Source organism: Amblyomma maculatum, chromosome 10 (assembly GCF_055883805.1).
Source record: "Amblyomma maculatum isolate TAMU_Amacu chromosome 10, ASM5588380v1, whole genome shotgun sequence".
Taxonomy (NCBI): Eukaryota; Metazoa; Arthropoda; class Arachnida; order Ixodida; family Ixodidae; genus Amblyomma; species Amblyomma maculatum.
The window spans coordinates 149450366-149594544 of NC_139353.1; the positions used below are offsets into that span (position 1 = coordinate 149450366).

General features: G+C 44.1%; 4 protein-coding genes and 1 long non-coding RNA gene across 5 annotated transcripts; 3 read left to right on the top strand and 2 right to left on the bottom strand.

The window, feature by feature from the left end:
- Positions 1–26790: 26790 nt before the first annotated feature.
- On the top strand, positions 26791–33865 carry LOC146177713 (uncharacterized). Its single transcript, XM_084581625.1, has 5 exons — positions 26791–27060; positions 29594–29777; positions 30529–31304; positions 33493–33572; positions 33655–33865. Exons 1-5 carry the CDS (start codon positions 26836–26838, stop codon positions 33863–33865), a joined length of 1476 nt encoding a protein of 491 aa, XP_084437751.1. The 5' UTR covers positions 26791–26835.
- A 4247-nt stretch (positions 33866–38112) lies between these two features.
- On the top strand, positions 38113–40431 carry LOC146177714 (uncharacterized). Its single transcript, XM_084580555.1, has one exon. It carries the CDS (start codon positions 38128–38130, stop codon positions 39553–39555), a length of 1428 nt encoding a protein of 475 aa, XP_084436681.1. The 5' UTR covers positions 38113–38127; the 3' UTR covers positions 39556–40431.
- A 6768-nt stretch (positions 40432–47199) lies between these two features.
- Positions 47200–81553, bottom strand: LOC146177715 (transmembrane protein 201-like). The gene is made up of 4 exons (XM_084580556.1): positions 81364–81553; positions 76618–76735; positions 74678–74865; positions 47200–47647 (listed from the first exon to the last, which is right to left on the bottom strand). The coding sequence occupies exons 1-4, from the start codon at positions 81372–81374 to the stop codon at positions 47626–47628; spliced, it is 339 nt and encodes a 112-aa protein (XP_084436682.1). The 5' UTR covers positions 81375–81553; the 3' UTR covers positions 47200–47625.
- Positions 59026–68924, bottom strand: LOC146177716 (uncharacterized). The gene is made up of 3 exons (XM_084580764.1): positions 68682–68924; positions 68429–68608; positions 59026–59274 (listed from the first exon to the last, which is right to left on the bottom strand). Exons 1-3 carry the CDS (start codon positions 68922–68924, stop codon positions 59026–59028), a joined length of 672 nt encoding a protein of 223 aa, XP_084436890.1.
- Positions 81554–81930: 377 nt separating the features above from the next.
- Positions 81931–85571, top strand: LOC146177717 (uncharacterized). Its single transcript, XR_014701079.1, has 3 exons — positions 81931–82236; positions 82319–82479; positions 83993–85571. It is a non-coding gene; the product is annotated as an uncharacterized LOC146177717 (long non-coding RNA).
- Positions 85572–144179: the final 58608 nt, after the last annotated feature.

Below are 144179 nucleotides of genomic sequence, written 5' to 3' on the forward strand. Positions count from 1 at the left end.
GAAAATTTGATATATCTAGTCGTCACTTAGTGTTTGTCATATATACTCCCTCAAGCACAATTAATAGTGGTCTAATCGAGCTGCTTGGTTGATACTAAAAATGAAAACGCAGCACTGACACTAAACATGGACGGGCTACTGCTCAATTAAAACGCCTGGAGAGAGTGCAACGTAAATCAACTTAATCGCTTTCACTTCTTTCTTGTCGACTGCGACGGGGGAGGGGAGACTGCAGAAGACACTGTTGCGTTGTTGGGTGCTTGGTTTTGCCCGCGGCTGCTACGTTTTTGTGACATGGCCATGCAGTCCCGTTCCACCTAGCTTCCACTGGGTCATCGCAATTCAATCTCGACCTCCTATAAAATCGCAACCATGCAATTCCTGGCACGAATTCTCCTGGTCGAATTAGCATGGCTTACCCTGCTCGAGTCGCCAGACAGTTCGTGTATACACGCTGGCCAACAAAGACGTACGGGATCTGTTGGCTCTTAAATGATCACAACGGTGCACTGCAATGCCGATCGACGCCACGTACATGCTTACGGGCGGCATGCAATTCGTTGCAGCCTCCGCTGCTGCGGGTGCGAGTCGTGAAAAAAAGAAACTATGCCGGGACTGCGGGCATTGCAGAATTAACATGCAGCTTCATGGGTTGGTTCGGCTGGAGGCTTTTAATTGTGCCCGTGTATGCGGTGAGATTTCTGCGGTTGTGTGGAGCAGGCAATAGGTTACACGTGGTAACAATAAATTAAGCAGGCGCTGGTATATAACTAATAATACTTTTTAACCAGTCATGCGCACTAGCGCCTCATTTACTAACAGCTATAGGTTTGCTGAGGTCGCAATTATAATATCTATATCAGTTTTTTAATTTTTGGAAACACCATTATCGTCCCCGCTTTTAGCACATGAATTTAGGCCGCGCATGACAGAAAACGAAACCTCTCGGTTGAGGATAATTTAGTACGCGCGGCATATATATGTACGGGTGTACGTTGTACGATCGCTTCGCTAGCCATTCCTCCCGGGCGCTCCCGAATAATATGAAAGGAGTGACACCCGCGGCGGTGCGTGGCGCGTATTGAGTCGTAAAGATCAGCATGCATGACTAGCATAGCGATTTGCGCTCACCCGCTGTATAGTTTCGGTTTCGCCTGTGTACGGCCGAAACTACCCGAGCAGGTAGCGTAGATGGCAGCGTACTGCTCCGAAGTTGTCACTTGCTCCTTCGTAGCGCCCAGGAGGGACAAGCTTCGGCAAGCTTCGAGAGCAAGATATACCCGCATATATGAAGCGGGCTCATAAGAGAGCCAGGTCATAGCCTCCTCTATTTTTTCGAAAAAATAGAGGAGGCTATGGCCAGGTACGCGCTCGATCATCACAGTGGTTTCAATTTAGCCCGCGCATCAAAATTTCTTCCGCTAAATACGTCAACAGAATTATGTTTTAGGAAAGTTTACACTGATATAGATACTGACATGGGCGTCGGCATGAATCCCTGCATGGTGCCAATAGATTCTTATTCACTGAAACTGCATTGTCAGAACACTTAGTGACATATTTTGTTCATTCTAGAAGGACAAACTCGTGGAAGTTTAAATTTTGGGGCTTGTGTTATTAAATTAAGGAAAAAGGTATGGGAGATGGAATAAACCCCACCCTTTACAACCCCCTTTACTGATACATTATCACCAGGTTTGATTTGGTTGTTTAATCTGATGCAAAAATTCATAAGAATAGCAATAAATGGACAGCAGAAGACAATTAAGTAGTCCAGTTTGGTAGTTAAAATCTTAAGGGTCACTGTATCAAATGCTTTTTGAAGATTAAGAAAAGGTAGCTAAATTTATTTGAGTTGAACATGCCCATGCTTCTCATTTAGTGAATCAGTATATACAAAGCATTCCTCATCACCTGATGGGCCAGCTCATCAAGACACAGTAATTGCTTAACTGTGGCTGCTTCCTCTTTGTATGAAATAAAAAACTAACTTGAATTTGAGGCAAAAATTTCTAAGAAAGGAAAAGGCGCGAGTACTGAGTCATCAAAAGTGCCTTAAAATTGAGATACTCGCTTAAAATCAAGAGACTTAGCTGCAGTATATGCAGCCAAAGAAGAAACAGAAAAAGGCTTTTGAAATGTCAAAACAAGTGATTTCAAAAGCACCCCCAAAATTCAGCAAGAGTACTGGGCAATTTTAGAGTGTATGGTTAAAGCAGAATTCACTTTACCCAAATTTATTACTCAACTTGGCTGTTCTGCCAATGCCAAATTTTTCTAAAAAATTGCAACACTTAGAAGCACAAAAAAAGCCTAGCCCTGAAGGCTTTTGCTTTCTTTTCTAGAATGCATTCATACCTTCAGTTAGAAATGTTACCGGTATAGAAGCACAATCAAAAGCGACCATTCAGAGCTTCATTGTAACTATCCAAAATATAAGTTATGAACTGCAAAATAAAACGACCCAAGTTTAAGGTCTAATTGTGTTTTTTAAGTTTCGCTCTCAGCTATGCTGGTCCCTGTAGACCTTTCCTCAACTCTTTAAACTGTACTTCAAGACCTAGTAGAAGTAGTAGTAATAACCTTTATTTGGCTACAAAAATGAGTGCCAAAGTGGTTTGCAACTTGTAGAACCAGGGCCATCTCGACATGGAGGACTCCAACCAGGTACACCAATTAAAAGGAGGAGAGTCAAGATGAATGGGGGACTGAATGGCAATGGTGCAAAGGAAAAGCAGTGTTCTAGGTTAATGCAAATGAGAGATATAGTTGGGACAAGATGCTTTAGGTGGAAACGGTAAAGAAAGAAATGCACTGGGAGAAGGAGGAAGAAACTTTAATGACACGGAGTATAGGCACCGAGAATGTCCTGAGTACGGGTCACCAAGGCCAACCAGTCCGTCAGCTGATGCAAGAGCCAAGCCCACCAGGTCGGGAAACAAAAGTGCGGAAAATGAAATGTGACGGGATGGTGAGAAAGTTTATTCCCATTATACGTTTGACATGAGATTTAGTGACAGAAGAAAGGAAGAGGTGTCAAAAGAAGAATGAGATAATCTCGAAAATGCCTGGAAAGCAGCTTCATTCTTTAAATTGACAGGTTGAAAGAAGCCGGCTATCCGGAACGTGGTGTCATCTCAGTTGCTGAAGGAACCTATACAAAAATGAAAACAAACAGCAAGGAAGCTATGCCTAACACAGCGGACAGAATACAACAACAAAATCTGGTTGCAATACCCTATCTGCACAGCATATCGCATGATTTGAAACGAATAGGCAAAAAAGTAAATATCGAAGTAGTTTTTACAGCTTCGGAAAAGTTATCGAAGCTTTGTAGGATCACTCAAACTTGTGGTGTGCAGCGACGCGCAGGTAGCATAAAACACCCGACTTTATTTGTACCCTGCAGCACAGGTGTGGTGTATGAGATCCCATTAAGCTGTGGGAAACATTACATTGGACAAACGGGTGAATACCTCAATGAACGGCTCTGAGAACACAATTATACCTATGAAAAACTTGCAAAAAAGAAACATCTGCGATGGAAACGTTGCTTTGCACTGCAGCAGGTGCACAGGTTGTATGCCCTGGCTTCTACAGAGCTTAAAGCCAGGGGGTGGTGTAATTTAATTGGAAGATTTCTTCTCTATCGTTTTAACAGTTTCACATTGAGTATTAAGTTGGTTATTGAGATTATTAAGTTGGTTAAGACCTCAAGGCAGAATATTAGTTTAAATAGTTTAGTCACACAAACAAAAAAACACGGGAAAGAAATTATAACCGAGTTTTTTCTTGGTTGAAGCGCCGTACAGGGGAAGAAAGTAATCATATTTACACAGGTGGAAGCAGGCTCAAGCATTTTAGAGCAGCTCAGGGAGCAGTAATAAGTAACTTCGGAGCAGCTTTGAAGCAATAAAGCGAGAGTTTTGGAGCAATCACATTACGTCTTGGAGCAAGATTCTAGACTCGCTTTTAATAATAGAATTCTAGCTTCCTCACTTAAATCTTTGACTGTTGAATATTCCGAAAAAAAAAAAAATCACCTCCAGTGTCAAACTATTTCAAACGCTATGCGTTTAGCGCAATACCCGTACTGCAAAAACGCCGCGGCCGCAGCACTTGTACGGCAAAACCAGTCAAAGGGTTAAATAGCAGCAAATGGAATGCTGCCTTCTACACTTCATAATTGAAGATCGTTTAACTAAGAGATTTATACTGTTTTGTAAGATTCAAAGGTGGACTTCACCACTTTGATGCACTCAAGTATTGCCACTAGTTCGAAGTTCACATCAATGAACAGTACATTTCTGCTTTCTATCTTGTGCAGATTCTTTTTGATCCTGCGCCTGTGCCGATAAATTTCTGGGTACTGGCCAGTAACGCCTTCAGGGAAGATAGGTGGCACTTTAAGTATAGCCTTTTTCCCCTGCAAATTCATTACTTTATGGCCCTCTGTGGCTGCTCAAATTATTGCTTGAGCTATCTTAGTTTCACCACACTGGCGATAGGCCCTGTATGACTTTCCAACACTTTTGAAAACACATTTAGTGACTGGCACCTAAGTGGCATCACCTCCATAAGAGTTCCAAGTGTGCTTTTGTCTGTCGTAGGCATGACAGGCTAGATGGTGAAGCACATGCTTGCATTTACAGCAGAATCGCTAGAAACAAACCGTGTAGTTCGTTGCAGCTGGACAAGTTTCTAATGGCTCGTAGTCATCATCATTGGCCCAACTATACCAACTGCAGGGTGAAGGCCTCTCCCATACTCCTCTACCTGTGCTAGCTGCATCCACTTTACTCCTGCAAACTTTTTAACCTCATCCGCTCACCTAACTTCCTGCTGTCCCCTGCGACGATTTGCTTCCCTTGGAATCGTTTATTACCCTAAGCGAACATCGGTTGTCCTCTCTACGCATTACATGCCCTGCCCATGCCCATTTCATCTTCTTGATTTCCACTAGAATGTAATTAACTCAAGTTATTTCTCTAACTCACTCTACGTGCTTCCTATTTTTTAACGTTACACCTACCATTTTTTTATTCCATAGTCATCTGCGTTGTCCTCAACTTGAATAGAACCCTTTTCGTTAGCCTCCACGTTTCAGCTCCATAGGTGAGTAAGTGTAAGATGCAACTGCTGTATACCTTCCTCTTGAGCAATACCGGTAAGATACTAGTCACAATCTGAGAATACTTACCAAATGCACTCCATCCCAATCTTATTCTTCTAGTTATTTTCCTTTCATGATCTAGATCTGCGGTTACTACCTGTCCTAAGTAAACATATTCGCCTACCACTTCCAGTGCTTCGCTACCTCGTAGTAGTTTGGTGCGCCTGCTTCACTCGCTGATCTCATTTCCCTCACCACAGGCGATTCAAAAGGCTGGGAGTAGGTGCTATATCAAGTGCACAGAACATTTTCCGTAACGAATTCCTCAAATTTGCTTATAAGCAAACATTATGCTGCATACTTTTCTAGTATATTAAAATTTTATACGTATTAGGCTCGGGTGAGATGCATTACACCTCTGCTACCGGTGTGCTGCCATCGTTTTGACTACACCAGCCACATACCCTGTATACAGAACTCGTAACAGACCATTGCCCAGCTGCGCTTCTCATAGTCGCTTAACTTAATCGTCTCGGATTGAGGTTCTTGCTGTCAATACCAGTAATGGCCCACTGTGCGGCAAAACCGTGCTCCACTAAATTTAATGTCAGAACATTGATGCAGTCGAGTTGGAGCAATTTTGGAGCAGGGAAAGCAGGCTGGAGCAGAATGAAGCAAATGGAGCAGCACTTCCACCCCTGCATTTAGGATGAATGCAAAGAAAGGAATACTGCAATCAAATTCTAAGTTCATTCTAAGTTCAAAAGGCAAGCCACCATGTCAGTGTTATCACTCAGTATCCTAATTTCTAAGTTCAATATCACAGGAAAGACAATTGTGCCAAGCTCAAGCTTAGCACCGTTCAACATGATCCGGTTACATATATATATATTCCTGCCGAACATAATCACAAATCCCATATTGTAAGGAATCTTTATCAACCATGCTTTTATTTATGTGTTTATTGATACCTCAGAGGTCCTAATGCGAGACTTTACAGAAGGAATGGGCTTGTGCACAGTGATAAATGGCGACAGGCTAGTGGTATACATGGCTATGATTAAACAGGTTCTTCGATGGCAGCATTGAAGCTTACAGGATCACTGATGAGGGATGATTCCAGTTGTGAACAGTGCTTGCGAAGATTGACTCATGAAATGTAGTTGTGCGGGCATGCGGTGAAACGCCACTTTTATGATGACCTGTGCGAGGTGTTCTATACACAGGTTAGCCGAGACGACTGCCATGAGGTCTTGTATGAAAAGCTTGTGATAAAGGCAGGGGCATGAAGTACAGTGACGAGAACAGAGACTGTAACAGATTTCATGGCAGAGATGCTGAAGGAGTATTCGAGGGAATGAAACTGGTGGCATGGTTTTGAACAGGCTCATAAGTTTCAGTAAAGTTACAGTAGTGTGGATCAACTATATGATTGGTATATTAAAGTTGTGATCACACAAGGGTTTTGTAATCTAGTAATTTTACACAAGAAGGTGCCAGCCATGGGTAGGTTACGATAGAGGTATCCAACAGTTCTATTAGAGTAATTAGTTACATGGCTTACAAGGCAAGACAATGTTAAGCCATTAGTGAGGTGAACACCAAGGTACTTAAATGAATTCTTTGAAAAAGTAGTACTAGTGTTAATTTTGTAAGTAGGATGTGTTGTTTTGGCAGTGGTGAGAAGAAATCAACAGTCTAAAGCTTCTCAGGGACGGAGGCCACACAGCACATTACTATTGTATGCGAATTAGATATTGATATAAGGCAGAAGCGTCGGACGAGTTGGTTACAGAGCAGCGAAGTACACAGTCATCAACTAAAATGTGGATGGTAGAAGTTACAGAAGGGAGATCGTTAAGAGTAAGGGACAGTGCTTTGTGGAACACATAGCTGAAAGAAAACTTTGAAGATGACTGGGTATTAGCAGTAACAAACCGCGGCGCGGTCGGTCAGAAAGCCTTGGATCAAACTAGTGGATAGAGGTTTGTTCAATTCAGGCAGCTTCAGCAGAATGCGGGCAACGTGAAAAATGCGTGAAGACAGGCGACGCAACTTGGGAAAAGCGGTAAAAGAAAAGCGAGTTCCGAACCTGCTGGATATTTTTTTCGAAGTTAATATTGAGATATATTGAGGGCGAAAGGCACCACTTAGGCTCCATCTCTGTGCGATTCAGGGAATGTAGAAACGGGTGAATGCTAAATATTTTTTGCGCACACCTCGTGAATAACGCGAAATAGAAGTGTCCTTTCGCTAAGGCAGTTCAGGGAAAACTGCTCGCAGCTTCGAAAAGACCAGTTTTATCTGGAGTGCCCGGCATTGCAAAACAAAGAGCACATAAAAGCCCTTCCAGAATCAGCCAAGCGATCACATACGGTGATTACATAAACACCGCAACCTTCAAAACGAAAGCCAAGACCACCTACACGTTGAGAATATTTTTCTTCCATGGCAGCACAAACCAAATCACGATCCCCATACACAGGCCTTTTACATACGCTCTTGGTTTCTAGTATGCCACACTGTGCACCATTCATGCTTCAAAAATAAATCCAAGACGCCCTGTTTGTGAAGCACCACGCAAATATGATTTGTTGCAGAATGAACGAAGAAACCGACGGGGTCCGCAGGTAGGAGCACTCTTTCAACTTCCGTGGATGCACGAAGCCTTTACTGCGTCTATCGCCTCTGTCGTTACTAACGTAATCCATGAAGAAACTGCAAGATGAGCACTGAGGCACGAAATGTGCACGGCGCAAAAATCGCGATTCACACGACCACACATTCCAAACGTCGTTTACAAACACACGACACGTGATCTGCCTTGGGCTTTCCTGCAAAAACCCCAATCCGAGAATAATAAACAAAGCCAAGCCAATCCATGGGTTGCAATAACGATTTGCTTATTTTCACCCGGTTGCACCAAGCTTCTAGCTTATTCCAACCGGGTCGCAGCAACGCCGGCCCCGCATTGACCGTATCAGGACCGTAGTCAAGTCAATCCGTCTCCTAGCCTCATAGGCCACCTTGCTATAGTGTTCTAGAATTGGGAAGTGTGCCGTCTTCGGCGCGCGGCAATGGGAGCGACGTGGTCGCCGGAGCGATGAAAAGCGTAGGTGGCGCTGTCAGCCGTAGGAGCGCATCACAAGCGCGCGCACCACAGAGGAAACGCTTGGGGCGTCTGCTTCTGCAGCTCGTTTCCTGCGTGAATTTTGTTGCATCGCGTTGCTTCTCTGGCTGTTGTACTATGACGCGTTGTTGAGCGAAGAGCAATGATTGGTCAAGCAGGAAAACACGTTTGCAGAGCGCACAGTAACAGTTCCGTCCGTCTCGTATGACTTTCGCCCCCCCCCCCCCCCCTTCTTTTACTGAATGCTCTTATCCTTCCTTTCGTTCTTTCTTCTTGCTCATTGATTGAAAACATCTTTATTTATTCAGTATTCTCAGAACATGTGGGTGGGCCGCCTAGTCCGGTAGTCCATTGGCTGCTGCTGCTGCGCTGGCCCTCCCCACCAGCCAGTGCTGACGGTCAGGATCATCGCTGAGCAGAATAGCCTCCCACTGCTCCTCCGAGGGGTTGGGAATGGGGTCAACTAAGGGATTAAATTGGCATGCCCACACCATATGGTAGAGGTTAGCTACCTCTCCACAGTGTGGGCACTGCGGAGAGTATAGTGTAGGGTACCACAGGTGTAATTTAGCTGGTGTTGGGTATGTGTTGGTTTGTAATCTCCTAAGGATGTTCTCTTCTAACTTATTGAGGGATTTGTGTGGTGTTGGGTACTCCTTTCTGGCTGTTCTGTATGGCGCGAGATTGTCAGCATACACTGCTAAACCTATCAGGTCACGGCACCCTTTATGGTCATCAGGGGGAGACGCCCGGTATAGAAGAGCTCGGGCATGCCTGTGAGCGGCTTCGTTTCCTCCTGGTAGTTCCAGGTGACCGGGAAACCAGATGATTGATGCTTGGTTGGGTGGGTGCTTAGTTAGCAATGACAACCCTGACTTATGAATTAATCCGTAATTGAAGTTGCGACAGGCGTTTTGAGAATCAGTGAGCACAACGGCGTTGGGGTTAGATGCTACAGCTAATGCAATAGCTGCCTCCTCTGCGTGAGTGGGGTTAGATGTTTTCACCGAGGCGCAGTTCACCATCGACCCCGCAGGCGTTGAGACTACGATAGTCATGACTCCATTGTGTGGTCCTGCTGCGTCCACGTAAAGGGTGTTAGTCTGCTTGTCCCATTTCTTCTGCAGGGCTTCCCCTCTTGCTATCCTCCTCTCGATGTTATATGCGGGATGCATATTCCGCGGAATGGGGTACACGTTGATGCGCCTTCTCACATCGCGTGGGACCTCTTCCCTTTGGTCAATTGTATAGGGCTGATTAACATGGATCTTCTCGAGCAGTTCTCTGCCGGGTGTTGTAAGTGCGAGCCTATTGAGTTGTGAGAGCCATTGTGCTTCCCACATCTCTTCGAGGGTATTATGTACTCCTAGAGCCATGAGCTTGGCCGTTGGCGTGGAGTTCGGTAGCCCCAGGGCCGTCTTGTAGGCTTTCCTGATGAGTGTCTCCAACTTTTCAATTTCCGACCTGGGGAGGTTAAGGAATGCCGTCCCGTACATTATCCGCGAGATCACGAAAGCTTGCACCAAGCGGATGGTGTCCCTTTCCTTCATGCCATGGTGTTTATTTCGGATACGATGTATCATCCGGAGGATTTGCTCGGTGGATGTTGTAAGCTTCTTCATTGTGGTGGTGTTCTGTCGCCCCTGCGGGATATACTGCCCTAGGATCTTGATCTCCGTGGGTTTCTGTACTGGGTGGCTCTCTATATACACCGAGATGTTCTGTGCTAGGGGTGTCCTCGGGTTCTTCAGAATTAGCAACTCGGACTTTTCCGGCGCACACTGGAGGCCTCTCTCCCTGGCGTACCGGGCCACCGTGTCCGCTGCTGCTTGAAGACGCTCCTCGATCTCGGCGTCACTCCCCGAGTTGCACCAGACAGTGATATCATCCGCATACAATGTGTGTTTGATGCCGGGAATTTCGGAAAGAAGGCCTGGTAGATCTTTCATAGCTAAGTTGAACAAGAGGGGTGACAGTACCGCCCCTTGCGGAGTTCCCCTCGGGCCTAGAGTGATGAGATCTGATTTTATTCCACCGAAGTTTATAGTGGCTTGCCTGGCTGATAAGAAGTTTTTGATATAGTTGTAGGTTCTTGCGCCACAGTTGGTATCGGCGAGGCTTTGCAGGATATTTTTATGTAGAACGTTATCGAACGCTCCTTTCAAATCAAGTGCCAGGATGGCCCTTGTCTGTGACTTGGGAGGTGTCTCAAGGAGGTCTTTGTACAAGTACAACAGGGCGTCCTGTGTTGATAGGTGTGGGCGAAAGCCGAATTGAGTGTTAGGTAGGAGGTTGTTATCTTCTAAGTATCTACTCAGTCTCGTGTTGATGACCCTCTCTATGAGTTTCCCCAAACACGAGGTCAGCGATATCGGTCTTAGATTATCCAGTTTAAGGGGTTTGTTCGGCTTCGGAATGAACCGAACCTCGGCTGTCTTCCAGGATATTGGTAACGTTCCTGTAGCCCAATGCTGCTCGTTGAAGCATTCCACCAGCGAGGTGATGGTGTCATCGCTGAGGTTAAATAAGAGCTTCGCTGTTATCTGATCTGGACCTGGAGCTGCATTTTTTCTCATGGCCGCGATTTCTGCTTTTATTTCTTCTTTCGTGAGTGGGATGTCCAGCTCGGGATTCGGCAGCCCAGAATACTCCGGCTGTTCCACGACTTGGTCAGTGCACAGATACCTGGTCTTGAGCTTTTCCATCAACTCTGTGTCCGTACCCGGGGTGGCGTGTACGATCTTCGTGAGCCTGTCTTTAGTGGCCGACTTGCTGCTGCTGGGGTCGATTAGGACACGTAGGAGCTTCCAAGTCTTTGACACCCCTAGCTTCCCCTGAATACCATCACAGAGCGAATTCCAGTTCTGTCTGGCTAAGGATATGGCATAGGATTCTGCCTTTTTGTTTATCTCCTCTATTTTTTTCTTGAGTTTGCGGTTAAGCCGCTGTCTGCGCCATCTCTTTGTCAATGAGTGCCTCGCTTCCCATAAATGTAGAAGGTGCGTATCGACCGCTGGGCAGTCCTCTGTCGTGCAGACCTCTTTTGTAAAGGCTTTCAAAGTGTGCACCTCATCTTTAACCCATTCCTCTAGGTCGGTAATAGGGTTTGCAGGAGATGTCTGGGCCTTTCTCCACCTGTCCCAGTTCGTAACTCTTGCGATACCTATTTTGCGCTTGCACGCATTTGTGCTTATCTCCAGAGAGAGTATGAAGTGATCGCTTCCCAGGTGCTGTTCGGTATTCTTCCAAATGGCGCTTTGTATGTTCTTGGTGAACGTCAGGTCAGGACACGTATCTCTACTGACACTGTTTCCCAGCCTCGTAGGGTAAGTGGGATCGGTGAGGGTCGATAACCCTTCTTGCGTCACTACTTCTTCCAGTTTTCTGCCTTTTGGTGTCGCTGCCGGGTAGCCCCATGAAGGGTGTGGTGCGTTGAAGTCGCCCCCAATCACGCAGGGGGAATGGCCCACTGAGGTCAGAAATTTCTTTATGAGGGAACCCAATTTTGCGTGCCTGTCTTTAGGAGGGCTGTATACATTCAATACGTGCGTGCTTGCCGCTCCTCTTTGGACAGGAAGAATAGTTATATAGCAGTGCGCAATATCCGGCTCGAAAGGGTCGTGCAATATGGCAGTGTATAATTTGTGCACTAACGTGGCAGTTAACTGGTCGTGCTGGTAAGTGACATAGTCTTGGAGTTTAATAGGTATTAGGTGGGGTTCTTGAATTAGGATAGCTGCCGGTGGGTCAGACTCCTGAGATATAAGTAGATTTAGAGCAGCCTGCTTTCTCCTGTATCCCCGGCAGTTCCACTGCCAGATCTTTACTCTAGGTTTGGCTGGCATGTTGAATCCGTATCGGATGGCTCGTCCACTTGCATTGTGCGAGCGAATTTCGACTTATGTCTTTTATACGCATGTTCCTTCCGAAGTGCAGAAATTGCCGTCTCCGTGTATCGTCGGTTGTTTGCAATCTGCTCTCGAATTTCTTGCAATTGGGCGTTCACGTAAATTGGAAAAGCTTGAAACTCCTCCTTGAAGGACCTCAGTTCTTGGATAATTTGTTGATAGACCTCGCCTAAGGCGGGCTGGGAGCTAGGTACTACCTGCTGTTTTTGGTTTTGAGGAGTCGGCTGAGTTACCGGGGTTATTGCGCTAGTAGTAGCTCGCTTAAGCTCTTGGTTTTGGATTGTTAAAGCACTGACTTGTTTTTTCAGACTTTCTATCTCTTTTTTGAGTGCTGCCAACTCCGTGTTATTCTGAGGGGAGGACGAGGGAAGGGGAGGCCACTCTGCAAAGCTCACCTTCGAATCTGAAAGCTGACCCGAGGACGTCTTCTTCGGCGCCCCGGTGGTCTTGATGAGGTTCTCTTTCCCTTGTTCTTTACCCGCCTCCACGTGACTAGCGTTCTGGGTGGAGCCTGTTGCCCGGCGTCTTGAGCTGGAACGGCCGCGGGAGGCGGAACGAGAGCGGGAGACTGATGACGACGCTCCTCTGTGTCGCTGTGCAGGCTGCTTCTTCTGCCTTGGCCTGCTCCTATCTTCTTCATCTTCAAGTTTCGTTGTTGATGCCGCGTTTGATGACGCGGCACTAGCGTTCTTGTTCAGCGGTCTCTGGAATTTCTCCTTGCAGTCTCTTGCATAAGTCTTGTGCGGGCCCTTGCACAGCGCGCAAACGGGTGTGCACTCGTGCGTCTCATCTGGACTCGGCGTTCCACAGGTTTGGCAAGCAGCCCCCTTGGGTTTCGGGCAGACATCTGCTCGGTGACCTGGCGTTCCACAGTTGATACAAGCCGCCCTTGTTTTCCGGTAGATGTAGCAGCGGCGCTCTGACCACCCGTAGTTGACCGTGAAGGGAACCTTCTGCCCGGCGAAGACGATGACTGCCGACGTAGTCTTGCCCAGTCGGCGCGCCCCCAGGATGGAATGGCTGGGTGAGGACACGTCTTGGAAGATAGAGTCATCACTCACTTCAGGCTTGATATTATGTATGACACCCCTGCAGACATCATCTGGCAAGGCAACATAAGCGGTGACTGTTATACTCTTGCCGTCGAGGTGCAGACAATTAAGCTTGGCGAGGCGGAACGCGTCTTCCTCACAGTGAGTACACACCATTATAATGTTCTGCTGGCTAACAACGCGCAGCGTTGGCTTTTCTTGTAGAGGGGTGTTGAGGGCTGCTTGGATCCCTAATTCGAGATCGTAGGAGCGTGGAGCCACAGATTGCAGATCCACCGTGGTTTTAGGTCGGATGATGACTTTGTATGGAAAATTCCTGAGACTCGGTAGACGCGGAGGTCTCGGTGCAGGAGGCTCTCGGTGTTCTTTGTTCCCCTGCTCTTTCTTGGGAGGCGTGGATTTAGCTTGCGCCGCTCTGTCGTTGTTGCGCCGGGACCATATGTTCCAGCCATGGCTGTTGTCTTCCTTCGGGAGATCCTGCGGGGGCATCAGCTGCTGCTGGGATGTTGGTACAAGAGTGAAGTCCATCTCCGTCGGGTCGTAGCCTCTTAGAGAAATCATCGTGGTCGTGGTAGTCATCAATGAAGCGGGAGCACTCACTGGCGAGCGTCGTTAGACCCGCGTTGCGCGAACGCTATGCCGCGCATCCGCGGGCGCACCGGCGTCTCCGCGGCGGTAAGGCACCCCAACCCCTTGGCCGTTAGGGTTAGCGCTCTTCACGGGGTAGCGAGAAGTCAGACAGCCGAAAATGTGGCACTCACAGGCTCACTGGTGGTATCAGGCGATGTCAGGTGTTGAAGGCAACCCGTGGATGCTAAATATATGGTGATCCAGTATTCTAATCCGCCGCAATCGAAGATTGTCAGCGGAGCCCATGAATCGCACGTACTATGACGCGTTGTTGAGCGAAGAGCAATGATTGGTCAAGCAGGAAAACACGTTTGCAGAGAGCACAGTAACAGTTCCGTCCGTCTCGTATGACTTTCGCCCCCCCCCCCCCTTCTTTTACTGAATGCTCTTATCCTTCCTTTCGTTCTTTCTTCTTGCTCATTGCGCGCTCTTTCTGCTGCCTTCCCTATTCGAACCCTTCCTTTCTCGAAATACACTAAAAGCATGGTTTTCTAAGCAACAGCACCGCGGAAGGCCTTCGGGTAACTTTGCAGTCCACAGTCAATCTCGTTGACTACTTATCTGCAAAATGCGGTTTTGCATACATTATCGCATCGAGACTAAGCCAAGACAAACTAGAAAACCTCTTCGGCATCGTGAGGCAATTTAATGGCTGCAACGATCATCCCACGCCGGATCAATGTTTAGTGACAGTTAATAACTTAGCGAGGCCCCCAAAAGACAGGAAATTGTAATGCTGAAATTGTAAATGCCTTACTTGGAATTAGCCGTATAAGCGAGAAACCTACCCAGCTTCTTTCAAATCCTGTTGATGAGCTTGACCGTTTGGTTGACGAGGGAAGGCTCGAGGACGTCGAAGGTACTTTGAATACCCTTCTTTCAGATGACCACAGATACGTCACTAGGCACAGTTCTAGCCGTCTCATAGCTTATATTGCAGAATACGTCGCTAGAAAGTTCATGAAGAAGTCAAAATGCAGTACTTGCTCCGCTTATCTCATTTCAAGCAAATCGTGCGCGGCACAAAAAGAAGAAAATCTTCTTCTTCTTCTTCTCCCTCGTTGTAAAGAAAATCAATATCTCAAACTTCGACCACGGAGGTCTTCTTTATCCGTCCTCGGAGCTTGCAAAGCTCGTGCACATGCTGGAAGAGTCTTTCACGGTTTTTTTTTTTTCAGTTCAAGAAAGATTAACGCAAATAGCATGCGTGAATTTGCTTTGTGTTTGCAAAGCGCAGAGGTTTCCAAGTTTGGTTGCCCTACTCATGACAACGAAATGACACTTAACACACTGAAGTTCTACGTCCTCATGCGATTGCGTTTTTATGCCAAGTCGCTAAACCAAGAGCAGACCTCTAAAGCAGAGAAGGTAAAGCACCTGAGGAGGTGCAAGTAATCGTGTTTGAGGACTTGAATCATTCTGCCTTTCTCTTGTGTGTTTTCAAATTTGGCAGCTTAATTTATTCACGGCCTAGTACAGTTCATTAATTCTCATATAGTTGTGTACAGTTTTATACGTTTGTACCATATTCTTGCACTAAGTCGCGACTTTTTTTTTTTCACGTCGTCCATTATGTGGTTTCGTTCAATTGCTATGTGCTCTCATTCATTCATATCGTTTTGAGTAGGACTGCCAGTTCATATGTATGCGCCCACATTTAAATAAAGTCATCGGTAAGCGCTAGCATAATTTCTGTCTTCAAGCAATCTTCGCATACCTCTATTTACATGTGGCGCAAAAAGCACGCTAGCCTAGCCTAAAACACCATTCACTGCGTTTTCAGTACGTGTGAGCGTCGATGGAAGACTTCAGTCTAGCCCGCATAAACCGGTGCATCCAATATAAAAAATTTACATGATCATAGAAATACGTTTGACATTCGTCATTGAACCTCCCGCTAGTGTTCGAGAAAGAGAGCACCCAATACGTTCAGGAAATATATCTTGCCGTTGCTTGTCAGTTCGTCGGCAACCTGTATCTTACATTGCCGTTCCCTGACGACGGCCGCTTATTTTATAGGGAACTAGTTGTTTTGTTCATGAACATAACCGTTTTAATACATTTAGACAAGCGTGTGGGAGCTAAAGCGACACAATTTATTGCTACGCCCCTTCGGAGTCCGTTTGAACTAGCGGTGACGAAGGCGGTTCACCCAGCTGTCTGCTCCGCGCTCACTGTGCTCCTCCTGCACACAGCGCCCTCTCTCCTGTCATCGCTGAAACGACCAGCTCGCCGGCGGCAGACGGCACACTTCTCAATTCTAGAACACTATAACCTTGCGGCTATAGTGCCTAGAACAAGACCGACTGAAATACAGACCTGCACAGATAGCACTGCTCCAGCGCGCACCTTCTAGTTCATAGCCTTCGCCGCTAGGGAACGAACACTACGGGTAACCTGGCGATACTGTAAACCTGTTAATAAGAAGGGTCTATTAGTTCTGTCATTTTTCTTCGTCGTTATAGTTTATTTATCTGTCCACGCTGTAATGCACAAGCACCTGTTCTGCGCATGTGCAGCGAGTAACTGCAGTGCCGTCGCACAAAGCGGAATCGCGGTATGTCTTCTGGCGACAGAAAAACATTATAAAAATAAACACTGTCCGCTAAAATACAAAAAGGCAAAATTTTAGAAGTATAACTTGGGCAAAGATCTTTTTTTTTTTTTTAATTTGGGTACAGTTTGTTTATATTAATTTGTGATTTGATGATGATGAAAATGACAGACGAACAGGTCAACCGAGCGCCCTCAACGACGAGAAAGGTAACGAAAGTTGGCGCACGAGGTCCCATAGGACCCTGTTTTTTGTGCAGGTCTGTATTTCAGTCGGTCTTGGCCTAGAATATACTGGCTAGTGTGCCGTGCGGAGGGCTCTCTTTAATGGGAGGAGGTGTCCGCGCCGGCGATGCCTTCCAACTTTGGCCGCCAGGGGCGCTGCTCATCGTAAAGGTGCCGTCGACGCCGTCGGCCGCCGGCGCGCCCTTGATTTGCCGCAGCTGCGCTGGCCGAGCCATCAGTGGGTTCGAGCGCTTTGGACGCGTCTACGCTGTTCTTTTGTTTTAGTCGTTCTGTTTCTTGCATTCATATGAGATAATTAAATTTGCAACGACTAATGATGCTAAAAATAAAGCATCAGGGCAGGGAAAAGACATGTTTCGTGTCGCTTTGTCGGAGTGGCTACCGCTCGAATCAGGACTAGGTTTCTATGTTCGGTGTGCCATCGGACCCTGCGCAGCTTGCGTAGTGGAAGCGGCTGATTAAAAGACAGGACCGCAAGTTGACTTCAACGTGTGTTGTCTGCGAAAAATATTTTGAGGAGAGCTACATCAAGAGAACGTTCAAAGTGACAGTAAACGGCATCGTCAACGAGCTCGCTATAGAGATAGACCACGAATTAATCCTGAAACCGTGCCAATGCTATTCGACCATTATCCGAACTATCTTCTGCCTAAGAAGACATCTAAAAGAAAGTTGAGGAACCTCTGTGACCAACCGGCCGCTAAACGACAAAAAACGCAGTGCCGTAATGCCAGTGGTGCAGACGACAGCCATGCACGCACCGTCAAGGATGTTTGACAATGCTTCCAAGGAGCTGGCAGCAGCTAGAAGAGCCGAGCGAGAACTCATGCCCGCAGCAGCAGACGTGCAGCTTTGAGCATCGGGATCCGTTTGACTCAGTTTACATACCTGCAACTTGGACCAAATTAACCGAAGCACCTGCTGGATCTGTAGACTACGCGCGTTATCGAGCCTTAAAAAAAAAAAAAAAAAAAAAAAAAAAGAACTTTGTCACTTTGTACATAGAAAAAGTGATAACTTTTGGAAGCCTGAACGCAGTTCTGTGGACACTACAGTGTATACTCTCGGAAAAGAAAAAAACAAGCGCGTACAATACAACAATATCTAAAGCTGAAGATAGAGCTATATAGGCAGAGTGCACTGGAGGGTCTTTGTTCCGAATGTGGCCTGCAACCAGCTGATTCAGGAAGCACATATCATTCATGGGAATATATTTTGCAGAAAAAGTGTCGCTTGACCGTCAACTCTGAAGGGGTTAGCTGCGCTTAATGCAAATACCAGCGGAGGCTTACACAAGATGCGCAGAAAGAAGGAAAAAGCATGCAACTAGCCAAATAAATGCTGCAACATTTCTCGCGCTCTGAGAAGAGCTAAGAGAAAACTGGCATGGAGCGCAGAACAAGTGGCTGTATTGAAAGCGCAAAATGAGGAGCTAATAAGTGAGTCTGTGGTTAAAGCTTTTTTTTTTCTTTTTTTTTCTTTTTTTTTTTAAATCCCGCGCGTGACCTAGACAATTGTGACCGTACAACAACCGCTCGGCTGCTGAAACCGCGAAGCCGAAACTGGTGAAGAAAGTAAAATTAATTATAAATTACTTAGCGGTGGTAAGTGAGAAACCACGTGGAGAATTACAGGAATATCTAGCGCATCATTAGCAAGTGAAAAAAAAAATACCACCAAAAATTGGTATCAGACTACTTTAAAATTATTGCGGTGTCATATGTGCGGCCTTTCTCCAAAACCTTTAGCGGTTCATTTCTATATTTTTACTTGTTTATTGTTGCTGCGACTTTTTGCTCAAATTTTACTATATTGTAGACTTTGTAAAAAAAAAAAGAATCAGTGATACAATCACCACTTTTGTTTCTTGTCTTTCCTTCTGTTACAAAAAAAGCGCACCGCATAATAATCATTTATGTATGAATTTATGTAATAAAACAAATGAATAAAGAGTAAGAACAGATTCAGACTGCTTGTGTTTATTGTCGAATGCGATCTTTGAAAACATAAAAAGCGCCCTTCTTTTCTGTAGCATATATGTGACGCTATAAAACGTCACTAACCTATCACCTATATCACCTTAGCAATAAGCATGACTGAATTGCAGAAACGTCGACGTAAACTATCCGAAAGCATGAGGCCCGTATTGACGTTCGTAGCACTTGACTGCGGCATCGCGATATACCATGGACCATAAGAAAAGACCGAAGAGTAAATAAAATTCAAAGTTGGATTAATGAACAGTGTAAAAGGGCATTTTCTGATACCTGTGTCACACGGACAATAACAGTCGTCGTCGATCCGTTCCGGGTTAGATCGCGATTGAGAATATAGTTGCCATAATTCGGGACAACCACCTGGATATGAGCTGACTGAGCGCTCACTCAGAAGGAAGATAGATACGATACGCAACATCCGCGATCGCGATGCGTGGATCGCAATCGAGTGGCTCTAGATCAAATAAAATCGTCATCGGAATATTTCATAGCAATATATTGAATCCGGCCCGGACTCGATCGTTTAATCAGACTAACAAACTATTGCAACCAACGTGTCAACTTTAGGTTGTTTTCTCAAATTTCTTCTCTCGCTGGATATCAGGAAGTCAATATGTGTTCTGCTTAAGACCTTATCCGGTTCAGCTGAATAAATAAAACAGATATATAGCAGACATGGACCAGACAGTATTTGTTAAACGCTTCCTCGAGCGCTATTTGAGCGTATAATTTTCTCCGCACAGTACTAGGACGGTATGAATGTCTTCCACCAAGACTGTTTTTAGACACAAAGTGCGCTTAAACGGTCGAGAGACAGGTTTCATAGTGAAAAGCGCAGCGCGCTATCCGGACCTATATGCCGCCTATGTTGCCGAGGCCGCGAACGCGGAGCGATAGCACCTTAGCTATTGGTAGCGCCGCCCCGCGGTGGTAGCGGGAAGGCATCACCGCGGCGGACACGCCAGCGCGCGCCCTCGGCACACTAGCCAGTATATTCTAGGCACTATATTGCGGCGCTGGAAGTGCAGCTACGGTGTCTAGATGGGTAGGTGTGCCGACCGGCGGGGGTAACGCGTGCCTTTTCTTCATGACGCCGCAGTGGCGCCACCAGCGAAAGCCCGGTTCATGACCGTTTCCTCCGGCTGTCGCCACGCATGACAGAAAGCGACTCGCTTCACTTTTTTCCAAGTGAAAATGAGTTTATTGCAAACAAGCTGTCTTACAGGAATAGGGAAGGGATGTAAACATATTACAAAGGCAGGGGAGCCGAGTTTAAGGCTGTTTTTTTTACGTACAGCGTGTTTGCTGCGTTCCCGATTTTTCAGGCAAGCAACTCCAAACACTGTTATGTCACTTCCTCGTTCTTAATTCTTTTTTTCATTAAATGTTCCACGCCATCACAAGGCAACGCGAATATATATTAACACAGTGCTCAGCTGTGATTTATGCGTGTGCATGGGCGTAAGCAGACCTTGCGAATAAATAAAATAAAACGAGCGCATAAGCTTGTATTGCAAAACGGTATCTTCTAGCTGAACTTTTGAAAGTGCAATAAATGGCATGCACACATTAGTGTTTTTGAGTCAGTGAAGTAACACACCCCAAAATCATGCCTATGCGTTCAAAGCACGCGTCTCAATTTCAGGTGTTTTCTTTTTTTTTTTTCGCGCGTTTTCACGGGCCAGGTTCTTGCTCTTGACCAAGAAGTGGAGGCGCATGATAGAGTAAAACTTGACGACGCTGTTAGTGATCTCAATCTTATGGTCCTCACAACCGATCATAGGCGAAGGTTTGAGCTGCAGAAAAGAGGCGAAGCCTGCGAGACTTTCTAACTTGTCCTGCTTTCCCAGAAATTCCAAAAATACGTCACATGGAACGATTCCAGCTAGCAGCGTCTGTTGTTATGAAATCCACAAAAAGTGAGGCGTTTTGCCATTATCACACCCTCCACCGTAATTTTTGCTAGCACATCAGCTTTCACGTTCTCCTTCGAGGCGAAAACGCCAAGCACCTGGTGCCACTTTCCCGTGAATGGTTGGAAGAGAACAACTAGGGCGTGATCCGCCAATTCTGAGCTAGATGAAAATTTTTCGAGGTCCACCAAACCGTTCACTTTCCCGTAGTGACTGACCGTCAGGTTCTCGGAAAGTTTAATTTCATCCATCATAATGCTGCCATGACGTTGCTGCTCCGTCATGCATCTGCATTATTTTTCCTTCAAGGCAGCAAACACCCGTTTGTTGAAGCCGAATCCGCTTCGAAATCCGCGCAGGTACAGTTGGAGACACGTTCTGCCGGGCAGCAGCATGATATCTTCTCCTTGCGCAGGTGCTCATAAAGCCGTTTGCTCCTCATCCGCATTATCAAGCATTCGAGCAGCCACTCGCGCTGGTACTTAAAACCCTTCGTGCTTTTCCGCTTTGAAGCATTTAAACAGGCCATGACTTGTGACTGTTGTCTTACTGGCAAATTTTCTATTATTGACATGAGCGCGCAGCTTTCTAGTTTTGAGTTCTTCCTCCTCATCTCTTCCAGTTTGTCTCAAGAGTAAACATATTTCGCTTCAGTCTCTAATTGAACTTTGCGGTTACAAGCTTTCTCTTCTTTTCGCGCTCCCTCGACCTCCGGTCCTTTGTTCTTTTGTACGACAGCTGATTTAGGAGCAACTTTTTTGCGTATCGGCAATGTAAACAGGAGTCTCCTTGACTTGCGGCGATGCCGACGCATTTGGAGCTGAATGAATTGTGTTGCCGTGGATTCTTATATTCTTGGATTTCGCGAGGACGGTGTCAAGTTGGTCATTGCATTTTACGCCCTGACATGGAATCATGGCATCCACGTCAGCCAAAGGTCCCCAACCTGTTCACGAGTTTCCAAATCCAGCTTCTGTGTTACGGCGCCTTGCACGGACGGCGGCTCGCAGTTTTGACGCACAGTGCTCCAGGAGTATTACTTTCACCAGAACGATGCTCTGTCCGCTTTTTCTGCAAGTCGAGAACGCAGAGGCGCCAGAATCTTCAATAGAGTGATGTGTCCAGTCGCTGTGGGATACCGTGCAGGTGGTGAAGTCAATGTCAACCGCACGAGGTACGTCTTCGGTTACAGACGTAGAGATACCTTCACTGGAGCTTGAAGGTACTGGATCGTCCGGCACTGTCTCAAGGTCGTGGCTGTCACTTCTGGCAGCCTTGGTTGGGCGGCAGCCTGTGGAATTCTTCGTCTTTCGTTTCGCGGTCACCTTTCTTGACAGGTAAGCAGGAGCATCGGGCAGGGCAGAAGGCACGGCATCTTTCGTCAATCGTGGGTGAGAACGTGGGAGGCTAACAACGTTGCCTTCTATCATATATTTGTAATCCCGTTCGATACACTCTTGGTCAAAATGCCGCTCACACACAACGGAGTGTGGCTGCAACCTCTTGTCGGCACGATGAAGAGCAAGCTCCCACCTTTTGAACAGTTCGGGATCCCGCGGCGCCGAAAACAGCGAGACTTTCAGTCCTTTTCTCGATGACTTGTAGCCGGATTTGCAGAAGGGTGCGAAACAAGTTGTGTCCTTTTTGGTCTTCATTCCGATCACTTCTCACAAAAAGCGCAGCGCCTGCTCCGCTACGGCGCTTGCATGTGGACGATGACAGATAGCAAACAGACGAGAAAACAGGTAGCTAGTGTCGTCTGTTTATTGTTTCAATGCCAGACCGCAAAAGTCTCAGTTTCAGCTACTATTTTGACTGATAACGCAAGTAATAAGCAATGTTTTTAAACAAAAATGAGGTTAACAAAACGCGCGATGCGATTGCAACAAGTAGCAGACGATCCGCCGGTGAGCACCGGGCGGAGAACAGCAGCGCCAGTTTCGTCGTCATGAAGCGGAGGCACGCGGAACTACGCTTTGTGCCCTGCCGGTCGGCACACCTACCCACCTAGCCACCGTAGTGCAGCTAACAATAACAAAAATTAAAAGTTTATAAGCATCTGAACATGATCTACGGTGAAAAGAGTTGTTCAGTAGTTTATGTATTTACAACTATATGCTTTGCATTAAAAAAAAAGAGGAAAATAAACAAGAATATAAACTTATACAAAGCAAACTTAACAATGTTGCAAATGTCAAAAACGAAACCGAAACTGCACAAAACTTCCCGCGCTCTTCTGCTTTTGTCCGTATCTTCATACAACTCGTCCGCGCCAGCAGGTCTTCAAACTGTAGCCCTCCTCGCTAAAAACGATGGCAGAGACAGGCATCCCAGATAGTGTAGAAGACCTGGAATCTTCAACACCTGACGTGAAAGTGTTTCGCTCCAACTTGCAAAATGCCGCAGATGCTGACCACTGGATACAGCTGTAAGGTGCTCAAACCAACACCTGTTGGATCACTGAAAACGAGCGCGCAGACTGCACACGGTAAGATTGCCTTTCGCATTAGCGTAATGGGTTTTTTTCTTTTTTTTTTTCAGAAGAGATACTTGCTGTTGTATAATGTTACCAAATAATCAATCCCATAGCTTTGTTTTAGTTGTATGAAAACCCAACTAAGTGAAAATTTCTAGTTGCGAATCTGCTGGTATTTGCTCGTTTTGGTTGGTTCCAATAGGAACCTTGCTCTGGTTTTCTACTGGGTCAATAAATTGACCACAGCAGGAATGCTGCTGTACTCGACCAACATAGTCTCAGTCCCAGTAAAGCAAGTCCCCTAGCTGTACTGGACCAAGTGGTCCAAGCAGAAGGGCTTGCAGTGTGCTGAGCCAACCTATTCCAGCAGAGGCCTGCATGGTCCTAGCTTGCTGGTTCTGGACTGGGATTTACTGCAGGCTACAAGAGAGAACTTTTCGTTCTTCAGACTGGAGAATTTTCCCCATTGTTTCGATGGAAATTATGAGCTCGACTAAGACATTTTAAGCTAAATCTCTTGGATTATTCCTGCTATTAACTGCATAATGAGCTCGAAAATTTGACGAGAAAGCTTTGCTCATTAACTGCTCCTCTGACACCTTTGGTACACCTAATACAGAGGGCATACACAGGTTGAGCTCGCAGTATATTAGTTTTAATGTCCGTGCATGCATGAGTTCTCCATTCCAGGTGGGGGGGTTTCTGGTGTCAGAACACACCCTGAAGTTTTCCAATAGCAGCATCTCCCTCTCACCCCTGCCTTTGGCCTTTATGTATAAGTGTTGCGCATTGTACTTTCTGTTGCAGCTGCTTACTGATCAGTGTTTGAAGCTATACTTGCATTCTCACTCTAGGCAGCTAGTCCTTGTGGTCCTGTAAGGGTAACTGACATCTTGGCAAATATAGATGACTATCAATGCATCCCAATTTTTATGTGTGCATCTAGAAATTGTTACTTCAGCACATGAATGTATGGTTTCACAAAGGTAGGAAACTAAAGTTCATTGCACCTAAGGTTTATCAAAAAAAAAAAAAAAAAAAAAAAAGGAAGTTGTTTTAATGTTTTGATGCTGCTAAGGAATGCTATGGGATAAAGGCAAAGCTCAGCTGTTAGTCCTAGCAAAGTTGGCAATGGACTAAAAGACCAACTCTGCTGAGGTTAACACAGAACCAGAAGAAATTTTCACCTGGGATTGCCATAAACAGTAATCCCAGAGCAACAGAATCTGCAGCATCAAATGGGGGATGCTTGGACTAGTAATTCAGTCAATGGCTTCAAACATATCTTGCAATTTGCACCAAACTTTTCATTTCTCCAAATGCTAATTTCAACATGTTTTCTTCATGCAGGATGGTCTTTCACAAATTCTGGAGGTGTCAGCACCACAAGCGAAACAAAACATCCGGAAAAAGAAACACCAAATGCCCCGCTAAAATCGACATAAAGATTAAAAAAATCACTGCCAGCACGAAGAGGACTGACCCTTATCTAAGGAGGCAGTCTCCCCTCCCTGCAGTGGTCAGAGTAGTGGGCAAGCACAACCACAGCACAGACTCAGCAGATGCATTAAGGATGCTCCGTGCCACACCAGCCACAAGGGAAACTTTTGAAAGGTATTTTGAAGATGACCTGACGCCAGCACGTGCCATCCAACACCATGAAGACGTGCTGGCACAAAATGACAGCAGCCATGTTTTATTGGCAAATACAGCTGTTAACCCACTACGGAGGACTGTTTATTTGTGGCACGACCAGTGGAGAGCTGCCAAGTTTGGACCGCTAGGTAACCCCTTACAAAAGCTGCAAGAAAAAGCAGCACAGTATGCAGCTCAAGGTAAGGCAACCTACATAAAAATTTTGTGGGCATAACAATATTTCAAGTGCTTTGTCTATAATAACTACCTGATGAGAAACTTGCTTTAAATGTGTTGACATGTTTTGTTTTCTGTACTGAAAAAGACTTATGTCAGTAATGATTCCATTCTACTTCTCACTACCCTCCCTTCGGTGTGAGCCGAAGCACTACTATGCCCTAGCCTCTGTGAATGATAGACAGCAAATGCAAGGTGTGGCCTAGCTTGAACAGGTGATGAAAGGAGGGAAGTCATATAAATATGAAATAGACATACGTTCACAATGTCTGCCACTGGCCTGACTTGTGATTTCAGATGCCTGCATTGCAAATACTACCTATATCACATATTCATTGCAGATTACTGCGACACACTCTTTCGTAGAATGGGCGCGCCAACAAGAAGAAGCATTTTTAAAAATGAATTCAACAGTGTGTCAGTAGATAAAGCCTAAAATTTATGCTTGGATACCACCATAACATGCATTGAAATAAGCAACACCTTACTCAAGAAAATACATGATTCCTGGAGCACACCAGAGAAGTGAAAATGATGTGAAAAAGAGAAGCCTATAATTTTTAAATCAAAGCTTTTTTGAGATCAAAAGCCTTTGGAAGGTGTGACAAAACACCTGAAATTAATTGTTCACTAGAGTGGTTAACTAAACACTGCTAACACAGGTTTCAAGTTTAGCAGTTATGTGCTTGGTTGTGCAGGCCATGAGGGCATCTGTTCTGAACTATCAGATATGGAGAAATAGAATTGCCTTTGGTGCTACAACATTATGAATATTAGCTGTCCAGATGAATAACTGGTGCACGGCAGCCACAAGACAGGCATAAAGATGCTCGTCAGCTTTTTAGGTCAGAGCAGATTCATCACTTGAGCAAAGTGGAGTTCTGGGCCAGTTGGTAGGACATGATTTACAAGGAGGCTTAGCGCGAGAGGCTGTTTGCTTCTCTTGTACTCGTCTGTCAGCCTCCCTGTAAATCAGATACATTACCCTCCATTCAAACTTCTCCTTTAGCTGGCGCAATGAGACATGACGCGCCACTAGACCAGGTGGAAGAGAAACAGACATGCTATGCTAATTTCATGAACACTGATTGCCTTTCCCACATGCCTGGACTGCCAAAACACCTTATCCTATGGTGCCAAGTTTCAATTACATTCCTCTATATATCATATTTGATATTGGTTCCCAGATAGTCCACCATATTTCTGTAACTGCATGCAAGTCTCTAAATACTTTAATGTACTGCATTATCAATAAATTCATCTCATTTAGTGATGTATGACACGCCATAATCATAACCGCAAACAAATTATAATTTTATCTGTTGGAAATAAAGGAAACTGTTTCCCGTGAACACGAATCAATATCAATACTGCATATTTTTCAACACATTGAAAAACCTGTTAATAACAACAAATTATCAAAATTGAACCTGTATGCATGTTTTTGATTTTTCAACTATTCTGGGTTGAGAGGAAATCTGAAGTCTACTAATTTTCCCACACACTGGTTAAATGGCAGAACGATGGAAAATGTTGCTTGAGAGACTTGCAACATTGGTGTGTACAACTGAAAAAGGATGCGTCAGTATTTTTAACCATAGGAAGTGTAGAAGTACAGGCAGATACACAGTGCATATGATTTACGAATGTAGGAAATATCTACAGGATAAGCACCTTGCTAGAACAAAACCTTATGTTAAATTACAATGTATAAGGAAGTATTCAAAAATGCATTAACAGAGCATCTGCAAAGAGCAAACTACTGCAAGACTCAAATTTGTAACTGGTTGACCTTCCATGTCTCAAGAACACCTTTTATTTTGCATTTGTTCAGAAGTTCTGAATATGTTTTGCATAAAACTGCGCTATTGTTTTCGCAGGCATAGCGGTGCATACAGCATCGAGTGAAGACAACTGTTGGGCAGTGCTTGTGACCACTCCAATCATGCGCCGTGCCCAGCAGCTGAATTCAGCACAAGAGATAATTTTTGTGGACTCGACTGCATCGTGTGACAGCACAAAAAGCACAGCCACAGTGTTGCTGACAGCCACCAAGGCAGGAGCAATCCCCATAGCTGTGCTGCTCCACAGCTCCCAGACAAAGGAAGGATACAGCACAGCATTCCACTTGCTCCAAGAGCACTATCCACTGTGCTTTGGAATGAAAGAGGTAAATTTTTTGCTGCCAGAAATTACCCGAAGAAGCCACAATTCAAAGCTTCTTTAAAAACTGACTCGCGCAATTCCAAATAAAGAAATGCCGCCCAATTCTTAGCCCCAATTGAAGGGAAAAATAAAAAGATATTAAAAAACAGTTGCCAAGAATGCAGCAAAAGTACAAAGCATTTAACATGTCATGCTAATAACTGTATACACATAAAGAGGTTAAAGTACACTTGTTGCAGAAAAATAAAAAAATTTTCATTGCCTAATGCTCGAGTGCCACTGGGTGAAACAGAACTGTGCATGTGAGATAAGGCTGAAAAAGAGGCACCTTCCACTTAGATATCGTCCAGGAAAAAAATAAAGGCACTAGCTTCTCTGTAGTAGCAATATATAACGACTGAATGAGGCCTATGTAAGTTAAAAAGGCAATGAATTTTTGCACTAGCTTTTCTTACAATTTATTCATTTCAGTGTACACTTGCTTGGTCAGGAGAATATATAGATGAACTTACATATTTGTGCTAGATTAAATAGTCTAATTCGAAAAACAGCCATAGAAAACCTAGTTACTCTTGTGAGCCATTTGGTATCACTTTATTGTGTCAAATATGCTTTATGCACAAATCACCATTGTGAGATAGAGTAACACTCCACGGGCAAACAAACAATCTTTCCTGAGATGAAGAGACATAGAATTACGACTTAATTGTGATGGTACAATATCTCTACAGCATATTAAACAGCATGAAAAATCAGCAAACCAACTTTGTGCAGGAAACAAAGTTTCTCACTGTTTATGTGTCAGTGTTCTGTGCAAGCTTTTGCCCTTTGCTTGAACCAAAGTCTGACGAAATGATAGGGTGGTCCGGCTATCAGAGAGTCTGCTATGCATGGTCATGCATTGTGCTTTTTGGTATATAAAAGTATACCAGCTGCACGGAAAAAAAGGCAGTTGCTCCTAGAGTGAAATTAGACCTGAAAGGCTAAGTAACTAATGGTACAACTGAGTCAGACATTAACAGTTTTGAATTAAAACACCATTTGTACAAGTCTCCAGTAACTAGTATTTATTTGGTAGAGTAATGATAATAATGGGGAGTTTATGCTCTCTGGCTGCAGTGACGACACATGCATATCAGCAATGAAGTAAATACTACGTGCTTTTAGAACGAAAACTCTGCTACTCCAGGTACAACCCAGGTTCATCTCGTTTTGTACTCTTCACCTTCAAGTCCAACATAGGGTCAAACCAAGCACTAACTCCTCGAAACTAGCAAGTTATGATTATGCGTGCATGGTGTCGAGGTTGGAGTGCCAGAGTAGGGCAAGGTTTTGAGTTCTAGAATATGTTGAGATTTCGAGTCCCTCGCTCATTTCACTTGCCATAGCAACTGTGATACTAGCTATTGTTGAGCCACCAAAGCTGCAAGTCAGATACACGCGCACACACAAAGACACACACACATGTATGCACAGAAGATAGTCATGTTTAGGCCTCTTCTCCCTTTATCGCCTTTGGACCTCTATATGGGACCAAATATGTCCTCTTTCGTATCAAAATTGTGACACAACCATTCTTCGTACAGCCCTTTGGATGGCGTCACACAATTTGCTACCTAATTGGTATGCATCTGCTAGTCTAGTTAGTTACAGTATTCTGAACCAACTAATGTGTCTCCAACTGTATGCCCTAATCACCTCCCTACACCATGCGGCCTAGCGCAGCACGTGTCTTCGAATTAGACGTCACTGCATGAGCGAGCTTTTGACTTCATACGCATGAGCAGTACTAAATGCATCAAAATTTTTTGAAAAGTATAAGCACACTGTACACCTGTGCTCTAGGTAGGCTTTCTTATCTGACACTACTATCCTACAATTTTGTTAACAAACAAAATACCCAACTGACCGCTGGCAGCTGCGTTTCGATGCAGGCGAAACGAAGAGGCGTCCCTGTGCTGTGCGATGTCAGCGCACATTAAAGATTGCCAGGTGGTCGAAATTACTCCGTAGCCCTCCACTACGGCACCTCTTTCCACTTTCACTCCAACCTTCCTCCCTTTCTCGACAGAGTGGTTCAGGTGCTCACAGAAACAAGTGTGACAGATACTGCGCCTTTCCCCTCCTGTGAACTGATTAATATTAAAGATCCCAGGTTAAAATCAGTAATAAGAGGAAACGCTTCAATTACCAAAGAAAACCTCTATAATATTTATGTTGACAAGACAAACATTCATTAGACAAATACATCATAAACTGTATTTGAGCAACGCCAATACATTTGTTTTCCACTCTTCTGAACCCTATTTCTTTTACACCATGAACTCTCTAGTGTGTTTTGAGAAGTAAAATGAGCACTTGTTTTTTATAACTATCCACTACCACATTTGTGCTGTACTATTAGTAAAAGCAATGACTACTGCTTTACCAATATACCGACTCCCCTAGTTTTTCACCCTGGTACCAGAATCAGTCCTTTGAAGTTATGACTGATTATATCCACATGCATTTGTAATGTATGGGTGTTCTGATTGCAGGCTCCTATATCCTTCATGACGGATAATTCAAGGGCTGAGAAGGACGCCTTGCGCGAGACATGGCCGGGAGCTAAGCAGTTTCTCTGCCACTTTCACGTGCTGCAAGCTGAGTGGCGCTGGCTCACATCTGTACGCAGCAAAGTGGCAAAAGAAGATAGGCAGCAGTTGATGGCAGCCTTCCAAAAGGTATAGCAACAATACAGTTTATTCATTTTTCAAATTATTACAGCCTCAGCAGTTATAGAAAGAGTAGGTAGCATGATGCAGAAATGAAAACAAAGCAAAACAAGAAATTGTACATAGTCAGAAGTAAATTGGAAACCTGAAAGAACTGTATGTATGTATTTTCATGTAACATAGTTGCATTAAAAAATCTAAAAGTGAAAATGAGCAAATATTATTGCCTATTGCCTAGCGATATCTGCCGCTCTGCAGCGTGATGCATGAACTAGTATTTGTGCTAAGAAAAATGAATGCCTGCTCAGATCTAGATGGATACCGGTAGTTGACAGTGCAGACAGACAACATATGGTCGCCTTCAAGAAGATAGCGACTTGAATGAACAGTGCTCTGGAGAAGAAATTTCAAAAAATCAATATTCTGGCAAAATGCAGGAAAACTTAAATTTACCGAGGGTAGGGCAGATAAGAATGAAAAATAGAATGGTGGAAATGAAGTGCGAAAGTGCTGCAACCGGCCACTTCCAGTTATGAGGAGTCGATTAGGATAAAATTTGCTACAACACAGAGACTTTGTCGCATAATCCTACTAAACCTTAATCATAATCTCTTTGTTCAAAATTTCAATGTTGAAATCTCTCATCACCAAAATATGACCTTCGGTAGTATTGCTAATGAGTAGCCATACACCTCCAGGGGCCGCATTGGTGAATAATAGGGATTTTGAACCTCATTACTATTCACATTTTGTTTTCCAAATATTGTACGCTAAGGACAGGCAGACACTCCAGGCAGAAAAGGACTTTCTTCAGTCCCTTGCCTATCCTTCATACACCGAAAGGGTCGAGGCCTTTTTGAAGTGTGAGGAAGAGTGGGTACTTCTGCACCGCACCGGACTCACAACCAGAGGGCACAACACCAACAACTACAGTGAATCTTCGATCCGAATACTGAAGGATGTGGTGCTCGGCCGAACCAAGGCCTACAACCCAGTTGCTCTAACAGAAACAATTGCAACGACCTTGGAGCAGTACTTGGAAACCAGACTACTGCGACATGCTCACCACCGCGAGCCATCACATCGGCTCATGTTTGAAAAGGCATTGCAGAGGCTGCCCGACCACCAGTCTGTCACTCACCTGGGTGGAAATTTGTTCAGTGTGCCCGATGCAGCTGGCACTAGCGCATATGAGGTCATTGCTGACCTTGGGTTTTGTGCCTGCTGGAAAGGGAGCCAAGGGGCCTTCTGCAAACACCAAGCAGCTGTGCAGAAGGCCTTTGGGGGGCTCTTTCCAAACTCCCCAGAATTGACACCCGAGGACTGTCGCCAACTTGGCTATCTTGCACTGGGGGAAAAGTGTCCTCCATTGGAGTTCTTTATGCCAATGACTGCACATCAAGGTGTAGAAGGGCCCGACGCTGCAGTTCCCTCCACAAGTTATGGCACCCAAAGCATGGAGGATGACACCAGCTTCACCGAGCCACTGCAAGTGCCACAAAGCCTGGCGGAAGTTCCTCGTCTACGGCCTGAGGTACATTATTATTCATGATCATTTTACTTAAAAAGCATTAATCCATAATCCCAAATCAAAAATGCAAGGTAAGCGTAACAAGCATGTACTAAATGCATTTAATGATTGCCAAATTTTGGAGACAGTTGTGTAAAATAGTTCTTTTCAATTTTACGATGATGTAGTGATAGTTCATAGTGATGAAGTTGAGCCCCCTTATAAAAAAATCTGTTACAGAAAAAAGTGGCGTTTAGTTCTATAAAAACGACATTGTGCACATTTGTTCCTTCAAAGTACACCCTATCAAACCACTTTCTAAGCCCTCCAGCTCAGTCATACTCTCCTAGCCGAGATCCTTCCAGCGGGTGAGCCACTTTAGGGATGTAATAAGCAATTGTGGCATTCACATCCACTTCCTGCTGGCAGAGCGTACCCCGTCTTTGAACTAAGGATCCAGCAACGAAGCTATTACAAAGCATGTTTATGCAGAATGCTCAATGTACGTGAGTCTCCTTTTTGCTAACTGCTAAGCAGTACATTAGCCTTCCAATCAGGGCACACCTCCCGGCTGTTACTAGAACCTTGACGCAACATTTGCACAGAAGTAGAGCCATTTAGACCTACAAGCCTGGTGGGAATTAGCATCTCACCCAAAAATCATCAGTTAAAGGCCAATTCAGCATTCATTAATTGGCGCGTGCTGCCTGCTAGACACCAGTGTGATGTACAGTGTCTGCTGTCTGAGTGCACCGCAGCAGGTAGACATCCGATTTCAAAGATGATGCAAGTTAGGCCATAAAGACATACCTAGTGACTGATATTCTAAGTTTTCAGACTGCTATTGTTATTTGATCAGTGGCCATGTGCAGTTATGTCATTTTGAACGCTGCCTATCTAGCGCCCGCCTCATTTCTCGTTCTATATACTCGAGACACTTTTCTCAGCTGGCATACAGCCCTCACCAACTGCCATTCTGGTCTGTCGGGGCACACTTTTCCAGTGGTTAACTGCCACTTCAATGTGCATTTTTTATTGCTTTTTATTTTCTTCAAGAGAGAAAGGGGTACCACTTGAACTGGGAGATGATTTTTGATCTCCAAGCCGTCTGGAAGCATGTTCTTCAACTTTGGGGGTGAGCTTACGGGGCCTGCTCGTGCGTTATAACAGAGTGGTATTCATTTTATCTGAGATGCCTAATACATATTTGACGGTAGTTCCATCTTTGCTCACAATAAGCAAATGTTCATTTGAACTGCGGCCATTATAAGTGGGCTCAACAGTTGTTGTGTTTGCAATAATGGTATGAGGTACATTACAATGACTGAAAACATATTAATTTCACAATCATGGGATGACCTTTTGCCTAAGTACAATAAACCATTACGTTTATTAAAAGTGCACTAAAGAGCGGCATGCCAAATTTCACTTTCACTCTTATTTTGCTTTCTGGGTTTCCGAGAAAAAAATAATTTTGATTGCCGACAATGTAACCATAAATTGAGCCTACAGCTAGAAAAATATGCCTGCACTCTCTGCTTTTGCCACTTTGTGGTGGACAATGAAACATCCAAATTATTTATTATTAAATTATTTTGGGCATGTTGCAAATAATATATTGAAAGAACTACATATTTGCAGTTCACAAAGCATGTCACTGAAACAACATGTGTATTACTCTGACGATAGCAGAGGGGCAAGCCACCACGCGATTGCCTAAAATGAACTCCACATGGTGTGTGACTCTTGCTCCTCTCGGTGGCGAGTTTAAAAAAGAGAAAGACAGGAGCTGGGACATTATATATGATCTGAGCAACAAAATCCATGACACTGGGGAGTAATTCAGAGTTTTTAAGAATGCTCGGAGCATGCAGATCGAGTTCACACAGTTAGAAGATGCCTTCCAAATTCTCTTAATGCACCTTTACACTGTAACAAAGTGGCATCTATTACGGCAAAATGCGAGCCTATTGTCTTCTGGCCTGAAAGTTAACCATTTTATAGAAGATATAAAGATGCCCCAGCTTTTTGTTTTTATTTGAATAGTTTCTTATTGCTAACCATGAAGAAGAGCGATTAGTGAACAAGATTATACAATCATGAGTAGGCGATGCTCTGCTTCTAAGGCATCTGATGACTTTAAATCTATCTGCTTTGGTGCCAGCAATAAAATTTCTTCCATGACAGACCTCAATTAAAACCTTTCTTCTAGGTCATCCAAGAGACACGCACTGGCTTCACTGAAGCCGTGGAACGCCTGCACGACATAGCAGGAGACAATCCTGCTTACTGGTCACTGTTAAAGACAGTGACAGCACAAATAAATAAAGTAACCACTAGCAGTGCTGCATATGCCACTGTGATGCGGATAAAGGCTGCAACTGCTACCGACCGGCGACGAGGACGGAAAATCAAAGTACAACCGACAAGCCTGGCAAGACGCCGACCTGGACAGCCACGGGGCTCAGCACGTACTGCCTCTGGGCGACCAGCTAAAGCAGGAGACACAAAAAAAGCAAAACGCACTCACAGCCTCAGCCACTGTGTTCAACAAAATGTGCCGGGAGCAAAATGTCACTGATTGATTTTACCTGCGAAAAGAAGACGCGTTAACAAGGAAGGAGTGCACAAGGACGACCAGAGTCGTCCTTGTGCCCTCCTTCCTTGTTAACGCGTCCTCTTTTCGCTGGTTTTCACCTTCAACTATGCACCAATTGGCCCAACAAGCTACGCTTCTTGAAGTAGTCCTAATGTTCTGTCATTCTCGTTAAAATTTTGAGGAGCATATGCCTTTGCAGGATACAGAGACTAACAAAGAATTCATTGCTTAAGCATACTGAAATACCTTTAATCAAGTTTCACATACAGCCTTAAGGTGTTGGTTGGTTGGTTTGTAGAGTTTAACATCCCAAAGAGACTTGGGCTATGAGACGTCGTTGTGGAGGATTCTGGGAATTTCGGCCACCTGGAGTTCTTTAATATACACTGACATCGCATAGTATGCATAGACACCTTGTCTTTCGCCTCCTTTGAAAAGTGGTTAACGTGGCCAGGATTCAATCTCGCATCCTTGGGGTCATTATTCGAATGCCTTATCACTGCTGCAGGGATTCTTGAGATGCGGCTTCATTATTTCAAAGCATATACACTTAAACCTCATTATAATGAAGTGGAGGCATAGCAAACTAACAGATACAACAAATCAACCTGTGTCTTGCAATTTCCTTAGGAGTCAATGTATGTGAACTCTCACTTTAATGAGGCAAAGATCGTTTTCACAGTGGGTAAACATATTTCGACTGATAAAAGTCAATCTCGGATAGTGCTAGTGAGCATGCGATCGTTAAGGCAAAGCAAAATTTTCATGCTCAAAGGCCTGCCCTTCAGCTTCTGTTCCCATATTTTCTTTCTTTTCTGCTATTCCCTCAATCCCACCAGCCAGATTTTGGGAAAAAGCAGCGCAATAATGCCAACTCTGATGTGCAGCACAGAGAACATAGGCACTAAGCTTTCAAACTGTTCGGCAACAATATTTTTCGTGCACCATGTCGTGCGACCATCTGTGTTGCATGCTTCCTATGCTTAGCTCCACTGGCTGAATGAAGCGATATAGAAGACAGAAGCAGCAAGAGCAAGGTCATTCACCCGAGCAGAAGGCATGCACTATTAAACTGGCGGCTTAAGAGTGAAGAAGAAAGTGGCTACGTAATTGCTATACAGTTACCTGATCACTCAGTCACATGGCAGGCTGCTTATTGTGTAAGGAGTATACTGTTGCAGATTCAGGCAAGAATCTGCAAACAGAATGACAAGAAGAAGGAAGACGAGGATTGGAAGCGGAAGCGCGCGAGATAGGGACTGTGCGCCATGCTGGCAGATTGACAAACGTAAGGACAGCCGGGAATTAAACGCAGTATTGGAGGTGGCCTGGTGTGTGCCCTGCTTCTATAATTTTTGGTGCCGAAACCCGGGAGTGTAATGCGAGCTCCTCCAACGATCCTTCCTGGAGTTTGCGATAGGAACACCAACGATCCTCCAGGAAGATACCAGGAGCTCCGCCATTGAACCCCACCGGAGAGGGAAGAAGAGGGCTTCAGCAATACGCCATGGACCGCATCATGAGGAAGCGCATTATTCAACGAGAATTTCAGACCCGGCTTTGCCATGAGGCAAGTCAGCTACTCAAATCGAACGAACGGACTATTCTTGACTTAAAGCTCATTCACGCCAGGCTAAAAACTTGCAACGACGGTCTGCACGTGCTGAATGAGAAAATGCATGCTCTTAAAGTCTACGTTAGTGTAGAAGACGTCGTAGCTGTACAGGAGTACGAGGAGACTGCCACACAAACGAGGCTCCTCAGCCGCCACATTGAAGGTCTTCAGGCACCTACTCCCGCTGCCAACAGCCGTCATTCTACGAAGGCAGGAGATGAGCTCCCTGCAGCAGCTACTTCGTCTAGAAATGCAACCTTTCCGGAAATTTTCGCCGAACCACTTTTCGCCTTAACCATCGACTCCGTCACTGAGCTTAAAGAGAGGCAAGTCGTAAGTGCCACCGTTTTCACGCCGATGTCCGATTCTTTTATTCGAGTCAACCCCAAAGGCGCCAATGAAGGAAGCACAATACAAGGCATTGCAGAAATTTATTGATAGGAGGGATGATTTTAAGTGGACCCAGAGCAATGTCAGCAGTCACAGAGAAGTGGCTGCCATACAGTGGAAAACACCTTTGGGCCAGACGTATTATCAGAGATCGATCCAGATGGGGCTCCCCCCCCCCCTCCCCCAGAGTAAACAAAGCATCGAGCCAGTTACGTGCTTTGAACGGCAGGCAGAAGCTTCTGTTTTGTGTACAAGTGAGATTGCTTTCGGACCGCCATCGGAAGAAGACTTTGAAAGAGCGCAACATGTTGATCGTGTACCTGATGTTATACTCTCGGAGTGAGCAATGAGAGTAATCCAGAAGTAAACAACAAAGAAACACGGAAGGGCATTCAATGACTCGTGCAAGAGAAAGAAAGCCAACAGCAGAGAGCCTACTTCGAAGAACTCAGAAGTGGAACTTCTGAAAATAATTTGCGGAAGAAAGACGCCTCGACAATGATTCTAGCCGACACGCCAACTTCTGTAGAGCTTGCGAAAGAGGCCGAGGTGGCAAACGAAAAGCTTGTCTCCAGTGCTATTGTGCAAACGAAAGAACTAGGTCGGGCAATGCCGCAAGCACTTATGCTGGGCGCAAGGGAAATGAAGAAACACAACGAACCATCGAACCGCATGAAAAAGTGCCGACCACGGTATCACGAGCACAGAAAGAAACCAGGCCAGTGTGCAGAAAAAGAACACGATGGAAAGCCAGTGTTTTGTCAGAGTGTTGTGTTGTGCCAGATTGTGTGCGTGAGTGTGTCAGTGCTGCCGTCGAAGGTGTCCGTCAAAACGTCGAGCTGCGGCTGTGTATTCCCAGTACTGTGCACTGTTGCTGGTGTGCCAGCGTTTTCATCTTGACCCAGAGAGCTCTACACGGGGAGTCACCAAAAAAAAGACAGAACACGCGTGAACCTGTTAAAGTGAGCCTCAAGTCAAATGAGTAGATAAGCAATGATACCGATGATACCTCAAACAGTTAAAACCACCAAGGGGACCACAACGCAAAACTGAAGCCGATGCTGGACGAGTACAATGAAATTCCGGTATATGCAGCTCTTACGACAGCATCTTGGACCCCATTCATCACTCACATCATCGCATCAGTCGTGCGGTGGTCTTCTGAGGCCATTGAGGTGACACCGTTCAAACTTTGAGCTACCTCTCATCTCAGGGCACGGAGCGTGTTGCAGATTCAGGCAAGAATCTGCAAGCAAAACGACGAGAAGAAGGAAGACGAGGATTGGAAGCAGGAGCGCACGAGATAGGGACTGTGTGCCATGTTGGCAGATTGACAAACTTAAGGACAGCCAGGAATTAAACGCAGTGTAGAGGCATCCTGGTGTCCGCCCTGCTTCTTCTATATATACCTTGCAAACATGACACACTGCCTGCCTTCAAGGCAGAAATGGTTGCAGTGATATAATAATTGTAACGAAGTAATTTTTACTCCCTTGTTATAAAGAGGTTTCATTACATGAATGTATGAAAATTACATGAAAATTCAGCCAAGCTCGGCATTAAAGCAGTAAGAGGTGAAGTAAAAGTGTTTGGTACATTTGAAAACCATCACTGTTTGCATTAAGCAACAGAGAATGACAATGCATGCTGGATAAAGAGAAATTAACATTATGCATCTACTAAGCTGCTTTTTTCGTACACCATTGTGATGAAATCATAGAAGTGTAATGGATGCTCAGAAACACAGCTTCTGATGTGATAATGTTATTGCTGATTGTGTTTACCTGCTGTTTTCAAAGACTTTGAAGATATGCTTTCAAATTTGAGTGTGTTTACAAATTAGCATTTGAGTGGTCTGTCTAGTTTATGGTTTATTATATCACATGTCGATGCATGACTGCGTGTTAAAACTCTGTATGACCTGCAATGCCCTAATGGTAAGGCTATTGTGCTTCACACCTTGTAGCACCGCAGAATGCTACTACTTATGACCCTAATTATTCTGGTTGACAGGTCAAGGACAGGTGCAACCGGTGTGGCAGCACAGTCCATTTCTCTGGCATCACATTGTCCCCATCACATCTGCACATCAAAAACAAAATTTTTAGTTTGTTGTCTCTAGTCTATGACTGATTTAGCATGTTCTATGTGCTCTGTTGTGTGTATATCCTTCATACTTTCTTATTTTTCGTACACGTGGGCACGTTCTTCGTTCGAGTGGACACGGCGGAGGCGTTGGAACCATGCGGCTAACAAATCCGTTCCTGTTTTTTGTCCAGGCCGTGTTTTTCGTGAACGTGGAACCCGCATCACAGGGGGCGTACCACGACAGCACTGGAAATTGGACCGACCATCGTGTTTCCGGCGTGATTTCTTCATCGGAATGCATCGCGAAGACCAAACTGATAGGACTGCGCAACTGGACACCACTACTGCATGCGCATCGCACGCCACCATCGACTACGTCACCAGTCACAGCACAAAAAAGAGAAGCTTCTGCCCGGTTCGCGACCAGTGGGCACGGCGGAGGCGTTGGAACCATGCGGCTAACAAATCCGTTCCTGTTTTTTGTCCAGGCCGTGTTTTTCGTGAACGTGGAACCCGCATCACAGGGGGCATACCACGACAGCACTGGAAATTGGACCGACCATCGTGTTTCCGGCGTGATTTCTTCATCGGAATGCATCGCGAAGACCAAACTGATAGGACTGCGCAACTGGACACCACTACTGCATGCGCATCGCACGCCACCATCGACTACGTCACCAGTCACAGCACATAAAAGAGAAGCTTCTGCCCGGTTCGCGACCAGTGGGCACGGCGGAGGCGTTGGAACCATGCGGCTAACAAATCCGTTCCTGTTTTTTGTCCAGGTAAGAGACAAACAACCTGTTTACTCTTACCGCAGTGACAATGTGTGCCTACTGCTTCTGCCGTGCCCACGGCCGTTAGTTACGCTCCTTACAGCAATGTATCATTGTTTTGTTGATGTGCTTGCTATGTGTGGTGACGTTGAACCAAACCCAGGTCCTTCGACACAGGAAATGCTGCAAATAATAATGGAAGACCTTAAACAGCTGAAACAAAATACAAGCTCTACTAACACGAGACTGTCTGCTATCGAAAAAAAGCTAGAGGATATTTCCTCAACGGTTACTGACTACACCTCTAAAGTCGAATCACTGGAAAAAACTGTCGACAGTCTACTTATGAAAGTAGACGACCTGGAGAATAGAAGCAGGCGGAACAACCTAATTGTGTTTGGCGTTAATGAAACCGAGGACGAAACGCCCCAAGACCTTGAGAACACGGTCTGCAAGGATGTTCTTCTGGACCGGTTGAATATTTCGGATGTGGCTATTGAGCGTATCCACAGAATAGGGAAGCCAGCAGAGGACAAATGCAGACCAGTTATCTTTAAGCTAGTTGACGGGAGGGTCAAAGAGAGAATTCTCAAAAGCTGTAGAAATCTGAAAAACTCAGGCTATAGTATATCCGAGGACTTCTCCCCTCGCGTTCAGTCAATACGAAAGAAGCTTTGGGAAAGTGCGAAAGAGCAAAGGCTGAAAGAAGAGAAGGTCATGCTCAAGTTTGACAAAATTAAAATAAACGGCAAACTGTATCGATGGGACGATGCCCGCAATGAAAGAGTTCCCTGCGCTCCAAAGTGACGGTCTGTTTCCAAACTCGTGTCCGCACAAAGTAACACACAGAGCTCAGGAGCACTAAGAACACAGCCATCCTTGAATTCCTTTTCCGTGCTTAATATTAATGCTAGAAGCATAGTAAATAAATTCGACGAACTTGAAAGCCTCCTCTTCACACACGATCCTGACGCTGCTGTTCTGACAGAAACATGGCTTCATGATGCAATTCCGAATGATGCAGTTATCACATCCGATCAATACGAAATCGTTCGTCGCGACCGCACTTCAAGAGGGGGCGGTGTCGCTATTCTGATAAAGAAAGGCATTGACTATACGCTGATACCGCATCACACCAACACTGAAATGGTTTGGGTTGTTCTCCGTCTTCTTCAGCTTAGTCTTTTAATAGGTGTTATTTATCGACCACCGAATGCTGATACTTCTGTACTGGACAACTTGCACGACTTTTTAAATGAACATACAAAGCGCTATAGCCATGTTATCGTTTGCGGCGATTTTAACTTGCCAAACATCAACTGGGATTCTCTGTGCGATCAAAATTTGTGTGCTAACTCGGATGCTTTGCTCACCATTGCTTTTAACTATAACTTAAACCAGGTTGTTCAGAAACCTACGCGCATTACAGAAAATACCAGTTCTCTTCTTGACCTAGTATTTATATCGGACCCTGTTAGTCAATTGGGCTTTTCGACAGATGTCTTTCCCGGAATATCAGATCATGAAGCGGTGCTCTTTAAAAGCGAATTGCTGCGACCAGTAATTGTTCATCAGGCAGGAAAAGTGTTTCGCGACTTTAACAATGCTCAGGATGAAAGCGTTCTAGACCAGCTTGAACTTACGTATGAATCCTTTGCAAAAAAATACACTGATGGGCGTACAAGTGTGAAGACTTGTGGTTAGAATTCAAAAGTATGGTTCATCAATGTATCAACAAGTACGTGCCGCTTAAACATAAGAAGCTGAAAATGGCATGTCCCTGGATAACACGCGAGATCATACAGTTAAAACGTCGCGTGAAGCGCTTATCAAGGTCAAGTAATAAAGTTGGTGGTGCTTTGCCGGCTCTTCGGGCTGAACTGCGTTCAAATATAAAATCTTCACGGTACCACTTTTTTAACGTCAAGATGCACAATTTTCTAAAAACTGACCCCCAAAAGTTCTGGAGGCATCTGTCACAGAAAAAAGACCCGGTTAACAAACTTCTCCTTAACAACACAGTTGTTACCGACTCCCTCTGCTTAGCGACTGCCTTCAATGAGCACTTTTCTTCTGTATTCCTGAGTAACAGCAACTCAGTCTCCGAATCTCGAACTAGCCATTTCAATCTGCCAGACCTAATTATTAACGAGGAGGGTATTGTTTCGGCTCTATTGGAGTTGAACACAAAAAAATCCTCTGGACCAGATGATATCCCTAACGCTTTTCCGTACAGATATGCTGAGTGGTGCGCTAAATACCTTTTCATTATTTTTACTGAAAGTCTCAGGACAGGAGAAATTCCAAACGATTGGAAAACAGCAAAGGTGATACCCATTCACAAATCAGGAGACAAGCTTTGCGTGAAGAATTACAGGCCAATTTCTTTGTTATGTACGTCCAGTAAGGTATTAGAACATTTTATTTTCAAGCACATAAGTTCATTCCTAGAGGGAAGCGGTTTTTTTATTGAAAGCCAGCACGGGTTTCGGCAAGGCTTGTCGACAGTGACGCAGCTTATTCATATTACAAATGAAATTATGATGTCACTAGACAATAATGGACAGGTAGATTTAATTTTCATTGACTTCGAAAAAGCGTTTGACCGGGTTTCGCATGGCAATCTTGTTAAAAATAAGGTGGTGGTTAAATAATCGGCAAGTAGTACAATGGTTAGATTCCTACCTTACACAGCGGCATCAGTTTGTTCAGATATCTGAATCTCATTCCACAAAAGCGCCAGTACTTTCAGGAGTTCCCCAGGGCTCAGTCCTTGGGCCGCTTCTCTTCCTTATTTATTGGAACGACCTGTCCTTCAACTCACGCATACGCTGTCGGTTCTTCGCCGACGACTGTGTTATATACCATAGTATCACATCAGTCGAAGACCAGGCACTCCTAGCTGACTACTTAACAGCAGTTTCTAGCTGGTGTTGTACTTGGCAAATGGGTATAAACAGTTCAAAATGCGGAAAAATGACAGTAACACGGAAGAAACAACCGCTCCAATGCACATACAAAATCAATGGCCTTCCGATCAACTCAGTGACTCAGGTGAAATATCTTGGGGTAACCATGACATCCAACCTGAACTGGAGCGCACACATCCAGTCCATTGTCTCAGCAGCGTCCAAAAAACTTCGGTTTTTAAAGCACCGCCTAAAGCATTGCACGAGCAAAACTAAACTGACAGCATACACATCACTTGTGCGTCCAGTGCTCGAATACGCCGACGCTGTATGGGATCCGCACACAAAAACGGATATAAAAATTCTTGAAGGTGTCTAGAGGAAAGCACTCCGGTTTATTTACCACGCTTATGGTCGGCAGGTCTCGGTATCTGATTTGCTCAACAGATCTGGGCTTCCCACGCTTGAATCCCGTCAAAAGCAGCACCGACTAAAAATGTTGTTCAATATCATACATAATAAAACAAAACTGAATTTTCAGAGTTACACGCAATACAACACAACACGCCCCACCCGTAACAAACACGAACGGACTATCTTGATGCCACGATGCCGAACAAAAGCATATTCTTGTTCCTTCTTTCCACGCACCATTTCCGAATGGAACCGACTGCCAAGCGATATCACCAACCTGGTATCTTCAGAATCTTTCTTGTCTGCTGTTTCGGCTCATGTATCGCAGTAGCGCGTCTAGTACACAGTGTATTTCGATTTCCTTGTTTTTATTCTGTTCACTTAGTCTGTTTGACGTCGGATGATTTGCCTGTACTTTTTTGCTTCTCGTTGGCCTTATTGAATTTTGTTCTCGTACTGTAATCGCCCTGTGTTGCTGTTATTTGGTTGTTACTACTTTGTAATTTTTTTTTTCTTTTTTTCTTTGTGCACTCCTGCCTTGACCGCCAAAGGGCAGTCGGCAGTATTTATGAAATAAATAAATAAATAAATAAATAAATAAATAAATTTTAGACAGCATAAATAATTGTATTTAAGACAAAGCATGGTGGACCATTCTTTGCTGTCCCACATGCCGAAGAATTGCTGGGGGCTCTTCTCAATTAGGCACACATGGAGGGACCCATTTTAATTTGAGGACAATCGCAAATTGTCCACTCCCAAGAAAGAACAATGCAACTGCCCGAAACTTCTTACAAAGAAAACAAAGCACACAGAAGGTTAAAATTTTCACAGTAGCAAAGAACAAGAATACTTGTCAATATGGGGCTATGATATAGGCACGTGACTAAATGTGCCGTGAGCTAAAATAAGAGAAGAGAAATTTCACTTGCAGAGACTAGTTGGCCAGGTGGCAGAAGGGAAACCTTAAAGGGGCATGGAAAGATAGAAACATGGCAAAATTATATGACTGCGGCAGATGTAACTCCATTATTGTAACTACTTTCAAAAATTTATTTGTGGTTGTGTGTTCTAGAAGTGACACCTCACCGTCTAGGTGTAACACATTCTTCAGACACTATTCAAGGACTTCTAAAAAGTCAAAGAAAGTAATTCAAAGAACTGTAAAAAAGCAACTTGCAATAATCTAAATCGAGGCATTTGAGTCAGAAACACAGCCAACAGCGAAACACCCTAGGTAAAAAATCAGCAGGTTTTGTATAACTGTTTGCAAAAAGCAATTATGATCAGTATAAAGCTTCAAAACATAGCAATGAATCTCTGTCAAAAGTGCTAAATTTACTGAAGCAAGTTTGCTGTAAACATCCACAGCTCATCTCCTATAGCTGATAATTATCAATGCACTTAAAGGCACAGAAGCATTACAGCATTTTGTGTCAATGTCATGGAAAATGTAAGAAGCTGTGGGTGTGGTGAAAAAATAATGCACACTTTACTTAGAAGGCTGTTGAGGACTTTGCCAAGAGAACTGAAACTGATGCTGAAATGCTATACGACTGCGAACGAAAAGCCAAAGCAACACAGACTACCTTGAAGGGGTTTTCTGCAGCATTTTTGAACACAAGTAGTTGCTGGAGCTTCTGTGCTAAGCTGGGCGTGATAAAGGTATTATATCATTATATACAATATATCAGCAAATTTGGACAACCCTGCAGTGGCCACGGGATTGGAGGAGGTCAGTTTACATCCCCATTCCAAAGAAAGGCAGTGCCAAAGATTGTTCCAACTACCGCGCGATCGCACTTATTTCGCATGCTAGCAAGGTGATGTTGAAAATCCTGCAAGGTAGGCTGCAGCAGTATGTGGATCGGGAGCTTCCGGACGTGCAAGCTGGGTTTCACAAGGGCAGAGGAACTAGAGACCAGATAGCCAACCTTCGCTGGATCATGGAAAAAGCTAGAGAGTTCCAGAAGCCCATCTACTTCTGCTTTATTGATTATGCGAAAGCGTTTGACTGCGTAGATCACAGCAGATCGTGGCAAGCTCTCCAAGAGATGGGAGTTCCAATTCGCCTCATCTGTCTCCTCAGGAACCTGTATGAAGGGCAAGAGGCCACAGTCGGAACGGGGCATGGTCTTACTGATTGGTTTCCGATTGAGAAAGGAGTGAGACAAGGCTGCATATGTCACCCTGCCTATTTAACCTATATGCTGAGTTCATCATGAGGAAGGCCGGTCTGGACGAGTCTTCAGTTGGAGTGAAGATTGCTGGGAAACGTATCAACAACCTTAGATATGCGGATGATACCACTTTAATGGCAGAAAGTGAAGTGGAACTCAAGAGACTGATGCGCGTACAAGAAGAGTGTGGGAAGTTTGGGCATAAACTGAACATTAAAAAGAAAAGATCATGGCGTCTTGCCCTATCAAGTCCTGGAGCATCAAGGGACAAGAAGTGGAAGCCGTGACAGATTTCTCTTCTTGGGCTCCAAGATTACCCCGGAAGGAGACTGCAGTCATGAAATTGGGAGACGCCTGCTTCTGGGAAAGAGAGCCATGGCTAGCCTTGACCGCCTAGTAAAGAGCAGAGACATTACACTGCCAATCAAGATCCGTATAACTCGTGCTATGGTCTTTCCAGTTGTGATGTATGGATGCGAGAGTTGAACTGTGAAAAAGGCTGACCGCCGAAGAATTGACGCGTTTGAATTGTGGTGCTGGCGGAGACTCTTGAGAGTTCCTTGGACTGCCAGAAGATTGAATCAGTCGATATTGTCGACCATAAACCCTGACTGCTCATTGGAGGGTCAAATTCTAAAGTTAAAGCTCAGCTACTTTGGTCATCTGATGAGAAGAGAGGAGTCGCTGGAGAAAGATTTGATGTTGGGAAAGGTTGAGGGTCACCGGAGAAGGGGTAGGCAGCGAACGCGATGGTTAGATGGCATCCTCGAGGTGCTGCAGATGAAATTATGTGATGTTAGGAAGATAGTGAGAGACCGGAAAGCGTGGCGTGATATGGTCCATACGGTCACGAAGAGTCGGACATGAGTGAACTGAACTGAATTGCTGGAGACGACAAAATTCAATGAAAAACTCAAGTGAGGTTATTACAGCCATCAATGCACACAACATCAGCACCTACCTTTATTGCCACTTTGAGAACAGGCACAACATCTTGTTTCTCTAGTAATTGTGACAAACTTTCATCAAATATACCAGAATATTGCAAATCAATTGAATATAGATTGAATTAAAAAGAAAGTGGCTCATGCTTTAAAATCAGTGAGAGAAAATAGGTGATAACAGCACAGGCATCAGAGCAAAATTTACTGCAAAACTTATAGCACAAGCAGCTTGGCAGAGAGACATTCTAAGAATTACACGTACTAACAAAGAATGTGTTTCACAAAAACATTAAACCCTACAACAAGATTCACAATATCGGAATGAACCACACGCCACAGTATCAGGACATCCTGAGATGTGCCACAAACTCCAGAAGAGTCCTTGACCTGTAGAAATTTATTCTCTATTATGAAATGGATGCCTTCAGAGCCTTCAGACAGTGCATGCGCAAGATATGAAATGACAACAGAAAGTCGTAATGAGAATGGAGAGAAACGAACAAAAGTGAACCCCTCAGCACAAGAGTTCCCAGCTCACTTTCTCCGTTTTTTTAGTAGTCTACTGTTCCAATATATACCACTGCCTTTAAGCACTTCACAGGTTCTCTGCTGTCGTCTCCTCTCAAAAATCTACCAACTTGTCACTGGAGGCTCACCACTTCTAATTTCACACTTTATGATATTATTGTTGGCCCTACTTAGTGCACTGCAGGTCATACCGAGATGAATACATGTCCATCTTTCGATTCCGTTCTTATGTGTGGTATACCTTCATACCACATTTCTATTTTCTATACTGAGATACAGTGGGTTTTAATTTTTTTGCAACTGCAGCATTAAAAAATTATTTCAAGATTCTATTTACCCTGTGATGGTTTTCTTGTGTGTAGTAGTGGAAGCAGATTAACAGTTACATGCCTAATATTTACCTGTATGTATCGGCATTCCATTGTTTGCTTATATGTATGTTTTGGCATGGATGTAGTAGGCTAGCGCTTTTTTATACAACTGCTGTAAGTGTATGCTAGCACAGCATGTGCATTTAAGCTGTCATACAAAAAAAGGCATCTGAATGTTTTCAAATGAGAATGGCCAATGAACAAATGTAAATAAATATAAGTAAACATGGTAAAGCATCAAAAAGCCTCACTGTATGCTTAAACCTGAGTAGCAGCTCTACATCAGCCCAAGAGATTCAAAATGTAGTCCCATATGTCTGGCTGCCTATGAGCCCTCCACCAGACCTGGTACTGGAGACATGATGCGCACTTCTCGAAAATATATAAATGGACAAATATTGAATTGGTGCCTCAGTAGTGCCTCAACTTCAGCATTTTTTTCACCTCAATTATTTTATGCTATTGTTACATGCAATCTATATGAACAACACAGCTTGGCACCTGTAAAGCTGCACATGACTAGGGTAGCTCAGGTGTGAAACAGAGTGATCTTATGGGCTTATTCACGGTTTATTTAAAATCATGTCCAGGAAATCACTAGCATAAGTGCATTGTTGCCACATCAATTTTCCACACAAATGAAAATCAGATTTCTTAGGATGATGACTATTACACATAAAAATCCTGATATGGTAATAAAAGGAAAAATGGCCAACATCTCTCTTTCTTTGCAAAAAATGTTACAGCTGCCAAACCGCCATGGATGACTGAAGGGCATGAAGAAAAGAAAAGAAAAAAACAATGATCGGACAGTGATAAGATTTATGTGCATGTGGCTGTCCCAATACTGGCAAAAATGGCCTCGAAGAACTTAATGGTTTAAAAGGCTTTCTAGGCATGCGTGGTCAGTCATCATCATTAGCCTGACTACATTCACTGCAGGAAAAAGGCCTCTCCCACATCCCCTTAATAAACACAGTTCTGTGCCAGCTGCATCCATTTCATTCCTGCAAACATCCTAATCTCATACGCCTACCTAGCTTTGGGCCGCCCCGATTTATAAAATGATAAATCTCAAGATCATGTCTGCCTGCAAGTAAAAAAAAAAAAAAAAAAAAAAAGAAGAAGGAAAGAAAAAAAGAAAAAAAAAACTGAGTGCAGTTACTAAATGTTGCTCAATATAGTCCTGCTGTCTGCTTGACATGGGTACCCTTTCTTCTGGAATTTTATGCTTTGAAAACAAGGACACAACAAAGAAGAGGCAACATGAGCACTCGTGTTGTCTCTTCTTTTTTTGTGTCCTTGTTTTTTGTGCTGTTTTAAGACTATGAGAGATGCTTTAGTGGAGGTCTCCGCAAATTTTGACCACCTGGGGTTCTTTAATGTGCACCGACATAGCACAGCACACGGGTGCCTTGCCTTTTGCCTCCATCGAAAAGCAGCCTCCTCAGCCAGATTCAGTCCTTGGGTACAGCAGTCGAGCGCCATAACCACTGAGCCACCAAGGCAATATATTTGTTCATGACTCTTTTCAAACACCTTGCTGTGGACACCTGCAAAGATCAGTATGATACCTATCAGTATGACCAATGAGCTCCTTTGCTTCTGCATGGCCAAAATTGCATTTACTAAAGTGCTGTACACAAGAAAACTATTGGAATTGCAATGCAACTATCAAATTTAGTCCCGGCCTCGGCGGCAGCTTTTCGGTGGAGGCGAAAAGCAAGGCGTCCGTGTGCTGTGCGATGTCAGCGCACGTTAAAGAACCCCAGGTGGTCGAAATTTCCGGAGCCCTCCACTACGGCGTCTCTCATAGCCTGAGTTGCTTTGGGACGTTAAACCCCACAAACCAACCAACCAATCAAATTTAGTCAGAGCTGTCCACTTGATAATGGAGACTACTAAAATCAAACATTTGGGCTTGTTTATGCCACAACTAATAGCGCTCTTGAGATATGCCGACAACTGCCTCTGCATTCTACACAAAAGCATCGCAAGGTTTTCAAACATCTGATTTCTCCTGAAGAACAACTGCGAGTAGGGCATTTCTGCATCCTGTGCAGACAAGGAATAGAGAAGGTGGATGGCAATAATCTATTTTAGGTGTTCTCTTAGAATGTGGTTCTCACTGCTTATTTTTTTGTCTTCTGAAACAAATGCACACTGGAAGAGAATTTTTATCTGTTCTCTCAGCAGTTCACAGTGAACCAGTGGCACAGGTAATTTAGCCACTTTGCAAGAAATAGCTACTGCAATCTGGGGAGCTTTGGTAATTAATTGAAAGTGGTGAAGAGAGATCTTGAATGAAGTGGCTACCAAGAACTGTTTTCAGCATGATGACATGACAAAGTGAATGATGCAAGCACCAAGGAAACCAAAGACAAAACACAGAAATATGCTCCATTTTTCTAATTGAAAAATGTTGGCAATATTGTTCTGACTTTCTGGACAGCATGACACACTTATGTGAACACCTCATAAGACACTAATAAATATGAAAAGGAAGGCTTTACCAAATTGGTCAAAGTGAAAGATTTGACACATCAAATTTCCCAGTCTTGTTTACACAATTCTGTGCAACAGCTAGCCTTCAGCAATACCAGAAATAATGTGGCCTTTCAATGAGGTTAGCAAGAACCATGTAACAACAACCAAAAAGGATGTTTCAGAAAGACTACACCAAAGACTCCTGATCATCCAGATGATGACAAACATATTTACCAAGTTTTATCTTTTCCACGAAGGGGGGTACTGCGCTAAAAAACACACGGACAAATAAAGTGGTGGACAGGACGTGCGCAGACTCAAAACTTAATTTTAATGGCTGAAAAGTGACATATATATATACAGTGAACAAAACCGATCCTTCGGTTGCAATTGCAGATTGTGAGGTGAAGTATTTGGAAGCAAACATGTGACGGCAGCGCTGATATGCATTTGGATGGCCTCGGGCTTCACTCTATAGCTTGATTGAACTTATAGACATTATTTAAATATGCGCAATGTCAAAATAAATTGTTGCAGTTAGCATGTGGTGCAACAAATCTCCACTGGCGTGTACTTATTCGTAAGTAATGTACAAAATCAACATTTCAGTTCCCAAGCCAGCTGAAAAGGATAGCTACGATCTTGCAACCTCCTGTGATAAGCATCTCTCCACATAAGCATAGCTCACTAAACTGAAACATCTTGCTTCTAGGAAAAACGATACTTTAGCGTCGTTACCCAGGGCCAGTTTTATTTTTGGCAAGCGATCTTTCACACACGTCACTGCTCTCCTCCTGGCATCGGATAAAGACTTTCTCGATGCACAGCATGGTACAAAATATGAAGAGGCAACAAACCTTTCGCAACAAATCACAGTCACTCACTTGCCAACAGCTTTGAAATTAGTCTCATCGCGATCACGGTGGAAAATCTTTCACACACATCACTGCTCTCCTCCTGGCATCGGATCAAGACTTTCCGATGCACAGCATGGCACAAAATATGAAGAGACAACAAACCTTTCGCAACAAACCACTGTCACTCACTTGCCGAACAACAGCTTTGAAATTAGTCGCTTCGCGTGTTTAACCGCAGAATATTACACGGGCGTATACTCCATGCAGGCGGCCAATGCGGGCGGCCATATGCAAGCAACGAGCGAACTGGCGTCCCAATCAGTTCCAATGTTGTCATGACAACGCCGGATGTGACGTTCAAGACAATCAGCGCGACTAGCGGCCAGTGCGGCTATGTACGCTGAAAAGTAAATACGCCACCGGGAAGACACTGTGTTACACGTAGGTTTTTTTTTCTTTTTTTTTTCAACTGAATGCACTTCTCACGGCCTTTTCGTTTTCCCGTTTTCTCCTACCTCGAAGTTGGCTGTGGAGGTATTTGTAAGAGCACCCATAGTTTAGCCTTTCTCTTTACCTGTTTTTTTGAACAGACATTCATTCCCAATATTGTATATTAATATGCCATTCACTTCAAAATTTCATGAATTTAAGGTAGTATTTAGGTAATGTTTAGTAGCCCGCTTAATTTTCCCACAATTGACGTCACACTTTAGCAAAATAAAACACCAGTGGACAAAACAGCAGGCACTTACAAAGCATAAGGCTGATAAACCACAGCGCCTTTTATAACCCATAACGCAAAAGAAAGTAACAGGTTGGTAGGTGTGCTCAGCAGGAAAAAAAAAAAATGACACCTCATAGTCAAATGCCTTGACAGGTCGGGTGACTCTGGAGAATGCATGATTAAGGAAAAATTTAATCATTACCTATCTGACCACATAAAAAACTGTAAAATGTAACGTTTTTGTTGCACTATTTTGTGTCGCATACATTTCTGGTCTCGGAGGTGCTTGGCACATGCTTAGTATGAATGGTGCAAATGGAAAACACTACACAGTAACACAATATGGTTCGCAACAATATACATTTACAACTTCTCATAAAACACACATACAAGCAGGGTGTGAGGGCACAACTATGCACTCAAAGCACACATATGGCATATGCATGAACATGACTTCTCACAAGAATGTGCTCCCTGGAAAATGGTCACAGACAGTTTCCCTCGTCATGCGCGTACATACTGAGAATGAGAAGAGCAAGCAATAACTTTGAGGAAGGCTGAAATTCTTACGAAACGAAGTATCACAACTTAGTCAAAAGCATGCTTGCCAAAGAGGGGCATGAAGTTGCATCGAATTTAATTACAGGTTAGGCATATACAAAGCTGCTTCCTAGTAGAAGTGATGATGAGCTTGAACAGTTGATATGCTAAGAAAATGAAAAAATATGTTATGATTTAAAATGGCCATTCAGGAACATGCATAATTCTGTACTGTTTGCTGCCAATTACATCAAGCAATTGTACATAATTTGCATATTTCATTTAGTCAAATGTATCAAGTATTGAGAAAATGACAATACTGATAATGCTGGTATCGCATTAGGAAAGGAATAGGAAAGTAAAGCAGGGCGAAATCTGTATATTGGAACCGGATTCTGGTAGGTCATTTTACCCGATCCTATCTCATAAACTGCTCCAATATAAAAGTATTTTTTCCACTGTATATGCAGTTGCTGTGCAGCCACTATAGATAACTCCCAGCAATTTCACATGTGGCTCACCTACACCCTGGTTTTACAATGTCAGCATGACTGCTGAGCTTTCGACCCAGTCAAATGCTTTTGCGTAATCAAAGGGCTGGTTATATTAATTCTATCCAGAGCATTTTTCTATCACCTGTTTCACAGTATGGATACTATCATGAAGAGAAGCTTTACCAAAAACCTGCTTGATCCTGTGGTCAATTGAAGTCAAAGGTTGTCCTGATTCTATTAGTGATTATTTTAGCAAATTTATATATAGTTAGCGTCCTTCACAGATTTCGGTGCTGTTCAAGTCATGGCACACATAATTGTACTGCAATATCCCTACCCTCTTTCAAAAATAAGCAGTTACCTAATCTTACCCAGTTTCTTTCCCTCTTATCACACTTTCTATAGCTGTCTTAAACTCGTCCTTTGTTATTGATTGAACATCTGCTTGTCCTGCACTACTGTTATTCTCATCATTGTCCCGATTACTTCGGCTACTGTATAGATGAATGCAGAACTGTTCGCCTGCTATGACTATGTCATCCATATTGGTAATGGCGTTGCCCACCTTATCAATGAGCGTATAGGTCAAATTTTTGCCTCGCATAGTGTTCTCTTGCATTTAGGCTACTGCCATTCTTTCTATGCTCAATTTTCTCCGTATAGAGCGTATAGGTAAAATTTTTGCCTCGCATAGTGTTCTCTTGCGTTTAGGCTACTGCCATTCTTTCTATGCTCAATTTTCTCCATATAGCACTTTACACTGGGCACTTTACGCCTGTTGATTAGCTATAATAGCTCTGCCAGTTCTATCCTGTCTTTTTGGTAGGAGGGTCCCACCTTTTGTTTTTTTTTTGACCAAATATTTCATCCCCTCAGACAGTTTACCAGTATCCTGTCTAACCATCCTACCATCTATTTCTGAGGTGCACTCATGATATTTCCAACCTTCCACCATTGCCACATCCGCCAATGGACAGCATCACATTCAACTGTATGAAGTTGTTAATATTGTTACGGACGAAGGAGGAAGAAGGCAGTGGCGCGGGCAGGAGCGCGCACGCTAGGCCCACACACAGATTCATTAAATGTCATCTCACTGTCATCGAGCATCTTCTCTCTGTCCTCTGTTCTCCTGTTGTCATCGCTTTCCGCCACGTAACAATATTATCAATTCACTTAAATGTTCATCTTCCTGCGGTATCGGCGGAATTAATTCCAAAGCTTTGAAAAACAGTAAATATTGTTAAGGAAAAGTACACAACGGTAAACGCTAGTTCACTGTTAGATGCATACCACACACCACAGAACGAAGCCAGCTAAACCTGAGCGTCGTCTTCTTCCCTACTTCACGCCAGCACATCATCGTCGTCTCGATACTGTGCTCCGTAACAATATGTTTCAAGTCTTATTCTTTCACTAATTTTTCAGCAGTCTTTTGATACTGGCTCCGTTCCGCTTGACTGGCAAATTGAGAAGGTCATCGCAGCCAAAAAAGGTGATCAATCATCTTCAGGTAATTATCGACCCATTTCGCTAACTAGTGTATGCTCTAAAATCATGGAACACGACAATGTTGCTACATTTCTAGCGTCAGTCAGCTTTTTCCATCCAATCTTAAAGAAAGGTCATTCATGTGAAACCCAATCAGCTTTGTTCCTGCATGATATTCATTCCAATCTTGACCACAATACCCAACTGATGCATTATTCTAGGATTTTGAGAAAGCATTCCATAAAGTACCTCACTCCCGCCTCTTACTCAAACTGTCCCTTTTAAATCTTCATTCACTTGTCTTCAACCGGATCCGAAGTTGTTTAACAGATTGCATGTAATTTGGTTTTGCTAACAACTTCTCATCGACTTACTCACATGTTCTTTCAGGAGTGCCTCAAGGCACAGTCCTGGGCCCCTTAATCTCTTTAATATACATGAACAACCTGCCTTCCACACTAATATCTACCATCCGCCTCATCGTAGATGACTGTGTACTCTACCGCCCTATAACCAACACCGACGATACTTCTGTCCTTCAAAACAGTGGCGTCGCAAGGCGGGTGCGGTCCGCACCGGGTGCAGCGTTTGAAGGGGCGGGGCGGGGGGGGGGGGGGGGGGGGGGAACGAAATGAATTATTGTGTGAAGGCACAAAAATGCACTCATTGGTCTCGCTGAGGCACTGACTGGATCTTCTCGTAGACCGAATTAGACTGTTGTGAGAGTGCTTGAACACATGCCTTAGTTTATGCCAGAGACTCCACACCATTTTAACGTTGCAGCGGCCTGTGTATGTGCGTGTATCCCCTGTAAACATCAGCTAAGGTACCCGACACCCATTGGAAACCCCTGTGCGCGGGAGCATTAGACGGCAACTGTCAGCAGCCGCTCCGCCGCATCGCCTCTTTTTGTGTACGTGTAGTTCATTCTCCTTTCTCAAGCAAGGACCACTGGCAGTATCTTTCCGGCAGTCTTTGTTTTTTCATTTATCTCCTGTGCCTTTCTCGCTCCTCGGCCTTACACTTTCAAAACACCGAAAAGCATGGAATGTTTACACAATGCGTAATGCATAAGGCCCATTTTTTCTTATGGTCTCATACTGGGCAATCACCTGTCTTAAGTTGCTTGCTCAGTGAATTTCCTCGCAACTTATAAGTGCTAGTTTTTCTACATTTTACAAAAATATGTGCTTTTAATGTGATGTTTTGCTGAATTATTTGTCGTGGGGCACCATCACTGCGTCTAAGTGTTACAAAGAAAAAAAAAAGCCAATTCACTCGCACTGCAGGGTTGGGTGCAGAGCGAACTTGACTTCAAAGCAAACCATGAGAACAGAAGAGGTAGAAAGGAAGTTGCGATTCTGTGCTTAAAAATGCGCGAGAAAGGGGGGGGGGGGGGCGTTTTTACACCAGGTGCGGATGACCCTAGCGACGCATCTGCTTCAAAATTACCTCAATGGCATACATCAATGGTGCTCAGCGTGGCTGATCTCTTTAAATAACACAAAGACAGTACTACTTTCCACCACCGTCAAAATTGTACTCCGCCTGCTGATAAAATTAACGATTCTGCCATTACTTCCACTAACTCCTTTAATTACCTTGGTATTACCCTAACTAGTGATTTATCATGAACTTACCATGTTAACCATATTAATAAATTCATCTCATCGAACAATTGGCTACCTTAGTCGTAACCTACGCATGGCTCCTTTTCCATTAAAATTATTAACTTAACTTACAAAACACTTGTGCGATCTAAATTTTAACACACTAGCGCAATCTTTAATCTGCACAAAGCTAACCTTATCACAGCTCTTGAATCTGTACGTAACCATGCTACTCGCTTTATCCTTTCAAACTGGTGACGATACTTTAGCATATCCACCTTAAAGCTTCAATTTCCTTCTCTCGCTTTCCGTCGCCAAATTTCATGCCTCTTCCTTTATCACAAGTTTTTTTATAGTTCTCCTCGTGACAGCCAACTTACCCAACTGGTACGTCGAACATCCCACACAGGCCATTCTAACAGGGTCATCCCGCGTCGTGTCCGCACTACTGCATTCTAGACTGGAATGACCTCCCCAGCAGTCTTGTGCTAATCTACGACCCTGCTCATTTCAAAACTGCAGAGGCTTTATCATCTTTGTAATCATCTTGTAATCACCAAGTTGAGGACAACCCAGAGGGCTATGGAACGAAAAATGGTAGGGGTAACATTAAGAGATAGAAAGCGTGCAGAGTGGGTGAGAGAAATAACTCAAGTTACTGACATTCTAGTAGAAATTAAGAAGAAGAAATGGACATGGGCAGGACATGTAGTACGAAGAGAGGATAACCGATGGTCGCTGAGAGTAACAAAGTGGATTCCAAGGGAAGGAAAGCGTAGCAGGGGGCGGCAGAAAGTTAGGTGGGCGGATGAGATTAAGAAGTTCGCAGGGGTCAAGTGGATGCAGCTAGCACAGAACCGGGTAAAGTGGAGAAATATGGGAGAGGCCTTTGCCCTGCAGTGGGTATAATCAGGCTGATGATAATGAATCACCTTACAAATAATGTCTCACCTGGGGACCCTTGAGGTTATAATAAACAAATAAAAATAAAAGTAATGATATCTCTCAAATTATCTTTCACTGCTTGAAAGCTAAGGTCGTCTTCCTCGGTTTAAAGCATATTTGTTCTGTAGCGGGACCCAAAATTCCTCTACTTTCTCTCTCACTGCTAGTTCATTGATGGACTTCTGCCTTACTTTTTAGTTCCATTCCTTCTTACAATACAGACTAATTTGCGACCTTAATTCTGCAGTCACTGCATTTCATATTTCCGATTACTTCTATATCCTGCACAATGCCAGGGTTTGAGCACAATATGAACTCAATTTAATATTTTGTCTCCCCATTCTGGCTTTTCCGGGCTCAAATCCAATGCTTCAGTTTGCTGAATTTTTGCTGAAGAAGGTATCCATTACTCAAGCTATTGCATTCTGCACACTAGCCTAATAACTGCCTCTTACTATTTCTATAGCCAATACTATAATCACCTACTATCTGGATTTATCTAGGCACCTTCATGAAGAAAACATTATGGGTAGTTTTGTGTAGGTGCCCATTTCACAGCTCCCAATCTGGAGCACAAGTACAGACCACAAAAGAACTTGCTTGAGTGTTAACAGTGCCACGAGCACGAATTCAGAACAACGACCTCATCCGAACATGCCTGCTGACAGAACAAGTACGGGCAGAACCAAAAAACATGAATGAAATGCAAGTACAAACAGTTAAAAATATTTTGTGCCTCACTACTGTGGTGTTATAGACACTGTATGAGAAATTAGGGCTTGTGCTGTCACAGAAAAAACCACCTGTTTTTCATTTAGATGTGTATTGAGCCATTTTTTCAAAGCATTCCAACATGTTAACATGCAGATCAATTAAGGGGAAATGAGGGTGCTACGTGACGCTGGTGGTAACAAAGGACGTTCTACGTCCGCCGCTATGGTTGAGGGTGGCGCTGGTGAACACTCTCAAGGTTCGTATATCGACAACATAAATACCCAAGCAAGTAGCAGGGGGGACAGCGGCCGATGTAGCTCAGTTGGAAGAGCACCGGACGCGATATTCGGAGGTTGTGGGTTCGGTTCCCACCATCGGCACGTTGTTTTTTCTGCTACTTCGTGTTTAATTATCTTTCCCCTAAACAAGATTACATAACTAATTTCTGTGATTATCCAAGTAAATATTAAAAAAAAAAAAAGGACATAAAGTAACATCCCCAACACTTTCCTTGGCCTCGCCGGCTGTTGGCTTCTTTCCTTCATGTATTATAACGAGCACCCTCATTTCCCCTTAATTGATCTGCTTGTAGCTTACGGGGGTCTCAGTTCTGGCAGTATTGAAGCCATAGCTAGCGTAAGAGGGTTCTAGCACAGCTTTCGCCCTCGCTCTTGATCACGTTCTACGTGACGCTGGCGGTAACAAAGGACGTTCTACGTCCGCCGCTATGGTTGAAGGTGGAGCTGGTGAACACTCTCAAGGTTCGTATACAGACAACATAAATACCCAAGCAAGTAGCAGGGGGGACAGCGGCCGATGTAGCTCAGTTGGAAGAGCACCGGACGCGATATTCGGAGGTCGTGGGTTCTGTTCCCACCATCGGCACGTTGTTTTTTCTGCTACTTCGTGTTTAATTATCTTTCCCCTAAACAAGATTACATTACTAACTTCTGTGATTATCCGAGTAAGCATTAAAAAAAAAAAAAAGGACATAAAGTAACATCCCCAACGCTTTCCTTGGCCTCGCCGACTGCTGGCTTCTTTCCTTCAAACATGTTAACATGGCATTTAGGTCACACTAGAGGCGCCACGGTGATCAAGGATAGCAAAAGATGACAGAATTGTCCACAGAAAGTAACATGCACAATAAAATGTTAGCAGGTAGATCATAACATAGATAACTAAAAGCAACAAATCGTGAATACTGTTCATCTTTAGTGCTTTAAACACTTATTAGGCTAGTCACACCAGAATATTCAACGTTTACTGTGCAGTCTCAAAAAAAAAAAAAAAAAAAAGCACCGTGTCATATCTGGGGGCTGAAGTGTTCAGTTTCTTTTTTATTAAGGCTAAAGCCTTTCTAGGCTCATGGTGAAAATCTCGTGTCAGCGAGATTTGTCAGCGAGATTTGTCTGCGAGATTCTGCGAGTGACATATACGGTGTCTTTCCTTTCCTGTAAAACAATTATAGATTGCCGGTGAACTTTGATGCGTTCAACGGAATGCTGGCTGTGTTCGACAAGGGGCGCTCTATGTACCGTGTGCAGTAGGCTTTCGCATTTCTCCACTGCAGGTTCTGCTGAAACTGTTCAGTAGAGATTTTGTGAAGGTTCAGTAGAGATTTTCTGAAGATTATTTCAGAACTCTTTTCTCATCTTTTTGTGACTGTAACTTCTGAAAGAATTATTTTTTTTTTCCAGCAACATATGAGGCACCTCTGTGCAGTCAAATGTAATGTAATGATGACTTGTTTGTTAAATTCATTGAACTGTATTAGTGTCTTTATGTCCAGAGCATTGCTAACAAAATAAAATGCCGTTACCAGAGGGATTGTATTAATGAGAGTTACATGATGAGGCAAAAAGATAAATTGAAACTGTTATCAGTTCATGACTACAGCTTGCAACTTGCTGGTTAATGCTTCAGTCATGGACAAATGTGAAACCACTGAATGCCTCACATAAATAAAATTGCATGCTGTAGAGAAAGGCGTCCAAAATGAGAAATTCAGAGATGACTAAACAACCGTGGAAGCTAGGATGTGACACTTGTTCGCTATGCTTCTGCACGGTTTGCACTGACTGTGGCCTAATATGGTTACAAGTTGCGGTGGCAGTACATACAGTGCCATAATCCCCTTAACAATGCAATGGCTCTAATTGGGTATTGCCAATTATGAACAGGTGGTGCTACGCATCTGTACTGCCATATGTTTCAGGTAGTGCAGAAATGCCTCAAATCAAGTAGTAGCACTGTTTAGTTTACCGATCCCACCATGCTTCTCGTTCTGATACTTCATTTTCTCTTGAGGCTGTGTTAGCACAGTTAGCATGCTGTGGTTGATATTTCAAGGCTACTGGCCTTTCTTCGTTGACCATGAATAGGAAAAAAAAAGAATTTGGCTTGTTATTGTGTTTTTTTTCTTTTTTGCTGAAGCAAACTGTACACCATCTAGACCCATAAATTGTTGCAGCCACTATTTGCACTGGTTCTGTAACTTTCGTACTTCTTCATGTGCATTTGTTTTCTCCTATTGCCCTCATTTGTGAACCCACTCCTGTAATGACCCCTTTGGGGTTGGCAGTATTCTAAATAAATAAAATAAATAAATAACAGGAACCACTCAGCGGTTAAGGTGCTTAAGTGATGATTTTGAAGTCATGCCTTCAATCGCATCCACGGCAGCTGCGTTTCAATTAAGGCCATGCACAAGGCATCCATTTATCATGTCAGTGCACATTAAAGGATCACAGGTGATGTACCCAGTCTTCAAGCAGCGGGCATAGCTCATGCATCAAACCGAACAGGGCCCATATTCCGAGTTTGCGTTGTTATCGAAGTGTTGCTATCTCACGTGACCTCGAGTCATCTGATTGGTTGAAATGCCAGAACCAGGTGTTGCCACCACGAAACTGGAAGATAATGTTCCGGTGTTTCCACCAATCAGATGACTCGAAGTCACATGAGACAGCGACACTTTGATAACGACGTAACCTTGGAATGCGGGCCCAGGTCTCACTTTCACGGCAATACCCACTGCTATGAGTCCTGTAGGTTACAGTGCAGGTCCTACAGCCTGCAGTACTCATAGCACTCCCCGTACTCGTGGCCCTTCGAACCGCAGAGACTGCACCGAAAAATGATGTGCCTGGCTGGTGCTCTAGAGAAAGGTCCAAGGATGCCTGCTCCGTACACTTTAGCCAAGGCCCTGACAACGATCTCGGACACCTCCCGAATACCCTCACCAGCTGACAGATGGTAACCGTCGTCAGCAAAAAAGTGTCTCTTGGGCGCTTTTGATGAATCCAGGAAGCGATGCTGAAAAAAAAAAAAACACTTTCTTCAGAACCAAGGCAGATTGAGACAAATTAGAAAGCATGTATGGTCATCACCCTATTGTTCACTTCTCGTGTCTAGGCTGCTGAAAAACCAGTTCCACTGCAGCGTCCACTATGCTAGTGCCAAGTGGAAAAAGCAGTCAAGTGAACAATATGACGATGCCTAGTGACTATTCATTGGAAAGGTATAATAAAAGTCTCAAGTATGTGGCTTGCAGAGGGAAGGAATGTGTTGAGCTGGGTCCTCAAATTTCAGCCTTTGTTCCAGAATTATGTGTTGGCTTCACAAGTCAGCTCATGATTCAGCTTCACCACCAACTTTGTTTCTAAACTGAGATCAACCAAAAACATATTGCCAGGAATGACAGTCACTTCATGGAAACAAAAAGGTAGGACCCCGTTAATGTAAGCGCAGTCAGGATGAACATTAACTGTATTCAAAAGTGCATATAGAGAAAGATAGAGAACCCCTTCTATTTTGCATCAACGTCTAAATTTCCTCTCTTCACAATAAGTGACAATGGTATAATTCGTACCATATCAAAAACTCTGTCTAAGCCATCTTTTCATTGAAGAGAAGCTGAGTCATCAACAAATGTTCTGTTGAATGTTTTTATTTAAACAGCCGCCCATAAGAATCCCACTTCAGCATTTCTCCAATGTCTGTTTGTCTGGCCTTCTCACGAGCATGCTTGTGGAAAGTGGAAGTTGGCAGGTGACATGGTTGGCCACTGACCGTTTCAAGGGCTATGTGATGTCATGAGACGAAATGACATGGCCAAGTTGGCAGCAGCAGCCAATTTGTGTAGCTCCTTTGAGGTGCGAATGGGACCACTGAATCCTGAGTCAGGCACACATACTATACCTAGGCCATGCGGGTATGTTTGTATGGCTTAGTATACGTGTAGCAGCAACATAACTATAAAGAGGGGTCTTTCAGAAAAGTAAGACAGTATGCTAATATTTGCGCCCTGAAAATAAAGTGAAAAATGTGAAGTGTTAGAGCACCTAATTCACATTTAGCCTAACAACACTAAACTGATCTTTAATTGCGTCTATCTCTTTCCAGGCGATCTCACTCACAGCTACCTGTTGCTCTGTGTCAGCAGGTAGCTATAATTTGGTGTGAGAACTGAAGGGCAGTAAAATCCTGCCTTGTCCCTATCCAGATCACTGTGAGTCACTGATTAACTTTTATCTTGTATGAGGAGAACCCGCTGAGGTGACGATAAAGGGCATGGAAAATGCAGTTCCCAGTAGCCGAGGGCAAACTAAATCCGTGAATTAGCCCATTACTTGCCTTGTGGGGCACTGCATTAACAATCGCATTATGTTTTTTCAGTGCTGTGAAGAAAATGGGATTCGCAACTAAAGCAAGTTCTCAAGGCACTAAGGGCACAAATCGCATTACACACAGAGTATGCCTCTGTGAGCAGACTGTAAGGGCTTTTTTTTTTGTCATGTGGGGTAGCATGCAGTGCCTGCAGCCCTTTCCAAGTCCTTGTTTCCGTATTGAATGAGGAAGCAAGGATTTCCATCTGCCACATATTTCTTTCCCTTCAAGGTGTGGCCTTCCTGATTGCCAGCAGCATGCTGAAAACTTTGTTCTTATTCCTCCTTCATTTCAAAAACCTCATTCTTACCCTTAGGTATAGACTGAAAAACTACCGCTGCAATTGCCACGATATGCAATGTGAGAAAGGCTACAAGTTTGAAAATATTCGTGCTTACATCTACAAATTATTGCAAGCAGAGATTAGGAATTCCAGGCAAACATTAGGGCTTCCAGGATGAAGACAAAATTAAGCTGGCTCCTGCCTTTCCTTGTTGTGGGATGATTTGAAATTATTTTTTGTCTGCTTCTAAGTCATTCTTGTGATACTCTTCGGAAAGCTGCATTACGATGCGTCGCCACGCCAAATGCTACTTAAGGATTGCATGCTCTAATTTGCGTTGCACATTTAAAATATATATTTTAATGTTTTTTTAAAGTCAGTAAAATACAGTAAAAATATTGCCTTTATGCTCTGAAAGCTTAATGTTGGAAGGTCGCTGTTGAAGACATGAACAAAGCATAAAGTTGAAAATGAAAATTAGATTTCAGCCGCAAGTGGAACAGTCATATTTCTTTAGTGAATTGCAGAGCAAACCAGAGTTTTTTATCCGCCAAAGGAGCATAGTATGCAATACCATTTCATTTCCTGCCATCCTGAGAAATTTGGTGAACTATTTGTAATTACGACTGACTTGCATTTCAACATATACGGCAACCTACAAACAGAGTGCATTTTTCAATATTTTCCTAATGCTTTCAACGTGTTGCACACTCCATTTTGTTTTTAAATTAGATGCTCTTTGTCTAGATTCTTTAACACTGACATGGCTTCACACCTTTCTTACTTTCGACAGCAGTTTCACCTCTTCACTCTGTGATGCAGCACCTGGTATGCCTCAAGGCAGTGTTCTTGGTCCTTTATTGTTTTCAATATTTGTAAATGATTTATCTACTTGATTTATCTTCCCTTCAATTTTTCGCAGATGACCGCATTCATAGTTGATCACCTTGCTCTCCGAAATGACCTGAACCTAATCTCAGACTGGTGCAATAAATGAAAAACGAATATCAACTCTACTAAATGCAAGATTTTAAGCCACAAGTGTATTAATCATAACTTTTCGTACCTCACAGAGAGCATCACAGTGTCTCGGGCTTCATCATGCACAAGTATCTGGGCATTCATCTGATGCACAATATTTCATGGCCCACGCACATTCATGCCATTTGTGCGAAAGCTTCCACATCACTCGAGTACCTGCATCGAAACTTGCATACCTCTTTTAACAGCATAAGAAAACAGGCATGCCTAGCATTCGTACAGCCACAACTAGAATTTGCATCACCCGCATAGTTCCATATCAAAGCTACTTAATTAACACACTAGAATCCATTCAAAATAGACCTGCTTGTCTCACGACACACAAGTACTCCATGACACTACAGTTGCTATGCAGGTTAACACAGATCAAGCATGATACCTGCCTTCAGCCATTAGACATTCATTGCTCCATAGCTCTTTTATGGTTACTACATAAATATTCTTACAGCACCAGGCCACCTCCATTACCTCTGGAAGCTGTTTCATGCATTTCACATTGCCTACATAACCAGTACAGCATAAAACACACTCACGGAAGAACTCAAGCTTTTTATTCATCCGCACTTCCATGTGCTGTAGTTTGGAATGATCTTCCTGCCATTATTGCGTGTATGTGCAACCATTAATCATTCCATGACTAGCTAGGCAAACATTTTCTCCTGCGATATCTTAGGTTTGGTTTGGTTTGAGGGGTTTAACGTCCCAAAGCAACTCAGGCTATGAGAGAAGCCGTAGTGGAGAACTCCGGAATTTTGACCTCCTGGGGTTCCTTAACGTGCACTGACATCACACAGCAGACGGGCGCCTTGCTCTTCGCCTCCACCGAAAGGCGACTGGCGAGGCTGGGATTCGATCCCGCATTCTTGGGAACACTAGTCGAGCGCTGTAACCACTGCACCACCCCGACGGGGTAGTGATATCTTAACAATTCTTTATCTTTGTTCTGCAGTTTGTGATTTTTTTTTTCATTGTTATGGAATTTTATTTTGGTTTCTTGTGCGCTTTAATTTTTCAATGACTGACGTTAGTAATATGACCACTACCTTTTTTTTTCTAGACATGTACTTACCATATTTTGCATTCATGCCGCTACTAAACACCTTTAATTATGTAAAATTTGCACCCTTAAGTTTTGTAATGCACAATACTTTCTGTTCATTTGTGCTTTGTATTTCATGTATTAACTGTTTTTTTTTTACATATGTCATTTTTTGTCCTCCTCACTCACTGTCTTTCTGGGCCCTGTAAGAAATCATAAATAAATATCACCAATGAAAATATGCCTCAACTGAAAGCATTACTTGAAAAGCAGTAGGAATTTTTCCAAAGTCTAGCCAAAGAACCTTAAGAAATCGTGACAGTAAGCATCAATTCCCATATCTGTCAAATCTGGAAAGTGTTTTGCTGATAGGTATTACAGTGAAAAGCTGCCTGTTTGAGGTTGTGTAAAAAATTACTGAGTCACAACATTGAAGATGCCTTGATGAACCAGTGTGAGGACTTTGAAGCATTTTCTTCTTTCGCCAACAAACATTGACATTCGAGATTACACCTGGTGTGCCATTTTCATTAGGAGTGCAAAGATCTCAAGGTGACAGGAGAACTACTAAACTTTATCCCAATAAAAGGTATGACTACAGCAGAAGACATTAATATTCTTGAAGGGGTTGTTCAACACACCAGTTAGCACTAGGAAGGGATGGTGTGTGTTGCAAATGACAGATAGCCTTTAATGGTTGAAACCAGGAGCAGTCTTGTGGGACATTTGAGAACGAAGGTTTCAGTGTCAACAGATAGTGTTTTACAGTGCATTGCACCTTCCACCAAGAAGTACTATGCAGCACGTCACTGAGCATAAAATCTGTCATGGACGTTGTATTTGGCACTCCATTGGGAGTTCACAATCTCTTTCTATCTGTGCAATAAGAGGTAGAATATACTGGGAAATCATCCAGCAGAGATGCGACTTGTGGATGGCGGAAAAGTGCTGAAGAGATTTTTTGTACCTCAGAAAGGAAACTAACCCCTTCTTGAGGAGAAAGATAAGAAGTGGCTTTGTTCCCCTTGTATTTCTCACATAGTTATGTGATCCCCTGAACATCTTGAATGCAGAACTTCAGGAAAAAAATAGGCAAGGATGTTTGTGCCTTTCAGGTGAGATTACAACTCTAGCAGCACCAAATAAGAGCAAGTCCACAGGACCACTTTACAACTATTGCTTAGAATCTTGTGATGTTTTTGCAGATTTGCTCAACGATAGGGAGGAAAATTTTGAAATTTTGTTCCAAGACATGCATGCCTCTCCAAAGAATTCAAAAAGTTTTCTTTTAACTATTTCTTGTGCAGATCAACAATGTCAAGCCCAAGTTGCAAATGACACCGAATTTCAGCAACCACAGCATATGACAGGAGTTTGAGGATACAGGTGTTGCTGAGTTTTACTTTTTTTTTGAACAAGACACTTGATCGAGCTCTGGATCACCAAGCGACAAAAATCATTGCATTTTCAAAAGCTCACAATCGTGCGAGCAATTATCACTACCATATGTACTGAAACAGTCGTTCCACGTGAAATGCTCCAGACACCATTGATGACCACCACTCGACTGTTTAAAAAAACAAGAATGGGCATGTTGGTAATTGTGTGAACGGCTTTTCATTGCTATCACCTGATATCACTGGCATGTATGTCATGAAACTTCTCAAACACGTCATTGCATCTAACATGGCACAATTTTTAGGAGGCTTCAGAAGGTTCCTTCTTTCCAATACAGCACGGATTTAGAAAACTATACTATCATGAGCCACGCAACTCTGGGCCTTACTGATGAGCTGCTACACAGAAGACAAGACTCCTCAAAATAACTATGTATTCCTCGACTATACTAAAGCCTTCATTCCATTTCCACATTGTTGTCTGATAGCTGACCTATCATCTTTGGGCCATGATTCCTTAGCAATTGCTTGAATAAGAAACTTTTTCTCAATTTGTAAGCAGCTCACTTTTGTCAATCATCATCATCATCACTTTTGTCAATAATTGATCCTATTTAAACAGTACAACACCTAACATACTACAAGGTAGTATAATAGGCCTGTTATTATTTTTGGTCTGCAAAATAAGGGCTGGAAGCACGCTCGAACATTTTGGAGTAGCCCAGGGGGCAGTAATGATGCTATTATGGAGCAGCTTTGGAGCAATAAAAAGAGAATTTTTGAACAATTATGTATTGGAACATGTTTTATAGGGCCAAACATTTTTATTAACTGCATTTTTTTATCCCTGAAATACATAAGAATTTCATTTGGTCGATTTTAATTCAACATTCAGTGCTTCGCTGGCTATGCATGCCTCCCTGTCGAGCCAGGACAAACAGCCCAAACCATGTACAGAAGATTAAAATAATACAGCTAACCTAAACAACAATTTAGAACAGACTAGCAGCAAACAGAATGCTTGCTTCACTACAATACTGAATATCAAGTTTGACTAAAAGTTTTCGACTATTTTCGTTTCATTGATTCAAATGTGGAGTGTAGCACATTGATGCATTGAAGCAATCCCACTAGCTTGAAGTTCACATCAATGAGCAGTATATTTCTGCTCCCTATCTTGTGCATATCCTGTTTCATCCTATGCTTGTGCCTATAAAATTCTTGGGAATTCGTCAGTAGTGCATTCAGGGTGGATAGATAAAACTAAAGAGCAGCCTTTTCCTCTTTTAGCTTGTTTACTTCACTGCTTTTTGGCAGTACATCCTCATGCTTTCACTTGAGAGACGCTGGGGCTTCCTTAATTTCAACACACTGGAATTAGGCCCTGTATGGCTTTGCAACACTTGTGAGAACATTTGTAGCAATTGGCACCTTCAAGGTGCCAACCCCATAATGCTTCAACTACGTTTTTGTAGGCTTGAGATGGTTGTTAATAGAGAGGCTCAGTGGTGAAATACCTTCTTGCTTTAGCAGCAGAAGCATCAGAACAACTCATGTAGATCTTTGTAGCTGGACAAGTTGGCCGACACTTCGTGGTAGTTTGTAGTGTTTGCTTTTCTCGCTTCTCTTACTACCAGTGACTCAGAAGGCTAGGAGGTGGTGCTAGTTCATACACAAAGAACATTTTTTGAAATTCCCTCCAATCACTTGTGCAGCACCAAGACCGCTCCATCGAAATGCACTAGGCGTGTTAGTATACAGATATTGGAAAGTTGGTGCAACAAGCTCTGGTAGGAATTGTGGCGAATAGAAAGAAGTGGGGAACTAAAAAAAAACTAGTTTCTCGTTTCAAATTTCCTCGCGAAAAAAATATTTATCATGCTTCGTGTATCTCTTAGTTTATGAAAATTTTATTGGTATTACCATTGCAAGAACACTTATATGTGGTACCAGTGTGCTGCCATTGCTTGAACTAAGACAGTCCTTATAGCATGGACATGCAACTCTTGACATGCAACCAACCTGCTGCACTTCTGACATTTGCTTAATTGAATTGGATCGAATCATATTTTCCTGTAGGCAGCATTAATGGCCCATCGTTTGACAAAAGTCCATTGTCGTGTTTTGCACCGAATACTGAAAGAACAAACAGTAGTCTTTTTACGTGTTTATGTGTGAGCTCTGCGTCCTAACAAGTGGTGATGGACGAAAGACATCCCCAAAACGAGGGATGAAGAACAGTAATGGGGACCGGAAGACTAGTGCCTGAAAGGCGGTAAGAAGCGAATGAAACACAGGCTGGAAGAGAGGCATGCCACTCTTGGAGGGGTGTACTCCAAACTGACCGCAGTCTGTGCTTCGAAGCTATGACGGCTGTAATGGCCATTGGGGCCTGGGGTCAAAGAAGCCACCACGACTGTGGCGTTCAGAAATTTGGAAAAAGAAAACAACGAAGAAGAAGGATCTTCCAACAATCAGGTGAAAAAAACTTCAAGGGAGAGGGCAAATTCGAGGAGAGCAGATCGACACAAGAGACAGGAGAGATTGAACTCTGGTGTCGAACAGAGAAGCCACACTCTGAGTGCAATTTATTGTTCACAATTATGGAAATCAATTCCTTGTAATCTGGAATTGTCAACTGCTGTTGGGCTTTGTTGGAGAATGCCTGAAAGACGGAATAAGGAACCTGCCTGACTCCCATGTTCTGCTAAATTTAATGGCAAAACACCAAGGCAGCCAGTTTGGAGAAGTTATGGTGCAATATTGTATTTTCGAATAGGATGGAGCAGAATGGAGCAGCAAATCCATTCCTGCACAAATGTCGTGCCATTAAATATTGCCTCAGCCATCGGACTATTTGCCGAGTATTACATTATTTATAGAAAGATCCTATCTATTGACAACAATGCTTTTCAGGAAGATCAGTACTAGCTGGTGTTCATTATGAAAAATCCCCTTACGCTATAAAAGCCTGTCATTTAGTCACAAAGAATCCGATTCTCTTTACTTATTAACTGCATAAGTCCAGGCACTGTTGTGTCATCATACAAGTGCCTAGCGTTCATTTTGTTTTCTTTCACGAAAAGCCAATACAGAAAAAGCTTTTGCTAAAGACAACCGTCCATCTATATAAAATATCACCTCACTTCCACCCAGCAGCTTGCCTATCAAATGTTTGTTCTGCCTTAACTTGAATATGCATCTTTCATTGTCCTTCATCGACACTACTTACTTGACTCCACATGACAGCTGAAATTTTACTAAGATTAAGAGACTGCCGTTCCTCTTGTCCTTAGAATCTCACAGAACAGCACTTATTTGCCTCCTCCATAAAATTGCTTACAGCGGCCACCATTTTACCCTACCTCAAGCACAAATGAGCTGCACATTCCACATGATTACCCAAGTTTCAAGTGTTCCTTGGAAAGAACCACTGCTTTTTATTAATCAGCACTGTCAGTCATGTGCTATTGTGTATTGTCGTGTTTTTCAAGACATTGTTGTTCATGTCTCTGACCCCGTTACTTTCGAAGCAAAAATGTGCTGCATTTTGTTATGAAGTGTTTTCCATCATGAGCTCTATTTTCGAATTGGTCATTTACTATGGTAAAATGATGTTGAAATAATGCTGTTCTGTTGTCACCCCAGTTTCTAATACAGCCTCCTCACACTTGCTGGAGCATGTTAGGCATGTGAACAAAAAAAATTAGGTAAATTGACACAGCCAAGCTGAGATTATCGAAATGGGGAGAGAAGGCGAATATTATGCTAGTAGACTATTTTTTACCAAAAGAGCTCGCCAGTTCATGGCCAAATGCAGGCGCTAAATTTCTGCTAGACCGTTTATATAGATTATAGATATAGATATACAGAACGCGTTTATAGATTATACGTACAATGAATAAATGTTGCTGCAAGTCAGCCCTCAGATCATAGTATGGTCTCAATTCTGCTTGCTTCTTCTGTGCTCTGTTCGCTGGTAATGCGTAGATCAAGACACACACGAGATCAAACGTTGCACGAAACAGCATGCATACTCACTTCCGGGTTCAGTATCACAACATGGTTCATCAGCTGAAAAGTCCTCTTGATCTTTTTGTTGAGTAATCGACGGCCGTTGAGCCAGCGGCGGCTTGCTTCATTGTCTGTTCCGAAGCAGCGTGGCAAAATGTTCGTGACAAAAACAATGCCCACGCCACCCAGAAGCTGCAGGACGAGGGCCTAGGATGTGAAATGATAAATGAGACTTTATTACTGCAATTAAAAAGCGTCGACGATTTGTAAGATCACGTACCTTAATGTTCTCGCAAATATCTTGCGGTCTGAAATCCAGGTTGCACAGGTCGTTGCCGCCGACGTATACAATCGCAAAGTCTGCGCGCCGCAGATCAAGGCGCCGCACGGCGTTTGCGAGACGCAAGGCGTCGTAGCCTCCAAAACTGAACGTGCAGGTCTCTACAGATGGGATTAACCGCAGACGAGCCCTGCACAAACGCTTCAGCTGGCAATCGCCAACCAGTACGCCTCGCAATGCCATGGCGGATGATGGACGCTGTGGGCTACAACAAACTAAAGTTCGCGCGCAGAGAAGGTACACGTGCACAACGCATACAACAAACCTTGGTTGGGTACAGTGGTTGGGGACGGTTGGGGACACCCAGAAAGCTAGGGACCAAACAGCACTAGGTTTGATTCAACTAGGGAAGGCATAGGGACGGCTTGGAGTTGGGTTTGGCTGACGATTTACTCGCGTGCTTCCAGATGCGCCCGATACTGCTCCACCTCAGTCTCGAATTTGGTTGGTTGGTTTTGTGGGGTTTAACGTCCCAAAGCGACTCAGGCTATGAGAGACGCCGTAGTGGAGGACTCCGGAAATTTCGACCACCTGGGGTTCTTTAACGTGCACTGACATCGCACAGCACACGGGCGCCTTGCTTTTCGCCTCCACCGAAAAGCGGCCGCCGAGGCCGGGAGGCTCTGCACAACACAGCAAGCAAGTAGCATGCAATCTGAATTCCTTCTCCTGCTAAGCTGTAGCCCAGCAACATCAAAAGCTTGTATACTAACTACCATACTTGTAGAGGCGATAGCACACCTTGCAAAGGTGTCAATGTTTAAATAAACCGTCATGTGAGTTTTGTTAGTCATGTATTTTCTTTGCGACAATCAAAAGCTCCTTGTCGAACTAAACCTGGGCTGATAAACGCAGAACACTGAAAGAGACATGAGAATGACCGCCTGCCGCCGGGGCAATAATCAGCGTGGTATTGAGACATGCAGGTTTGCTTGAAAGTGTGTGGAAGAGGAAGAGGGAAAGGTGTTCCAAATGGCTGCCCTGTACCAGGGGAATGGGATTTTGGTATATAAAAGGAAATCAGAGAAGAGGTCAGGAGCACGATAACTTCTGACACACAAGCATGAGGCCCTCGAATAATGAAACTAGTGCTTTGTAGGCCTTAAGGGTCAACAATGGCTTTGGCCACAGTTCCATGATCTCAACATCCATCAGAAGGTGAGAACAAAGGTTTAAAGAACTAATACAGTTTCTGAAAACGTTAGTTATGGTTTAGCTCTGGTAAACCCTAGTTGAATTGCAAGAGCAACGACGGAAGCTTCTTTTGCTTGCTACGTTATTCCCCTATCATGCCCCATCAGTGTAAGGTGCTACATTATTGGGGGGCACTTAATCCCTGGTATAACGCGAGAACGTAAGCTACCAGCCCAATTATAAAGTCACGCTTCAACCAAGCCGTACAGAAATGCCTGCGTATCATAGGGGTAACGAGAATGCAAACTGTTCTTGCAGGCTGATTCTGATATCACCCTCTCATATGAAAAGAGTGACCCGAGTTGGCAGCTCCTGCCCATAGCATAGGGGTAACGTGAATTGAAATGTCATGGCAGGCTGAATTTTTATGAGGAGACCGTAGCTACGCCTCTTCACGGCGTAGCTGCGGCCACCCAAGGTCTCGCTTTGGCTGTTGTAGTAGTATTGCTTTCGCAATTAATTGCCAAAACATAAGGCTGGTGACACCTACCACACATAAATGCAAAGATAGTTTGCCATTAGCAGCACTGTCAAAGGCAGCGCCACTGTCAGCATACTAGAACGCTGCCCATGCAAACCATTTTAAAAGATGGTGAGAACGCAGAATGACACCACGCAAAATGCAATGAAGAGAGAAAAAAAAAAGATGTAGGTGCCTGAAGGTTCTTTGAATGAAAATAACCCTTTGAAATGCGGTTGTTCTTAAAGATGTAGTGCATGTGTCAACCCCAGGCAGTGTAGCCAGTCTACTAGTAGAGTTACAAAATTTGAACATAATACGGCATCACTACTGGTTCTGGCCAATCACATAAGAGGAGGATGAGAATATACAACGAAGTGGTGCGCCGTGTGTCCTCATTATCCTCGTGTTTTCAACCAGTGGCAAGTAATAAGTACCCATGACAATGCCCGATGCCGGCAGAACAAGGGCCCAATCATCAAAGTGTAGTTGGCAGCGAAGTTCGAATTGCACGTTGTTTGCCTCGCTTCTATACGCTGGTGGTCGCTGCCTCAGAAGTGATAGGCAGCGCAAGAGCAACTTTCAATAATAATCTTGGGGCATGTGTGTGCTGTGAAATCAAAAACTGCACTACCGTGCAAATTTGCAGCAAGCCGCTGAGATCACGCTCAAGTGTGGAAGGCAGGAAGGAGTGGCATTTCTCTTTTCATCTCTGCTAACATCGTAACATATTCATATTTTTGTTTTTTGAAGTTGCAAGCGCACCACAATGCCACCCCTCGAGAAATTATAAACAAGGTGCAGAGGCGGGATGAAGTGCAGGGTACGTGCAGATGCGCAGCGCATTCTAGTGATGAAATTTTTTGCCTCGCCCTTTTGTTTTTCACGGTGTTCGACCTGAAATTTTGCGCAGTCCCAATGAGTTCGAAACAATGAGGTTTTACTGTATGTGTTTACTTGTCTCAGACAGCTGACTGTACCTTTAACGTCATTATAGCCAAAATTCATATTCTACACCAAGTTCACTCATCTGCGCTTTAATTATGGTCTAGCTTGTGCAGTTTCAAGCAATATCAGATGCCATGAAGTGCTGTGGGTGTGCATATGCCAAACAAAATTGTAGGCCACAGGACACAATACCAGAGCTATAGGTCAATTTCAACCAAGTGGCATTTTCTGCATTGTTTTAATCAAGACAGATGTCGCATTAAAGACTGGGCTGGACAACTTGAGCTAACAACGAAATATTGTGATGTTATCATAAGGTACAGTAAACTAAAACTATTTGACCCCCATTAATTCGAAATTTCAAAATAGGAGTGCAGTCCCAGCTGACGTCCGTGTAAATCTATGGTGTCAGACGCTCGTCAATTCGGACATGGAAGGCCTTGTGCCTGTTAATTCAGAGTCGCATCCAGGTATGACCTGCGAAGCTAGTGGTTAGCCAAACTGATGTTCTCTGACATGAATTGCATAAAACAGTGGTACCTACACACCTCAGACGTGCACGCTACGGCAGGAATGATGATGATCAGAAGTATTCCACTGCCGAAATACAGCATAGCCACATAAATAGTTTTGCTTAAATTCACGCCATCCCACCACTGACATTGGGCCTGTGCATAGGTCAGCCGTGTCGTTTCGGACGCTGCTTAGCACGTCACACGCTGTTCTAACGACCACGCATATTTCTCTCTCTTGAATCCATATGCTTCCTCCACTCTTCAAGTACACTGAACCGTAGCGTTCTGAGGATGATCATCCATGCGTTGAAGCTTCCTCAAAATGAAATGGGGTTGTTCGTGAAGAGGTACCATTGCTACTGAGCTGCACTACGAAAATGTTTGTGAAGGCTGAGTCGAGCCAGCAAGCAAGCAAGCAAATAAAGAAGGAATCTAGCAGAACAGATGGTTTTTGGGAAAGTCAAAGTGTCAAATGAACTCGTACAGTTTCTACTGAGATATGTCAATGTATGTGCCAACTCTGTGGTGAAAATATATACAGCTTGAGAAAAACATGCAAACACCACAGTGAATGAACAACTTATGTTTCATGTCAAAATAGATATACAATGATATACATACAGCATCTGCACCAAACTCAAGGACAGCATAATACATACAGCAGCAGTATTTCAGCTTACATGGTAAGTTATGGAAGCTGAATTTTAAGCATGGCAGCATGCTTTTGGCGCATATATAATTTATATTGATTGGTTCAAATGAGTAATATCAAGGGGCAGGATTTTTCAGTTTTTGTTTGGAAAATTTGGCTGCATTTTTAATTGTTTTTTTTCAGAACATGTTTAGTCTTTCTTTCTTCTTTTTGCAAATATTATTTTCAACGAGTCAATTACTTTTCTCATTATCTATATGTCAATCTTTGTGGTCAACGGTTGCTTATAGTGCGTCTCAACATTTTTGTCAGCGCAAACAATTTATTTACTTCTAATTAATGTCCAAATGAGAGCATTTTGAACTCTGCCTGTGAAAGAAATTATTCATTGAGAAAAATGCAACTCAATAAATAAGAAAGTAGGCAGAATAAAAATGCAAGTAGAAGTTTACTTCAATGAACTATAGTAGTTTAAAATATTAGTGTTGGTTTCTTGAGTTCCTGCGCTGCATCAAATGAAAGCATGGGGCACTGTTATGTTCCCTCCTCATCATTGTCTCCAAGTGTGCCCTAACCTTTTATTTATCATGGCTGACCGACTTGCCGAGCAATGCACCCTCTTAAATTCCATAGCCTTAGTGTTGACCGAAGTGATGGTTTGGCTTGGTTTGTAGGGTTTAACGTCCTGAAGCAACTCTTTAGACAACGCGAGGCACCAAAACGAAGGACGCCAGAAATTTCGACCACATGGGGTTCTTTAACATGCACTGACACTGCACAGTAAGCGGGCACCTTGGTTTTTTAATCCTGCATCCTTGAGTTCATTAGGCGAGCGCTCTAACCACTGAGCCACAGTGATAGGTGTGACAGGGTGTGATACAAGTGATGGAACTGCCACTCATTCACTGTGGTAATTAGAACAGAAGTTTTCATGATGCCCATGCATGGTTCCATGTCAGCGCTCTAAAATCAGCTGATACTAAACATCCTTAACCGAGTAGTTGCTCTAATCGGGTGGTGATAGGAAATAAAAAGTGCTCAGATAGCAGGCGGCTGGGAGGTGGTGCTTCCCGGTCTACCGAGGTAACGAACCAATATCTCAAATTGCACAACTGGTTGCTTATCTAATAATACACAGTGGCATCATGTCCCTGACTTCTCTATTAAACTAGTCAATTTTCAACCTTGACCCAGTGCAATTTGTGCTCAACAGCCAGCCAACTATGCCTTACATGTCAAGAATAATGGCTTCTTTCGGTTAAGCTCAAATTTAAAGAAACTGAAACCGACATACTTTTATGGGTGTTTTTGCTTAAACCAAGAAGTCCAGTCTCTAGTTATATATTCAACAAAAAAATAGTGCTAAATGACCTCGAAGAAAGGCAACTATGCACCTGAAGAGCCCTGCGTCAAGGTGCTACTTATACTCTATCTCAGTAGTTCCTTGCACCAGTACCAAAGCTACCATGATTGCAGAGGCAACGGTTTGAGGCTGTGGAATGTAGCGCCAGTATAAAGTGCCCGTAAAGCATATGGGATGACATGTTTTAAAGTGCACATTTGCAAAATGCTATTTCAAATCGAACCTGAACGTACGCTCGACTTATATACATTGTTTCCAGAGTTTAGCGTTCACGACCATTGCATATGCTGAAATCATGTTTTCAACATGTCCAAGTGCTTCGAAGAGGCCGTCTCACTCACAGTCAACTCGTCGTTGTTACTGGGTTTTTTGGCATGTTCATTTTTCATAAACAGCACATCAGGCACTCATTTGGCTTCATCTCACCTACAGCAACATCCACGAGCATTGAATTACCTTTAATTTTTATTTCGGCCAATAATTTTGGCTTTCCCAGGCCTAAAAACAAAAGTTGGTTTTTATAACAAAAATTGTTTCAGTTTTGAAAACCAGATGGCACCAGTAGGCTGAAGTATGACAACTTTGCTTGCATACAATTAACTGAAAGTGCGGATGTGACAAACTGTGTACTGTTACTCAAAACGCCTTTCTAAAGCTTCCGAAAGTTTTTTTTGAAGACTTGGGACGTAGACTGCATCTATTTATACTCTACAATGTATAAAAAAAAGCTTGCCTCATTCAAATGCAACCAAACTCAACGTAATAAAATAATAAAGAACGCTGAACATTCCCAGCACCACATACCTCTTCTGTAGGAGTAAAGTTTGCCAGAAGCCGGACCTTGATGAGTTGGTGATAGTTGCAGACTGAACACAGGCTGCAAACTTGGGCTTAAGAGCTATAGGCGATGAGTCTGGCTCACAGCATGTCGTCGTCGTGAAGTTGAGAGCCTCATCAAACTGTGCAGGAATCGGCTTGTTGTAGTCGCCGTCCTGAAGAAAGAAGCAAAAGTCAAAACTAGACCAGCAGAATGCAGTCAACTGGAGACGTCCAAATTAGAAGGAGCAACAACTACATGCATGTACGCAAAGGGTACACAAAAATATAGCAACAGCTCCGCATTGCTCAGTAAAGTACATCGCTGCAAAGTAATTTGCCCAGACTGTTGACAGCACAGAACACACTGCTGAGCGAAATTATCAGATCCCGCTGTGACATTCATCACTGATGCATTTATGATACTGCACAAACAAAATGCGCATGATTGCTCCACACATTCTTTTTCCACGAGGAAAAATATACAGGCAGCTGAAGAAGCGTAGTGCTTCTAAATCACAAACTTTACAACTACAAATTAATGTTGGAAGGCTTATGACTCATGAGGTCTTAATGTCCCGAAGTAACTCAGTCTACAAGAGATTCCAAATATTGTTATGCTGAACATCAACTACGCGCTTATTTCCAACTATATGCTGTTACTAAACTTGTTGCACAGTGTTCAGTTAGTCGAGCAAAGTTCCTGACAGCACTGTAACAATGAAGTGGACCTATTCTAGTACCTCCACTGAAAAAAAAACACAAGAGGTTCAGTTCAGAAACATTTTTAACTGCTAAAATTTAGACATTTTCCACAAAGTGTAGCACTTCTGTAGATGTCATTATGCAGTAGCCTGCATATATAGTTATCATGACATCTTCAAAACTCTCTCTTTTCATTACAGTTTATTTTTCTAGATCCAAATTTTGCACAAAAATCATGTGCTAGGGTCGACTATGTATAGTCGAACTTTTGATGCCAGCACATGCCTATTTATTTAATATGTGCATAAGGCAATCCCCGCAAGGTGAAGACCATATTAAATAGGATAATATTCACTTGGCTAGTCTTGCCATTTACGAAGTAGCTCTCCTGACCTTAAATAGCAGAACAGAGACCCACAGAAGTGGCAGCCCCATTTTCAAGCCCAAGATCAGAAAAATTGTTCTGTGGAATTTCAGGAAGCCGCATGGCTACAGTTGGGTGTGTGCTAATAAGTTAACACTTGCTTATTGTTTAATTCCTGTGGCAAGGATGGAAAAGCATTGTCGCTTTCAGGACCCAGCCTCAGAGAAACAAGTTCATAGAGTGTGAGTCACTGACACTTGTTTAGAAAACAGGGGTGGAATTATGCACAATCACATCATAAGAGCTGTCACAAGCCTATCAGTCAGTCCCCGCTCCTATTGGTCAACAGGTCCATCGATCAGAATCAACCAACAATAGCAGGGCTAACCAATCGGTTTATGACAGATAAGTGATAATTTTTGTGATGTGATCGTTGCGTCATTTGGACTCTGAATGTGCAAACCCTTGTTCTTCTTGATGCATGCCTCCCTGCTTTTAAGAACGTTCTGAATCTGCCTACTCTTTTGAAGGGTTGGCCTTGGGTAGCAGTTTCCTTAGCCCTGTGAATGCGCAGCTTCAGAATGTAAACTGCAATGCTTTAAGAGTAAGAGAAAGTAAAAGGAAATCAAAAGACAACTTTAACACACATTAGCAAGCTGCAGCCTAGAAGGCATCATTTAATCATCAAGTGGTTTTATTGAAAATCATTAAAATAATGAAGAAATAGATTTGTGCCAGCTGCATCATCTGCCACTGCGCTCAGAGGCACCCGAGCTGTAGTGGTACACAGAAAATGTATTGCTTGGGTAAACGAGGATCTACCAAAAATGACTGTGGCCAGTCAGCAAGTTCATCATACCTCCTTGAATCCATTGTACTGGTCACAGCTTGGGCAGTCCCAGCAGTTAATATTGCCATATGAGACCACTGTCTGTGCTCCGCAGAACCAACACTTCACTTTGGCTGAAAACAGCGGCCTGTGTAGAGAATAAAGAAAAAAATAAAGGAATATTTAGCAAAATGCAGTCAGTATACGATGGCTTAGTTAAAATGTGTTGCTACAGTTATTACCAGGACATTTCCACGAGAACAGATATAAACACACAAACTATGTGCACAGTTGAGAATAAAGATAAAAAGAAAGGAATATTTAGCAAAATGCAGTCAGTATACAATGGCTTAATTAAAATTTGTTGCTAGTTATTACCATGACATTTCCTCGGGAACAGATATAAACACACAAACTGCGTGCACAGTTAAACAAGGCATTAGCTGCCGAGTTCCACAGACAACCGTGTGTGAGTGGAGACACAGATATTCAAGCCATACAGCCACGAGCACAGTATCCCAGTACTGCACATCGAACGCAGTTGTCAATAATAATAATATTAACGTTTAGTTTTTCTGACCAGGGTCGGCAAATTAATGTTTTGTCTCCCTTTCCACCGCCTTTCGTGATGGCTCAGTGGTTAGCACGTGCGGCTGCTGAGCCCTAGAACGTGTTTTCAATCCCGCCGCGTTTCGATGGCGGTGAAATGTAAAGACGCCTGTCTCAAGTCTTTCACTCCCACCACTTTTTTTCACGGCTGAGTTCGGAATGCCGTCGTGGAGACGGTTGGTCCGCCCTTTTCTTTCCTCCACAGCGTTCCGCAAAACCATTTTTCAATTTCATCACAGTGCATTAACAGCAGCTTTGGTCATGTAAAGAGCTGTGAACTGATGTGGACTAGAGCAGAAGTGAACACCGCGGTGACCTTGTTAGTAATCGATGTAAACAATCAAATATAATGTAGCTGATAGCACACCGCGGCTTCAGATGCTGCAAGTGAACCATTAAGTATTGAGAGGGTGCTGCTACGATGAAAGTTGTTTTCCCATCGACAACAGTTGCAGACACAAGTCGACATACGCGGACAAACTCTCCTCGCCGCCTACTACATATTTCATTTATTTGTCCCTTAAAGGCCCGAAGGCATTATATAAGGGGGGGCGTACATACAGGTTGGAGGGTAGTAGCAGAGAACACAAAAGAAAGAAAGGGGGAAAAATACACGGGGTACCAAAAAAGTGTAAAATAACATACAAACTAAAAGCAAGAAATAAACATACAAAAAGAAAACAAGCAACAGTTGGCACTCCGGTGTCGCAGTATGAATATGTTTATGAGAAGAGATTAGCCAGTTTCTCACGGAAAAGGCGGTGATCGGAGCATGCAATTACGTTGTCGGGAAGGCCATTCCAGAGCACTATGGCGTCGGGAAAAAATGAACTGCTCATTGCGGAGGTGCGGGTTTTATTGCGTGCGATTGGGTTACTGTGGTTTAGGCGGGATGACGTCCGTGGGGGTGGCTGCAGCAACAAATGTCTTGGTGAGCGATAAAAGAAAGAGTGAAAGAGGCATAGCCGGGAAATAACACGGCGAGTTGCTAGTGTTTGAAGGCCGAGGGATCGTTTTAGTAATGTTACGCTGGTATTTCTTGAGTACTGCGATGTAATAAAACGGGCGGCGCGATTTTGAATGGCTTCAAGGTCTGAGATGAGATACGATTGTGATGGATGCCAGACAGATGACGCGTACTTCAATTTAGGACGTACGAATGTTATGTATGCCAACTTTTTTACTTCAGGTGATGCAGATTTTAGATTGCGCCGGAGAAAACCAAGTGTGCGTGATGCTTTGGAACAGATGGTCTGAATGTGTGTTGGCCATGACAGCGATGATGTGATGTGTACTCCTAGGTATTTATAAGATGATGTTCTCGTGACGGCGACCGATTTTATGTTGCAAGTGCTATCAATAACTGTGTTTTTGCGGGAGAATGATATGTATTGGCATTTATTTAGATTAAGAGGCATGTGCCATTTGTCACACCACGCTGAGATAGTCGTTAGATCCTGTTGAAGAGCGGCAATGGCGCTAGCGCCGTGGATGGGGCTGTAAATTACGCAGTCATCTGCGAATAAACGTAGCGTTGATTTTATGTTGATTGGTAGGTCATTGATGTAGATGAGGAATAAAAGAGGTGATAAGCCTGCACCTTGAGGTACGCCAGATGTTACGTCGGAAAAAGCTGAGCGACAGTTATTAACACAGGTGAACTGCTTACGTCCTTTAAGGAACTGCTCTAGCCAGGAGAGCAAGGTTTGTGGAATGCCGAGAGATGAGAACTTAAAAAGAAGAAGATTATGGGAAACACGATCAAATGCTTTTGAAAAGTCGAGAAAGATAGCGTTGATCTGGACAAGGTTATCTAAGTATTGTAGAATGTCGTGGGTGAATTCGGCAAGCTGGGTCTCACATGACAGCTGCTTCCGGAAGCCGTGTTGATTCGGATAGAAAAAGTTCATTGATTCTAGGTGGGTCATAAGATTGGAAAAAATAATGTGCTCAAGTAGTTCAGACGGTATACTAGTGAGGGAAATGGGAAGATAGTTGTTAGGGCACGTGCGGTCATCCGCTTTAAATATGGGTGTAATTTGAGCTTTTTTCCAATTGTCAGGGACAACCCCGGTATCTAAAGATTGCGTAAAAATTAGATGCAGTACCTGGCTAGACAATGAAATGGTATTTTTTAGTAGCTTGCTGTTAATTTTTTGTCTCTACGTTGCAAACTAGCTGTGACAGACACAGCAATGAATGATTCGGAGTCAGTTTTGTATGCGTAGAGTTCCTCATGCATTGTGGCATAGGCCTCCCACAGACGTTTTTCGCAATCACCTTCACCATAACAATGAAAATCTCTGAGGACAATAAAAAAACACCGTTTTGGTGTCTTTTTAAACTTGTCTACGTATTCTTCTCTACATCAACTTTCAATATAAATAAAAATATATTGCACAATATTGATGCACAAGTCGTTACGACCAGTCCAATCAGACCCTTAAACAGGAATTTGCAATCACTGTAGGTCTGACTTCTTGGTCACTAAGCGAAGAAAATGCGAGCAGAATTGCATTCCAGGTTTTAAAAATATGTCCAACAGTAGGGAAAAAATGTCGACGGAAATGAGGACGGTAATGTTGAGATGACCGGAGCGGCCATGAGCGCGGTGGTGTGCTCACCCCAGATGTTCGTTTTAAGAGGCGGAGCAGTGAGAGCTCGTTTTTGCGTCTTCAGACCGACAGACTTTGATACATATATTATGGTGAGGCTACCCAAACCTAATAGAAAATAATATGCCTCTGCCAGTGCCACTAGGTATAAAGGGCTTATAGTTCTTCCCCAATAGCGTTCAACACATCTGCAATGAAGATTCACTATCCTATCCGCCTGTTTCACACCGCAACCAGACGCCAATCACACGGGGTGAAGTAAATTAGATGTCGGGGGCCCTGCTTCACCAGCGCAGCCGACAGCCTCTGCCACATGAGAAACTGCTGCGCCAAATGCGATCGGTGGAAAGCACGAATGTGGTGCTGCAGTGGAAAAGCAAGGTATCGAATTCTAAGAAAAAAAGAAAAAAAAAACTATTGGTAACCGGATGCTCGTGCCTCTCTCAGATAACGGCATCCAGACGGCCTGAAGAGGGCCTTTTGCCGCGCGTTCGATCTACTCTTCACATTTCAGGCAAGCACGCTAGTCGGGACTGCATTAAAGAAACTGTACAGGAATAAAAATTATATGCGCTGTCGTGTCAATCAAAAAACGCAATCCGCGTTAAGGGGAAGGTGATTGCGAAAAACGTCTGTGTGTTGATGCCACAGCGCATCAGGAGCTTGATTCTGCTGCTTCCAACTTCCAACTTTTAATGCGAACGAATTGCGTGAACATGTTACAATCTGAAACGTCTGGCGTCATCGTCAATGCATACGCAAAAAGTCAGTTCATGCGCAAATAAATCCGGTCTTTTTGAGAGAGCGTGATAAAAGCGGAACACGTGCTTCTCCTCGTTAGCATATCAGCTCCACGATTTCTCGCTGTTTCGTTGTTCCGATAACAGTGCTAGCAAGATCCTGAAAAAGTCCTCACAAGTAGATGGCTACGAAACCTTTAAATTCCGTCATTTTTTACGTTCTCTCAACCTGTCGATCAAATTGGTAGATGCCTTGATTCTACCAATTTGATCATTGGAATAATATGGAATAGGGGTTTTATGTACTCATTTAGGGTGAACACGCGAAGGGGTGGTTGCTCTCATCAAAGCGCCGCTGCGTTCTATACAGCCATCGAAACAAATTTGAGTCGAAATTGAGAGACATGGAGGTAATGGTTCACATGGCCTGATTGGGTGGCCGGGTTGGATGCAAAGGTGCTTTGACAAGAAAGTCCACTTGCTTGTGTTTTCCCTTTAACAGCGAAGGACCCCGCACAGCAGGCCCTCCAGAGCATGGTTCTCCGTCATGGTCGAACTACCGGCTGATACTCCCTGTGCATATATCTTGTAAATAAAAGGGAGCCAAGAGTTCTCTCTCTGCTCGCTCGCCTTCAGGCCATGATACACCGACAAAACGACCTATTGTGCGAGCCCGAAACGCCTCCGAGCCATCCAAATCTGTAAAACTCCGCAGCATAAAGCGCAGACAACCACCGCAAAGATATGCGACGCCGTAGCTTTAAAGGCTACCATGTTTGGATTGAAAACAAAAAACGTGAGATGTCACGTACTGCGCAGTCATGCAAACACGCTTAGTCGGCGAGGAGACACTCTCTTCGTATTATCTGACGGCTGCTCACCGCTGTAACCACTCTTTTTGAACATAGTCATTCACGCGTAATGCATCCTTGCGTATATATTTTCCTCACCAACTGTACGTGTGATTAAAAATAATACCTGATAGCGTGTCAACTATTGAAGGACAATGAATATAGCGATATAGCTACGTAAATCGAGGGGGGGGGGGGGGGGGGGTTAGATTGGTGGAAATAACGTAGCCAGCTTTATTTTCGAGGCAAATTGCAGCTTTAAAGGGGTCGTGAAACGTTTTCCGGAAATTTTGCACGGCTTAGTTAAATGGAATCCTTGTCCTGCATCATATAATATACCTCGATTCGTTTCATCGCCCGCGTTGATTTAATAGCGACAAAAACAGAATTTCGGTTTCCTAGCGCGCGTCCTCCTCAACACAACAGAGTACGTCATAGCGCTAAGCCAATGAGAAGCTCCCGTTGCCGGAGCCTGCTGAGCCAAAGTTGACCAAGCTCGGTGTATTTTAGAGGTTCTAATTGTGCCCTACTCTACGCTCACACAGGGTTTTTTTAATATGGCCGACGCCTAGGTTCCTTCCTGGGTTCCAGCGTCGCTGTGCTGCTATAGTGAACTAGAATATAGTCGCTACTGTTAAAACATGGTTACATCGTGGGCTTTGAGCCTTACGCCGACGCAACTTTTCGGGTGCCAGGTCGGCGAAGATGGACCCTGCGAGCGACCGGTACAGTAACACTTGTGTCGAGAGGCCGCGGTAACCGCGGCACAACTCCGGCTTGCAGAAGCCCCGACCGTCAGCCTCCCGATCCCAGCCGTTTCGGAACTACGCATTGGTATGTATGTCCGAGTCTTGCAGCCTAGCCTACGTTTGACCGTTGCGAGAGTGCGCAATCGCTAACCGAAGCTTTCGAACAGGTGCAGCTGCGGGCGGTGCGTGCCGATGCCGACTGCTCTTGAGAGCATCTGGCGAGATCCCGGCGGCGACTACGTAGCTGAAGCAGCCGTCTGGGTGTTACAGATCATCCGCATTTACTCCAAATGCTTCTTGATCATGGACTGCTAGTCGAGAACACAAGGTAAGAACCTTGAGCGAAAGGCGACATAACTTGAACAAGCGGCACCTGTTTTTCATTTTCTCGAGCAAGAAATGCTGTAATGAAATCTATTGCGGAAGGCAGTGTTAATAAAATAAAGCTTCCCCTGTAACGTTACTTACCTGCGATCATCTACACTGTCTACAGTGTTGATATTGCGCCACGTTAGCGCGAACACATCGCTGGTTTTCATATTTTTCTTGTTTTCGTAGAAGCGCATGAGCATGACGTTTCACCATGCAAATTACTGGTTTGCTTAATTCCATGCACGAGTAAATGAGAAAACACGCATCATCTGGTAGTGTGAACTTGCTAAATGGAAAGGGCATGCACATTGATGTGAAGTAACGAGGGGGGGACGCTGTCCGGACAAATTTGCTTGTTTTATTAGCCAGTTATGACCTTCAGCAAGTGCAGCACTTCAAAACATAAATACATAAGGAATGCCACAAGAAATGCAGTAAATAAGTACAAAAGCAATCTCATTTCGGAGGACTCTGTGCTAGTAGCCTGTCTCCTGCGGAAGCTGTGGGAAAATGCACTAAAAAACAACACAGAAAAGAAAAACACACAGAGCAGGACTGGCTTCTGCAGACGATCACTAACTGGCCCGACAACTCTTGTTATAGCCTGTCCCCACTTGCTGCCAGAACAATCACCATACCAGCACTCAAAGTTTTATTTGCTAGTTTTTTTTTTACCCACTTGCATTAGGTGAGTGTTGTATAGTGTGCAAATATAATTAAAAAAATTGACTTCACTGATACCATCATCAACACCTGCACACAGTAAACCTCTCCAAAATGCTTTGACACTGACATTTTACATGTGCTGAAATGTAACAACCAAAAAAAAAAAAAAAAAAGAAAGACGTTCTCCCAAAGGCCAGTACACCGAAACTTCCACAGTTTGAGTAAGTGTTGGAAATTTTACAGTTAGCAAATGAAGTTATAGAGTAGTTTTGCGGCACTTGCAGAAAGTTTGGCACGTGCCGTGTTGTGGGAAAACAACGGAGAGCTGCTGACAGAAGTGCACTTGTAGTTTATGGCTCCTTCGAATAGAATGACTCCATGCACAGAGCTGCTTAATGCATAAGTCGCATACTTAACATCTTCGTGCTATGCGGATGATATCAGCGTGGACATTGACATCGGCCACAACACTAGTATAGAGGGTGTAAGACGACTACCAGGTTTTTTCAGTCAAAAGCTGCATTGCCTTCAGGCATTATTTTGCTGCAGTAGCAAATTGTGATTGCACTGGAGTTCTAATATTGGGTGGGTCTCATTCTCTCTCAATCACCTGCAGCAGAATTCAAAGTTTGCCATACTTCCAGGGAGAATAAATTGACAGTGAAAGTTACACTGTACAGCTTCTGTTAGATGGGAATTAATTGTACAGATGCATGAATAACTTTCAAATTTGTAAAAGACCTAAATCATATTTTCATTTTGCTATGCTGAAAAGTGAATATTGCTTTTTCTCTTGTCAACAGGAGGCACCACTACATCTGCTACAGCCAGCTTGCGCACTGGCTTTGGGGATGCCTCGGCAGACATCACAGTAAAGTCCTCCCTATTTGTAATGCAAGCCAAATAAGGGAAAGGTTTCCATCTGACAGTTACACTGGTTTCCAGTTTGTGCAAGGTTTGTAGAGTCATCACCTTATTCATTCTGAAACAAGCCAGAAAACATGAGAAGAGAGAATTGCAGGACAGCTGGACTAATAACTGGAATTTTACTAAAGGATAGAGGCAAAAGAAGACTTGCACAGAGATGCACATGTAAAAAAGGCCCCAAAAGACTGTTGACCGATTTCTTAGCCACACACACGTCCTTAGCCTTTGCAGTATAGTGTGCCTTTGGACTTGGATCTGTGGCTTCCCTTTTGTAACGAGTGGTTCTTGACCATAAGGAATTTGCTTTTTTTTAGATTTTGATTTTTTAGACCCTTTCTGCTTTCCACGCTTTCACTGCTTTGGGGGTTTTTCGTGCACGTGCATTTCTGTGTGAATCTTCTTTTGCCTCTTTCCTTCAGTAACATTTCAGTTGTTAGTCAAACTTTGTCTTGTGCTCCTCTCACGTGTTTCGTCTTCTGGCTGGTTTTAAGATGAATCAGTACCAACTCATCCAGTTGTTAGTCTTGTTGATATCACTAGCCTGACTGCACCCACTGCTGGGCAAATGCTTCTCCCACATCCATCCGAATAACCCGATCCTGTGCCAGGTGCATGATTCTCGCAAACTTCCTAATTTCATCTGCTTGCCCGAGTTTCTGCCGCCCCCTGCTAAACTTCCCTTCCCTTGGAATCTAAAAGACATATATAGGCTCACTTAGAATAAATTTTGTGTACTCACTCCCTTCCTTTACCTTTGATGGGTAGAATTTTTCTTCTTTTGGAACTGACCGCAGATACATCAGCTGCATCCATATGATCCCCGCAGACTTCCTAATCTCATCTGTCTGCCCGAATTTCTGCCGCCCCCTGCTACGCTTGCCTTTCCCTGGAATCTACAAGACATATATAGGCTCACTTAGAATGAATTTTGTGTGCTCACTCCCCACCTATACCGTTGATGGGTGGAATTTTTTTTAGCACTGACCGCAAATGCATCATAATTGTGCAGTTGTGTATATACCTGCTTGTATAGATGTCTCTCCCATATCTATCCAAATAACCCGATCCTCTGTCAGCTGCATCCATCTGATCCCCGCAAACTTTTTATCTGCCTGCCTGAGTTTCTGCTGCCCCCTGCTATACTTGCCTTCCATTGGAATCTACAAGACATATATAGGCTCACTTAGAATGAATTTTGTGTACTCAATCTCTAACTATACCTTTGTTGGATGCATTTTTTTTTTATTTAGCACTGACCTCAACACATCATGATTGTGAAGCTGTATATACACATTTGTATATTTAGGAGAGAGGAAGACAGCAAAGAAGCGTGAATAAAAGATGTCTTGCTCTAGGTCAACTTCCTTCTAGCCTAAAAATTTTGTATGTGCTGATGAACCTACGGCTAACCAATAAATTATTTTGAAAGCAACATGTCTCTAACACTCATTTGGTAACATTAGATAATGCCCAAATGTACTACAAAGTGGTGGTCCTTGTGGCACTGACAAACCTAGATTTTCTAGTTGCCGCGTTCACCTTTACATGGCCTCGAAAAATAGTGGCTCATGGGGAATAGAAAAATCAAACCATTTTCTGCAAAAGCTGCTTTGAAAGGTGGCCACTATTTTCAGCATTTTGCAGTCTCATTCAGAAGCAAGCCAGCATAATCTGCAATCTGTAGACATGCATACAATAATATGTGCCTTATACTTTGAAATGTACCAGACTTTAACCAGTCATAAAACAGCGTGCTGAAAAGGTGTGTATAGTAAAGCCTCCTTCGTTGATGATACCCGTAGTTTGCATGAAAACATCTGCACTAGAACCTGCATGACGTTGAGTTAATTGGCCTGCTGGTTGAATATGCCACCAAAATGCTGGTAATACAATGAACTTTGTCGGTGCTGGGGTCAAGTCTAGAAATATAAAGTTGGGATGATTTAATTGTGAAACCTTGCTGCTGAATTCACTGCAGGCTAGAATGTAACAGGATTAAAGGGCAGCTATAGATGTAAGGGCAGTCCACATTGTCGCGGCATCTTATGCGTCCTAGTACACATATCTACATATCGTGCATGTTTTGCTAGTAAACAATGTATCCACAGATTTGCGAAGCTCCAAGAATGCTACACTGATGCTGTCTGAGTAGCTGCTTGTGTCGCTGAATATTGTGAAAGCCTTTTGATGGAACGAAAACTGCTTGGTGAATACTTATGCAGAGTGAGGTTGGTCAGGAGCGCAGGTGATATGTACACCCTCGCAATTTAACCATACAAGCACAGACTGTATGATACTCATACAAATTGAAAAATATAAGGGAAGGAATTGAACTGAAGACTTCGCGGTTCGACAGTCCAAACTTCTACTACATGTGCTTTGGGCTGTGTGTGCTAGCCCGCCTGCAATCTGATTGCCCGAGCCAGGAAAATGGTACACACCCATATGAGCACCACTCCCAGTACTCTTTAACATGTACATAGAAGTGCAGGTGCTTGGGATAAACCTTGGCTGCCACAATGCACCTCAAACAATGGCATGTTAGCCAGAATAGCAGGTTGGGCTTGTTGGTTTTCCATCCTGAGGTAACAGCGCAAAATGTGGACGGGAGCACAAGACGAGAAGACGATGAGACATTGTGTCGTCTTCTCGTCTTGTGCTCCCATCCACGTTTTGTGCTGTTACTTCAGAATGTCACGTGCCTGCTCAATATCTACATAATTGTCACACGAACCACTTTGTGTGTATTTACGACTACTTGCACAACACCATTGCCACCCACTGATGATGAGCAGCTGAACAGCAGTTTTTCACGTACACTCCGCTGCCATTAATTACAAATGCTATCACGCTACGACTTCCCATACCACCCCACCCAACCTCTGTGTGTAATGACTCAACCTTTGGTGCGTTTGCATGTTCTCGGGATACTGGAGAAATCCAAGATATCAATTAGTAGATTCAAGCAACTTAATCTGACATACATCTGGTGAGAATATTACAACTCTATCCATGTATACACAGATCTGTATCACCGCAAGCGTCGCCTACAATTGTGGTGATGCCGCTCAGAACATGACTCATCTTTTTTTTAAGGGCATAATTCTCCACAAACCTCTGCTGAGCTTGTGGCCCCTTGGTAAGAGGCTTTCCACATCTGTGGGAAACCACTTTAGAAGTGGTGTGAATTCACAGTTTCAAAGCCTGCATTACAAATTTTTGGAAGTTTTCAACACCACACCCTTACCACTCTTTGGCACTACACATCACTGAGTTCCTTATATCTACTTGTCCTCAAGGCCACAAGGTAGTGCTTTAGTGGATCCATACCCACTTGCCAATTATATGCCATTATGCATGCTTTCTCCATAGACCATCTAAATGTGGTTTCACACACAAATATTTATACTTAATTGGACAGGCGGACTGCCCAGAATGTTCCACATGTGACATTACGGAGACTCTGGAGCGTGTACTAGTGGTGTGTCCCAGTATATGCGTGCAAAACAATAACTCGAGTTACTTCTTTGAAGTGTTTTGGCAACAGGCCTCTCTCAGAGGACTTATTGGCCGGTTGGCCAGAAATGGAAAGCTCTACAGGCAGTGCAGGCTTTCTGCTGCTTCTTGCATGACACAGGACTTGACTCGTGACTGTGGTGCAAGTTACTATTCCTGTATATATTTTAATCAAGTCATGACCCTCTTTGTTCTTCTCTTTCTGTAGCAGGTCAGATATTAAACTTTTAAGCCAATCTATCCGCCTTTCCAATCAATAACACTTGTGTGAGTGCATTTCTCCTGGATGGTTGATCTGGTAATCACACCATCGTAATGCAAGGACATGGGGCGTATGAGCTTTTGAGGTGAACAATTTTTACCCTAGAAATGTCTTTTAAATGATGTGAAGGATTCTGCATATATTTTAATCAAGTCACGACCCTCTTTGTTCTTCTCTTTCTGTAGCAGGTCAGATATTAAACTTTTGAGCCAATCTATCCGCCTTTCCAATCAATAACACTTGCGTGAATGCATTTCTCCTGGATGGTTGATCTGGTAATCACACCATCGTAATGCAAGGACATGGGGCGTATGAGCTTTTGAGGTGAACAATTTTTACCCTAGATATGTCTTTTAAATGATGTGAAGGATTCTGAGCTCTGCTCAACATGATCCTCCTCTTTGGAGTCTTCATCAGGTTCTATGGGGCTAGATGAGTGCTGTGGAAAGAACGTGATCGAAGTGGAACCAAGGGGCCTGTTCTGGGTGGTACGATATGCTGGTAGGGGCACCTGTTGTGCTGGCCTCACGGTATCGCTCAAAATAAAAAAAAAATCCAAAATGCGCATATTACTGCTATGAGGGCAATCTGGCAGGAAACAATCAAATAGAACTGGTGGCTTCTGCGAGTCGAGTAGTTCTCAAATAAGCATATCTGTAAGGCTACAAATCGCAACTACGTTTACTGCCTTTATCACGCGACCTACACTTTTTTTTGCCAATGCACTGGGCCAGCGGTTTTGCGTCGGTACGACGCATCGTTTGAGGTGAGCTTTCTTCGTTTCCGGTCCATGCCGAGGCTTCGAATGACGCCGAGGTTCATTTAGGACTTCCAGTAGAAAGTAGTACGAACACATGAACCCAATCGGTGTGCCAAAACTTGTGAAAGCGAACGTTACTTCCACTCGGAGAAGCCGTGCTGCAATCGATCGCGACGTACACGGTTGGCATATCGAGCACTCAAACACGCACAACACGCCTAAACCCAGAACCTAACGGTGACAGGAAAAATAGGCGAAGTCTGAGCACTAAAGACGTTGTAGGAAGTATGCTTCCTCTTTTTTTTTTTTTTTTTTTTTTGAGAAAGGTTACGAGAGAGGCGTCGGGAAGGTGGGGGAGCAAAGCTGCGACAACGCGTAGGGTGAAAGGGCCACCCAAGTACATTGTAGCAACCTTTTTTTTTTTTTTTTTTCGGTTTCCGGCTTTCCGTGTAGTGCCATAGTTCAGGTCATCCGGCCGAAATAAAGGAAGCGAAGCTCGACACGCTATTCTCAGTGATGCAGCGCGGAGGCGAGCAACTAATATACGAGTACGCGCCGCGGCGCCCGCTCCTGAAACACTCCACCCACCACTCGGATTGAACACACTTGTCGATTTCTTTGACCTGGAACCGTATTTAGATCGTATCTTTAATGACGCCGGGAATAATAATACTTAAAAAAATTACAGCAGCGGCCGCACAACCAAGTTGTACCGGTGGTATGAGACTGCTCAAGACGTTGTGCTCCATCACGAATGTTCACAAAAAGAAAAAGAAAATAACAACAACAAATTAGATTGGAACCATTGTCATTTGGAGTACCCGGCGGAGCGAGGTATAGCCGTCGTTACCGAAAATCTGAACTTGAGCGTCACCTCTCGCTCTGTTCCAGAGCCCAGCGAGAAGCAGACACCACCCGTAAAGTGAGCTTTGCCACCCGTCCTGCTCCGCCGCCGCCGCCGACCGCGCGTCACGTGACAGTATTGTTGAAGAAATGCGTTTGCGTGAGCGAATAATTGATATAATGTATTTTTATTTGCTAACTTTAACAGCAACCTACTATTGTATGGGAAATAATGATTATATCTGCGTTTCCAAAAGGCTAAACATGACGTAGGCGAGTACTTCTAATTCCGGCCTACAGGGTCGCATGGTCGCTTCAGGAACGCAAAAATGCTTTGATTTCAGAATGGTATTATTAAATGCAGAAGCAATATTTCGACGAGATATTTTGGAATAGGCATACCTAATGTTTACTGAAGCAAGGAAAATTGCAACTGGGCTGCTACATTTTCGTTTCACGACCCCTTTAAGTTGCAGACACATCTTTAGCAGAGCTATTCACGCCGCCTGAATATTAGATATCAGTAACTGCGGACGGAAAAAAAAATAAAACTGGTATAGATGATTGGCAGGAAAACACTTATGCTTGTATTACGGATGAGATAAAAGGTACTATTCCTGTAATCTGACTGGTTCACGTTGTGCAGCGAGAAATACGTCATGCATACACATCAGACTGTTATGACAAAATGAAGTTTCATGACATAAACAATGTGCTGTCATTGACGAAAACGGCAGAAGTTGGGCGCCACGTTAGGCGAGTGCATAAAGCGGCGAATTTGATGTGGAGTACAGGAGGCTGTCAACTCACCTCAGTTTGGTACAAAATTACTCTCGGTGGTAATGTAAGCTGAGACATCTTGCTGTAATTACAGAAAGTACTAAAACGACGCCATAAGAGTAGTTTTCAGCCGCGCAACCTTTTGAAGGATTAAAATGGAAGCGCAAATCTACAGCCGCACGAGGGCACTATCTGTCTTCCCGTCGCAAACGCTTTGCTCTCGCAGAGAAACCATTGATCCGTGAGGTTGTTGCCAAGCGAAGCAATGGCGGTCTGCTAACTCGAGCGGCTTATCTGCGCGAAATGAGGCATTTCAGAGAGCACTGCGACGCTTTCGAATTATCTGTCTGGACAGTTCGTAAGTGCGACCACCCGAGGAGTCATATGGTGCTGCGACAGGCTCGGCGGCACTGTTAGACGCACGATGCTGAACTTCGTACTTTTCTTTGCACAGGCGCTTGGAATGCAGTGCATCGGGCTGTGGCGACTTCCATGTGTCCCCGGGCCATCTGTCTTTTGTGACGTTGGTGACGCGACATCGGCAACCAAGTTTGCATGCGGGTCTGTTTGTGTCGCTTATATCGGTGCCATCAGATGGAAACCGCATGGAAGGACTATCGCCGTTACCTCGTTTGGACACATCGTTTGGCGCAGCGGCAACATCCGAGACTTCGTGGGAACGGCCTAAAACGACTGGACGGACAGCAGATCTCTTCAGTGGGCTCGGCGGCACCGTTAGACGCATGATGCTGAACTTCGTACTTTTCTTTGCACAGGTTAGTGACAAATGGTCATTCACAAGTTGCCTTAGAAGCGATTGTGCCTGCCTTGTCGTGCTGCCGAGCCCCCAGTGTATTTGTTGTTGCTACCATGAGTAATTGCGAGTGCTTTGCATGCTGTTGAAGCTAAGTGGCGATGTGGAGGAGAACCCTGTGCCTGATGAACAGAAACTGGATCAAATTCTGAGCACTGTCACGGAAATTAAGGCTACCCAAACTGCTTTGCAAGATGGATTTGAGGGTGTTCAGTTCAGGCTCTCTGAAATAGAAGCCACATTAGCGTCGCTAAAGCTATGTAATGAAAAAGTGCAGAAATGTGAGGAATCTGTAGTGGTGATGCATAAGGAATTGTTCCAAATCACTAAAAGATTGGATGCCCTGGAAAATAGAAGCCGTAGAAATAATATTGTGACCTATGGATTGAAAGAGGAAAATAACGAGAGTGCCTCCGAGCTTCAAGAAAAAGTAGAAAACAATCTCTTGAGAAGCAAATTGGAAGTCCAGGTCAGATCCATAAAACGCATCCATCGTGTTGGCAGGAAAGATGCTGGCAAAGAACGCCCTGTTGTCTTGCGCTGTTATGATTTCACTGAAAAGGTTAAGGTTTTTCAATGTTGCCATAAGCTAAAGAACAGTGGAATATCAATATCTGAGAATTTCTCGGTTCCTGTGCGCGAAATACGCAAAAAATTATGGCAGTCTTTAAATTGAATCGCGACAATGGGGATAAAGTAAGTTTAGTTTTTGACAAGCTCAAAATAAACAATAATATGTACGCATGGGATCCCACAGAGGATAAAAGGGTACCAGTGAAGCAAACGAAAAACACATTTTCGAAATCTCATGGTGGTCCCGCTGAATGACGTTTTCACAATAATCCATTAATCATTCTGAGTTTCAATGCTAGGAGCATTGTTAATAAGGATGATAAATTAAAAGAATTATTCCTGCTTTACAGTTCAGACGTAATAATAATTACAGAAACGTGGTTGCACTCTTCCATACATGACTCGGAAATCGTCCCTGAGTCTTACACACTTCTTAGATCTGATAGGAACAGCCGTGGTGGTGGGGTTGCTATTGCCATTAAGCAGAACCTCTACTTCAAGGAAGAGGAAGGCATGGACGGCCATTAAAGTGTTTGGTGCATGATAACAACGGGTAATGATAAGCAGTAATCGGTGGTATTTTTAGGTGCCCGAACGCCACAGATGACTGTCTTTTGAAATGGCATGACTATTTGAATTATAAAATGAAAGAACGGACTAAAATCATATTATCTGGAGATTTCAATTTACCCGGAATTGATTGGACCACCTTAACTCCTGGAAGAAAGGAAGTGACCAATTGCGAACTGCTTTTAAACATAATGTTCAGTTTTTTGTTTACAACAGCTGGTTACTATTGCCGACACGCATTCGGGGCTAGACTACCTCAGTGCTCAATCTTGTTATTGTATCTAGCATGTGAACCCCGGAACTTGTCATTGCGGAAAGTATATCAGACCATAAGTTACTCGCATTAACATTTCCACAGATGGGACAGCAGAACACCGCAGTCCACCTTGAGCAGACACGTATTGTAACGAAAGGTTATAGTCGGGCTTATGACGTGAGCATCATCGACTTTATAGATTTAAAGTAGGATATTTATATTTTGGAAAACCGGTCATTTGTTAAAGACTTATGGCTAAAGCTCAAGGAAACGATAATATACTGGGAAGAAAAATTCATTCCATCCAAGACGAAAAGAAGACAACGTAAAACGCCATATATTACCAGCAATAATATTCACCTAAAGCGAAAACTCGTGAGAATGCGTAGAAGTAAGAAATCACTTGCGGAAATATGTGAACTCCCCGCCCCCCCCCCCCCCCCCTGTTCATGAAAGAAATTAAAAGAGGCGAGATTAAGGTTTTTTCAAGCACAATGTCGAACTTTATGTCTACACAACCACAGAAATGTTGGCGCTATTCATCGAAATCTGATGACGCGATCTCAAAAATAGAAGTTGACGGATGTATCGTAAAGATCAGTGAGCGATTGCAAACTACTTAAATTCATACTTCCAATCTGTCTTCACACGTGCAACACCGGTGAATGCAACCCCTGCCCAGCGCACTAGCCACATGCCCGAAGTGGTGATAACACAAACAGGCGTCCTTAACTTACTCTTGCAAATAGATACGAAAAAGTGTCCTGGTCCTGATGGCATCTCAAGCGTATTCATTAGACGCTATGCTGAGTAGATTGCTCCTTTTCTGTGCGCAAAATGTACCGAGTCACTTAAAACAGGTACTGTTCCACAAGATTGGCTCCATTCAAAGGTGAATCCTATTCACAAGGGCGGCAGCAAATTGCTGGTGAACACATACCGACCTATATCATTAATCAGTTCTTGTTGCAAGGTAATGGAGCATATAATCCATAATGCTATCATAACATACTTACAAGAAAACAACCTTCTATTCCCCAGACTACATGGCTTTCGAAATACATTGTCAACAGTTACTCAACTGTTTGAAATCACACTGACCTGGCATCAATAATTATTTCTCGACTACAGGCTGATATAATCCTCATAAATTTCGCTGAAGCTTTCGATCGTGTTCACCATAAAAATTTATTTTAAAACTGATAACGATAGGTATTGATCTGAAAATAGTAGCATGGATAGAAAGCCTATCTTTCCAACCGTAAACAGTTCGTGTCAATAAATGGTTTCGACTCAGATTACCTTGAAGTCCTCTCGGGGGTCCCGCAGGGCTCCGTTCTTGGGCCCCTGCTGTTTCTCATATATGTAAATGATATCTATTTGTGTGCCGAACATGGAGTTACAATGAGACTTTCTGCAGATGACTGCGTGATTTATACAGCCGTGAACAGCTCTGGTGACCAAATGAAACTTCAGTCTTCTTTAAAAAACATTTCTGACTGGTGTGCAGCATGGGACATGCAAATTAACATATCGAAAACGGCGCATTTAAACATAACAAGAAAAAAATTCCTTTGTCTTACAACTACACATTATCTGGCTCCCCGATACCACACGTAGCCAAAGCAAAATACCTGGGGATCACACTAACCCAAGACCTTAAATGGCATGCACACATCGAGAACATATGTAGCAACGCATTCAAGCAGCTTGGTTTTCTTCGCCGCAGACTAGCAATGGCTCCACCGCACGTGAAGTTAACAGCCTATAAAACATTAGTACGACCTATCCTTGAGTATGCAAACATAATCTGGGATCCCCATCAAGCGTACCTGATCGAAAAGTTAGAAACAATTCAGTCGAAAGCACTACGATTCATATATTCAAAATACTCACGTCATGAAAGCGTAACAGCCATGCGCATCACTGCACAAATACAGATCTTGTTTTGTCGTCGGAAAACGACTGTAATGAAGTTCCTTTACAACATTTATCATCATAGAATAAACATACATAAGGAAGACTACCTGTTAACACCCCAGCGTCGATCCACCCGAGGTAACCATAACTATTGCATTAGACCATTCTTGGCGCGTTGCAACACGTTTAAATACTCGTTTCTTCCTAAGGCTGTCGAAATGTGGAAAGCGTTACCAAGTGAAATTGTTAACATTACTAACCCTGACAGGCATCGATAGATCGCCAAGTACTGCCTTAAACTTCAGCTCAAACACTGCCATATTTGTCTAGCACTATGCATACACTTCAATGTCAACGAAATGGAGTCTTCCCACTATGGAAGAAGGAAGCAAATTTACTGGCAGCTTCTTTTTTAATAAAGTAATGTACGCGCCATGTATATGGAACATGTTTGCTTGCCACTTATGATGCATTTCACGTAAGGTTTTGCAGATGTGTGCATACAGGCTCACCCTTTGCTTATTATTCGGAAAACAAAAATAATTACTCAAGAGCACGTTATGACACTACGCTGTAATCATATGATGTTGTTAACTGACTTTTTATCTTGACTGTTTTTTAATCCAGCCAAAAAAGAATATTTCTTTATTGCTTTGCATTTTAGCGTTTTGACACTAATGAACACGTGCATGCGGCGTCACCATAGCTTCATACCACGATTTCCAGTCATCTTTCGCTTTCTTTCCCTTTTCTCATTTGATTCCCGTCTGTATGTGCAAATTGGCCCCCCTGGGCATTGACAAGTTAACCTCCCAGCTGTACTCCGTTCTTCTGTTTCTGTCTCTCTTTCTCAGAAATCTTTCGCGTTTCGCAGGAGCCCTTTCGCGCGCTAGCGCATGAAAATTTAACAGACTATGTATGCCTTCCACTAAATTGGTTGTGTGCGTGTGTGTAACTGGGTTACACTTGGTTATATTTTCATGCGCTGATGCGCAAAAGGCTCTTGCGAACGCGAAAGATGTCTCTCTCACTGCGCTGCTTTCCGCGCTCCACACAACTCAAGTTAACACTTTAAGAACTTAGCAGGCTTGCTGACCTGATGGTAGCGGGTTTTAACACGGCTGTTCAAAAAGGTGGACAGAAAAGACAGTAGCTAAGAGTAATTTTTTATATTCTGAGACTGGACATGGATCATGACGGGTGCGCGGGCGCCGCTTGGCCAGTGCTGGAGCCACATCGCAAATCTGTCGATTCCATTGTTTACGACGACGTTCTTAAACGTTTTAGTTCTTGCATTCAAATGCCGCTAATACGTGGATGTGAGAGGTCATCGGCGGTTACGAGGGGCAATGCCATTTTCCGCTCCTATTCTGTGCCAATCAACTGCGAATATTTCGTTGCCATTCTTTCTCTTCAGCTGTAACGTTCCTCGAGTCTCATAAACCCGTTCAGCCTCTCCGTGCGTAGCTGCTGTTGAATGTGCACTCGCCAGCAGGCTCCCGCAAACGCAATGCCACCTCACGACCGCGCTCTTGCTCGCGCCGGCCGTTCGCGCATGTATTGTTACTTTTGATAAAGACGGTATGGCTTATGTCATCATTTTGATTTCAATCGCAAACTAGGCTTGCGACGGCGTTCTGAAGGGTAAAAGAATAGAATGGCACCACCCGGAATACTGCAAATGGAACACATGTTTGATATAGAAGTTGTGAAATCTTCCACCACATGGAGGTCCATTAGTGATGCCGTACGCCATCGTTATGAACGCCGTCGCCTGTTGACAATCCCAACTGCATCTAGTACAACTACAGCAATGGCAGACGGATTTCGCATTATGGGGCTAGTAAGGCATTTGCGTTATTATGCCCATAGATTTCGTGTACACTATTTCAATAGACACGAGTATCGAGCTCAGTGACCGGAGGAACAAAGCGGATGCCCAAAAATAGTATCGTTTTGTTTACAAATACTTTTCTGTGGTTTGGTAAGCCCCAGGCCACAGAGAAAACAGATATTAACTGGAGTTGCTCTCAACACCTTCTAAATATCGGTGCTTCGTCGATAAACATGCATTCGAACATTCTTGGTGGCTGACGTAGCCGAAGCTATCCACGGCCGGCGTTCAGATTCAGATGCAGTATATCGCTTTTGCTTCATTATCATGCAGTTGAACCATGCCGGTAATACTGCGTGAAAAGATAAGTGCGTATGATCCCACGAGACAGGTAGATGATCATACACCGATGCACATAACCCTGTCCATTTATGCGCATTAGTTTATGGCAACATGCACAGTCTAGGGTAATGGTCATTTCCGGGGTAAAAAAAAATAAAACGCTGAATAGGAAAGCGTACAGTGTCAATCACACTTAGCGGGAAAATGCTTCCGCGTGATCATGCACCTGTGGAACGCCATTGCATTTAACTGGTCCGCGAATCAATGCGAAGCGACGCGCGAGAAGATTTACAACGATGCGGTGCTTCATGTTGACGGCCACTCTGCATCAGTTTGCTACCCGTTTGGGTACAATAGCGCTTCTCACGCGTGCAGCCCGCGGAGCCGGGTTCCTGTTTAGTATGATTGACTCTCCCCATGCGCGAAAAGAGAAATCCCACTGCGCGGACACACTGACAAGATGCGTCGTTCCAAAGGTAGTGCTTGATTTTTCCCAATTACTGCCCTTGCGTCACCAGGGCACTCTATAGACTTTGTATAGATTGGATTGGCTGAAAGTGAACGCGCGTCACCTGCTGATCGGACGCGGTGCACCAAAGAAAGCGAAACGTGCACACAATATTAAAGCATAACAATGGTTAGTCAGCCATATATCCAGTCAAAATAAAACGAAGGGTAAATGCTCCAAATGTCAAACAGCCACAGCAAAAAAAGAGGTCTTAGCGCACCATAAATACATCCAGACGAATTACCATAAAGCAATGCCTGAATGTAACGCCATCAAACAAAAACAACATAAAATGCAAAAGCTTTCTCCCGACAGCTCATCCTGCTTATGATTGTTCATCGCATCGGCCCGTCTAGCCGTCTATTATTTATTAAATGAGGTTTTCAGCGTTTATTTGTAACGCTACTCCCACCTCTCACAAAGGTAGTCATTGGGGATATGTTTACCCGGAAAGCAAAAATGTCAACGTTGAAAAAGATTAAAGAACGCTCGATATGTCGAGGAAACGCCTTCCGCATGTAGATGAAATTTCAGAGACTCGCCGTTTCTTAATTTTGTTCCATTCACTTCATTCCGGTGTGGCTTTCGTTTCAGTTTTAATTCGCTTTGTTCTTTATCTGTTAATCGTTAGTTTCTCCGCGCTTTCACTTATAATTTCGTTTCCTCTTGTATATTCACCTTCCCCTCCAGTTTCTTTTTTCCCATCTTTGTTTGCTTTTTTTTTGTCGGTACGATTTTTTTTCCTTTCATATACAATTTGTGCCCTCCTCCTATGAGCGTCTTTTGTAATTTCTCCGTTTCTTCCTTTTACTTTCCTTCTTTTTTTTCTCTTCGTGCGAACCAGTTTTTGCTTGTGCGCTGGTTGTAGAATGTTCAGCTATGTGCGAGCTTAAATGATAATGCATTCTAAACATTTCGGTGTGGATGACTTCCAGAGGACTTGCCAATTAACAACACCGTTCTTTTTTCCTAACTGGAGTCTCTGGGAACCTTTGGCCGAACTTTAACATTTATACGCAGTTGCCTTACTTATCATTTCGAAATAATAAACTTGGCCGACATTTTATTGCACCCAGCATCCATTAACCAATGTATGCCCCGGGGTTCAATTTTAGGACGACTGTATTTTTTAGCATGCATCAATAATCTAACTGCATTTTATACGCTGATGACACTACATTATATACTGGTGACAGAAATATAAATGATCTAATCAAAACATTGAACCTGAACTAAAACTTACAGCTGACTGGTTTCAGGTAACCAGATTGAAATCAATCCTTTAAAGAAAAGGAAATTTTACGATGTTTAATTCGCAATCATAAACAAGCGATTAATATTGCTCTACTTTATTTGGATAACCAAATTATACCACTTTCTGAATGCACTACATTTCTTAGTGTCCCACGAGACGAACATCTGAGATTTAGTATGCACTCGGAATCATTGTCAGAATGTGCTTTTTGTATTGGGGTGCTTCTTAGAACACATCATTACTTTCAGCAACATATCCCCCGGGCACTTTTTTTAACATATTCACAATCATTTAACATACTGCATATCAGCTTGGGGAACTGCATATCTCATTGATATATCAAGCATTCATCATTTACAAAATAGTGCAGTTCGAATATTTAGCTTTCCTCAGTCCACTTCCCCCCCTCCCCCCTATACCGAAATCTTATTATCCTTTCTTTGTTGAGTCTGCTTCGCCACAACAGTTCTGCTAATGGTGATATTGTAATTACTGCTCTTTTTTCATGTTTGTTCATAAACAGTAATCTGACCAAATTTTGCGGCAATTTCTACTGCCCATAATTAACACTATCTATGACAAGCAAAACCTTCTGTTTTCAGCTATAACTATATGGAACTCACGGCCCTCATGCGTTAAAACAGATCAGTGCCCAGGTTTTTCAATAATAACGTCAAAGCAATAGCGGCTGTGACTCAGTGCTAAAGTGCTGTCTCTTCCTGTGCAGATCCTTGGATGCATCGTCAAGCTGGTTTCATGGAACAATACTCCAAGGGGCGTCATCTGCGCATGCTTCGCAGACGGGTCATCGACTTACGAGCAGCATGCTGAAACCTTCGCCAGTGCATCGCCCCTGTGTGCGATAGCTACGGCTTGCCGGGTGGATCAACGGCTCGGCTCCTGAGTGTTCCATGGAACTTTGGTGCTTGTGAGCGCACCGTCGACTTCGGGAGCAGCGCGACGTCACCAGCCAAGAGATTAAAAGCGCCATACGAGATCTCGTTCTTCAGTGGACAAAGCAACAGCGGCTGTGACACAATGCTAAAGCACTGTCTCTTCATTGTGCAGGTATGTTACCTTGAGAATACTCGGTGCCTAAAATCAGATAGTCGATCATTGCTGCTGTTTCTTTGCCCACAAGACGCAGTTGGTTTGTGTTGGAACGCCATGTATTAAATCAGCCACCTATTGTTGAGTGGAGACGTGGAGCTCAATCCAGGACCTCCTTAATCTGACCCCCCCAACGAAGCCCGGAAACTCATCAAAATGTAATGAGCCTAATTACAGCACTTCTGTACTGTCCACGTGCTCTGCAAAGACCGCTCAACAATTAGCTGCTGTAACATGTCCAACTGAAACTGATAACATTGTGACCATGCATGCCGAAGTTGTTGAACGACGCAAGCATATGGCTGAGGACCGTGGCAATATTAAGCCATTCCAAGCATTCGTTAACTCACGTTTTGATACGCTTGAAACCCGCGTGGCTGCACTTGAAGCGTCACCATCTAGCTTAACAGTTAGCGCGTTCCGAAATTAAAACGCTGACTAGAACTGTGGCTCGGTTGGTTGAAAAGAATGAGGACCATGATAACCGATCCAGTCGCAACAATATTGTTAAGTTAGGCGATCCATGCGCTCATATGCGCATAAGAAGGAAAAAGAAGAATCTCGGTAGTTTTTGGTGACGACGACGACGACGACGTTCAAGCAGTGTCGGCTGCTGGTGCTTGCAGGAAAGGCCTGTTGTGTGAAAGCCTTGTCTCCTTGTCCTAGCCGTTCGCCATCGCCTCGAGCCTACTGTTCCCGATCACCTACTCCTCGCCGCAGCTTGTCCCCAACGTACCAAGGCCCCAACTCCGGAAACTAGGGAACGCAGCGCCCGGACGTGGCGCTGTGTTACCCACCCGGACAGCGAATTGTGTTTCGACCATCGCACCACACAGCAATTTGATCAATGCCCTCGTAGATAGAGTCCCTGTTCCCGCTCTCATTGACACTGGAGCCCATATTCCTTAGCTCTTCGTTCCGCCAACGCCTCAAAAAAGTTCTTACGTCCGCTAACACCTCTGCAGTTCGTGTTGCTGATAGCAACACTGCTACCATCATCGGAATGGGCACCTCGCGCGCTAGCATCGCCGGCCACCACGTCCCAGTGCTCTTCGCCGTCCTTACTACTTGTCCTCAAGCCTTCCTTTTTGGCCTATACTTTTTATCAGCCCATTCCGCTTTTATTGACTGTTCCTCCGGACGTCTGCGCCTAGCCCTGCTCCATTGTGTTCACGACCCTAGTGCTGACCATTCCCAGCCTCGCCTCCGCTCTAGTACATTTACTCGCCTACCTCCCGAGGCGGCAGTATACGTGCCCATGTAACCTTTTCCTTCCCTTCCTGACGGCGACTACGTTGTCAACCCCATCACCGACGTCGCTCTACATAGCAACATCGTCCTACCTTATAACACTGTACACGTCGCGAATAACCACACCTACATTCCCGTACTCAACTTCAGCATGTCTTCGCAAGTTCTCCCGAAGAGAAGTTTTCTTGCCGAGCTCTCACCTTTGTCCAGCTTTACTATATCAGCAGTACTGTCTGACCATGACGCCGAGGTACCTGCCCAACCAGTCCCGTCACAAAGCCCGGAGGACCGCATCTCAGCTATGGTTGCCTCTTTCCTGCGTCCCGAATAGGGCAGAGCCTGTGCCGGCCTTTTGCGGTCATACAGCGACATTTTTGATTTCGGTCACGGATCCCTGGGCCAAACGTCTGTCGTTACACTTCGCATCGATACTGAGATGCCCGCCCTATTCATCTACGGCCTTACAGAGTTGCTCTTTCCGAACGCTGGATCATTCAAGAATAAGTGGAGAAAATGTTGGCCAGCAACATTATTGAGGCGTCGAGCAGCCCCTGGGCGTCTCCGGTAGTACTCATCAAAAACAAAGACAACAGCTGGAAGTTATGCGCAGATTATCGACACCTAAATAAGATAACAAAGAAAGACATGTACCCTCCTGCAAGGATCAAAGACGCCCTCGACTGCATGCATGCAACCTCCGTTCTGTATATTGGCAGATCGCTGTTGACGAAAGAGATCGCGAAAAGTGCTTTTGTCACCCCGGATTGCCTCTATCAATTCAAGGTGATGCCTTTCGGCATATGTAATTCCCCTGCGACCTTCGAGCTCTTGATGAACTCGTTACTACGCGGGTTCAAATGAAACACATGTCTGTGCTACCTCGATAAGGTCATCGTATTTTCATCAACATTTGAGGGCCACCTCCATCGTGTTTCGGCTATTCTTGGCGTCTTCCGAAGAGCTCGCCTTCAGTTGAACTCCAAGGAGTGTAGCTTAGGTGGCAGGGAACCAAGGTCCTAGGATATTTAATCAACACCCATGGCATCCAGCCGGACTTCGACAAAATTCGCGAAATTCGCGCTGTAAGTGGTTTTCCTATCCCGAAATCTCTCAGCGACGTGCATAGCTTCCTCGGACTTTGCTCATATTTCCTGCGATTAGCACCAAACTTCGCGGAAATTGCCCGCCCACTTACGCAGCTTCTGAAAAAAGAGGTCTCCTTTTCCTGGGGCCACGAACTATCGGCCGCCTTCGCCGCTATTATTGGCCGCCTAACCGGTCCGCCGGTGTTGGCTCACTTCAATCCGTCAGCGCCCACAGAAGTACGCACTGACGCAAGTGGGGATAGAATTGGTGCCGTTCTCGCAAAACATCAGCTCGTTTCCCCTCGCGTCATCGCCTATGGCAGCCGACTCGACTCCACTCTGCGGCCGAACAGAATTATTCCTTGACTGAACGTGAGTGCTTAGCCCCAGTTTGGGCCATTACGAAGTTCCGCTCTCACTTGTATGGGCGGCCATTCACAGTAGTCACTGACCACCGCGCATAGTGTTGGCTTTCTACACTCAAAGACCCTACTGGCCGCCTTGGGCGTTGGCCTTGCGCCTTCAGGAGTACAATATTTCAGTGGTCCCTGTCCCATCATCCATTCGACCCACCAAGCAAACTTGAATGTGACAATGATGCTTGCGTGCTCTCTATTACTGACTTCTCCAATATTCGCCGTGAGCAACGCCAAGACCCTCAGCTTCGCAAAATTATCAATCGCCTTAGCGCCGATCGCCATGACCATTCCCTTCGTTTGTTTGTGCTCCATGACGACAGCTTATACCGGCACAGTATGCGACCTGATGGCCCCTACCTTCTACTAGTAGTCCCTCAGCACCTACGCACATCCGTCCTTAAACAGCTTCACGACGTTCCCGCAGCGGGTCATCTAGGCGTCTCTCGCACATACGACAGTGTGCGCCGTCGGTTCTTTTGGCCAGGCCTATACTGCGCAATCCGGTGTTACGTGGCTTCTTGTGACCGCTGTCAACGCCGGAAAACAATAAGTTTTACCAGCTGGACTTCTGCAAACGATCGACATCCATATAGACCCATTTTCTCGAGTGGGTCTGGATCTTTTAAGGCCTTTTCCACTGTCCGCACCGGGGAAGAAATGGATTGCGGTGGCCACTGATTACACCACACGCTACGCGCTCACACGAGCAATACCAACCTGTTGAGCAACTGATGTCGGTCTTTCCCTCCTCAACGATGTTATACTCGTCCATGGAGCAACCCGCCAACTGCTCACCGACCGTGGCCGTTGCTTTCTTGCGCGTATAGTCGACGAGATCCTAAGGTTGTGCAACGTTCGTCATTCTTTGACAACTGCCTACCATCCACTGACGAACGGGCTTAACGAGAGCCTTGACCGGACATTGAATGACTTGCTGTCAATGTACGTTTCTGATGATCACCGCGACTGGGACATAATGCTGCCGTTTGTGACAGTTGCATACAATCCGTCACGTCACGGCACTACTGGCAACTGCCCCTTCTATCTTCTATACGGCCGTGAACCTCTGCTTCAATTTGACAGCCTGGTCCTTCTGTCACCACTGCCAGCTCATGCTCGTGACGCCATAGCCCGAGCTGATGCTGCCCGCGTTGTTGCTCGCAACCGACTCGCTGCCTCCCAGCACTCCCAGAAACTTCGCTGTGACTTCTGTCATCGCAACACCCATTATTCTTGCGGGTTTCTCGCGCTGCTTTCAAACCCAGCTCGCCGCTTTGGCTTCTGGGAAAAAAATTTGCCCCGTTATACAGGACCCTACCGTATTTAACAAGTCACTGCAGTGATATAGGAAATTATGCCCTTGCATTCCGCACGTCATACCTCTACATCACGCACCAAAACGGTTCACGTTGCACGCCTAAAGCCGTACTACACGAACCCTGGTTTGGACGCTAGTACGCACCGGGACGGTTCTTTTCAGCCGGCAGGTAGTGTTACGTTAGGCGATCCATGCGCTGATATGCGCATAAGGAAAAAGAAGAATCTCGGTAGTTTTTGACGAAGACGACGTTCAAGCAGTGTCAGCCCCCTCAAACCCCCTAACGTAGAGCGTTGCCACAGACTCGGTCGAAAGCGGAAAGAGCATCCACACCTAGTTATTCTCAAGCTACTGGACCGGGAAAAGTCTTCGGTCATGAAAAATGTCTCAATACCTAAAGGGTCTGATTTGTACATAACTGAAGATTTTTCACCCAATGTTCGTGCTATTAGGAAAACAATTTGGGATGCTTCTTCACATCTTCGATGACAGGGTTATGAGGTCAAACTGAGCTATGATCATGCTTTTATCGACGATGTTCGCTACATTTGCGACAGTGTGTCTAATGCTCTTATCAGAGACCCGAAATTTTTAAATTTTATCACTTGCCTGTCGCAATCTCGAGATTCCTGGCCTGCAGATAAAAAAAATCTTCCACTGGTCAGGCTACAACGCCAGAAGGTGACGCCACATAGGACTGTGTGAGGGGCAGTGGATTGGCGTCTGTCACTGTGCATCCCATTTCAGTTCTTTACACCAACATACGAAGTGTTCTACTGAATCGCGATGAACTTATCTCTGTTGCTGATTCAGCTGACGCTGATATTGTGTTAATAACCGAAAAGTGGCTTTCGTCAAAGGTTGATTACTGAACATGTGATTTGCAAAAAAAGATTTAATATGTACCGATTTGACAGAGGGCAGCCATGTGGCGGAGCTCTTATGATTGCAGTTGCTGACCACCTTGTTTCGTCATGCGTGAATATTGTGACCGATTTGGAAATGATATGGGTCGAGCTTCGTGTGTCTATTAAGAAACTGATTTTGGGCATTTGCTACCAGCCATCATCGTATGGCCGTACTTTTGTAGATGAACTACATTATGCTATCAATATGATTGTTGTACGCTTTCTTGACGTTCCTGTCATTTTAGTCGGCGATTTCAACTACCTATCCATTGTGTGGTCAAACTCATCTGCTTATCCTAGCCCTTTCTCGACCAAATGCAGTTACGTTCTTCACATGTGTGCAGATTTTAATCTATCATAACTTATCACTGAACCAACCCGCACTGTCTCATCATCATCCAGTGTGTTATATCTAGTGTTAACCAACACACGCTGGCGTGCTGAAATTTTACTCAAGACGATTCACTAACACAAATCAAGACTGGAACGTGCGCGAACTTTCAACTGTTTCTTAGAAGTACTTCTATCCTTATATAAACACATACAAAGAAAACATGTACAAACACGTGTCAGAAACAAGTTTATAAGTGATATTCATCAAATTCTAACCCTTGAAGCACCGCTTTTCATCACGCTGCCTGTTAACAGCTGGATCTCTCTTCACGTCAGCGCTATCGACGGAACGCTTACGCATTCCGTGGAAGCGGCCCGTGACATTTCATATGCTTCAAAGATTATTCTTTATCGCCGGTCTGTGAAATGTCCGATTACAGCTGTTTCCTCGAATATTGGGATGCATGTTTTACAGCTATAACGTGCTTGGTGAGGTTGCTTGGGTGGTTATTTTTGCCGCAGTACCTGCGATGTTCATCCAATCTTATTTTTATGCAACTTTCAGTCTTGCCGATGTATCTCCTGCCGCATGACAGAGGGATCTGCACATTCAGGTTAGTGTCGGTGGGGGGGGGGGTGAAAATACAAGGGGGGTTCCATGTTTTGCTGCAATTTTCTTAAGTCGGTGCGATACCTTGTCTGCGTACGTTACCACGACTGGCCTCGCCCTTTCTTTTTCCTTCGTTTTCCCAGTTTCTGGTCCGATTACCTATTTCATCAACTTCTCTACTATTGCACCAATCAAATGTTCGGGAAAGCCACTTGCGGCAAGCCTGTCAACTTGCAGATGTACACTTCTTCCCATTTCGAGATCACATGATTTCTTAACGCACTGTCGGAGGGAAGAGTATGCTACACTCCTTTTTACAAGCTTAGATTGACATGTGTCATATCTCATTATTGGCTTTTCACATTTAGTTCTTTACATCCAGCATGTATCATCCGGGCACAAGTGTATTTCAATGTCACGCAACCTGATAGTGGAGTTTTCCGGCATTTCATGCGTTAATTCTAAACCTGCGAACACCGTTATAAATATCCGTTATACAGGACCAATATCAAGCGACTTGAATATACGGTAGGGCAAACAAAGTAGAAAGTCATCCCCATACCGGATACATTCTACAAACCCAAGTGCCTCTAGCTCATTTATCAGCGTACGGTCGCCTTTCGCCATGTAGAGATTAGAAATCAAAGGCGTTTTTCAGGAACCTATGCAGATCCCGTCTCGTTGGCCGTACACTATGCCATCATGCTCGACAAACAACGAAGTCATCTACACACGCAGTAATTAAAAAACACCACGTGCACTAGTTCCACATTGCTTCTCAAATTTTATAACCCCATACTCGTCTATGCACTCCTCCACTGCTGTGAGTGCGGCTTTCTGCAGAATGTTATAAAACACGTCTTTAACATCGATAGATAGGCATCCTACAGGTTCATTTTGCTTGAAAAATGCAATAATTTTCGCTGATCTTGGCCCCATGAACGGTTCATTGATGGGGGAGCGTGGATAGGTTTGTCTGAAGGGACTTGGCTACATGCCTTTGCCATGTGCTCCGGTTCTCGACGATCGTTCGGAACGCGACCCTTCCTTGTGAATCTTCACGGCAAAGAACGGTCTCAGTGAAAGCGCACTACTTCTTTCACCTCATCACTAATCTTATCAAGACCCATACGTCCACAAGTCATCGCCACCCCCAAGCGTACCTGGTTAAAGTGTTCCTCACAGAGGTCCCTTGGCTCGAGGTTACTGTTGATGGCTTCCAGAGCTTGCCGGGCATAGTCACCCTTGTTCATGACCACGAATCTTGCTGTCTTGTGGGATAGCAATAGTCTAAGATTCCTCTGCTTCAAGAAGGACTGTTTTTCCCTCGACGCACCCTCTATTCTTTGGTCTTTACTATTTCGAGATGCACTGCAGTCTTTCAGGCACACAAGAGTCCTTCTGGTTAGCAGGCGTCCGGTCCGCGACTGCGTGACATTGCTGATCAGCTGCAGAGACTTCATGTGCGGCTGCGGTGCGAAATCTATGCCTTTATCCAGAGTCGTGGTCTGTATGCCTGGTAGCTAGAAATATGAAAGGTTGACCCAAACGCATCATTGCCGTTTCCCTTTCTCTCTGCTTGGTAGCTTTCCGATAGGGCTACATTCCATTGCTGCTCTCACCTATGCTCGGCCAAGTTCAGGAAGTACCTTGTCATGAGATGGGAGGGGATGATCAAGTCGGAGAGTAATAATGGAATATAGCCATGGGAAAGCTACCACGCAAGAGAAAAGGAAACGGCAATGATGCGTTTGGGTCAAGCTTTCAGACTGCTAGCTACCAGGCATAGCGACCGCGACTCTGGATAAAGGCCCCAAGTTCGCACCACAGCCGCACTTGAAGCCTCTGCAGCTGATTAACACGGTTCACGCAGTCGAGGACCGGGCGCCAGCTAACCAGAAGGACTCTCGTGTGTGTGAAGCACTGCATCGCATCCTGAAATACTCATCACCCAAGAATAGAGGGTGCGCCGAGGGAAAAACAGTGTATTCCTTGAAGCAGAGGAACCTTAGACTGTTGTTATCAGACAAGAAAGCAATATTCGTGGTCATGAACCAGGATGACTATGACCCGAAAGCTCTGGAAGCCATCAACAGTCACTTCAAGGCAACGGACGTTTGTGAGGAGCTCCTCAACCAGGTACGCTTGGGGGTGGCGAAGAGTTGTGGACGTATGGGTCTTGATAAGCTAGGGATTGAGGTGAAAGGAAGTAGTGAGCTTTCACATAGACCATTCTTTGCCGTGAAGGCTCACAAGAAAGAGTCGCCGTTCCGAATGATCGTCGAGAACCGGGGCACATGGCAAAGACATGTAGCCAAGTATCTTAAGGCACACTTATCCGCGATCCCCATCAATGACCCATTCATGAGGCCAGGATCGGAGGAAAGTTTTGTATTTTTCAAGCAAAATGAACTTGTACAATGCCTATTCATTGATGTTAGACATGCTTCATAACATTTCGTAGAAAGCCGCACCCATAGCAGTGGAGGAGTGCATAGACCAATATAGGGTTATAAAATTTGAGAAGCAGTGTCGAACTAGTGCATGCGGTTTTTGGAATTACTGCGTGTGTACTTCACTTCGTTGTCTGTCGACCATGATGGCATAGTGTACGGCCAACGAGACGTTATCTGCGTAGGCTCATGCATAGCGGCTTTGATTTCTAATCTGTACATGGCGAAAGGAGACTGTACACTGAGAAATGAGCTAGAGGCCCTTAAGTTTGAAGCATGTTTCCGGTATGTGAATGACCTTCTACTTTCTTTGCCCTACCGTATGATCAAGTCGCTTGATATTTGTCCTCTAATACGGTAGGGCAAAGTAGAAAGTCATCCACATACCGGAAACATTCTACAAACCCAAGGGCCTCTAGATCGTTTCTCAGCGTACGGTCGCGTGTCGCAATGTACAGATTAGAAATCAAAGGCGCTATGCATCAGCCTATGCGGATCTCGTCTCCTTGGCCGTACACTATGCCATCATGCTCGACAACCAACGAAGTCATGTACACACGCAGTAATTCCCAAAACCACATGCACTACTTAAACACTGCTTCTAAAATTTTAAAACCCCATATTTGTCTACGCACTCCTCTTGTGCTGTGAGTGCGGCTTTCTGCTGAATGTTTTAAAACATGTCTAACATCGATGGATAGGCATCCTACAGGATCATTTCGCTTGAAAAATTCAATAATTTCCTTCGAAACTGGAACCATGAACGGGTCACTGATGGGGATTGCGGATAGGTGTGCCTGAATATACTTGGCTACATGTATTTGCCATGTGCCCCGGTTCTCGACGATCATTCGGAATGGAGACACTTCCTTGTGAGTCTTCACGACAAAGAATGGTCTCAGTGAAAGCTCACGACTTCCTTTCACCTCAGTCCTTAGCTTATCAAGACCCATACGTCCACAATTCTTTGCCACACCCAAGCATACCTGGTTGAAGCGCTCCTCACAAAGGTCCGTTGCTTTGAAATGACTATTGATGGCTTCCACAGCTTTCCGGTCATAGTCACCCTTATTCATGACCACGAATCTTGCTTTCTTGTCTGATAACAAGAGTCTAAGGTTCCTCTGCTTCAAGACGACACTGTTTTGCCCTTGGCGCATCCTCTATTCTTTGGTCTTGAGTATTTCAGGATGCACTGCAGTCCTTCAGAAACATGACAGTCCTTCTGGTTAGCTGGCATCCGATCAGCTTCTTTGTGCACCATGCTGATCAGCTGCGGAGGCTTCATGTGTGGCTACGGTGCGAACTTCGGGCCTTTATCCAGAGTCTTGGTCACTATGCCTTGTAGCTGGCAGTCTGAAAGTTTGACCCAAACGCAACATTGCCGTTTGCTTTTCTCTTGTGGGGTAGTATTTCCTAGAGCTACATTCCATTATTGCTCTCCGATTTGATCATCCCATCCCATCTCATGAGAAGGTACTTCCTGAACTTGGCCGAGCAAAGCGGAGAGCAACCATGGGATATAGCCCTCTGAAAGCTACCACGCAGAGATAAAACAAAACAGCAATAATTCGTTTGGGTCAACCTTTAAGACTGCCAGCTACCAGGCATAGTGACCATTACATTGGAAAAAGGCCCCAAGTTAGCATCGCAGCAGCACATGAAGCCGATGCAGCAGATCATCTTGGCGCACGCAGTCGTCGTGGACCGGGTGCCAGCTAACTAGAAGGACTCGCATGTGTCTGAAGGTCTGGATTGCATCCTGAAACACTAAACTCCAAGGACTAGAGGGTGCGCCGAGGGAAAAACAGTGTCTTCCTTGAATCAGAGGAATCTTACTCGGTTGCTATCAGACAAGACACCAAGATTCGTGGTCATGAAGAAGGATGACTAGGACTGCAAAGCTCTGGAAGCCATCAACAGTAATTTCGAGGCAACGGACCTCTGTGAGGAGCACCTCAACCAGGTATGCTTGGGGGTTGGCGAAGAGTTGTGGACGTATGGGTCTTGATAAGCGAAAGATTGAGATGAAAGGAAGTACTGCGCTTTCACTGAGACCATTCTTTACCGTGAAGACTCACAAGGAAGAGTCGCCGTTCCGAATGATCGTCGAGGACCGGAGCACATGGCAAAGGCATGTAGCCAAGTATCTTCAGGCACACCTGTCCGCGTTCCCCATCAATGACCCGTTCATGGTGCCAGGATTGGAGGATATTATTGCATTTTTTCAAGCAAAATGAACCTGCAGGATGCCTATGCATCGATGTTAAAGAAATGTATTATAACATTCCGCAGAAAGCCGCACTCACAGCAGTGTAGTAGTGCACAGACTAATATGGGGTTATAAAATTTAAGAAGCAGTGTGGAATTTTGGAATTACTGTGTTTGTACATGACTTCTTTGTTTGTCGAGCATGATGGCATAGTGTAGGGCCAACGAGACGTGATCTGCATAGGGTTTCTAATCTGTACATGGCGAAATGCGACCATGCGCTGAGAAATGAGCTAGAGCCTTTGGGTTTGTAGAATGTTTCCGGTATGTGGATGCCTTTCTACTGTGTTTGCCCTACCGTAGGATCAAGTCGCTTGATATTGGTCCTGTATTACTGAAATTTAGAACGGTGTTCGCAGGTTTAGAATTTACGCATGAAATGCGGAACTCCACTATCAGGTTCCTCGACATTGAAATACACTTGTATCCGGATCATACATGCTGGATGTACAGAAATAAATGTGAAAATACAACATACAAAAGGACCAGATAAATTCGAAATTTTTGTTAAATACAAAGGCGTACTCATCCAATGTCCTGTCTAAACCTTTTGAGCAGTCGCTGGTTACAGGCTGCGTACCCGATGACTGGAACGTTTTAAAAGTAATTCCTCTGCATAAGTCTGGCGATAAACACTGTCCTAAAAACCATCGCCCCGTATCGCTCACCTGCATACCATGCAAGATCATGGAATAGGTCATCTTCTCTCATCATGCTACATTTTTTTAACTAATTCTTTTTTGAGTAATTTTCAGGATGGTTTTCGAAAAACATTCTCCTGTGAGACCCAGCTTCTATGTTTCACTCATGACCTCCATTGCATTGTTGACGGTGGTTCGTTGGCAGACTGCATATGCCGGTACTTTTGTAAAGCTTTTGATAAAGTCTCACATGAATTACTTCTCTTTAAACTAAGCAGATTGAACTTAGATGCTTTCATGGCTTCACTCTTTTCTTGCTAATCAATCTCAGTTCGTTACAGAAAATAATACCGACTATAAGTTTTCCCCAGTTGATTCCGGTGTGCCGCAAGGTTCAGGCTTGGGACCCCTGCTTTTCCTCATACATAAATGACTTTCCGGTAAACCTTACTTCATCAATTTGTCTCTTTGCGGATGATTGTGTTATCTATCGTAAAATTAACAATGGTCATGACGTCTCTATATTACAATCCGATTTAGCAGAATTTCTGAATGTTGTCAGCGCTGGAATATGAAGCTTAACACAAAAATGTGTAAACATACGCGTGCCACTCGCATTAGCACATCAGCCCCTTCGTACTACCTCAACACTGGTCCTCTTTAATCTGTCTCTTCATAGAAATATTTAGGGGTTCACATAACTAATAACTTATCATGGAAATGGCATGTTAATCACGTAGTTAATAATACTAACCAAACTCTTGGCTACTTCAGAAGAAACTTTTCATTTTGTCCTAGCGCGCTAAAACTTCTCCTTTACAAAAATTTGTTGGTCCAAAACTGGCGTTTGCAGCTTCTGTCTGGGACCCAAGCGTCGTTTCACTCACTACTGAACTAGAAAGTGTGCAGAATCGCGCATATTCCTTTTTATTGTCTAGCTATTATCGCACTTCTAGCCTGACTCTCATGAAATCTTCACTTTCATTGCCTCTTCTAACAGAACGCAGAAAAGCATTTCGGCTAAGTTTGTTTCATAAGATTTTTTCCTATAATACATATGTCCGACAGAAACTTCTAACGCAACCGTCCTACACTTCTTCACGCATTGATCACCGTCACAAAGTAGGAAATCCATTATGTCGCACCAAATACTGCCATGACTCCTTCATTCCAGACACTTCTAAGTTGGAATCGCCTTCCTTGTGCTATTGCCGAAATTACAGATGCCGTTTATTTACGTACAGCTGTTACTAGCCTTTTTTGCTCCAGTGTTTAACATACTCTTGCTGCCGTTTTTCGGTGCTTTTTCTTGTTAAACATCTATGCTTGGCTGCGTTGCTGTTGATTTTGTATTTTTGTATCTTGTTGCGCAGTCGTTATCATTTACTGTACAATGGCAATTTATTTTTGTGTTATTTTTTACTGTATTGGGTTTTTTATTTTTTGTGTTCACCCCCACTCTCCTCTGTAATGCTCTTGGGCCCTGGGGGTAAATAAATAAATGTAAAAAGCATATTTATAAGCCAAGTTATAACCAGACTGTTGAGCTTTTCTTTTTTATTTTATTGATGTATCGTTGCTCTTGTTGTTCATGGATTTACCATACCGATACTTTCAGCGTTATCACAGCATTAAATCTTAGAAATGCTACAGAACCTTTAATCGGAAACATCATTCATAATATAATCGCCGTAGAAACACAGGGGCATAAAATTAAACTCTGTTGGGTACCAAGCAACGTTAGAATCAGCGGCAAATAAGAGCTGATGCATGTGCTGCAGCAGCCCGTCATACTAAAATACAGCCAGTCTACATACCACATAAAGATGTTCTAAGAGTTGTAAAGAGAAAACTGAGAGCGAAATGGCAGAGCTCATGGAACAACGAAATAAATAATAAATTGCACCTTGTCAAGTAGATTGTTGAAGAATGGAAATCGCACAGTCACCAAAAACGCTTCATCGAAGTCATTTTATGTCGCCTTGGCATCGAACACACCCTTCTGACAAACAGCTTCATTCTAAAGAAAGACGAAAGACCTCTCTGTGAAAGATGCGGAGGTGAACTAACAATAAACCACGCCCTACTTTCGTGCGCTGAACTAAAGAAGTGAAGGAAAAAAGTGAAGGAAGGAAAAAAAGGAAAAAGTGCAAAATTGCTTTATACAGCTGCGAGTAAAGTTCGAGCCTGCTTACAGCGGTAAGCAACTCTCGACAAGAGATGAACCTCAAAGAAAGAAAAGAAAAAAAAAATATATGTGGGACAGTACAATGGTGAGATACTTTCAGGTTTTCGCTTACAGGTGTGAGCGCCAAGCATGAAGGTTTTTACGAGAAGTTTGATGTGGAGGGTATGAAAGAAGCGGGGGGAAAAAAAAGAGGGGGGAAAATAAAAAAAAACCCGAGGAAAACTGTCAAGTGATAATGATTGATATATGTGCTTAGCATTAAACTTGCAGGGCTCGTAATGACGACATTGCCCCATTGTTTTCATTTATCCCAGTATTAAGTGTCCTAAACTTATACATAAAGTATGACTCACGCTGCGCCCGTTCCATGTATTATTGAATCCCCGCTGAAGAACTGTTAGTTTGACTGAGTCGAATGAGTGCTGTTTCTGGTTGATATGTTTTGAAAAAGGAACGTTGGGCAGAGAGCGGACATCAGCACGGTGATAATTAAACCGCATTCGTATAGGGGTAGCTGTCTGGCCAATATACTGCATTTGGCATACATTGCATTCTAGGAGATATATTACGTTTGAGGCATCGCAATCAAAGTTACCATCTATTCTCCACTTAAAATTTGACGTTGTGCTTGTTGCGCAGCTTGATGTCTGCATGTGCCTGCACACCCGGAATCTACTCTTTCCTCAAGGCCGGCACCCCAACCGCGGGTTATTACCTATTTTTCAGTGGACTAGGATGTTGCGAATGTTTTTCGGTCGTCTGTAGAGAACCTGGGGAGGAATCGTGAAAGTATTGGAGAGACGATCGCTCTGTTCTAGAACGTTGAAATGTTTCTTTAGGATTCTGTTCACGTTGGGGGGGTTACTCGTGTAGGGAGTACCAGGCTTGTTCGACGGTCTGTTCTCCTTTCGTGGACGTCCCTCCAGTATTTCCTCTCGGTTGAGTTCATATGCCTTTTTTATGGCGTCGTCAACAATATCTGGCGGGTATCGTTGTTTAGTCAGCACTTTCCGCATACGTTTTGCGTTTGGTGCGAAGTCCTGATCTTGGGAACAAATTCTTTTGAATCGATGAGCCTGAGAATACGGAATGCTTGTTTTTGAGTGATGAGGACGACAGCTTTGTGCGTATTGTTGTCGGACCGGGGGTTTTCTGTATACGCTAGTGGTGAGCGAACCTTCATAAACCGCAATTTCAACGTCTTCAGATTTAATTTTATTTTGGGAATATGTGTGCGTGAAGGATATGCTAGGATGGAGGAGATTGAAGCTTTCAATGAAATGTAGGAGTGATTGTTCTGTGTCAGTCCAAACTAAGAAAATATCATCCAAGCAGCATTTGTATAGGATGGGCTTAATAGGGGAAGTAAGTAAAAATTCAAATTCAATGCTATGCATGAAGATGTTAGCATAAGTAGGGGCCATTTTTGTACCCATGGCGGTGTCGTTAATTTGTAAGTAGTGTTCATTGTCGAATTCAAATTTGTTGTATTCTAGAACTAGTTTCGTCAATACCTCTAGGACTTCTGGAGTTGGGGTCCTTCCTCACTATTCTGATTATAGGCCTCAATTAGAGCTTTGATTCTGTCGGAATGCGGGATATTTGTATATAGAGAGACTACATCTAAGGTTACAAGGAAGGCCCCCTGAGGACGATTTACCCCTGCTATTTCGCGAAGGAAGTGGTTGGTGTCACGTATGTGGGATAGGTGTGTTTCAGGTATGTGTCCAATTAATGTGTCAATGTAACTGGAGATTGGTTCTGTGATTGTGCCGATGCCGGATACTATAAGGCGGCCAGGGTTAACCCTTCTATGAATTTTCGGAAGCATGTAGAATCGGCCCGGCGACGGATGTGATGCGGTCAGGGCTTTGCATAATCGCAGAAGATGTCCGCACTTTTTGCGAGCTCATCTAGAGTCCCTGTAAGAAGTTTTGATGCTTTAGAGTGGGGTCCGCTTTTAGGTGTTTATAAAATTTAGTGTTACAGAGTTGTCTAATTCCTTCCTCAATATTGTCACGTGGTGGTGACCAGGGTCGCTGACACAAATTAAGGCACAGGCTTGATGGTACTTAAATTAACTCTTTATTGGGCTGACTTGCAACCGCAAAAGAACTAAGCAACTCGGCGGCGGCGATAGCAACAAACGTGCTGGTCGATCGTCGAACAAAGAATGTCCGTCACACTCATCAACGCTCAATTTAAAGGCTGCCCAGAACAATCTAGATAACGTCGCAAACAGCTACCAGCACGGGCTGGAACATTGCGGAAAGACACCGGAGTGGCCGGAACCTTCGAGACAGATCTCGGTGCATCTTGTGCTACAACGAAACTGATAAAGGTGTGACTCGCGACATCGAGCAATAACAAGCAAAGTTTACGGAACTGATACGCGGTCCAGAATCAGAGTGATAAGCCTGAATGCCGGCGGCTGTTAAAAAAACAACAAATACAGTTTTGAAGGCTTCGCCATAGAGAAATTGATTGGTAAAGAGCGGTCACTCGGCGAAAACTGGTCCCAGAAAATGACGGGCGACTTTTTGCGCTGCCGTCGATTGATGAATGGCGGCACCAATGCGCGGACGCGCGCGCGACGGCACTCGCTGCAGCGGTAGCCCGACGGAGCGCTAGGAGACAAGAAGTTGTCGAGGGGAGCGGTTGTGTGCTCGTGCCTCGCCGCGCTTGTGCGGCACAGACCTCTTGTGGGCTGCTGCGCGGAACGACAGCGGTTTGGAACGATGGCAAGGTGAGCAACGTTTTTTGCTTAACTACGCTGCCTTTCAAGCAGTTTACGCTGGCCATGCCGGCCGGGACTTTGTTGTCAAACTGTGCAGTATTTCAGGCAGTTTAGCTCAGTACGGCGGCGACTGCGCTTCACAAAGTCGCAAGTGAAGGGCAAGCTAACAGGCATGACAAGGCGTGCTGACCGCCGCGGTGACGTGACATGGCGATTTTGCGAACGGCTAGTTTTGCGTGGCGTCGCGTTTAACAGGGCAACCGCAAGGTGTGAAATGTTTCATTCTTGTCAAACTGCGAGACATTTCGGGCAGTTTAGCTCAGCACGGTGTTCTGCGCTTCACAAAGTCGCGTATGAAGAAAAGCCAACATGGCGTGCCCGCCGGCCGCGGTTTTGCGAACAGCTAGTTTTGCGTGGTGTCGCGTTGCATGTAACGTGACAACGTTAAAGTGAGAAATGTTTTATAATGCAGCAAGCTTCATTGCTCCAGCTGTTCAGTGCTCTTGAGGAATGTTGTTAATTTAGTGGCTGTTATTTCACTCACTGTAGAAATGCATTTTCAGATAGGTTCGGTTAGCCTGCATTTCCGTACCTCTACGTTGCAACAGTAGCTTTTGTATCAATTTTACGAATCGCAGCTTTTCTGTTCTGGACCATAACTGCTGCTCACCAAGTCTTCAGTACGCACCCACATGCAATTGTGTGCGTGGTGCAGTGGCCTTACATTTCATTGCAACCTTCTGCATCATGTTCATTCCTTTTCCAACAGCACTGAATGGACCCACGGACTGCAGCCGAAGCGCGGCAGATGCGACGAGTGAACGGAGTGGCATTTCCCCCAAGTGTCAGTACTTCTCTCTGCCCTGAACAATACAAGTTACCCTTTCTAAGGTAGCCGGGACTGAGACTGTGTAGTTTATGTATAATGCCTGTTTTGTTACATATCATTTGCCATATTTTGGAAATAAACGTTATGCTATTTTTTGTCGCTACCGAAGTGCTGTTTCTCGCCTTGTGTATTTTTATTTTTCTGTATTTTGCACATCGCCTTATGTGTGCAAAGTTTTGTCAATGCATCCGCCTACATGTGTTGTGTCTCTTGTATGTTTTATATGCAGCAAAATAAATGTTCATTTCACAAAGCACTTGGCGTCTTTTCTGCAATACTGTTTTGCAAAGGCTGTGGCGCAGCTGCGTTGATGGCCAATTTAGTGAACTGGGAATCTATTTTTCATGTTGTTATGCATGCTGAGCATAAATAGAAACACTAGCAGACCGTGTAAAACCAAAATAATGCTCCAAAAGGGCAGGGAAGGACGCAGCGCATGCTAGTATTCAAATAACGCGCCTTCCAGCAAGACCGGAAGTAGTTGCCGCCGGCCGCTTGGTGCACTACAGTCAAATGGGCCGCGTGGCCCTGTGGGAGTGTCCGCTCTTTACCAATCTCTTTCTCTATGGTTTCGCGGCATTACCCCCCCCCCCCCCTTAAAAAAACATCGCCTCGATGTTCCAAAACAAAGCAACTTAAACCCTGCAAAGTTTAAACACCACAGATTCTTTAACGCGTGTAATATGGCTTCATTCGTACAACATGTACTAATTTCTGGGCATGCGCGTCGCCGTTGTAATGCTGACGTTCCGTCGGGAATGACTTCATAGTCCAGTGGTCCGGCGCGGCGAATGATTTTGTACGGCCCAAAGACTCGACGCAACAACTTTTCACTTAGTCCGCGACGGCGAATTGGTGTCCAAATCCACACTTGGTCTCGTGGGTTGTACTTTGTCGTCGTCGTAAGTTGTATCGTCGGCTGTCGGTGCGCTGTTGGTCTTTAATACGCAGACGTGCGAGTCGTCGGGCTTCCTCTGCAATGCTGCAGGTAGGCAGCGACGTCAAGGTTGTCCTCGTTAGTTACGTGCGTCAGCATTGCGTCGAGCTTCGTCGTGGGCTCCCTGCCGTACACATGCTTAAACGGGGTCGCTCTGGTCGTCTCCAGGACTGCCGTGTTATACGCGAAGATCATGTACGGCAAGATGGCGTCCCAGGTCTTGTGTTCAGCGTCGATGTACATGACGATCATGTCCGCGATTGTTTTATGCAGGCGCTCCGTAAGGCCTTTGGTCTGGGGATGGTACGCAGTTGTTCGTCGATGGCTTGTATGACTGTATTCCAGGATGGCTTGAGTCAACTCTGCCGTAAACGCCGTTCCCCTGTCCGTGATGAGCACTTCTGGGGCGCCATGTCGCAAGAGAATTTGTTCGACAAAAAATTTGGCGACTTCTGCCGCGGTACCATTGGGTAGTGCTTATTCTTTGGCGTAACGGGTAAGGTAGTCAGTGGCGACGATGATAAACTTGTTACCCATAGACGAAGATGGAGAGGGGCAAAGGAGATCCATCCCAATTTGTTGAAAGGGCATGAGTGGGGGCGGAATCGGGTTTAGTAGTCCTGCTGGTCTGATCGGCGGCGTCTTGCGTCGTTGGCACTCACGACACGTCTTCACGTAGTGGGCAACTTCGGCAGGCAGTCGCGGCCAGTAGTACTTCTCCTGGATTCGATGCAACGTGCGCGCAAATCCGAGGTGGCCTGCTGTGGGCTCATCGTGCAACGCATGCAGAATTTCCTGCCGGAGGTTTTTAGGCACTACAAGAAGCTGCGCGGTATTGTTGGCTGCGAAGTTCTTCACTTGGAGGCCATTGCTTAACGTGAACGATGATAAATATCGCAAACAAACAAAGATTACGGAACTGATACGCGGTCCAGAATCAGAGTGATAAGTCTGAATGCCGGCGGCTGTTAAACAACAACAAATACAGTTTTGAAGTTTCGCGGCAATATATTTGTCATTGTCCATGACCAATATGCCGCCTCTTTTATCTGCCGGTTTGATGACCACATCTTTCCGTCTGCTAAGCGCCTTCAATGCGTCACGTTCCTCTTTGGAAAGGTTTTACTTCCCTGGTCTCTAGTCCTTATAAGCTCTGATTACGTCGTTCTGGACGGCACTAATGTACGGTACATGTGAGGACAGTTTTCCTCGGGGTTTTTTCCCCCTTTCCGCCCCTTTTTTTACCCCGCTTCTTTGATACCCTCCACATCCCACTTCTCGTAAAAACCTTCTTCATGCTTGGCGCTCGCACCTTTTAGCGAAAACCTCAAAGTATTTCAGCATTCTACTGTCCCACATATTTTTTTCTTTTCTTTCTTTGATGTTCATCTCTCGTCGCGAGTTGCTTACCGCTCTAAGCAGGCTCGAACTCTACTCGTAGATGTCACGTTCTTCTAACCAGCAATGTCCACCTGGTTGTCGAGTTTTTTTTTCATCCTGTCGGGCCGCGGGTCGGAGCAAGGGTGGGGAGGGTAACAGACGCAGCAGAGAAAAAGAACAAATCTTCAAAAACAAGGCCTTGACCATTGATAGTTGACCACTTCTCCCAAAAACCTCCTTCACGCTTGGCGCTACCATCTTTTAGTGAGAACGGAAAAAGATTTCTCACCATCTGCAGCAAACACGTTCCCCCACCTGTGATTTTTTTTCCCGAGGCTGTTCAGCGGCTGCCTGTATTGTATACAGATGACTCCCGGCAGCCGTTGCCTTGGGTGGATGACCCTCTGGGACTAGCCTGCTCTCCGCACCTGTGTGTGTATGTGTGTGTTGTGCGTGCCCAGCTGGTTCACCTATATGTGCCCATATTATGTTTGTATCTCCTCTTGCCAACACTATAAGAAGACGAACAAGAATCATGTACCCTCAGTCTTGAGAAAGGCAGTGCTCCTGCCGAAACGTCGACTCCAAATAAACTTGGAAGCAGTATGAAGCATTTTTTCATAGATGTGGACGTCGTGTATAGACCCTATTCACTATCAGGTTTAGCAGGCGGCCGTTGTGGCAACCCTGTATTGAGGATACGCCATAGCATTGGGCTTTTCGAAACTCCTCCTCCTCCCTGCTCCCTCCCTGCGACCTCCCTGCTGCGCGCCGTTCATTTGTCGGACACATGAGACGCCGTTTGGAACGCTGTCTAACCAGAGCTCGGATTTCACCACCGCTGTACCCTGCTTCGCCGTGGGCCCTCTCTCTCTTTCTTTCTCTCTCTTTGATGTTAGGTTGTTCGTGCCATGGTTGCCAGTAAAACAGAAATGACGTCACGTGAATAAGCTCTATAGGCAAGTGGCTATTTATGTCTGTAGAAAGGTTGCATCGAGTATTGAGTAGGCGAGTTACACTTGTCACCAATCAAAACATGCAATGCTGAAACGTTATCCGGATTTTCACTCATATTTCGCATTTTGCTTTCGTTCCTAGCGGTTTTAACTGTGAGCTCCTGCATAAACAATCTTCCTAATAATAAGTGCTTGCTAGCTATTGTATGTTTTACCCTATCATACATCCGTATTTTCATATGCGTGTACATAAATACTTTGGTTAAAAACCCATTGCATGCTAGACTGTCTATATTCCTTTCTTGTGCAACAGTTCCTATGAAACTGACTCTACAAAGCATTGGTAAGTCTTAAACACCCTCTTAATTTTAGGAAACTGCTTAGACAGCTTTCCAGCAATCCCGAATCAGTGTGCAATCTGGCCACTCATTTTGGACTGTTGAAATACACATACAGTGCAAGCGTATCTACAAGAAATCATCTCGAGCTGCCTCATTTTGCTTTGCCTTGCATTATGCTTCCACTTGACAATATATAGCATAATCTATCACTCTAACTCTCTCCGGAAGGACCAGTTGTATTTTTTATTGTCGTATTTTTAGTTAGCCAGAGTGCTGTCATCGTGCTATAGTCAATGTTTGAAAATTGGTGTGTCATATTTTCGCCCCTGTATTTACAGGACTGTTTTTCGTTGCCTGTCTAGAACTATGGAAATTTAGAACCTTGTTTCAGACTCTATTGCTGTAATTGCTGACTACTAACTCGCACAGGTTTATGCAATTTTATCGGTCTCCCTGCCCCTTTCAGTTACGTCACCGGGTGTTGATGTAGTTGATATAAATACAGAAAAACGCTTAGCATAAGCACTCACATTTGGTTTCTGTTTCAGCGCCTGCATTTTGATGGAGTAAGGAGGAAGAATGGAAAAAAGTGTGTGACTCAGGTGTTTTAACATGCTGTTGAAACGAGTTATACGGATCTTTGTTGGCAGTGTAATGTCTCTGCTCTTCACTAGGCGGTCAAGGCTAGCCATGGCTTTCTTTCCCAGAAGCAGGCGTTTCCTAATTTCATGGCTGCAGTCTCCTTCCGGGGTAATCTTGGAGCTCAAGAAGAGAAAATCTGTCACAGATTCCACTTCTTGCCCCTTGATGCTCTAGGACTTGATAGGGCAAGACGCCATGATCTTTGTCTTTTTATTGTTCGGTTTAAGCCCAAACTTCTCACTCTCTTCTTTTACGCGCATCAGAAGTCTCTTGAGTTCCACTTCACTTTCTGCCATTAAAGTGGTATCGTCCGCATATCTGAGGTTGTTGATACGTTTTCCAGCATCTTCACTCCAGCTGAAGACTCGTACAGACCGGCCTTCCTCGTGATGCACTCAGCATATAGGTTAAATTGGCAGGGCGACAGTATGCAGCCTTGTCTCACTCCTTTCTTAATCGGAAACCAATCAGTAAGACCATGCCCAGTTCTGACTGTGGCCTCTTGCCCTTCATACAGGTTCCTGAGGAGACAGATGAGGTGAATTGGAACTCCCATCTCTTGGAGAACTTGCCACAATCTGCTGTGATCTACGCAGTCAAACGCTTTCGCATAATCAATAAAGCAGAAGTAGGTGGGTTTCTGGAAATCTCTTGCTTTTTCCACTTTTCTGCGAAGGTTCCTAGTTCCTCTGCCCTTGTGACACCCAGCTTGCACGTCCGGGAGCTCCCGATCCGCATACTGCTGCAGCCTACCTTGCAGGATTTTCAACATCACCTTGCTAGCATGCGAAATAAGCGCGATCGTGCGGTAGTTGGAACAATCTTTGGCACTTCCTTTTTTTGGGATGGGAATGTAAACTGACCTCCTCCAATCTTGTGGCCACTGCAGGGTTGTCCAAATTTGCTGCCATCATGAATACTTTAACAGCGTCGTCATGGTTAAGGTTTCGAAGCAACTCAGCTGGAATGCCATCAATGCCGCTAGCTTTGTTCTTAGCAAGGCTGGCTAAGGCCCATTCTACTTCACTATTCAGGATGCCCGGCTCGACTGTGCGGACTGTTGCTTACGCTGTGATGCCGACGTTGAGCCATTTATCGGAGTCCGGTAGTGTATATAGATGGTATACCGTCAACCTGACGAGACTGAGGCCTAGTTGAACTTGGGTCCAGTCTTTCACGGCTTGGACTGACTGAGATTGCTTTTGCCGCTTGTATTCACAGATTTCCCGCTTCGCGCCTCAGTTCAGCTCCATTCGTTTGCGCTTAACTCCAACTATGCCAAAAGTCAGACTAAAGTCGAGAGTTACAGGCTCCTGCTTCTTTGCACTCATTTTCCCTAGTTAAACTTCTTGATTTTCCATTCTTCTGATTCTCTTTCTTGCTTTGTACTGTTTTTGTAAGGAAGCGAGGGAGTCTAGTTGGCAGGCTACTATACAGAGGGCTATCAAACAGCCCTTTCCTGTGCCGTTTGTATGTGTTCCTATGAAACAAACACTGTAAGCTGAAGTACAGTTTAAAACGACGGCTAGCCGACTACGAAGAGCTCAAACCTTGTCAAGGCCGCATCGTTGACTCAAGGCGAAGCCGACATGCGGATCGCTGTGGTGCAAAATGTGGTAGTTCGGCAGCGCAACAGTGACGAAAACCAGGAGCATGAGAAGGACAGGCGTCCAGGACGGGACGCCCGGTCCTGTTTGCGTGGTCGTCGCGTTTCTTTTGTCGCTCTACTTCCTTAGTGTGTCTTTACCCTGACCGAAACGGCTTCATAGAACATGCTTTGTGTTCTGGGCTAGAAAAACTTCAGTTCCCACCCCCAATTTCGGCGCTTGTCTATCTTCTTATTGTTTCTTTCTTACGCTTTTACCGGCTTCTCTTCTGTTCACGTTCAGCAGAATTTATTGCAACCACATGTTGCTGTTTTCCCGACTGCGGCCAGTAGTTGCGGCGCTGCCGCTGCACCCATAAATCTCCCGGTTGCCTCATTTTGGGGTCTTTCTCAGTCAGCTGACCTTCGGTTTGCTGTGTACAATCCCTGTCAACCACACAACCTTTCTCCTCCTCTTCCCTTCCTTTCCGCTCTTGCCCCCCCCCCCCCCCGTCCCCCTTCCCTCCTAAAACGACGACACGCCCGATTTGGTTCTTTCTAACTCCACAGGACTCGTTCAGGCATCCTACCGTATCGGCTGTCGCATTGGTTCCCGGCATGCGCACCCTTCATAAACTTGCGTTCAGACTCCCCTGCTTTTTTCAAACAGTGTCCATATTAACGAGACAAAAATACATGGGCCGAATAGGCTGTGTGCATTCATCTCATCTACATTGTTCAGAGAGCGAGTTTCTATATTAACGTGACATAAATATTTTGAAAAATCTTCGGCCCTAGAAAAATTGTCCATTATTCGGGTCCTCCATATAAACGGATGTCATATTAACGGGGCACAAGTTTTCCATAACAGCCACTCATGAAATGACTTGTGAAGACTAAATCCCCAACAAAACAAAAAAAAGAGGAAAAGACAGGAAAACACCAATTAATCATTAAACTCAGCCAACGCCGAATAAATCTTCAGAAAATTTCTAAGAGGAATGCTGTTTATGTTATGAGGTCCCAACCGGCCACTCCTGGGCGTTAGTTTATAATTCAGTGATCCCGTGGCGTATTGCAAGAATTGGCGAAATTGCTTCTTTGAACACCACGCTTACATTAAAAAATTACAACTGTCGGAACTGCTAGGAAAAAGGGTTTCATTTCATTTTATTACCCTCAAGCGCATACGCATTACAGAGGGGAGTGGTACATGATATATGATAGAAAGCATAGAACACTAAATGAACAAAACATAACAAAGGCTAAACGAACAAGGGAATACAGAACAACGAAAACAATCTTACAATAAAGAAAGTTATACAAGCGGAATAAATTGAAAACAATCATAAGCGGTGAGAGAACAGCATTATACAGCGAAAAGAACAACAGCACTGGGAGCAAACAAGCATGAAAAACTAAAAACGGAAATAAGATAATAGTCAGGGGGGAAAAAGTGTTACGGATCAGCTTCAAGATATTGCATCAGTGATGAGTGAAATGAATCGTGATCTTGGATTAATGCGATATCGGGCGGAAGGCGATTCCACTCTACTGACGTACGAGGTAGAAAGGAATGAAAAAGGGCATTAGTATTGCAAGTTATGACATTTACTTTGTAAGCATGATCAACGCGGGAGGAGCGATACGATGGCTGCGAAATGAAAGTATGCCTCAATTCGTTATGATGATAAATTTTGTGAAAAAGGCTAAGACGTGAAATTTTCCTTCTAAGCTCGAGAGATGGCAAAGATAACGTTAGTTTCATTGAAGTTATGCTGCTAGTGCGACTGTAATTGGAAAGAATGAAACGCGCTGAATTATTTTGAACCATCTCAAGTGAGGATTTCAAGTTCGTGAAACCGGGATCCCAGATTGCAGAAGCATATTCAATCTTTGAACGTACCAATGCTTTGTACATAGTCATTTTAGTCGAAACAGGTGCCTTCGAAAAGTTACGGCGCAAATACCCAAGCATGCGGTTACTGTTGTTAATAATGTAATCAATATGTTGCTTCCAGCTGAGGTCATTAGTAATATGCACACCCAAATATTTGTACGAAGTTACAGTATCTAAAGGAGTGTTATTCAATACATAGCAAGCAGGGGGGAAATTACTGCGCGACACTCGCATAGCTTTACATTTTTTAACATTTAGGTCCATACACCATGTGCTGCACCATTTAGTTATACTATTGAGGTCAGATTGTATAGCAGAAACATCGGCGGGTTCAGCAATCTCGCGATAAATAACACAGTCATCGGCAAATAAGTGAATAGGGGAAGTCACACAGTTAGGAAGGTCCTTAATATAAACTAAAAAAAGAAGAGGGCCCAAAACGGACCCTCGTGGTACACCTGACGTAACAGGTGTTGACGGTGAATTATTGTTGTTAGCAAAGACATGCTGTGATCGACCGATGAGGAAAACTTCGACCCAGGTAAGAAGATGTCTGTCAATATTAAGACACTTGAGTTTAAGTAGTAAAAGATGATGGTTTATTTTGTCAAAGGCCTTAGAAAAATCCAAGAAGATACAATCAGCCAAGGAACGGTTGTCAATAAGGGTTAGCATGGAGTTTGTGAAACAAAGTAGCTGTGTCTCGCATGAGTATGATTTCCTGAAGCCATGTTACGCTGGATTGAAAAAAAGGTTCGAGTCAAGAAAACTAGCTAGGTGTGAGCAAATGACATGTTCAAGAATTTTACATGGTATGGTAGTAAGAGATATGGGGCGATAATTAAGGGGAGATTGCTTGTTACCGGATTTATGAAGTGGAATCACCTTCGCCTGCTTCCAATGTACAGGAATAGCGCCAGTATCTAAAGATTGTTGAAATATTTTTGCCAAAAGGACAGAGGAGTACATGTTTGTTTCTTTAAGGAATCTTGCATTTATATTGTCAACACCTGAGGAACATGAAAGTTTTAGTGTTTCAATTAGCTTTGAAATCCCGTCGGCATCTATTGATATTGGATGCATAATCGTATAGCCCGAAAACAAATGTGTAGGCAATTGAAGATTAGTTGCAGATGAAAAGTTCAGTGTGAACATCTTGTTTAAAATCGATGCGCACTCCTTGCTAGGCACAGGTAAGTCGTTCTGGTCAAGTAAAGAAATCTCTGAGTTGCTCTGGGAGTTAGTTACGATGTTCCAAAATTTGCTAGGGTTATTAGTGAGCAAGGATGGTAGAGTGTATTTCAAAAAAGTAGATTTTGCAGAAGCGACAGCTTGAGAGTAGGTGTGAGATGCATTAGTGTATGCTTGCCAGCGTGACGCAGTCTGCTGCAGTTTTGCTGCCCGAAATAAGCGTTTTTTTCTGTTCGAAAGTCGATTTAAGTACGGATTATACCATGGCGAATGTCTATGTACTGTTAGTATTTTCTTGGGAATGTAAGCCTCAGTTAGATATGAAATTTTATTGACGAACAGGTCCCAGTTCTCTTGGACAGAACGATGTTCAAAACCACTAAGATAGTTGTCAAGGAAGAGCGAAAGTTCTCTATTTATCTCTTTAAAGTTTGCCTTTTTGTAATCAAATATAATCTTGCGTTTTTTCGTAGCTGAAGACGCGGTAAAGTTTACGTCGAAATGAAGTAAAGAATGATCACTGAGTCCCGGCATGAAAATTATTGGGCCTATCATGTCAAGGTTTGTGGTGAGGATCAGATCAAGAATGTTAGCAGAACTGCCGATAACACGCGTTGGGCCATCAACAACCTGATCAAAATTGAAAAGGGAGCACATATCGAGAAAAGCTTGACAATTCGAAGAATATGGTGTGCAGGTAGGCGGTGTCGATGTCCAGTTTATTGATGGATAATTGAAATCGCCTAGAAGAAATACCGGGGATGCTGGATAACGAAGGACGACGGTGTTAACCGCGTCATGCAATTCATTCACGAATGTGATGTCTGCATTAGGTGGACGATAACAGACGCCAATGATGTGTACTCTGTTGTTTAAAATGACGCCGCACCAGACAGATTCTATGTTGCATGAAACATTAATTCTGAACGATGTTTGGTTAGTAGAAACTGCGAGCAAGGTTCCACCCCCTTGTCTTCCATCTCTGTCACAACGATAGACATTGAAAGGCTTGGTGTGAGTAAAAATTTCGCTGTCGCTTACACGCGCACTTAACCAAGTTTCAGTGAGCGCCACCAGGTCGGCATCGCACGAATTGATAGCTGCTCTGATATCATCTCTTTTGCCTAAAATGCTCCGGATATTAGTATAAAGGACTGATATAGGGCGCCGATGACCACTACCCCTGGCTAAGTGTTATGAAACATTACGCGTGGGACTTGAATTCGAAATGTCTCCCATCGCGCACGCGCGAGCAGCATTGGATGTAGAGGGTCGAGCGCGTGCAGATGAATCATCGGATGGGCTGCTACGAGAAGGAGAATGATAACGCAGCCGGGGCAGCTCAATGAAACTGTCTGTTCTAGGGTCATAAACATATTGCCTTTTATTTACAGTTAGTTTGTCGTAGCGAAGCCTAAAAGATGGTGAACCAGGCAAAGATTTTGCGAAAGCAGTTAACCTTTTGCGAGCGAGCCTAGTTGCTGCGCAGTAGTCTTCAGAAACTGAAATGTCATTTAATTGTTTTCAGCTCATCACGATGTGACATCACTTCTTTCGCTTTAAAGTGCGAAAATTTTTATTATCACTGGTCGGCATTTTTCTTGAACAAAAGGGCCACCAAGGCGGTGGGCTCGTTCTATTTTGTCTGGTTTAAATTCTGACCCAAAACTGGATGAAAAGCAAACTAATAACGTTTTTTTCTGTGTCATTCCACGTTTCATTGCTATCGGAGACGCCATAAAATATTAAATTATTTCTGCGAGATCTGTCTTCCAGATCATTGATGCGGGAAAGAAGCTCATTATTCTGTTGCATCAAGTCATTAATGGTGTCGTTTGTTAACAGAAGTTCTCCTTCGAGACTACTAACCATGCTGACTTCTGTTTCAACAGAAGCGAGTCGAGTATCAATATTAGACAGCCGCTTTGCTAAACATTCCTGATTGGCTTTTACGTCATTAACAGCCTGCGTGAACATGGCTTGGGCCTCCGCTGACGCCTCACAGGCGGTTTTAATAAAGGACAACGCAGCCATGACTTCATTATGACGATGGGCGCACGACGTGTCGTCTTCATTAGCTACTTGGGTCTGCCGCTCTGTAGTTTGCTTGCGATTAGGCCCGGGGTTTAGCTCAACGGCACCCGAACATAGCAACAACATAAGCAACACCTCCTTGCAGTCACAACACACGTCATAGAGCACTTGTGGGCACGGAAGCAGCAGTAAAAAACGATTTGATGTTTTCCTAGCATGTAGAGAACACGATTGACCAACCTGGATAACGTGAAGACGACGATCGTTAGCCATGTGCTCTATCGTGCTGCTTCCATGCCCACTGACGTGTCGCGGCTGGCTGTTGGCTTTTAAGGCAGGCGTGGATGATGTTCCTGTTGATGCGGCTGAACCGATGAACAAGGATTCCGATCCAACGAAGGCAGCGCCTGGGTTCGAAGAAAGGTTGCACACCTGAACACGGCATGGCTGCAGGCAGGTAGCGACGTACGGGTCCGGTGCACTTCTGGCCAGGCATGGTAGAAGCCAAGCCAAAACCTGGATAACGTGAAGACGACGATCGTTAGCCATGTGCTCTATCGTGCTGCTTCCATGCCAAACGTGAACCGCTTTGCTTCCGCGAACATCGGCTCGTCCGTCAAATTTCGCCGGAGCAAAATGTCCAACTCGCAACCACCTAAAACAAAAAACACGTACACACGATATAAATACGTGTACGTCCGAACCGAGTACTGGATGCCATTTCGCCAACAATTCTGAGACGAGCTTCTTTCTGGTATTCACTTGTTTTCCTTCGACGACTGAACTAATCAGTTGAACGGTGGTGTCTCCGAAGCAGCTTCCCCGCATGCACCGTAGGTGAATCTAGAGAAACCGTTTCCCCGTTAGTGTCGTATAGTTACAGCACATAAACGTAAAATAAAGACAAGAACAACAGAAAGGAGACGAGCAAGCAGCCCGGAGGGACCGCGCCCCCCGGTGTGCACGCGCTCCTCCCTTCACCCTCCGTCTGTAGGCATCTGGTTTTGCTCATGCGGTGAATGCCGAACTGTCACCAATACACACCAAAAGGTAGTGGCGTATGTGTGCCAGCTCCGCATTCAGAGAGTAGATCGCGCTTTCCAATACTTGCAAAAGAAAGAGAAAAAACTAAATGACTGCACGGGTAAGTGGAAAGGAGGGTTGTGCTATGCGCCTCTGAAAAGATGCCAAAGAAAGAGCCTAATGTGAGGGAAGAAGCCTGTTCTCTTTTCGGCAGTGTACGAACTTAATTGACATACAAGAAAATATATATATAAATAAATACCATGTTGCCGAAAGTAATAACCAATATCGCACAATAAAAACAGAAGAGAACTGCTCTTCCCAGAGCGTATGAAAGGTTTGAGACATCGACTTAATTCTGCATTCCTCAGTGCTAGCATGTAATTGGCTTCATATCACGTACATCTAAATTGATTTTTAAAGAAAAAAACAAATATCTGAAATAATTATTCCGACATCTGGCCACAACAATTTTCATCCTATTGATTTGTGCGTCTCGAGCAGACTGGAGCACAAAACAGGCATGTTCACTTCGCCACACCAATTCGTCCGTCTAGACACCAAAATGTCGAGCCGGAAACCACCTCAATACTTTTTAGCTCATAAAAACATGTAGGAGAACGCTTTTCAAATTTCTTTTTCAGCTCCTGAATAAGTTAAGAATCCCTTAGTCTCCTCCTTCCTCCTGCATTTCTTGATTTCACTAGAATTTGAGAGAGAAATAAAGGGCCCTAGCGGAGCGAAATCATTTTTTTTTCATTGCGCTGTACTGCATACAGGCCCCATATATTTTTTGTCCCTTCTATCTCAGCATATGGTTAACATGCGCAGGCTTTTTCCTGTTTACCAGTTGCGTCTTATAAGCTGTGCCGTCCATTTCATCCTGTTGCATGTTTTACCGCTACACTAGCACCATCACCTTTAAATCTGTTAGAAGAAACAAGCAGCACAAGACCAAAGAGAGGTTGTTCTGGAGAATACAAGAATATAAATTTACAGGACAGGAATATAAAACGATAACGTACAATTCGAAAGGGAGGACTTCGATAAAATGCACAGATGGTATTGTGCCGGTTTTTCTGGTTTGTTCATGTTTTTTTTTATCTGTCAGTATCACGTCCTCTAACAATTTCGCTGCACCATTTCCTGTTAAGTTTCCGTGCAATGTACAGCGGGGTCCTTTATCGAATTTAAGGCAGCAGCCGTGACGTTATCGCCTGGAAACGGGAATGCACAAGACACAGTTCTGTTCCGCGCCGTCTGCGCAAAGATAATTTGCTTCACTTTTTAGTTTGCTGGTTTCCTTGCGGCATCGGACAAAAGCACCGCCGGTCAACGTGAGTTATGTGCTTCACGCGCTCCTGGGTGTTTGAGCCTGCGGCAAGCATCGGCACAAACAAGTCAGAGGAAACGGGGGTGGCAGGCGGGGGGCATGAGGAGTTCGTGAAGTAAAAAAAAAAATCTCCTTCCTAGTAGACCAGAGGGAAGCGTACTCGGGCTTCGGACATTACGGTGGAATGCCGAAAGCTGGGCAGGGGCGGCGGCATTCGGTCGTCCGATTGGGGGGTAACCAAACATCGAGAGTCGGCGGGCACACCGCGGCAGTATGCTCGAGCTCCGCGTCAAAAGGGGCGCGGCAACAGCCAAAAGCCTGGACCTCACTATTTCGACGTCACACAATGACGACCTCACTCAACCTCAAACTCACGCGTGAGTTTGAGGTTCAATTTGGTGACCTCACACAAAAAATTTCTAGCTGTCACCGACCTCACCTCGGCCTCACCTCAACCTCACCTCACTCCGTGAGGTTGAGGTCATTTTGAGGTTCAGGTCAATCTCATGAGGCCGAAACTTCAAGAGGTTGTCCACCTCTGCTTAGGAGACACCCTCAAAGATCCGGAAGACGGCGATGCGCATGTGACGCCTTTGTTGCCACTGCGCAGAAACTTTGTTCTCCAGTAGAATGCGGCAGCGTAGTAGGTACATTAAGCTCAGGACTAAGTTTTTTTTTTTCATAGTTTCTAGCGACCCCATTATTCTACGACGCGCATCACCAAATGTGGCGGTAGAGACAGAAAAGAAGGGTGTACGACTGAAAACCGGCCGAGAAACTCGGGTAATCAACTTCAAAACAACTCCCTTCTCTTTTCTTCGCAGCATTCTCCGTCCTCGAGCAAAGAGGTTGCAGTCGGAGTGGTTGCCCGCGCCGACCATTAACGCGCGTTATAGGTGTTCACTCAACGACGGAATGGACAGGAGCGAGGACGGTTGTTGGTCACTTTGCTTACTGGCGCCAACCGATTTCCTTTCGGCTTCTGCGGTGGCTTATTCGCCCTCTCGGACTGCATGATTTCGATGGCCTTTTCTAGATTTAGGTGTATGCTGCACGTGCCCCCCCCCCATTTCTCTCCTCAAATATGTGTGCACAACACTAACCTTGGTTTAAGATACGTTGTTCCTATGCTATGCTCAGAAGGTTAAATAAAGATCAGGCTTCCGAGATAGCACAGCTTTTGCCACTTTGGTCGTGAAGGAGAGCTTTGGCTTTAAAAGAAAACAGTCCACGGCTCTCCTCCTCCTAAGCAGCAATATGTACTTAGCAAAACCCGGCACGTGAATTATGAAACAAAAATAAAAACGAAAAAAGCAGATGACTCAAATGCCTCGAACAGTGGCCAAATAATCCCGATCTTGGTAAATAGAAGCAGATATACGGAAAGTGGCGCACTCTGTATTTTTACGTCAGTTATATCGACCTGTCATTGCGGATTTAGGGTTTGTTGGTATTTTTCAGGAAGTCCAATTTCCCAAGTGGAAGCGAGATTTTACAAGTACCAATAATAACAATCACTTCAGTGCGAGCTCATTCCAAGGAGACCGTAAAAACACAGGGAGCATTATTGTTGTAGCATTTTTATGACTTCGAATAAGTTCTAAGCAGTTGCTTTACATTTTCATGCTTAAAACAAAGAAGCGGAACTCTCCTGCTATTTTCACCTGACTTCAGTTCCGTTTATTACCCTAATTAATACATAGAGGCATTACATAAGGCGTAGGTTCTTATACAAACACTAGTGATCATGGTAATTAGTTACTGGGAACAATGGTCAGATAAAAGTTGCGAAAACGAAGATGGTCATTTTCGTGGATTTCTTGTAGCAATTTCGTGGAGGAGGCCGTTCCAGTCTATGGTGGTTCGAATGAAAAACGAAGCAGTAAAGGCGGTCGTCCGGCGTGTGGGTTCGCAATGTGAAGTGGATGACTGGTTCGTTAAGATATGCGTGCTGCTGCTGTGATTAATGGGGCTTGATTAAGTGATGAAAAAAAAAAACGTGACACAATAAAATGCTGGAAATGCGATGTCGACATAAAAGTGTCGATACACCGGATTCTGTTTTTAGGGATCAAAACCTGATTTTCTATGAGTATGATGCATGAATCAATGTAACAGCGCAATCTTTCATCATCATCATCATCATCAGCCTGATTATACCCACTGCAGGGCGAAGGCCTCTCCCATATCTCTCCACTTAACCCGGTTCTGTGCTAGCTGCATCCACTTGACCCCTGCGAACTTCTTAATCTCATCCGCCCACCTAACTTTCTGCCGCCCCCTGCTACGCTTTCCTTCCCTTGGAATCCAGTTTGTTACCCTCAGCGACCATCGGTTATCCTCTCTTCGCACTACATGTCCTGCCCATGTCCATTTCTTCTTCTTAATTTCCACTAGAATGTCGTTAACTTGAGTTATTTCTCTGACCCACTCTGCACGCTTTCTATCTCTTAATGTTACCCCTACCATTTTTCGTTCCATAGCCCTCTGGGTTGTCCTCAACTTAAGTAGAACTCTCTTGGTTAGCCTCCACGTTTCAGCCCCATAGGTGAGTACAGGCAAGATGCAACTGTTGTATACTTTCCTCTTGAGCGATACCGGTAAGCTGCTAGTCATAATCTGCGAGTGCTTGCCAAATGCGCTCCATCCCAATCTTATTCTTCTTGTTATTTCCTTTTCATGGTCCGGATCTGCGGTTACTATCTGTCCTAAGTAGATATATTCGCCTACTACTTCCAGTATTTCGCTACCTAATGTAAACTCCTGTTCCTTCCCGAGGCTGTTGAACATTACCTTAGTCTTCTGCATATTGATTTTCAAGCCTACCTTTCTACTTTTCCTGTCTAGGTCATCAATCATTATTTGCAGATCATCTCCCGAGTTGCTTAGCAAGGCAATGTCATCAGCAAATCGCAGATTACTGAGGTATTCTCCATCTAGCCTTATCCCTAACTGCTCCCATTCCAAGTCTCTGAATACTTCCTCTAAACAAGCTGTGAATAGTACTGGGGAGATTGTGTCTCCTTGCCTAACACCTTTCTTTATGGGAATTTTGTTACTTTCTTTATGCAGAACTATGGTTGCTGTGCAGCCACTATATATATTTTCCAATTCTTTAACCAATTCTTTAACCAATTCTTTTTGACGAGATATGCTTGATTGGCCTCCAGATGTGTCGCATGCATTTTAAATTTTTGGCCTAACAAATAAATTATAAGCCAGTAGTTTTGAACACGGCGGTGCATTCCACAAATTCTCTGAGTTTTTGTCAGATGTTGATATAATGTTACTGACGTATGTCCTGACGTTACTGACGTATGATATAATGTTACTGACGTATGGCAGTGGCACGGCTGCTCCTTGCCACTGCCAGCAAGTCGACCAGCGGCTCGTCGTCCCTCAAAGCGTCCCTCCCGCTCCACTGGCGCTGTCGAAGACACAACCGGGGCCATAATTCTCACCAAACTCGGCAGGCCGGCACCACGTGTCGGCAGAAGAGGTTCCTGGAAGTCCAAAGGGAACAGCGATGGGCTGAACCGCGTCCATGCCACGGATAGAAGGTTTCAGGCCTGGGCATGTGTACGCGCTGGCGGCCTAACCAGACGCGGACGCCCGCCTGCCCTGAATTTCTAGCCTACGAGGCGGCTGCGGGCCAGCACCGGAGACGCAAGGAGGATTCCTCTGTTACCGACACCGCCGAACGAGCGCCGCCACTGCCAGGTTCTAAGAGCCCACGCAAGCGGGGGCCCCCCTAAAGAAAAAGGAAAGAAAGGAAGGCCTGTAGAGAGGAACACGGCCAACCGTCATGAAAGGAGTAGCTTAAAAGACGCCGAATGAAACGTTTGTCAGTTGGAATTTCTATAATGTTTCTTCCATGTAGCCATTAAATCAGTTTGTGAAGTTTCACCGGAGTTTTATTGTGTGACCAAATTATGCCAACGCAGACACGACGACAACAACGATTACGACAACATGTGCGTCCCAAGACAAATCATGAATAGGGTTACACGTAAGCATTTACAAGAATGTACCTGTTCAAGCGGGGGGTTAACAGTTGCGTAAGGAAAGAAATAGGGAGCGCGATGGTGCGAGAAGGACAGGCAAGTGAATTTGCTGGTGATTACGGTCATTAGTGTAATATTGCACCATTCTGAATCGTTCTTAACCAAGTTCTAGAGCAGATTGGTGCGATGCGTTATAGATAGTGCGGTGACACAGTCGTCCGCAAATATGCGTATATTAGAGGAGACACATTAAAGTGAATCATTAAAATATATGAAAATAACAGGAAGCCAAGAGCAGATACTTGCAGCATACCGGAAGTTACTGGGAGGGGGCTAGACAAATTATTGTTGACCGAAACCATTTGCGTACGAATATACAAAAATTCCCGTATCCACATCAGAACATTAGGATCCAGGTTTAGTAGTTGAACTTTTAGTTGTAAGCGGTAGTTAGGCACTTTATCAAATGCTTTCTCTAAATCCAAAATAGATTGCACCGATTCGCACATCGATGACCAGGTTAAGATGCAAGTCATGAAGAAAATAGTTAATTGGGTTTCACAGGAGAAAGCTATGCGAAACCTATGCTGTGACGGGTGAAAATAGTTGTTACCATCTAAGAAAAAATAATTTGACAGTAGACGTGTATTTTGATTCTGCATGACACGCTTGTTAGCGAGATAGTTCGATAATTTAATGAAGAGCTTCTGTTGTCTTTCTTGTAGATTTGAATGACCTATGCCACTTACCAATCATCCGGAAAGGTAGTGAAGAAAGTGACTGAGAACAGTAATGACAGGCAATAAGCAGCCGGGTGTCTTGTGTTTCTTGGAATTTTATAGTTCATACCTTCATGCCACACGATGATGATAGTGCAGTCTTCAGAGTTATGGATGAAATTCCGTCTTCATAAACTGCGATGCTTAGTATGACACCTTTCATATTGCAAAAAGAAAAAAGAAAAAGAAAGGGCCTTTTGATTTCATTCGAGAATACTGAGGAAAATGCGGAATTAAATGTGCCAGCACATTCAACGCGTGTGTCATTGGTGAGGGTAAGTGCGTATTTTGGGTTAGAGTGTATTACTTGCCAAAACAGTTTTGGGTTAGTACGCAACAAATTTGGAAGTGTAGTATTATAAAAAGGACGTTTTATGCTGCGAATGACAGTCAAATATTCATCTTGAGCTACCTAACATATAGTTTTGCTATCAAATTGTGTTGCCGCTATCTTCCCAATAGAGGCGCTTATTTTTCGAATTTTTTTTTAAAGAATCAGTAAAGCATGGTTTTTGGTTATTTGTACGAATGTTGACGGTTGGTATATGTTTATCAGGTGAATCATTTATTTATTTTTAAAGATTGTCCAGTTATCATGTGTCGATTGAATGTCATATGTAGCTTGTTATGCAGGAAAGTAGGTCTTAAGTTCTTGATTTATCGCCCCTTAATGACTATTTTCTTAAAGTGTTACAGTCTTCTTCGAGGTCATATTTGGCATTACAAGAAAAAAGAAGGCGGCTGGAATGACATTTTGGTCTATAATTCTCTGAAGTTAAGTAATGAATGAGACGGCATCGGGTTTACTAGCCAAAATAAAGTCAAGAATGATTTTAGATTCCGATAAGGTGCGCGTTGGTTCTGAAAGCAATTGTGATAAATTACCGTTGAAATGTATTGCAATAAAGTTGCCTTTTGCGGAACCTACTATTGAGGCAGGTGGAAGATTACGCCATTCTATGTTTGGGAAGGTAAAATCCCCGAAAAGGAGGATAGAGGCACTTGGGGTAGCTTGCTGTGGGTTAGATTAGGTTGTTATTTTGCTGGTTAGAAAAGTCATGGGTGGAATGGGGACGCCTGTAGCAGACTCCCAGTAACAGTGCTATTGGTTATGAATGACACAGTAACTTAATTATTCCGGTCTTAGATTAGCCGTTTTGGGGCTCCGCAGCCTCTTTAGGTGTTTTAAACCGCGCGCGCGTTTTCCTATTTGTGTTGTGTTTGCGCGAGCAGCGCGAGTGCGCATGAGTGAGCAGATAATCTTGGGGGCGGGATGTTAGCGGTGAAAGACGCGGGCAGATACGCGCGTCGAAGCAAGGCGCGAGGCCTTTTTTCGCCCCGGCGGGGCAAGCAGCGAGCGTCATGGGCCAGCGGGGTGTGCAGGGACTACGGAAAGCAGACCGGCGTCACGAAGGTGGAAGGAGTGCCTGCAGAAACAGCCTGGGCGTATTCGCGTGAGTTGCTGTAACGCGAGGAGCAATGCTTCTTGTTCCGCCGTGAGCGCTTTGGCCTTATTGCTCGCCCTATTCGCTTCGCAGTGTGTTTTGTCTCACCGCGGTAAAGCCCTGACGTGTTTCCCGCTTCTCTTCGCTGTTCTATTGTCGCGCGCATGAACAGCATGTTCTCAGCGCAGTAGCGCCTGATGTTGTTTCCTTTCTTTTTAATGCATTTTCGTTTATCCGGAATAAAGCGGGGTTATTAAGAGACTGGATTTGTCACTCTTCAGTCGAGACCATGGCTCGCGGACCGGTTTTTTCAAGGCGAGGCCTTCATCTGGCGCCCAATGTGGGGCCTGAACCCATGACCCTGAGGTTAAGTCTCATGCTCTACGGACAGAGCTAGCCGGGCCCTCTGTCGCTCACTGTTAAGTCAAAGTCCCTTCACGTCTAAATGACGAGTGACGCCATAAAACGTCATTATTTCAGCTGTGAGAATCGGAGCGGTGACCACGACAAACGATTTCTAGGGAAAGTCTGCTCTGAACAGCTGCCAACTAGCATATCCATTATGCTGTCAGAGTGTAGCTTGCCCTGACGGAAGCGTCCATTCAGTTCGTGGTGACATCCTCGATCATATTGATAAAGCCATACAACTGATTGAACGGATAAAGGAGGCCTTCCCGTTCACAGTATTTTGTTATCCTCTCCTCTTTGTTATCCTTATTACTTCATTTTTTTCTTGTACGATGTGCACCTAAACATCGAGCACATAAGGTGGGTGGCTCGAAATGGAACTCGCATACTGGGCTCGTGCCGTTCAGGCACTCGTCAGCTCTGTGATCTGTGGTCCGTTGAGATTCCGCTACTCATTCTGCCTGATTTTATCCTTGGAAAGGCCAAAGACATTGATGCTGGTGATTACGACGCAGCTGCTGATTTCGTGGTGCCGGTTTTATGTAAACCACGATTTACAGGGGGCTTAGAGCTAGAGAGACAAGGATAAGAGAGTGACACAGGACGGTCGCTCGTCTGCTGGCGCTAAACCTCCCTGTAAATCATGGCCTGCCAACTGTACCAAAACTCAGCTTTGCTTAAACTATGTGAACCGTACTTGCGCGGGCAGAGGAGACTTATCGGGAGATATAGGACTGTGGTCGTACAACCAGAAAGTTCGGTCAAAAATCAGGAGTCTCCCGCGGACGTCAGCAGAGTTGGCAGGCATGCGGAAGAGCCTTGCAACTCGGCCAAGTTGATGCCTGCGCTGGGCTTGTGATCCACGAGCTCATGGCTTTCCTCTGCATCGGCGATTCTGCAGAACGTGGCAATGCTCTGTCCCAGGCACTCTGCGGCCTCCGCAGAACAAGCTCGCGAGACCGTAGGCAGTCGGTAGCATAACGTGACTCAATCATTCTTCTCTGGTCCAACCTGTTCGGCCTTCGTCCTCGCTCAACATTTTTAACGCACGACGCGCCAACGCCAGGTCGTTGCGAAGAATAGCCCTATATTCATTGTAATCGGCCATTACAGGAGTTCAATGCAAATGCTAACACTTGAATTGGTTATGAGCGACACAGTAACTAAATTATTCCGATCTTAAATTAGACGTTTACAACAAAACATAAAATTTGCTGACGATCTGCTATGAGAACACCACCGCTCTTTGATAATTCACGGTCACTTGGGTGAACTTTGATGTCAGACAAGTTGCGCCAGAACTTTGATATCACTAACGTCATTTTGTAGCCAGTTTTCTGTTAGAATAAGCAAGTTGCCTTGTGTTGATGCGATGATGTTAGAAACGAGCCTAATCTCCTCTGAAGATAACTGCGTACGTTAATGAAGATTGCGGGAAACGAAAGATCCCTTCTGGGAGTTAGTGTACTCTGTCTCTATTTATGGGATGCGGTGACTGCTACTCGATTTCTGTTAGTTATACACATCGTCGAAAGCTTACCATTTAGGGCCAATGCGATCTGAATTTGAGTCCGGACTTAATCAAGACTCAGATCATGATCTGAGCGTGAATGAGCCCGAGAGAGTCGATACATGTGTGCGTCCGCCGACCTGTGGGTGATTATAAAATGGTCTGAGCCTTGCGCCTGGAACCGCAGTGAGTCTGGTGAAACTAATACAGGGGGGCGCCACTCGCGAATAAAAAAGATAAAAATGCCGAATAAAAAAAAAAACACGAACAGGATGGCAGCAACGCGAGCACGAAAACGCAGAATTATTCCCTCCTGAACAAAAATCCAAACGGGTTGTTTGTTACTTAGAAATATTTTATCGCGCCTTTCAAATAAAAAAACTCAACTGCACTATATCTCAGTTTTCACCACTTATGATCTAGTCATCCGAAACGGGTGACGTGCTGTGCGCAGTTCATTTTGGTCATTTTGCGTTTGACGCTGACTCTAGTCACTGTAAGCGAAAACGCGATCAATTTATAGCTCTTGCTTAAGTTGAAAATCGAAATGCCTGCAAATTGTACTCAACCCCATCCCGTCTTTGTGGATATGCGTGTTGAATTGTATTGTTGATCGCAGCGTCAGTACAGCTCCTTAGTCGGCGGTCATTTTGAGTAGATTCCTTGAGCAGTCAGAGTACTTTTCGTGTTCCTGCATACGATATCGTGTGCTAAACAGTGGCACAATTTATCTAAGTATCTGTAAGATGCTTGGATATCGCGTCTTCAATTTCTTAAATTTCAGTACACAGGGAAGCGTGCGACCCCCGAGTACGGATCGTTTGTTCGTGCTGCCCAGAAGCTTGTCACCTGTTTCGGAAGCTTGTCACCTGTTTCGCCGAACAGCGCATGGCCGCTGTTCGGCGCCTTATTGTTTGATTAGTTCTCAGAATGGTCATGTGTTTCAATCTTGTGGCGCAAAATTTTGAGCTGTCGAAATGGCTTCTTGCAGTGCCGTCAAAATGGCGTTAAGTTGCAGACACATCTTTAGCAGAGCTATTCACGCCGACTGAATAGTAGATATCAGTAACTGCGGACGGAAAAAAAAATAAAACTGTATAGATGATTGGGAGGAAAACACTTATGCTTGTATTACGGATGAGATAAAAGGTACTATTCCTGTAATCTGACTGGTTCACGTTGTGCAGCGAGAAATACGTCATGCATACACATCAGACTGTTATGACAAAATGAAGTTTCATGACATAAACAATGTGCTGTCATTGACGAAAATGGCAGAAGTTGGGCGCCACGTTAGGCGAGTGCATAAAGCCGCGAATTTGATAAGGAGTACAGGAGGCTGTCAACTCACCGCAGTTTGGTACAAAATTACTCTCGGTGGTGATGTAAGCTGAGACATCTTGCTGTAATTACAGAAAGTACTGAAACGACGCTATAAGAGTAGTTTTCAGCCGCGCAACCTTTTGAAGGATTAAAATGGAAGCGCAAATTTACAGCCGCACGAGGGCACTATCTGTCTTCCCGTCGCAAACGCTTTGCTCTCGCAGAGAAATCATTGATCCGTGAGGTTGCCAAGCGAAGCAATGGCGGTCTGCTAACTCAAGCGGCTTATCTGCGCGAGATGAGGCCTTTCAGAGAGCACTGCGACGCTTTCGAATTATCTGTCTGGACAGTTCGTAAGTGCGACCACCCGAGGAGTCATATGGTGCTGTGACAGGCTCGGCGGCACCGTTAGACGCACGATGCTGAACTTCGTACTTTTCTTTGCACAGGTTAGTGACAAATGGTCATTCACAAGTTGCCTTAGAAGCGATTGTGCCTGCCTTGTCGTGCTGCCGATCCCCCAGTGTATTTTTTGTTGCTGCCATGAGTAATCGCGAGTGCTTTGCATGCTGTTGAAGCTAAGTGGCGATGTGGAGGAGAACCCTGTGCCTGATGAACAGAAACTGGATCAAATTCTGAGCACTGTCACGGAAATTAAGGCTACCCAGACTGCTTTGCAAGGTGGATTTGAGGGTCTTCAGTTCAGGCTCTCTGAAATAGAAGACACATTAGCGTCGCTAAAGCTATGTAATGAAAAAGTGCAGAAATGCGAGGAATCTGTAGTGGTGATGCATAAGGAATTGTTCCAAATCACTAAAAGATTGGATGCCCTGGAAAATAGAAGTTGTAGAAATAATATTGTGACCTTTGGATTGAAAGAGGAAAATAACGAGAGTGCCTCCGAGCTTCAAAAAAAGTAGAAAACAATCTCTTGAGAAGCAAATTGGAAGTCCAGGTCAGATCCATAAAACGCATCCATCGTGTTCGCAGGAAAGATGCTGGCAATGAACGCCCTGTCATCTTGCGCTTTTATGATTTCACTGAAAAGGTTAAGGTTTTTCAAAGTTGCCATAAGCTAAAGAACAGTGGAATATCAATATCTGAGAATTTCTCGGTTCCTGTGCGCGAAATACGCAAAAAATTATGGCAGTCTTTAAATTGAATCAGGACAATGGGGATAAAGTAAGTTTAGTTTTTGACAAGCTCAAAATAAACAATAATATGTACGCATGGGATCCCACAGAGGATAAAAGGGTACCAGTGAAGCAAACGAAAAACACATTTTCGAAATCTCATGGTGGTCCCGCTGAATGACGTTTTCGCAATAATCCATTAATCAATCTGAGTTTCAATGCTAGGAGCATTGTTAATAAGGATGATAAATTAAAAGAATTATTCCTGCTTTACAGTTCAGACGTAATAATAATTACAGAAACGTGGTTGCACTCTTCCATACATGACTCGGAAATCGTCCCTGAGTCTTACACACTTCTTAGATCTGATAGGAACAGCCGTGGTGGTGTGGTTGCTATTGCCATTAAGCAGAACTTCTACTTCAAGGAAGAGGAAGGCATGGACGGCCATTAAAGTGTTTGGTGCATGATAACAACGGGTAATGATAAGCAGTAATCGGTGGTATTTTTAGGTGCCCGAACGCCACAGATGACTATCTTTTGAAATGGCATGACTATTTGAATTCTAAAATGAAAGAACGGACTAAAATCATATTATCTGGAGATTTCAATTTACCCGGAATTGATTGGACCACCTTAACTCCTGGAAGAAAGGAAGTGACCAATTGCGAACTGCTTTTAAACATAATGTTCAGTTTTTTGTTTACAACAGCTGGTTACTATTGCCGACACGCATTCAGGGCTAGGCTAGCTCAGTGCTCAATCTTGTTATTGTATCTAGCATGTGAACCCCGGAACTTGTCATTGCGGAAAGTATATCAGACGATAAGTTACTCGCATTAACATTTCCACAGATGGGACAGCAGAGCACCGCAGTCCACCTTGAGCAGACACGTATTGTAACGAAAGGTTATAGTCGGGCTTATGACGTGAGCATCATCGACTTTATAGATTTAAAGTCGGATATTTATATTTTGGAAAACCGGTCAATTGTTTAAGACTTACGGCTAAAGCTCAAGGAAACGATAATATACTGGGAAGAAAAATTCATTCCATCCAAGACGAAAAGAAGACAACGTAAAACGCCATATATTACCCGCAATATTATTCACCTAAAGCGAAAACTCGTGAGAATTCGTAGAAGTAAAAAATCACTTGCGGAAATATGTGAACTCCCCCCCCCCCCTGTTCATGAAATAAATTAAAGAGGCGAGAGTAAGGTTTTTTTCAAGCACAATGTCGAACTTTATGTCTACACAACCACAGAAATGTTGGCGCTATTCATCAAAATCTGATGACGCGATCTCAAAAATATAAGTTGACGGATGTATCATAAATATCAGTGAGCGATTGCAAACTATTTAAATTCATACTTCCAATCTGTCTTCACACGTGCAACACCGGTGAATGCAACCCCTGCGCAGCACACTAGCCACATGCCCGAAGTGGTGATAACACAAACAGGCGTCCTTAACTTACTCTTGCAAATAGATACGAAAAAGTGTCCTGGTCCTGATGGCATCTCAAACGTATTCATTAGACGCTATGCTGAGTAGACTGCTCCTTTTCTGTGCGCAAAATGTACCGAGTCACTTAAAACAGGTACTGTTCTACAAGATTGGCTCCATTCAAAGGTGAACCCTATTCACAAGGGCGGCAGCAAATTGCTGGTGAACACATACCAACCTATATCATTAATCAGTTCTTGTTGCAAGGTAATGGAGCATATAATTCATAATGCTATCATAACATACTTAGAAGAAAACAACCTTCTATTCCCCAGACTACATGGCTTTCGAAATAAATTGTCAACAGGTACTCAAGTGTTTGAAATCACACTGACCTGGCATCAATAATTATTTCTCGACTACAGGCTGATACAATCCTCATAAATTTCGCTAAAGCTTTCGATCGGGTTCACCATAAAAAATTGATTTTAAAACTAGAAACGATAGGTATTGATCTGAAAATAGTAGCATGGATAGAAGCCTATCTTTCCAACCGTAAACAGTTCGTGTCAATAAATGGTTTCCACTCAGATTACCTTGAAGTCCTATCGGGGGTCCCGCAGGGCTCCGTTCTTGGGCCCCTGCTGTTTCTCACATATGTAAATGATATCTATTTGTGTGCCGAACATGGAGTGACAATGAGACTTTCTGCAGAGGACTGCGTGATTTATACAGCCGTGAACAGCTCTGGTGACCAAATGAAACTTCAGTCTTCTTTAAAAAACATTTCTGACTGGTGTGCAGCCTGGGACATGCAAATTAACATATCGAAAACGGTGCATTTAAACATAACAAGGAAAAAAATTCCTTTGTCTTACAACTACACATTATCTGGCTCCCCGATACCACACGTAGCCAAAGCAAAATACCTGGGTATCACACAAACCCAAGACCTTAAATGGCATGCACACATCGAGAACATATGTAGCAACGCATTCAAGCAGCTTGGTTTTCGTCGCAGCAGACTAGCAATGGCTCCATCGCACGTGAAGTTAACAGCCTATAAAACATTAGTACGACCTATCCTTGAGTATGCAAACATAATCTGGGATCCCCATCAAGCGTACCTGATCGAAAAGTTAGAAACAATTCAGTCGAAAGCACTACGATTCATATATTCGAAATACTCACGTCATGAAAGCGTAACAGCCATGCGCATCACTGCACAAATACAGATCTTGTTTTGTCGCCGGAAAACGACTGTAATGAAGTTCCTTTACAACATTTATCATCATAGATTAAACATACATAAGGAAGACTACCTGTTAACACCCCAGCGTCGATCCACCCGAGGTAACCATAACTATTGCATAGACCATTCTTGGCGCGTTGCAACACGATTAAATACTCGTTTCTTCCTAAGGCCATCGAAATGTGGAAAGCGTTACCAAGTGAAATTGTTAACATTACTAACCCTGACAGGCATCGATAGATCGCCAAGTACTGCCTTAAACTTCAGCTCAAACACTGCCATATTTGTCTAGCACTATGCATACACTTCAATGTCAACGAAATGGAGTCTTCCCACTATGGAAGAAGCAAGCAAATTTACTGGCAGCTTCTTTTTTAATAAAGTAATGTACGCGCCATGTATATGGAACATGTTTGCTTGCCACTTATGATATATTTCACGTAAGGTTTTGCAGATGAGTGCATACAGGCTCACCCTTTGCTTATTATTCGGAAAACAAATATAATTACTCAAGAGCACGTTATGACACTACGCTGTATTCATATGATGTTGTTAATTGACTTTTTATCTTGACTGCTTTTTAATCCAGCCAAAAAAGAATCTTTCTTTATTGCTTTGCATTTTAGCGTTTCGACACTAATGAACACGTGCACGCGGCGTCACCATAGCTTCATACCACGATTTCCAGTCATCTTTCGCTTTCATTCCCTTTTCTCGTTTGATCCCCGTCTGTATGTGCAAATTGGCCCCCCTGGGCATTGACAAGTTAACCTTCCAGCTGTACTCCGTTCTTCTGTTTCTGTCTCTCTTTCTCAGAAATCTTTCGCGTTTCGCAGGAGCCCTTTCGCGCGCTAGCGCATGAAAATTTAACAGACTATGTATGCCTTCCACTAAATTGGTTGTGTGCGTGTGTGTAACTGGGTTACACTTGGTTATATTTTCATGCGCTGGTGCGCAAAAGGCTCTTGCGAACGCGAAAGATGTCTCTCTCAC

Bases quoted from the DNA above. Each gene is read 5' to 3' on its own strand.
- LOC146177716 (XM_084580764.1), bottom strand. From the start codon at position 68,924: ATGGCATTGCGAGGCGTACTGGTTGGCGATTGCCAGCTGAAGCGTTTG. The intron at 68,609-68,681 runs GTACGTGATCTT...TTCACATCCTAG, and splicing joins ATATTTGCGAGAACATTAAG to GCCCTCGTCCTGCAGCTTCT. The intron at 59,275-68,428 runs GTGAGTATGCAT...TTTTTTTTTCAG, and splicing joins TTGTGATACTGAACCCGGAA to CATCGCTTCCTGGATTCATC.
- LOC146177714 (XM_084580555.1), top strand. From the start codon at position 38,128: ATGCGGCTAACAAATCCGTTCCTGTTTTTTGTCCAGGCCGTGTTTTTC.
- LOC146177713 (XM_084581625.1), top strand. From the start codon at position 26,836: ATGCGCCGTGCCCAGCAGCTGAATTCAGCACAAGAGATAATTTTTGTG. The intron at 29,778-30,528 runs AGGTATAGCAAC...ATTTTGTTTTCC, and splicing joins GTTGATGGCAGCCTTCCAAA to AAATATTGTACGCTAAGGAC. The intron at 33,573-33,654 runs GTCACTGTTAAA...ATGCGGATAAAG, and splicing joins GGAGACAATCCTGCTTACTG to GCTGCAACTGCTACCGACCG.
- LOC146177715 (XM_084580556.1), bottom strand. The intron at 74,866-76,617 runs GTATGATGAACT...TTCTTTCTTCAG, and splicing joins AGTACAATGGATTCAAGGAG to GACGGCGACTACAACAAGCC. The intron at 47,648-74,677 runs GTATGTGGTGCT...TGATCTTTGCAG, and splicing joins ACTTTACTCCTACAGAAGAG to GTGTCCACAGCAAGGTGTTT.